Source organism: Phoca vitulina, unplaced genomic scaffold (genome assembly GCF_004348235.1).
Source record: "Phoca vitulina isolate PV1807 unplaced genomic scaffold, GSC_HSeal_1.0 scaffold3, whole genome shotgun sequence".
In the NCBI taxonomy this organism is placed as follows: Eukaryota; Metazoa; Chordata; class Mammalia; order Carnivora; family Phocidae; genus Phoca; species Phoca vitulina.
This window is the reverse complement of record NW_022589706.1, coordinates 55,182,240-55,305,452: the sequence shown is the minus strand read 5'-3', so window position 1 is coordinate 55,305,452 and position 123,213 is coordinate 55,182,240. Positions and strand designations below refer to the sequence as shown.

At 42.7% G+C, this 123,213-nt stretch overlaps 2 protein-coding genes across 7 annotated transcripts; both read left to right on the top strand.

Annotated features, from left to right (window-relative positions):
• The first annotated feature begins 5,796 nt into the window (after positions 1-5,796).
• On the top strand, positions 5,797-43,378 carry NAAA (N-acylethanolamine acid amidase). 6 transcript variants are annotated; one of them, XM_032400557.1, is made up of 11 exons: positions 5,797-6,043; positions 6,607-6,771; positions 10,256-10,382; positions 14,614-14,704; positions 18,383-18,459; positions 22,407-22,579; positions 22,719-22,781; positions 23,760-23,826; positions 24,184-24,212; positions 27,854-27,931; positions 42,388-43,378. In XM_032400557.1, exons 1-10 carry the CDS (start codon positions 5,841-5,843, stop codon positions 27,927-27,929), a joined length of 1,071 nt encoding a protein of 356 aa, XP_032256448.1. In that variant the 5' UTR covers positions 5,797-5,840; the 3' UTR covers positions 27,930-27,931; positions 42,388-43,378. The 6 variants fall into 6 exon arrangements, with proteins under 6 accessions (XP_032256448.1, XP_032256449.1, XP_032256450.1 ...); XM_032400558.1 differs by lacking the exon at positions 42,388-43,378 and adding an exon at positions 37,821-37,903; XM_032400559.1 differs by lacking the exon at positions 42,388-43,378 and adding an exon at positions 29,398-29,643.
• Positions 37,870-70,290, top strand: PPEF2 (protein phosphatase with EF-hand domain 2). Its single transcript, XM_032400553.1, has 17 exons — positions 37,870-37,922; positions 42,450-42,522; positions 47,225-47,352; positions 47,506-47,563; positions 48,427-48,602; positions 49,436-49,550; positions 50,520-50,566; positions 51,579-51,745; positions 52,399-52,435; positions 52,757-52,906; positions 57,203-57,589; positions 59,515-59,700; positions 61,490-61,632; positions 64,788-64,894; positions 66,518-66,681; positions 67,408-67,495; positions 69,760-70,290. Exons 1-17 carry the CDS (start codon positions 37,896-37,898, stop codon positions 70,011-70,013), a joined length of 2,307 nt encoding a protein of 768 aa, XP_032256444.1. The 5' UTR covers positions 37,870-37,895; the 3' UTR covers positions 70,014-70,290.
• The last annotated feature ends 52,923 nt before the right edge of the window (positions 70,291-123,213 follow it).

Genomic DNA, 123,213 nt, shown 5'->3' with positions numbered 1-123,213 from the left:
TGCCCCTAACATGGGAGCAGCCAATTACATAAGCCAATAAATACAAATTCAAAGAAACACATAATAATACAATAATAGAAGGGAACTTTAACACCCTCCCCCCTCACTGCAATGGACAGATCATCTAAGCAAAAGATCAACAAGGAAATAAGGGCATTGAATGACACAGTGGACCAGATGGACTTCACAGATACATTCAGAACATTCCATTCCAAAACAACAGAATACACATTCTTCTCAAGTGCACATGGAACATTCTTCAGAATAGATCACATCCTGGGTCACAAATCAGGTCTCAACTGGTACCAAAAGACTGGGATCATTCCCTGCATATTTTTGGACCACAATGCTTTGAAACTGGAACTCAATCACAAGAGGAAATTCAGAAAGAACTCAAATACATGGAGGCTAAAGAGCATCCTACTAAAGAATGAATGGGTCAACCAGGAAATTAGAGGAGAATTTTAAAAATTCATGGAAACAAATTAAAATGGAAACACAACTATTCAAAACCTTTGGGATGCAGCAAAGGCGGTCCTAAGAGGGAAGTATATAGCACTACAAGCCTTTCTCAAGAAACAAGAAAGGTCTCAAATAGACAACCTAACCCTACACCTAAGGGAGCTGGAGAAAGAACAACAAATAAAGCCTACACCCAGTGGGAGAATAGAAATAATAAAGATTAGAGCAGAAATCAATGAAATAAAAACCAAAAGAACAGTAGAACAGATGAATGAAACTAGGAGCTGGTTCATTGAAAGAATTAATAAGATTGATAAACCCCTGGCCAGACTTACCAAAAAGAAAGGAGAAAGGACCCAAATAAATAAAATCATGAATGAAAGAGGAGAGATCACAACCAACACCAAAGAAATACAAACAATTATAAGAACATATTATGAGCAACTATATATATGCTGACAAATTAGATAATCTGGAAGAAATGGATGCATTCCTAAAGATGTATAAACTACCAAAACGGAACCAGGAAGAAATAGAAAACCTGAACAGATCCATAACCAGCAAGGAAATTGAAATAGTAATAAAAAAAAAATCTCCCAACAAACAAGACCCAGGGCCAGATGGCTTCCCAGGGGAATTCTACCAAACATTTAAAGAAAAATTAATACCTATTCTTATGTTTTTTTAATTTTTAAAAGATTTTATTTATTTATTTTTGTGTGAGAGAGAGAAAGAGAGAATGAGCATGAGTGGGAGGGAGGGGGCAGAGGGAGAAGCAGACTCCCCACCGAGCAGGGAGCCTGATGCGGGACTCAATCCCAGGGCCCTGGGATCATGACCTGAGCCAAAGGCAGATGCTTAACTGACTGAGCCTCCCAGGTGCCCAGTACCTATTCTTCTGAAGCTGTTTCATAAAATAGAAATGGAAGGAAAACTTCCAAACTCTTTCTATGAGGCCAGCATTACCTTGATCCCAAAACCAGACAAAGACCCCACCAAAAAAGAGAATTATAGACCAATATCCCTGATGAACATGGATGCAAAAATTCTCACCAAAATACTAGCCAATAGGATCCAACAGTAATTAAAAGGATTATTCACCATGACCAAATGGGATTTATTCCTGGGCTGCAAGGTCGGTTCAACATCTGCAAATCCATCAATGTGATATACTACGTTAATAAAAGAAAGGACAACACCCATATGATCCTCTAAATAGATGCAGAAAAAGCATTTGACAAAGTACAGCATCCTTTCTTGATTAAAACTCTTCACAGTGTAGGGATATATCATAAAAGCCATCTATGAAAAACACACAGTGAATATCATTCTCAATGGAGAAAAACTGAGAGCTTTCCCCCTAAGGTCAGGAACACAGCAGGGATGTCCACTATCATCACTGCTGTTCAACATAGTACTAGAAGTCCTAGCCACAGCAATCAGACAACAAAAAGAAATAAAAGGCATCTGAATCAGCAAAGAAGAAGTCAAACTCTCACTCTTTGCAGATGATATGATACTTTATGTGGAAAACCCAAAAGACTCCACCCCAAAACTGCTAGAACTCATACAGGAATTCAGTAAAGTGGCAGGATATAAAATCAATGCACAGAAATCAGTGGCATTTCTATACACCAACAAGACAGAAGAAAGAGAAATTAAGGAGTTGATCCCATTTACAATTGCACCCAAAACCATAAGATACCTAGGAATAAACCTAACCAAAGAGACAAAGGATCTGTACTCAGAAAACTACAGAATACTCATGAAAGAAATTGAGGAAGACACAAAGAAATGGAAAAACGTTCCATGCTCATGGATGAAATAACAAATATTGTTGAAATGTCTATGCCACCTAGAGTAATCTACACATTCAATGCAATCCCTATCAAAATACCATCCACTTTTTTCAAGGAAATGGAATAAATAATCCTAAAATTTGTATGGAACCAGAAAAGACCCCAAATAGCCAAAGGAATGTTGAAAAAGAAAACCAAAATGGTGGCATCATAATTCCAGACTTAAAGCTCTATTACGAAGGTGTAATCATCAAGACAGTATGGTACTGGCATAAAAACAGACACAGAGTTCAATGTAACAGAATAGAGAACCTAGAAATGGACACTCAACTCTATGACCAACTAATCTTCAACAAAGCAGGGAAGAATATCCAATGGAAAAAAGGCAGTCTCTTCAACAAATCATGTTGGGAAAATTGGACAGCCACATGCAGAAGAATGAAAGTGGACCATTTCCTTACACCTTACACAAAAATAGACTCAAAATGGATGAAAGACCTAAATGTGAGACAGGAATCCACCAAAATCCTAGAGGGGAACATAGCAACCTCTCTGACCTCAGCTGCAGCAACTTCTTGCTAGACACATCGCCAAAGGCAAGGGAAACAAAGGCAAAAATGAACCATTGGGACTTTATCAAGATAAAAAACTTTTGCACAGCAAAGGAAACAGTCGACAAAACCAAAAGACAACTGGCAGAATGGGAGAAAATATTTGCAAATGACATATCAGATAAAGGGCTAGTATCCAAAATCTATAAAGAACTTATCAAACTCAACACCCAAAGAACAAATAATCCAATCAAGAAATGGGCAGAAGACATAAACAGACATTTCTCCAAAGAAGACATCCAAATGGTCAACAGACACATGAAAAAGTGCTCAACATCACTCGGCATCAGGGAAATCCAGATCAAAAGCACAATGAGATACCACCTCACACCAGTCAGAATGGCTAAAATTAACAAGTCAGGAAACGACAGATGTTGGCAAAGATGTGGAGAAAGGGGAACCCTCCTACACTGTTGGTGGGAATGCAAGCTGGTGCAGCCACTCTGGGAAACAGTATGGAGGTTCCTCAAACAAATTGAAAATAGAGCTACCCTATGACCCAGCAATTGCACTACTGGGTATTTACCCCAAAGATAGTGTAGTGATCCCAAGGGGCACCTGTACCCCAAAGTTTATAGCAGCAATGTCCACAATAGCCAAACTATGGAAAGAGCCCAGATGTACATCAACAGATGAATGGATAAAGAAGATATGATAGATATATACAATGGAATATTATGCAGCCATCAAAAAAATGAAATCTTGCCATTTGCAATGACCTGGATGGAACTAGAGGATATTATGTTAAGTGAAATAAGTCAATCAGAGAAAGACAATTATCATATGATCTCACTGGTATGTGGAATTTAGGAAACAAGGCAGAGGATCCTAGGGGAAGAGAGGAAAAATGAAACAAGATGAAACCAGAGAGGGAGACAAATCATAAGAGACTAATCATAGGAAACAAACATGGTTGCTGGAGGGGCTGGGGGTGGAGGGATGGGGTAACTGGGTGATGGACTTTGGGGAGGGTATGTGTTGTAATGAGTACTGGGTATATAAGACTGATGAATCACAGACCTGTACCCCTGAGAAAAATAACACATTATATGTTAATTAATTGAATTTAACTTAAAAATTTTTAAAAAAATAAAGTGTTACCAGAACAGGAAAAAAAAATGAAAAAATAAACTGAACAAAATGAGATACAAGCTATAAAAACATTATATCACATGTTTCTGACACAGTTATTTACCTTCATGCATTCTCCACAGAAGTATTTTTTTAAACTCTAGGTTTTGATCCATAGATGAACCATGAAATCAATGTACACCATCTCTGGAATCTGCACAGCATAGAAGCAGCAGAAAGGAAAGGGTTAAAAGTTTTTGTTATTTCAGATCTCCCTTTTAACGTTTGTTTTAAACTGTCCTATGGGGCGCCTGGGTGGCTCAGTTGGTTAAGCGACTGCCTTCGGCTCAGGTCATGATCCTGGAGTCCCGGGATCGAGTCCCGCATCGGGCTCCCTGCTTGACAGGGAGTCTGCTTCTCCCTCCGACCCTCCTCCCTCTCATGCTCTCTGTCTCTCATTCTCTCTCTCTCTCTCAAATAAATAAATAAAATCTTTTAAAAAAATAAATAAATAAATAAACTGTCCTATAACATGTGTAACCTCTTAATACTAGAAGAATGTAATATAGAAAATTATATGAAGCTCAGCTTAATTGTGAATAATGCCTGTTTAACCACAATGTAGATTTGTTCATTCAATACATTTTATCATGGTTGTCTTACAGATCTTTTATTTTTATCTTTTTAATATCAACCTTAAGTGACAGAAAGTCGCTTTTTTTTTTTTTTTTAATGCAAGTGCACCTCTTTAAACTCAACTAATCTGTTTACTCTTTTGGTGATTCTCAGGATGCGCCTGTGGCTTAAGCACACAACTGCTGTTGCAAATGAGCAAATTAAGACCAGGGTCTTTATTTAGATTTTACGCCAAGTCCAGTTAAAAGTGGAAGCAGAGGCTTGAAACTGTTAACCCAGTGACATACAGGCCATAAAAAATGGGGGGAGGGGGGAAATCAGAGGTACCAGTGGTGTATTCTATTTGATGGAGGTAGGGGGGAGTTAAAAACAAACCTGGAATAAATGAACTTTCTAAATTTCCTCTACACATTTACTATACATTTAGCCCCTGTTAACCATTAAGAACGTCCCAGCCTCGCTGAGTCCGGTGATTTTCCTAAGACAAGTTTTCTGTCTCCCAGATATTGGGAACGGAGAGGTGCAGTTAAAGATTTTGAAGGTGGAGTTTGGATTCTGACAGCCTGGCTTGGAGGCTAGCACGCAGGCCCACCAGTGGTGTGTCATCCTGCAAATTATTTAACCTCTCCAAGCCTCACATTGCTCATCAGGAAAACGGGGATGAGTTAGTAGAACCTATCTTTGGCCTCTTTTGATGGTTAAACGAGAGTCAGCAAAAACGTTTGGCACATAAATATTAACTGACTCTTAAGCTTTTTTTTTTTTTTTTAACTGAAAAGACGTGGGAGTGTTGAACAGAAAATAATTCTCCTTCTTGTAAAACCCAGATAAACTTTTGAAGAATTTAAATATAAGCAAATGAGGCGGAGAGGAAGGGACAGATCCCTCCCTACAATAGGATTTCCTGCTACCTCTTCGCTACTGAAAATCATCTTCTTAAACCCCCTGCAGGCCCCAGTTTACACTCTCTGGACCCCATGGGGAGGAATGGGGCGGGGAGTGGTGTGAGAGGTCCGCACATTTAGCGCTCTCTGGAGTCGGGGCTGCGGCCCCCGCGGGAGGGATGGGGGCCGGCAGCGCGGATGCGAGCCGGCGCCCGCTGCTCTCCTGCGGTTTGCAGTCGCGAGAGACCCGGCGGGCCCAGCCGCGCCGCGGGCTCCGCCTCCAGGGCTCTGGGCACCGCCCCGACTCCTCCTCCGTCAGCCCTTACCCGGGCCCGCTGGCCGCCGCGGTTCCAGTTGCGGACTCCGGAGCCCGAGCCATGAGAGCTGCGGGGCCGGGGGCGCGCCCGGGGCTGGCGCTGCTGCTACTTTTGGCCGGGGCCGGGGTGTTGGCCGCCGCCTCGCCCCCAGCCCTGCCGCTCTTCAACGTGAGCCTGGACGCGGCGCCCGAGCTGCGCTGGTTGCCCGTGCTGCGGCATTTCGACCTGGACTTCTTGCGCACCACGATGGCGCACATCCTCGGGTGAGCGCGGGCGCGGGGCCCGAGCCCCGGGGCACCGCCTGCGGCCTGAGTCCGCGTGCCGGAAGCCCAGATGCGTGCTGCCGGCTGGGCTGTAAACCGAGCCGCTTTACCCCTCCCCGCCCTCGGGGACCGTCTTGCCCTCGACCTCAGCCTCCTCACCCGCGGCCTCAGGAGCGTGCGGGCTCGGCGGAGACCAGAGCTGGCATTTGTTGCTGCTCTGGGAAGCGTCGGGCTTGAGGAGGATCGGAGCGGCTGGTTTGACTTTCAAGTTCGGTGTCACCAGAGGCACGCCCTTCCCCCAGACATTCTGGGTCAGGGTGGCGTGCAGGTTGTCACCCGCCTGCTCAACGCAGAGTAGGGAACGCAGCCCACACCCCTGTTGCAGGTCTGGCGAGTTTCCCCAAGTCCGCCCCTTTGGGGACCACACTCGCTCGCCCTACCTCCCTTTCCGAATTTTCTTTTTTCCCTTCGGAATGCTGCGGGTTGGGTGATTCCGGGCCTGGGCTGTCGCACCCCTTCAACCCCTGAGCAGATCAAACACCCTCGTGGTTCTTCATTTTTAGGAATAAGGTCCCCAAGTGGGTCCACGCGTTGATTGGAAAGGTGGTCGAGGAGCTGGCGCGCTTCCTGCCCCAGCCCTTCACCGACGAGATCCGTGGCATGTGCGAAGTCCTGAACTACAGCCTGGCCGACTGCCTGCTACTCAACCTGGTTTACGAGTCCACCGCGTGAGTGTCCCACGCTAGCGTGGATTAACTGGGATTTACCAGGGACTCCTGCCACATCTGGCTGGGAGGAGACTTATTTCCAGTGTGATAAAAATAGGGTGGTGCCGGGGCTGCCCTAAAACTTCCAGTGCTTCCTCTTTGCCTTTCTGGGTAAATCTGAGCAGCACATCATGAGCTTCGAGAAGGAAAGCAGCTTCTCTGACCGCAACATTGACCTTTTCCTCTCCCCAAGCCCCTCTTTATCCCTCTACCAATTCAGGTAGTATCCCACTTTCCAAACTCAACATGTACGTTAACAGGAAGTTTTTAGAACTAACCCCAATCTCATATGGACCGTCTAGGTAACCCAGTGACCCTGCACCCTTATAATGCAGGGGGTCATCCCAACACTCATTTGTCCCCCTGCATTTATCCCTCCATGTTTGTCATGGCTGGAGATCCTGGCTTCTCTTTCAGAGTCTGTACCCTCCAGGGCTGGGGTCACAGGGAACATTGTTCTGGCTAATAGGGAGAGCCAGTATTTGGTAGGCAGGGTGGGCAGGATAAAATGGCACACAGAAGTGAAAGCACTTAAGAGTGTGTAGCTGATCCCATGCAAAGTGCAGGGAGAGTCTTAAGTCTTATTGGCTCAGTAGTAGGTCCTGGAAGTAAGAGAGGTTTGACCTGGTTTCTGCCTTCGGGACTTACTGTTTTGCCACCAGACCAGCCTTATCTAATGACATGCTTAATAGCTTTTGGCTGCCAAAAGATATGGGGGGAAAAAAGGGTTCTTGGGATAAGGCAGCTTTACTGTCCCCTGGTATCTTCCCTGAACCCCTAGGCAGGATAGGTTAAGAAACACGGAGTGCCTTCCTCTTTAGGGAAGTGTTTAAAGACACAGATAAGACAAACTTGTTAAATGAACATGCTTTTCAATTGAACCAAGTTAATTTTACCATTCCTCATCTCCTACCCCCATCTTTTTCCTATTCTGACATGTGACTTTCTCAGTTACAAAAAAAGAAAAATTTTACTTCTACGTTTTTTGTTGTTGTTGTTGTTGTTGGAGTCTATGTATTCAAGCAGATTTAAGCAAAAGTTCTAATAAAAACATTCTAACTTTTGGATTTGATATTAAGGTATGTATTGAATTGCCTGACAACAAAAAGCACCATCAGATGCCATTAGAATTAACAAAGGAGGGGGGGTGCCTGGGTGGCTCAGTTAGTTAAGCAGAGAAGCTTCTTCCTTCAGCTCAGGTCATGATTCTGGGGTCCCAATCCCTGCATGGGCAGGCTCCCTGCTCAACGGGGAGCCTGCTTGTCCCTCCTACCCGGCTTGTGCTCTCTCTCGCTATCTCTGTCGCTATCTCTGTCTGTCTCTCTCTCTCAAATAAATAAATAAAATCTTAAAAAAAAAAAAAAAAAGAGGGGCACCTGGGTGGCTCAGTTGTTGGGCATCTGCCTTCGGCTCAGGTCATGATCCCAGGGTCCTGGGATTGAGCCCCACGTTGGGCTCCCTGCTCCACAGGAAACCTGCTTCTCCCTCTCCCACTCCCCCTGCTTGTGTTCCCTTTCTCGCTATGTCTCTCTCTGGTCAGATAAAAAAAAAAAAAAAAAGAACAAAGGAAATGTTCTGTTCACATTTCTGATGTAGGGCTTTTTGAATCAGAATAATACTAGCTACCCTTTACTGAGCCTCCTGAGTGCCAGGCACTGGGAATGGTTATTACCCGTTGTGTAGAAACCAAGCTTCAGAAGGGAAAACTTGCTGAAAGTCAGGTGCCTGGTGAGTGGTCAGAGCTGCTGCTAAAAGCTCCTGTGTCCCCAGCACACTGCAGTACTTCCCCTAAAGCCCGCAGCCCCCCTCTTGTTCCCCTGAGCTTGTGGGCTACCTCACGCTAAAATATTTGGCTTACGGGGTGCCTGAGTGGCTGAGTCGGTTGGGTGTCTGACTCCTGATCACAGCTCGGGGCTTAATCTTAGGGTCGTGAGTTCAGGCCCCGCGTTGGGCTCCATTCTGGGCGTGCAGCCTACTTAAAAAAAAGTACTCAGCTTGACATAGAAATATTGTTTTCTTGCCAGTTTTGAAAAATTCTCTGGGAGAGATTCCACAAACTCTGCTTTAGCCATTTCCAGTGTTTTATCAGCCCCCTCTTCGACATCAACTCTTTGAGGACCAGAAATACTGGGAAAAATTTAGAACTAACCAAACTTCCTTTTTTAAACAAACAAAAAAATTAAGTAACATTTATTTTCTCCTATTATAAAAGTAATATGTAGTCCTTATAGAAAATTAGCAAATACAGAAAAGAAGAAAAAAATTAACCACAATTCTGCTACTCAGAAATGACCAACAGTCTTTCAGGATACTTCTCCGTTTTGTTTGTATGGATGTATATCTCTTTCCCCAGAATTGGGTATGCTGTCTTTAAGTATTTTTCCATAGAACATTACATATTCTCAGAAGAAACAGACACTTAGATATCTTAACAAACCTCTTCCTCCTTTCTACAAAATACTTCTTTCCAGCTGGGAGTTCTTTTTTTTTTTTTTTTCTATTTATTTGAGAGAGAGAGAGCATGAGCAGGGTGGAGGAGCAGGAGAGGGAGACACAGACTCCCCGCTGAGTGGGGAGCCCGACGGACCTGGATGAACCCGGACAGACTTGGGACTCGATCCCAGGACCCTGAGATCATGACCTGAGCTGAAGGCACACACTTAACCGACTGAGCCACCCAGGTGCCCCAGCTGGGAGTTCTTTTAAAAGTTCCTTTTCTCTTACTAGCTCTGTGCAGGGAGCCCTGATGGGGACAGGGAAAGTGCCAAGCCCCTCAAGAGTTGACTGTTTTCCCTCAGAGGACAAACTGAAACATTTTGTGGAACAAAATGATTTAGTGCCCTTGTACATGCTCTGAGAAATTCATAAAAGAGAAGTGAGTTTGAACTAGCTTTGAATGGTATGTTAAATAGACTACATACTGCCAAGCAGAGGAATAAGCAAAGTTCTGAAGTCTAGCTGAGCCCAGAATGGGTCAGTTTCAGATTTATTTATTTAAAGATTTTATTTGTTTATTTGAGAGAGAGAGCATGAGTGGGGGCAGAATGAGAGGGAGAAGCAGACTCCCCACTGATCAGGGAGCCTGACGTGGGGCTCGATCCCAGGACCCTGGGACTATGACCTGAGCCAAAGGCAGATGTTTAACGGACTAAGCCATCGGCGCCCCTCAGATTTAGATTTAGGATGAAATTCTCTTTCCGTATCTTTTCACTGCCATGTGTGCTAAGGGCAACGGTCTAATAACACCAAATGAACACTGATGAGGTGTGTCTAGCTGTGCTTTTCATCTTGAATTGTGAATCCATATGCTTGTACAAGGATCACCTATCATATGTATCCATTATAAGAATTGTTTTACTTTAAGGATTTGTTTTTTAAATGAAACCTCATTTTCCTTTTTCTTATTTTTCTCATTCATTCATATTGTACTTTTCTATTTTCTCAGATTCTGCACCAGTATTGTGGCTCAAGACTCCAGAGGCCACATTTACCATGGCCGGAATCTGGATTATCCTTTTGGAAATTTCTTACGCAAGTTGACCGTGAATGTGCAGTTTTTAAAGAATGGGCAGGTATAGTTTGTACACTGTAATATTCAGAAATCAGAGAGACTTGCTAACCAAAGTTTGCAATCACTAGGATGGCCTGCTGCTTAAGTGTGTTATCAGTTTAAGGTATAGAAAACATCAAACTCCTGGAAAAACAAAACCACCAGAGAGGTTTACGTCCATTAGGCTCGTGGAAAGAAGGGTCATTTATTATTATTGAGCATCTATTTGAAGAAGTCAGCCAGTTTTCCTTAGGGAAATAACTATCAATATGATCAGTTGTCCATATCAGCTCTTTCTCAGCTTTCCCGTGTTGAGGCTGCTCCTGGCATAGGGAGGGGTTGCGTGGTGTCATGGCTAGAAACAGCCAACTTTGAGGTCCGACAGTCCTGGGTTTGAATTCTGTTTCTGTCACTTACTTCCTTTGAGAACATGGGAAATTATTTAGACACATTTTGCAGACTACAGCCCAGAGAGGTTGATAATTACTTTATGGAGGTAGTTATAAAGGTTACATGAAGTGATCTCTGCAAAGCATGTAATAAATGCTTGATAAATAGTGGCCAAGTGATAAATGGTCCTTCATTCTATAAGTATGATTGACCCACAGCACTCTCCTAAGTATGATCTTTAAGAAATTATACTTAGATCATTTTATTTTCATCATAAAAATACAACCTAATATGTACTGTTTTCACATTTCTGTGTAAACATCTGGAGAGACAGCTTTAATTAATGTTCATTGAGTACACAAAGCATGTTATTGCCATGAAACAACCTGCTAAAGCCAGATTTTGGCTTTGGGGGACACTGTTTAAGGATAAGGACTATATTTCGTATGTTCTTTGCATTTAGGGGTTGAGTCACAAATACTACAAACTCATTTATTAAATACTTGGTCATCTGCTTTTACAAACAAAAACTTTTTCTCATAAAAATGAAAACAATACAGAAATACATAAAGTGAAAGTTTCTCATTTTTCCATTTCATTCCTTTACTTCGCCACTGTTAACAATTTGGTTTATAGCTGAAGAACTACTTCAAAAATGGTTTTAAGTGGTAACAATGACAGAATATACATGTATACTAAATTCCTAAAGGAAATCTGCTAAAATGTTAGCAGTTATTACTGGATGATGGGACAATAATTACTTTAATTGACTACTTTATGCTTTTCTCCATTACCTACAATAAGCAGAAATTCTTCTAAGTAGACAAAGGAATAAATGCAGTAAAAATAAATTATTTCAACGGTTCTCTCTAGAACTCATCCTTTTTTTAAAAAAAAAAAAGATTGTATTTATTTGAGAGAGAGAACAAACAATGGGGAGGGACAGAGGGGGAGAGAGAGAGAGAGAGAAGCAGACTCCATGCTGAGCAGGAAGCCCGATGCAGGACTCGATCCCAGGACCTGGAGATCATGACGTGAGCCGAAGGCAGATGCTTAACTAGCTGAGACACCCAGGCACCCCTAGACCTCACCCCAAATGTTGATGCTTCTTTTGTTCCTGTGTGTCCTGGAGCGCCCATGAGAAATAGTCTGCTGGTATGGCTTGACTCTTAGTGCTCAAGTTATTATTACCAAATCTAACGGTGTACACTTGAGTATTGTCTTTATGCTAAGGGCTCATGGCCAAGAAATTGTTTTGCTAAATTAAGAACAGGTTATGTACAAAATAATTAATCTCTTATTCTTGAATATTGTTCATAATTTTTAAAATATTTTCGCATACCATTCTTCATTAGATCCTCACCACAGCCCTTTGAGCAGCACAAATCAACATTTTCATCCTTATTTTCCATGTGAGAAGGGGAGGCCTTACACAGAGGACGTTTCCCCAGCTCACACTGGGGAGAAGTGGCAGAGGCAGGACCAAAGCCCAATGGCTTTCTTCCCCCCAAACTCAGACCGTGTTTTAGAGTTTCTTGCTACAGCTAAGGGTCTGTTTATGTTAACTGACTTGGCAGAAACAATGGAAAGCACGGGCATTTAGAAATAAAGACAGTTTTTCAGAGCCACAAGATAAAAGAGTTTGCAAATTATACCCCAGAATCATTTATAATTATGTGTTATCATATCTTGGAAACTACAACGTGATTTTTACTTTCAAACTTTAATTTGCTCTGCCCTTCAAGAGTGACCCTAATATGAGCGTCAGTGTGTCATATGAATGAAGTGACAGTATGATTATTTTTTTTCTTCATATAGTTACATTTTGTAAAGGCTTTAGCAGCGAGGGAGAATTATGCCCATTTTACTGCCGTGAATGGAAGTGGGGAGAATTCACAGACAGCCCTCAATGAGGGGCACCTGGGTGGCTCAGTCGCTAAGCGTCTGCCTTCGGCTCAGGTCATGATCCCTGGGATCGAGCCCCACATCGGGCTCCCTGCTCAGTGGGAAGCCTGCTTCTCCCTCTCCCACTCCTCCTGCTTGTGTTCCCTCTCTCGCTGTATCTCTCTGTCAAATAAATAAATAAAATCTTTATTAAAAAAAAAAAAGAAAAGAAAGCGCTCAGTGAGCTGGGAAAAGGTCATTAAAAAACTAAGGCCACTGCATTTTTTCTTTGTAATTTAGCTACCTTAAATTATTTTTACAACCAGATGAGGTAGAAATAAATGAAGAAAAAGATTACAGACTTTAGATTCAGCTTTTTTTTTTTTAGGTCTTCTATAAATGGCTTTTATTTATGTATTTTTTATTAACATATAATGTATTATTTGTGTCAGGGGTACAGGTCTGTGATTCATCAATCTTACACAATTCACAGTGCTCACCGTAGCACATACCCTCCCCAATGTCTATCACCCAGCCACCCCATCCTTCCCACCCCCCACCATTCCAGTAACCCTCAGTTTGTTTTCTGAGATTGTCTCTTATTGTTTGTCTCCCTCTCTAGTTTCGTCTTGTTTCATTTTTCCCCCCCTCCCCTATGATCCTCTGTCTTGTTTCTCAAATTCCTTATATAAGTGAGATCATATAATTGTCTTTCTCTGATTGACTTATTTCTCAGCCTTTTTTTTTTTTAAGATTATTTATTTATTTATTTGGGACAGCCTGGGGGGGCAGAGAGAGAGAGTGTGCGCGCAGTGCACAAGCAGGGGGAGACGCAGAGGGAGAGGGAGAAGCAGGCTCTCCACAAAGCAGGGAGCCCAACGTGGGGCTCAATCCCAGGACCCGGAGATCACGACCTGAGCCAAAGGCAGATGCTTAACTGACTGAGCCACCCAGGTGCCCCTAAAATTCAGCTTTCTAAGGAAAAATATTAACCCAGGCCTATTTGCTTCTCAAAATAAAAAATATTGGTTAGCCTTTATTGAACAGGCACATTCTAAGTATCTTTTTAAAGAAATGAAATCTGGTATCTGCAGTAACTGCTAGAGTGTGATTTTTCTCCTCATAGTCCTATAGTGGTATCTTGCAACCATTGGAGCTTGTTACCTTAATTTAAAGTGGAAGTGATCCCTATAACTCATGGGATAGCCATGAGGATTACATGAGAGATACATGTAAAATAGTTTTTTAATATTTAAAATTTAAATATGATTATGACTGGCAAACAATCTCACTTATTTCCTCTTACCTCACAGAGCTTATAAGATGCATGACTTATGATCAAGTCAACACAAGTTTTTAATCGGAGCCCATTTGCTATTTCTAGGATGGAGTTTCTCAATCTTTTTAGGGCATGATCCCCTTTGGTGAAGCCTATGATCCCTTCTCAGAATGTTTTATAATACACAAAATAAAATCTATGGATTACAAAGAAAACCAGTTATGTTGGAATATAGCCATTTCAATGTTAACACTTTTTCTCAACACATTAGTAAATTTTAGCTGTGCATCTAATAACTCACATAATGATAATTATGAGTGGTGTTTCAGGATATGTAATTATACCATGTCAAGGTAGGTATGATAGCGTTATATATGTGGAAATATCTGCCGTGTCTGTGGTGGCAGAATCATAGGCCCTGCTGTGAGCACAGGATTTGTTACGTGCATCCATTACTAAAGGAGTGAAATTTCAGTTAGAAATGAGTGAAAATAAAGATGTACCTTTTTTCCCATGCAAGATCACAGACCCACTGATTTCTATCCATGGAACCCCCAGGTTAAACCTTCCAGAAGGCTATTTAAGAGTTTTTATTATGTTGGAACTTATAAGAAAAAAAAATCCATGAGGGGCATAAAACAGAGGATTTCAATATATGTTTGGTGGGAATGGCAAAATGATACCTATCTCTTGATTTCAGGTTGCATTCACAGGAACCACGTTTATTGGCTATGTAGGATTATGGACTGGTCAGAGTCCATACAAGTTTACAGTTTCTGGCGATGAACGAGGTAATCAAAACACATTCCTGAGCATTTTTAGCCATATTCCTGGTCAGTTCTATCCAGGTACTTCATTTGCTCCCCCAACTGAACATATAGATGAATCCCGACTACACTACGTAGCAAGGACTTCCAGCCTAGTCGGGGGCGATGGGCAGTGTGCATATAAGCAATGAAGATGATTTCAGGTAGTGATGAGTGCTACAGAGAACGTGAAACGGGGCGCCTGGGTGCTGCAGTCGGTGAAGCGTCTGACTCTCAGTTTCAGCTCAGCTCATGATCTCTGGGAACTGAGATCAAGCCCTGCAATGGGCTCCGCACTCAGTGTGGAGTCTGCTTCGGATTCTCTCTCCCTCTCCCTCTGCCCCTCCTGCTTGTGCTCTCTCTCTCTCTCAAATAAATAAATAAATATTTTAAAAAAGAGAGAGAGAGAAAGCAAAACAAGAAGATGTGATAGAGAACGGAGGAGGGGGTGGGGCGGTTACTGCGGGTTCCGTAATCCCGGAGCCAGGTCTGCAGAAGCTGGGGGAATTCTAGAAACGAAACAATCCTGGCAGATTCTAGAAACAAAAGATGGTAGTGTGGTTATAGCATGGGGGACTGGCATTAGAGGTGGAGAGGAAGACTGAGGAGTTTGGATTTTAAGTGTGATGGAAGCCCTAGGAGGGTTTTAGGCCAGGAAGGGAATCACTGTGGCGGCTACCTAGAAATTGGATCGTGTGGGGGTAACCATGGAAGCAGAAGACTGTTAGGAAGCTCTTGCAGTCACGTACAGGCAATGTGATGGCTTCCTACAGGCAACAGCTATAAAGCACTCCACAGCTTCCTGGGCACTTTCTGGTCAGTTTTCTCAGTAGACCTTCTCGAAGGTCCTGTCAGACAGGCAGGGCTGATAGTATCGACCCCACTCATGATGCAGAGGAGGAAGCTGAGGCTGGGAGGTGAAGTGGAAAGGTGGTTCTCAGACTGGTCTCCCAGGTCCTGGCCCAGTTGCTCTGTTGGTTATACGACCCCGCTGCCATTCCCCAGGTCTCAGGGACATCAGTCAGTTCCACAGAGCGTGGGAAACCCAGAGGTCCACAAACGCTTGTCTCTGTCCTCAGGAACTTGCAGCTGAGCTAAGAAGAAAGACTTAAAGTTTAGTGTTGGTCATTGGACGAACCCGATCGACTTCACGTTGCTGTTTCCTTTGGTTAGGTCTGTTCTTACCTTTTTACATAAGGCTTTAACAGGAGGCTGCTGGCTGAGTATGTTATCAGCGTCCAGTAGTCAGTTCTTTATCCTAATGGGTTTCTTCAGCATTTTCTCAAAAGTCAGCTATGAGCAAGACTGATTTTCTCTCTCTTTTTTTTTTTAAGATTTCTTTATTTATTTTAGAGAGAGAAAGAGCAGGGGACAGGGGCAGAGGAAGAGAGAGAATCCTCAAGCAAACTCCACATTGAGTGAGGAGCTGGACGCGGGGCTTGATCTCAAGACTCTGAGATCATGAGCTGAGCCGAAATCAAGTCGGCTGCCTAACCGACTGAGCCCCCCAGGTGCCCCATTGTGAGACTGATTCTCAACCAATGGTACTCAGACCACAGATGACAGTTACTAAGGTTTTACACAGAATGTCTGTAAACAAGTGTATATTTAAAGGGTGGGTTTTGTTTCCATCATTTTGTGACTCAAACTGTTTAACAACTGATTAGTAGAACCTAAGGTATTTGCAGTTTAAAAATAACTGAGTTCTTCTATGACATGCACATTTAACTGAATACTGTCAAACTGCCTTTTTTTACTTAAAATACTTATTTTATCCTTATTTTAATGAAAACTAGCTCTATTTTAGTCTGCTAAGATGGAGTTAAAATGCCTGAACAATAAGGTAAGATGTGTCTGCTAATAGAGATAAGATATTCAGTTAACTTTCTGGACATTATGGAGAATGCCAACAGGGCCTCTGACACCCCCCCCCCCCCGGAAAAGGTAGGGCTATCAGGGGGACCAATAAATGGTGTAGAGTTTGGGGAGGCTTAACAAACCACCCGGCAGGTAAGATCTCAGACTCGAGAGCCAGCCTGCCCGGTGTCTGTGTGGGGCTGTCACCTGCTTGCTCGGCAACCGCCACCGCGGTGTTGACCCTGTGCTTCAGTCTCCTCACCTGGAAAGCAGGGGATGAGGATGAACTGCTTCATGGATGTGACGCTCCCAGAGCGGTGCCTGGCACAGAGTAGGGGCCATGGAGCACTTACTTGTCATGGTCCCATCTCTGGGCCTGACCTCCGAGCCCCAGATTGGAATACCCAGCCACCTTCTCGGCCTCTCCACGTTGATGGCTGCTAGCGGCCTCACCCTTGGCATGCTTATGCAGAGCTCTTGCTTTTTTCTTTTCCCCTCTTCTTGCCCTCACTCTGCCCTGCCCCAAACCTGTTCCTCTCCTGGTTTTTCCGTGTCTCAGGATACGGCACTTCTTTGCGCTGCACTGATTGTACCGGGAGAATTTTTTGACCAGTCATTCCCTGGGTCTTAGCTCCACCACGCAAACCGGGCTGTCCCTGACCATCCTGTCCACCTGCACCGCTCAGCTAGCTGCCGTCATACCTGTGCTGCTGGAGTAGCGTCTCATCTGGCATCACGGCTTCTCACCCTCCTCTAATTCTTTCTCTTCCCAGCAGCCGGCCTGCCCAGGTTGGTCCCCTGTTTAAAACCTGCACTGAATTTCCGTTCCATTCCTAACGACTCCAGAGTCCTGACTGACCTCAGAACTCCGTGTGCCCACCTCCTGCACACCATTTTATGCCTGTCTCCTTCTCCCTCGTTCCACGGGCACCAGCATCTTTCTTTTTCTGACACCTACCAAGCTTGTCCCTGCCTTAGGGCCCTGACACCCACGCCTTCTGTCTGGAATGTTCTGCCCGTCTTAGCTCAAATGTCTACAACTCATTGAGGCTACCCTGAACATTCCTCTCAAAAAGAACCCTCCCTCATTACTCACGATTACATTATTCTGTCTTATTTTATTACAGTTACCAAAATTTTGTGTGCTTCATGGCACCCTAATTACTTCTGTTTGCTGTTAAATTCCAAGGGATTGGACCAGATCACAGTATGGCCCATAGTAGATGCTCAGTGCTTATGTCTTGAATGAAACTGTTTCTTTGGAAATAAATCCCCAACAAAGATTTTTTTAAGATGTTAAAAAAAAAAATTTTGGAGAATGACTGTAAATTTGTATTTTTTTTTAAAAAATGTGAGCCCAAATCAAACTTAAAGTTCTGAAAGGTATATTCTCTGTAGTCTTCCTAATCCTTATTGAGCCACTTCTGTTGATAGCTACATACTTCTGCTTTGCCTGGGATGATTAATCAAATTATTTCCTTTCACATAATTATCATTGCTTCTAGGCACAAAAGATTATGTATATGTAAAATATGTATACAGAAAATTCATGTATACACACACAGAATATTTCCAAATCCCTAGAAATTTGTATATATATATATAAATTACATTTTTCTATGGGTGCCATGGAATTTGAGCTTTATCTTTGAAAACTGGATGCCAGTAAAATCACTCTTCATCCACCAACTTTTCTCTCCCATCAGCTTGTACTATGGGAAAGAAATAAGATATAAGGAATTTTAAAATGTGGAACTGGGGCAACAATTCGTATTTATACTTATTGTTTCTTCCTCAACTCGGCAGACAAAGGCTGGTGGTGGGAGAATGTGATCGCTGCCCTTTTCCAGAGACACTATCCAATCAGCTGGCTTATCCGCACTGTGAGTACTCTTACTATTGAGCCCCGCACACCCTAACTTCATCTTCTGTGGGTTCATGTTGTAATGCTCTGTGTCACTTAACAATGTTATCTTTCACGTAAGAAGCTCCTAAAAAGGATAGGCATCTAAGGGTTTGCAAAATGCATATCAGCCTTTGTGATAATAAGTATCAAAGATAAACAGAGCTGGACACTAGTTAAAGGAGTAGTTATAAATTATAAATTTCTAGTTATAAAATAAGTCATGGGCATGTCATGTACAGCATGGTGATTATAGTTAATAATACTATATGGCATAAGTGAAAGTTGTTAAGAGTAGATCTTAAAAGTTCTCATACAAGAAAAGAATTTTTTTGTAACTGTGGATGGTGACGAATGTTAACTAGACTTATTGTGGTGATCATTTTGCAATATATGCAAATATTGAACCCTTGCATTGTACACCTGAAACTAATATAATGTTACATGTCAGTCATACCTCAATAAAAAGAAATCAGTGGCAGGGACAGATCAATCAGTAGTGTACTATTGTAGTAGGGAAGAATGTCCAAGGTGAACTGAACTCAACTTTGATTTGTACAGAGGTGACCAGGTGTTTTAAAGGGAGTATGAGGGAATAGAGAGGGATGTCTCTGTAGAGAGGGAGACGTGAAAAATTACAGAAAGTGTAAAAGAGGGGTTGTCCACGTCAAACGTATCTGGGGTTGCTAACTGGTGCTCATCCAAGGTAGCCTTCTACCCTCCTGCAGAGACTGGAAGACAGGGGCCCTATCTTTAAGCACTGGCTGGAACAAACAGTAAATTCTTTGGGCAGCCTTATTTTCTCAGGCAGGCACTAGAAGAAGGGCTAGGGTCACCTTAGGGATGTAGCCTTGAGCTGTTAGAAACTCTGTTATGTTTGTTCATGTCCTTATAGGCCAAGGTTAAGGCCTTATCAAGGAGAGGGCTCAGAGGAGCCTAGCCAAAGATTGGTTAAGGAGAGAATCTTTGTTACAGGCTACAGTTTTAGCCTATAGCCTAATCTTGATAACTGATTGAGATAAGAGATAACAGTATGCTTTTTCTGCAGATAAAAATGTACCCTCCTTTCAGAATCTCCATTTGCAAATATCAGAATTAGCAAAACAAAGGCATTAGAAAGTAGTTCTGCACACAACAAAAAGAAAGTTTACTTTACATGACCTATTAGATAGATAGCAGAGTTCCAGGCCTCATATAAATTCTAATTTGTACTTTGACCACATTTGGTGCAGGATTTGGCCCTGCCCAGCTTTAACCTTTTTGGCCCTTCTTCGACTAGCTCTAAATGATCTTAGTCCCTCTGGACTTGGAGTTCTCCTCAACCTCTAACCTGGGTACTTCCTAAAGATGTTGACAAACTGTGTATCCTTCGTATCTTTTATTTTTTTAAACATTTTTTTTTTAAGATTTTATTTATTTATTTGACAGAGAGAGAGCAAGCAAGCATAAGCAGGGGGAGCTGCAGAGGGAGAGGGAGAAGCAGGCTCTCTGCTGAGCAGGGTGCCCGATGTGGGGCTTGATCCCAGGACTCTGGGATCATAACCTGAGCTGAAGGCAGCCGCTTAACTGACTGAGCCACCCAGGTGCCCCATATACTTCATATCTTTTTAAGATGACCTCTAAAACTTTTTTTTTTTTTTAAGATTTTATTTTTAAGTAATCCCTACCCCAACATGGGGCTGGAACTTACAACCATGAGCTCAAGTGTCCCATGCTCTACCAACTGGGCCAGCCAGGTGCCCCTAAAACTTTTCATAAGATGAAAGTGTATTTTGAATGTTGCCATTTAAAAATGAAACTAGAATTTAGATCTATCTGGTGGACTCTAACAGCAAAATGATTTTTAAATGTTTTAGATAAAATTTACATACAGTGACATGCACAGATCTTAAGGGTTTAGTTCAATGTGTCTTGGCAGTTGTACACACTCATTTATCCACCCATGTAAGCACCAACAAAACAAGATACAGAACATTTCCAAGTCCCTGGAAATTTCCCTCCTGTTCCCTTCCCGACAATTCCTCACCTCCTCTGACACCCTCCTCCACTGAAACCACTCTTTGACCTCTGTCACCACAGACAAGTTTGCCTTTCTAGAATATGTATAAATGAAATCCTAGAGTACAGACTCTCTCTTTCACTCTGCCCAGTGCTTTTCTAATTCATCCATGTTGTTTGTATCACTTGCTCATTCATTTTTATTACTGAAGAATATTCAGTTGTATGAATATGCCACAATTTTCCTATTGATAGACATTGGGTTGTTTCCAGTCATGGGTCATTAGGAATAAGCCTGCTATAGAAATCCTTGTACAAGGCTTTTAGTCAACATGTATGTCCATTTCAGTTGAGTAAGTGCTTAAGAGTGGAATTGCTGGGTCATAAGGTAGCTGTATATTTAATTGGGGTATAATGCCATACAATTCACATGCCATACCATTCATCTATTTAAATTATACAACTCCCTGGTTTTAGTATAGTCAGAGTTGTGCAACCATATCTACAATCAATTTTAGAACCTTTTCATTCCCCTAAAAAGAAATCCCGTACCCACGAGCAGTCACCACCCATTTCCATCACTTCCTGAGCCAGAGAGATAAGGTGCATGTCCCACCCTGACTCTGCCACCTGAATGAAGCAAGTCATCACCACCTTCGGTATTTCTTACTGATGTTCTTTGGCTTTTTTCTCATAGGATTCTGTTAGAGGCAACGAATTATTTGATAGTTGTTGCAGGATGGTGTAGGTGACATAAAACAGTGTTCCATGACTCCTATTGCCTCCCTTTATAATTTTGCTGAGTTCAGAACCAACCAGTTCAACCCTAAATACCTCACCCCCTAACAGTAAGATGTATACAGGAGAGGAAGGCCCACAAAGCCCCGCCCCGGTTTGACGGTGTATTCGCTGAATGATGGCACCTTTGCAGATGCTAATATTTTGAATTGTTCTTTTGTTTGACTTTATCCCCACCCCTGACACTGTGCCTCGGCAGTATTCAGGATGGGTGAGCAGAAAACGTACTTTCCAAGAGTGATTTTGAAGATGCAGGTGGGAAGGGCATGCTCTTCCCCAGGACGTTCTTGAGCAGATCAGCTTGAGCAAGGAGCACCTATGGAAGCTGAAGATACGGAAAGCGATCCCCTTAACTGTCCATGCCACAGACCTTTGGAAGTCTTCATGAGCCCCCGGGGGTATCCGAACACCCTGCTCACTGCTCTGATGTAGTATGCTGTCTTCCATCTCCAAGCCTTTGCTGAACTATTCCATTGAGCCAGAATTGTCTTCCCCAGCCCCACGCCCAACCCCACAACCACCACTTTCACCAGCCTGACTTCCCTTTGTCCCTTTGGCCTCAGCTTGTGTGATACCTCCCCGGGATGCTTCCTTGATGCCCTGGGTGAGGGTGGGTCCCCTGCTATGGCTTTTATAGCAACTGCTTCTCCATGGTGACACTCCATACATTGTGTCACCACTGCCCATTGACTTCCGTGTCATTCTTGGAAATTTGGAGTGAACAGGTTAGTCAGTCATATTCACTGTTCTGTCTCCACACCAGCACAGTGCCTAACATGGAGTAGGTCTTCAGGAAGGACCTGTTGAAAGAACAAATGAATGAGGAAACATGGGGAGTCCTTTGTGAAGGTGACCTGCCTAGAAAGCACGTGGCCCATGGTTGGTGAGCCAGGCCTAGAACTTGTCAACAGTTCTTTCCTTTTGTGAGAAAAGTCCGGCTGCTGTCGGCTCCCCACTGAGGTTTCTTCCACCTCGGGAGCTCTGATGACAGGAGGATGAGGTCAGAGCAGTTTGAGATGGTAGCCATGGCTTAATCTGTCAGGAGAATGTGCTTTGGCCCATTTGTCCATCAGTTGGTATGGATAACTGCCGTGGGTGATGATGCTAACGCAGGTTTGTCTTTTTGTTCAGACCCTGAGTGAGTCGGAAAACTTTGAAGCAGCTGTGTATAAACTGGCCAAGACTCCCCTAATTGCTGACGTTTATTATATTGTCGGTGGTACGTCCCCCCGGGAGGGAGTGGTCATCACGAGGAACAGAAATGGCCCAGCAGACATTTGGCCTCTAGATCCTTTAAATGGAGCGTGAGTAGAATTAAGATTCTGGTCATTTTGTATCAATAGTGTTTTTCAACTGGTGAAACTAGAGGTTTTTATATATTTTTCTTCTTTAGCTATGTGCCATATGACCTTGGGTAAGACCAGACGATGTGCTCTGTTGTAGGTGGTTCCGGGTGGAGACAAATTACGACCACTGGAAGCCAGCACCTAAGAAAGATGACCGAAGGTCAGCCTCTATACCCCGTTCAGTTTGCAGCGTGTTCTTGGGGTCAGGAGGATGTGCCCTTTTAATGAGAGAGAACCAGAGAGGACTAGAGGCGCTACCCCCTTCCAGAAGACGTACCTGGGCCCCCTCACCAATGTCTTGGCCGGGATGGGAGAGTGTAGTGTGTAGTGGAGTGTGTGGGGGGAGGGCTCTTGGCAGTTCGTTGGGTGTTAGAGGGTAAGGCTGGCCCTGGCCTCAGGGTCAGGAGCCCTATATTCCACCACTAGCTCTGCTCATGACTCACTGCGTGGCCCCTTGAGCCTCTGTTTACTCAACTGTAAAAATAAAGGGTAGAACAAGAATCATGGTTTTCTATGTAAGACTTTTTGGGAAGGAAAACATTTCTCTTAAATAAATAAATAAATAAACCAGTTAGGGGCTTTCTTTGGCCCTTCTAATTTTTTTTTTTTTTTTAAGATTTTATCTATTTTTTTTGACAGAGACAGAGAGAGCACAAGCAGGGGGAGCAGCAGAGGGAGAGCAGGCTCCCCGCTGAGCAGGGAGCCCGATGTGGGGCTCGATCCCAGGACCTTGGGATCATGACCTGAGCCGAAGGCAGATGTTTAACCGACTGAGCCACCCAGGCGCCCCTGGCCCTTCTAATTTTGAACATTTTAGAAGTCCATGCATCCCCAAACAGCAGGTTGTTAGGTATTTCCTCCTGGCTTTACTGCCCCACGTGTTTGGTGGCAAATACTTAATTTCATAGCAATACATTTTCACCCACCCAGCTTCCTGGAGCAGATGGTGCCTGTGGGCTTGACTGTTGAATTAATTTTACCATGGTGGTCTGAGACTGGGCAAGAAGCATGTTTGGGGGCCGGAATCTGCTTTGGTGAAAGGGAGATAAGGCAGCTGGGCCTTGTACGGAGGCTCCCAGTACGAGAGCTGATGGCATTTCCTGAAGTGCCAAGTAATCTTTGACCCTTCTCCTTCCAGAACGCCTGCCATCAAAGCCCTTAATGCCACGGGCCAGGCAAACCTCAGCCTGGAGACGCTCTTCCAGGTAACTTACCGTGCCGTGATGTCCAGCTCTTACCCAGGATGTTTGCTGTCTTTGTTAATCGTGATTAAAAAAAAAAAAAAATCTCCTCCGAAATCTCTGAACTCAGGCAAATGTGGTAGAAGACAGTGTTGGAGTCAGAGTTTCACCCAGCTGAAAACCTTTCTAAAAAGTCCGATGACATTTTGTCAACTTGTTTCAGTATATGTTCATTGTTTAAAAGGAGAAAGGATTCAAAAGTCTGTAGCTTGTCCCCCCAAGACAGGCTAGAGTGTTAGGTAGTTTTATTCTTCCTATAGATATTCTACATATTTCTTCTACCTTTTAATAGTCTTTGTAATATGATTTTTTCCTTTGCAGGTTTTGTCTGTGTTTCCGGTGTGTAACAAGTAAGTGACATGTTAAACGCATCTGTTCATACATCACCCCAGAATGGGGGACTCACTCCCATACTCTTTGGCTCAGCAGGGTTCTGGGGGCCCCTATAGGTCAGGCTTTCTGGGTGCTGTGTGAACCAAACTGAGTCTCTGCTCTCATGGGGCCAGCATTCTGCTGGTGGGGCATAGGGAGGAGGCGGGGAGGAGCACATAAACAAATATATCATAAGTCAGGTGAGAAGTCTGTGAAGAAAAACAAAGGTAAGGAGGATAGAGTGATCCAGAAGAAGGAGGGCAGTGATGTGTTCATCCTAAATCAGTCTGGTATTGGGTCCACCTGCCCTGGTTATGAGCGCCTTAATCTCACTCTGTTAGAACTAAACTTTAGACACCACTGGCTTCCTTTTAACTTCCTGGGACGTTCTGCTACCACCATGCTCCGTCTACAGATAATTCAGCATCGAAGCTGTTGTTTCTTTTTTAGCCTGTACCCTTGATAGGAGCATTGTGTGAGCAGCGGCTTCTCGGGTCTGCAGCCCACATCATCCTCTGATGTGAACCCCTGGGCGGTAGCTACTCCTGTCACAGGAAGCTCTTAATTAAACCTGAGAGGCAGCCACAGGACTTGCCCCGGAAACTCTGAAGGTCCCCCTGTCAAGACCAGCAGCCTGCCCTTCATTGTCCCCTCAAGGTGGTGCTTCATTGCCTGGCACCTAGGATTAGCTCCTTAGGGGCACAGACACCTTCTTTTGCTTAGTGCGGTGGGGCTTAATTTAATGAAATGAAAGAGGAAGCATCTGCAAGTCAAAGCAGTTTTATCTCCTTTTACTTCAGTAAATTCCCAAACCCAGCATTTCCTACCTTCTCATGTTCTTGTATCTGCTTTCTCCAAGGCAAGAACATCAAAATGGTCCTTTTCAGGAAATAGCCTAATACAGACAAAACCTGTAAAGCGATTTTTAGTTTCAAATACCCAACTAATTTTTCTTTTTCTGTGAAATGATCCTCTTTTACACAAACACAAAATAGTTTTCCTATGGCCTCTGGAATAGCTTTTGTATACAGGTACTTTAAGATTCCTTAGCTATTAAGATATTTTCAAAACTGGTGGTATCCTTTTCATTTTGTACCATGATAGGAACATATCTTCAAATTGTCCCTTTGAAAGTTTTTTTCTGTAAGTATGGCCTGATAAAAAGAGTAACACTAAAAAATTTATTCTGTAAGCAATATTCTAACAGCCAATACAGAAAAACAAATTAGTTAGTACTTTGCCACTCTAACAAATGAGCTGTTTGGGTAACAAATGATACCCAATGTTATGCTGGTAAACTAGCTCTTTGGGTGGGAGGTGGGTGTGCAGGATGAGGGGAACCCAAAAAACAAAGACACCCCCCCTTCAGTTGTAGCATTTATTGACTTCCATGCTTAAAGACTCCCAGCTGGCCTATTTCAAGCTTACGATTGATTCCTGCATGGCTAACAGTTGGCTCTCACCAGCCTGTAGGAGCCGTTTCCACCACACAACACAAATGACTGTATCCTTTCCAGTTGGGCACAATTTTGCCCTTCTAACATTCATTTTAAAAATAGGGATGTTCTTTTTTTGTGTGTTCTTATAGTTTTTTAAATAATTATGTAAATGATTATATCTTTTTAAAAATTAGTATTAAAATAAAATAGTTGTTATATATTTTTAAAGATTTTATTTATTTAAGAGAGAGAAAGCACGAGCAGAGGGGAGGGGCAGAGGGAGAGGGAGAAGCAGACTCCCTGCTGAGCAGGAGCCCCCTCAGGGCTGGAGTCCAGGACCCTGAGATAAGGACCTGAGCCAAAGACTGATGCTTAACTGACTAAGCCACCCAGGCACCCCAAGAGTTGATATATTTTTTAAAAGCATTGCCCATGCTGTCAACAGCCCTTATAATTTTAAATAGGTACACCATAGCCAATTGAATATATTGTATAGTTGAGTTAAGCATTCTCCAGTTGTTAGTTTTTCCTCTATTAAAACTCTGAAATAAACATATTTGTAATGCCCCCCCAACCCCCCCTACTTTTGGATTAATTTCCCTGGCTGAATTCCCAGAAGTAGGGTTACTGAGTTAAAGGCTATGCATGTTTAAATGGCGTATGAAATGTTTTGTTGAAATAGAATTGTTAGAAATTGTAGTTAACCAAGTAATATTTTTCTCTGTTGTGTAATTGAAAACCCAAAAGGAACTGCATTTATTTTTTTAAGATTTATTTATTTATATTTAGAGAGAGGGAGAGTGCACGAGTGGTGGTGGTGGGGGGGTGTTGCAGAGGGAGAGAGACAGAGGGGAAGCAGCCTCCCCTGCTGAGCTGGGCTGGATCCTAGGACCCTGGGATCTTGACCTGAGCTGAAGCCAAGAATCTGAAGCAAGAAACCAACGCTCAACCGTTCAACAGACTGAGCCACCTAGGTGCCCCGAGGAACTGCATTTAAAGGGTATTCACCGCTGAGCCAGAATTAACATAGATCCCTGACTCTCAGGGCCTTTCCTTGTAATGATTCCTGGCAACCAAGGCTGTTCACTGTGAGAAAGTTCAGAAAGAAATCTCCACAGAAACAGTTAGCTCAATGCTGCCCCCTTGTGCTGTGCTACAAAATTACACTAACCTGCGATAGAACTCCATCCTCTGATGGGGCTGTAAGCAGAGAAAATATTAAAATAGCGATGGAGAATAGAATTATGACCAAAGTAAATAAATAGCTGAAGTCCTTATTCAGGGAATCTCCATTACCCTCAGACGAGCTCTGCATACACTTATAGCTGTCTTCAGCCAGGTGTACAATTTGGGCCACTAATTCTTCCTAATCCTGAACAACCCAGCTCCAGATGCCTTGAGCATGCATCCCAGCTGGTGTCCTGGACAAGAATTAGATGAAGGGAGTGAGGGTAAGGGGTCCTAATGTGTGTGTGCATGCATGTGCATGTACTCATGTTGTTCTGGTCTCTTGCTATGCAGTATGTTGAATAAATTACATTGTGCTTTTCAACCTTAGATCTGGGTAAATGGGCCCCCTGACTTTATCCCCCAGCTTTAGAGGCTCCTCTCTGGCCTTCCTCTAACCCTCCCTTGATATAAGGAATCCTCTGGGCCAGGAGCATTTGCTTAGTGAGTCTGGCCCAAGTACCTAGCCTGAAGAGCTCCAAGCTATTTCCGGGGCCTGTGTGATCCACTATCCTGGGTGGTGTTCTCCTGATGGCAGAGTGTAGCCACTATGGACAGCCCATGCCTGGTGGGTGGCCAAGGCATGGCTTTTTCCTGGAGTCGTGCTTGAAGCCCAGATGCAAAGCCTGAGGTGTCCACACACGTGCTGCTTGTGGTATAGGGCAGAGCAAGGGGTGAGGCCAACGGATGCCTCTCCCTCATTGCCGCAGTGTGAAACTCTGAGGGGTCCGAGAAGTTTTGCATTTGAACATGGCCTTCCATAGTGTTGTCAAAATAGAAAGGAAGGACGCCGTGTGATCACTTGAATTATAAAGTTTAAACATTTTGACATATATGGGCTTCTATTTGTATTATTTTCCTAGGTCCCAAGGGTTAGGTTGGTATTTTGTTTTTCCTCTTTGGAATATTAGAGGCAATGATGTGCATATAAAAATTCCTCTCACTGTTTTCAGCTACACCATTTATACTACAGTAATGACTGCTGCCAACCCAGAGAAGTACATGACTAGGATCAGAAACCTGGGTTGAAAGTAAGTACACAGAAGAGTGGACTCAACCATGCTATGAAAGTTCTGCTCGTTTGTTGTCATTTGTTCATTTGGGGACATTGGTGGGTGTGTGCTGGTGTTTCCCACAGAGGGTGGTAACATCTTTAACATCTATACATATAGAATATCTTCTGACAGACATCTGGCAAACGGTTGTCGTGTGGGTCAGGTTAATGTCACTGTTAGGTATTTATCTTGAATTTGCTGGTATGAGAGCTAATCTTCTCTGCCCAGTGCCCTTCGTCCCTTACTCAGACCCGTTCTCAGGGCAGGGTGTTAACTTCACTGACCCAGAGGGGGAAATAACTGGGAAGACTTGCTTGTCGCCAGAATAATAGTGAGGCAGGCCCAGCACCTTGGCAACCTGAGAAAACAGATAATGAAGGCAGAGGACAGCGGCAGAATTTATTTCAGGCATTGGTGAGCCCATCGGTGTGAGGTAGAACATGAGGAAAAAGCAGGCGTCCTTTTTGCTGTGCCTGAAACCAAACCTAGGCAGTTTTCCCTGTTGCCGGGGTCTTCTGGAACCTGTCAGCCTGGCCTGATGTTTTGGTCATTTGCTTATCATGGCAGTGTTAAAAATTGGTGTTTGAATTAAGTACATTTATTTTTCTTCCCTTACAGATGATGTCTTAAAAATGAAATTCTTGAAGAGCGGTACTTTAAAAAACAAAACAAAAAGAAAGGATTGTATTATTTCAGGAACAATACAGGTTCCTTCCTCATTAAGCTTTTCAGTCTTGTGAAGTGGGGGCAGGAGGATCACTTAGCACCTTGTATTGCTGAAGTGGGTGATAGGCGTCTTGCATTTGCTTCTCTTCGTCGCTTGCCTTGACCCTCTCTCAGCTGTCTGTACTGACTTGAACAACTCAAAGATAATTGGTCTCAGAGGTCAAGCCCCTTCTCCCCACAACATGTAGCAATGTTGTCAGACCTCAGCTTATGAAGAAACAAGCTGGCCAGACCTCTTTGTTTATTATGAAGTGCTTCTGGAAGAGTCTGAGAAAAAAAGATTCTTCTAAAAGAAATGGAGAGCTGTAGTTTGAATAGAGCCTGTTTGAGTGTTTGTTAGTCTGAGCTTCGATCATGTGTTTCCGTGGGATGGGATTCTCATCCCACGTATAATGTGTCTAATGTTTCTTTATAAAAACTGATGGGCCTCCTTTTTCTAAATAGCTACTTTCTTATAGCTCTTTGAAAGCAATATGAAACCAAATTATTTCTGATTGTCATTTTTCATTAGTTAATAAAATGTTGAAAGAGATGTTGGCAAGGAGAATAAACATTTTTCCTAATACATTTCCTGTTGTCCCTCCATTCTTATCCCCGAAGTTGTGTGGTTCTGAGCAGCTATCCCAAGCAAGCAGCTCTTGTGATGTTTAAATGTCAGGATGCAAAGGAGGGCACAGCTGCGTTGTAGAATTTGATTTTGTTTTTCACATGTACAGGAAAGAAACTTCTCTGAGGATGAAGTGAGAAAAGGCTAAAATGCACGAACAGTGAATCGATGGGATATTCTTGTTTGGTGTACCAGCAAGAACAAAGGAAAATGGGATGCGTGGAGGGGAGTGTGAGCCAGGCACCAGTCACCCCTGCCTCACCATACCCTACCCCTCACTGGTGGCCCAGAATATTCCCGTTTCTTCTTGGACAGTGTTGGATCTACACTGTTACATTTCCATCATCCAATGTCCTTTTTAAAATCAAACATCAAGGGGCGCCTGGGTGGCTCAGTCGGTTAAGTGTCTGCCTTCAGCTCAGGTCATGATCTCAGGGTCCTGGGATCAAGTCCCAGCATCAGGATCCCTGCTCAGCAGGGAGTCTGCTTCTCCCTCCTACTGCCCCTCCCCCTGCTTATTCTTGCTCCCTCTCTCTCTCTTTCTCTCCCTGACAAATCAATAAATAAAATCTTTAAAATAAAAAAAATAAAATCAAACATCAAGAGTAGTTTACTCTTGCCAGACATGTTAAACTGTGATGGAGACTAGAAATTTCTACTCATTAGTCACTTCCATTCTTGTTTTCTAGACTACAGACTATGATCTTTGGATGGAAATTTGGGGAATAACCTAATTTTAACCAGGCAACACGAAGGCATTGAGAACTTTTCAGCAGGAAAGTGATTTAAGTAATCTAAATCTCTGGTTGCTTTTAAGACCTGTGTTCCTTGTGCCGTGTGGTTTCACTACGATGTGTCTAGATGTAGATTTCTTGTTATTTAGCCTGCTGGGGCTTTGTTATGCTCTCCAAACTTCAAATTTATTTCTTTTATTCAAGTTTGGAAAAAGTGCTCAGTTACTCTTCTCTTGCTGTCCTCCATTCTCTTGCGTCTTCTCGGCTGAACTCCCAAGTGTGTGTGTTATCACACCTTCTAACCTCTGTCTCGGCCCTTGGGATTGGGGGGGGGGGGGAGGGGGAGGTGGATATCTCTCTCAATGACATATTCCAAGTCATGTCTTTATTTTTTTCTGTAAAATCAGAAATATTTCTTTAGTGAATCTCTTGAGTTTTTAATATCAAGGATAATATTTTATTTATTTATTTATTATTTTAAAAAAGATTTATTTATTTATTTTAGAGAGCATGAGCCAGAGGGGTAGAGAGAGAGGGAGGGAGAATCTCAAGCAGACTCCCTGCTGAGCACAGAGCCTGATGTGGGGCTTGAGGTCACGACCTGAGCTGAAACCAAGAGTAGGACGTTTAACCGACTGAGCTACCCAGGTGTCCCTCTTTATTTATTTCTTTTTTTCTTTTTTTATTTTTTTAATATTTTATTTATTTATTTGACAGAGAGAGACACAGTGAGAGAGGGAACACAAGCAGGGGGAGTGGGAGAGGGAGAAGCAGGCTTCCCGCCAAGCAGGGAGCCCGATGCGGGGCTCGATCCCAGGACCCTGGGACCATGACCTGAGCCGAAGGCAGACGCTTAACGACTGAGCCACCCAGGCGCCCCTTTATTTATTTTTTAAAAGATTTTATTTTTAAGTAATCTCTGCACCCAGCATGGGGCTCAAACTTACAACCCCAGATCAAGAGTTGCATGCTCTACTGACTGAGCCAGCCAGGTGCCCCTCAAGGATAATATTTTTATTTTAGATGGGCTATTTGCTATTTATTCAAACTGCTAGGATCTTTATTGTATAGCATCTGTTCCTAGCTTTGGTTTTTGTTGTTGTTGTTGTTAAACTTCTTAACCCCTACTTATTTTATACTCTGCTTCTAAATTCAGTCATCAAGCCTTCAGGTGTCTAACTTTGCTGTTTGTTTTGCTGACTCTCCCTCATGGAGGTTTCTGTGGTGTTCCATAGTTTGGGATTGTGTTCCTTTGGAAATCCTGAAGGCCGGGGTTGGCGGTACGCCGCCCAGAAAGGATGTGTGTCTGTTAATTTCTCAGCTTGTGGTTTCTTAGAACATTCAGTATAAATTGAAGCCTCAGTTTATATTGTATGAGGGCAATATTATTCCACCTTCACAGAGGAGAGCATTCAGTATAAATTGAAGCCTCAGTTTATATTGTATGAGGGCAAGCCTGTGGTTCCCCCTTCACAGAGGAGAGCCAGCCCCTGTGCAGGCTGATGTTCTAACTCTATCTTGTGTGCATCCAAGGCCGTGTCTCTTTATCCCCCACCTCCCAATGAAATTGTTGAAGAACCCAAGGATCTAAGTTCCTGGGACAAGCAAATGTCCTTCAGGCCACCATGCCCCCCGTGCCTGCTTCCCTCCCAAGCTTTTCTTTATACCCCATCCTCCCTATTTTCCCTTCATCCTCTCTGATTATGTGCTAGCTCAGCTAAGTATTCGGCATTTAAGAAAGATGCTTGTTTTTCCTCTTTAGTTTTGTAGTGGGAATGTTTTTTCAGGGTATTTATCCCTCCAAAGTATCCAGAAATCAAAGAGCTGATGAGCGATTTTTTTTTTTAAGTTCATTCTGTGTCATTATGAAGAGTGCATTGATGGGCTGATAATGGAAAAGTGAAAATCAGTTAGCTTGACGTTTTAGTAGACCAGCTAAGAAATTAAGATGGATTGCAAGATGTGGAAACAACCTTAATGTTCATGGACCGACGAATGGATAAAGAAAATGTGGTATGGACATACGATGGAATATCACTCAGCCTTTATAAAGGGGGGATCCTGCCATAGGTGTCAGCATGGATGAACCTTGAGGACATGACACCAAGTGAAACAGGCTAGTCACAAAAGGACAAATACCACACATTCCACTTATTTGAGGTTGATGGGGCTCAGGACACACTACCCCAGGATATGGCACATTGGCATATTGAATATTTTAAGCTGAAGGAATTTGGGAGAACAGCAGAAGCAGGAAGGCTGCTCTGACTTCCTCCCCCTAGCCTTTCTTCCTGAAAACAGGTGTCCTAGAACCCTCCTGCAGACGTGTCCTCCCTGTACCCAGAGGAATGGAGCATCCTTGTCTCTGAAGACAGTGGGACCCAAAAGAATCCTAACAAACAGTCCTCACTGAGTTTCCCCTGGTTTACTATAATTACCTCATACTCCTTAACCTACCACATGCCTCCATGTCTGCCTCCTCTCATCCAGCATCCCATAAAAATGCACAGATCCATCTCTTTGGGTCTTCATTTCCTTATGAAGGCCCCCGTGTCATGGAAACTTCAATTGAATAAATTTGTATGTTTTTCTCCTGTTAATCTGTCTTTGTCAGTTCAATTCTCAGACCCAGCTAGGGATCCTAAGAGGGTAGGAAAAAAACTTTTTCCTCCTCTACAGAATATCTAAAATAGACTCATAGAAGCCAGAGCTAGGGAGAGGTTCTGCAGGTTAGGCAAGATGAGTAAGTTCTAGATACCTGATGTACAATATTGTACATATATACTATTTTATGGTGTACTTAACAATACTGTATTTTACACCTAAAAATTCATTAAGAAGGTTGAGCTCATGTTAAGCATTCTTACCACAATAAAAATTTTTAAAAGCCAAAAAATAAGTTTAGTAAAAAGTGTTTTTAGAAAATTAACATGGCTTGTCCTACAGTGGTTGTATAGGAGATGGATAGAGTTGATTTTTAAAGTATTTTTTTTTTTTTTAAGTATACAAGTATAAAAATAAATCGGGGTGCCTCAGTGGCTCAGTCAGTTGAGCCTCCCACTCTTGGTTTCGGCTCAGGTCATGATCTCAGGGGTGGGATTGAACCCTGCCTCGTCAGGCTCCACGCTCAGCAGGGGTCTACTTCCCCTCTCCCTCTCCTTCTGTCCCCCCCACCCGCTTGCAAATAAAGAAAATCTTTAAAAGATAAATAAATCAGGGGCACCTGGGTGGCTCAGTCAGTTATGCATCTGACTCTTTGTTCGGGCACAGGTCATGATCTCAGGGTCATGAGATCGAGCCCTGCGTCAGGCTCATGCTCAGCGCAGAGTCTGCTTGAGATTCTCTCTCCCTCTGCCCCTCCCTGCACTCATTCTCTCTCTAAAAATAAAAATAAGGGGCTCCTGGGTGGCTCAGTCGTTAAGCGTCTGCCTTCGGCTCAGGTCATGATCCCGGGGTCCTGGGATTGAGCCCCGCATCGGGCTCCCTGCTCAGTGGGAACCCTGCTTCTCCCTCTCCCACTACCCCCTGTTTGTGTTCCTGTTCTTGCTATCTCTCTCTCTCTGTCAAATAAATAAATAAATAAATAAAAGTAAATAAAAATAAAAATAAATAAAATCTTTAAATAAATCAATAAATCAAACAGTACATAGTAGTAACCTTTTGCCTGTCTTCCCCACTCATAGATTGCTCTCTCCCCAATAGCATTCCCTAGAGATAACTGCTATCTGTATTCATGAAGAGTTTTTTTTTTAATGCATATGTGTTTTAAAATGTAGATTTTATTCAACTCTGGTGAGGCTAACAGATCAGGGGCCAGTTGCCATTAGATAGTTTGTTACAGTTCCCAAGAGGAAGGGGACACAGCAGGTGCCTGCCGGGCCACAGGAAAGAATGCCGAGATTGGTCACAGGCAGGCAGAGCAGGGAACTGTGTGTAAGTTAGAGAACTTTTGTGGTTTTTGAGGGAAGGAAGTGCTGACACGGGGTGAGCAGGCTAGACAGGTCTAGGATTGGCTAGTTTGAATAATTTCATCAGCTCCAGGGTATAGGAGCTGCCCTAAGTTGTCAGATAGTGGCCCTGGGTAATGAGGGCAGGGGAATAGTGTCCCTGAGTAGAAAAGCTCTTACAGGCCATGGTTGGGGGATGAGGACTCTGTATTGGGTGGCTTGCCTAGGAAAGCCTAGTTCACGGTCCTTTGCCATAGGTAGGAATCAGCTAACCCTGGGAAGGGCACTGCCTTGCTGGGGGATAGCAAGGCCCCAAGATGCCAAAGCATCAATACAGAAACTAGAAAACATGATCAATAAAATAGGATTTTTCTTCAAAATGAGGTTAGATTATATATTTCAGAAGGTTGCCTTGTTCACTTAACAAAAAATAGGAACCATCTTTTCTTGACAGAGGATATTGATCTATATATTTTTAAATGACTACATAGGACCATCCTGTATGTATAATAACTTGGCTATCCATTCTGCAATTTATGAATTTTTAAGTTGTTTCCAATTTTTCATGATCATAAACAACATGGTAATGAAAATCCTTAAATACTTTTTGTATGGGTGTATAGTTCTAGAAGATACTTAAAAGTGAAATTTCTAGATCAAAGGGTTTACATGTTACAGATTTGTAATTGAATTGAAAGCAGCATTTTTCACAAAACTAGAACAAATACTAGAATGTGTATGGAACCACAGAAGACCCCAAACAGCTAAAGCAATCTTGAGAAAGAACAAAGCTGGAGGCACCACAATTCAGCTCTATTACAAAGCTGTCATCATCAAGAGAGTATGGGACTGGCACAAAAACAGACACATAGATCAATGGAACAGAATAGAGAGCCCAGAACTAAACCCATGCTTATATGGTTAATTTATGATAAAGGAGGCAAGAATATACAATGGGGAAAAGATCATTTCTTTAATAAATGGTGCTGTGAAAACTGGACAGCTATATGTAAATGAACGAAACTGGGCCACTTTCTAACACCATACACAAAAATAAACTAAAAATGGATTAAAGACCTAAATGTGAGACCTGAAACCATAAAACTACCTAAAAGGGAACACAGGCAGTAATTTCTCTGACATCAGCCATAGCAACATTTTTCTAGATACATCTCCTAAGGTAAGGGAAACAAAAGCAGAAATAAACTGTTAGGACTACACCAAAATAAAAACCTGTACAGCAAAGGAAACTATCAACAAAACAAAAAAAACACTGAATAGGAGATATTTACACATGAAATATCCAATAAGGGATTCATATCCAAAATATATAAAGAACTTATACAACTCAATACCATAAATACAATCCAATTTAAAAATGGGCAGAAGGGGCGCCTGGGTGGCTCAGTCAGTTAAGCATCTGTCTTTAGCTCTGGTCATGATCCTGGGGTCCTGGGATCGAGCCCCGCGTCGGGCTCCCTGCTCAGCGGAGAGCCAGCTTCCCTTGAGATTCTCCCTCTGCTTGCTGCTCCCCCTGCTTGTGCTCTCTTTCTGTCTCTCTGTCAAATAAATAAATAAAATATATATATAAAAAAAAAAAGGCAGAAGACCTGAAGAGACATTTTTCCAAAAAAGACATAGAGATGGGCAATAGACACATGAAAAGATGCTCAATATCACTAATCATCAGGGAAATACAAATCAAAACCACAATGAGCTATCACCTCACATCTATCAGAATGTCTAAAATCAAGGGGCGCCTGGGTGGCTCAGTTGGTTAAGCGACTGCCTTCGGCTCAGGTCATGATCCTGGAGTCCCGGGATCGAGTCCCGCATCGGGCTCCCTGCTCGGCAGGGAGTCTGCTTCTCCCTCTGACCCTCCCCCCTCTCATGTGCTCTCTCTCATTCTCTCTCTCTCAAATAAATAAATAAAATCTTTAAAAAAAAAAAAAAAAGAATGTCTAAAATCAAAAAAACAAGAAATAGCAAGTATTGGTGAGAATGTGGAGAAAAAGGAACTCTTATACCCTGTTGGTGGGAATGTAAATTGGTATAGCCACCAAGGAAAACAGTATGGAGGTTCCTCAAAAGATTAAAACTAGAATCACCATATGATCCAATAATTCCACTATTGGGTATTTACCCAAAAGAATATGAAAACACTAATTTGAAAAGATATATTTGCTCCTGTATTTATTGCAGCATTATTAACAATAGTCAAGATAAGGGAGCAACCTAAGTGTCCATGGACAGATGAATGGGTAAGGAAGATACGGTATATATATCTGGTGGAATATTACACAGCCATAAAAAAGGATAAGATTGTGCCATTTGTGATAACATAGATGAACCTAGAGGGTATTATACTAAGTGAAATAAGTCATATTGAGAAAAACAAATACCATATGATTTCACTCATATATAAAAAACAAAACGAATAAACAGCAGAATCAGACCTGTAAATATAGAGAATAAACTGATGGTTGCCAGAGAGGAAAAGGGTGGGAGGATGGACAAAATAGGTAAAGGGGAGTAGAGATACAGGTTTCCAGTTATGGAATAAATAAGTCATGAGAAGAAAAGGCACAATATAGGGAATACAGTCAATGATACTGTAATAGCGTTGTATGGTGACAGATGGTAGCTACCCTTGTGAGCCCAGCATAACATAAAGAGTTGTTGAATCACTATGTTGTATACCTGAAACTAATGTAACATTGTGTGTCAACTATATTCAAATAAAAAATATTTTAAAAATAATGTTTTTCAGCTAAAAAATAAGGACACAACTTAATAAATCACAATTAAAATTTAATCTAGTTTAATTCCAACAAAGTGAAACAATTTACATTCCCATCAGTAGTATATGGAGAGGCTCCTTTTCTCATACTCTCAATAATACAGGATTTTATCAGTCTTTTAACTTTTAGTGAATTTGGAGGGAAAATGTTAGCAGTCAACCACCAAATAAAGTGAGTCAATGTGAAAATATCAATATCAGACAAAAGAGAATTCAAGCCAAAATGGATTTTGGCAGAGTGATATTTTATTTTGCATAAATCACTCTCTACCAAGAAAAGCATCCATAAGCCTTCATATATTATAAATACATAATTATGTAATGGCAATTTTATATGATTCAATATGTATTTAATATAGAGCTACAAAACATAGGCAAAGATTCAGAAATCCAAGGATAAATGGCTAAATCTGTACTTATCATGGAAATCTTTGAAACATTTTTTTCCAAGATGAACAGATAGGGAGGAATACATAAGGATACAGAAGATTTGAATAACAATAACAAGCTTGACCTCCTAAACAGATGCAAATAAAGCATAAATTTCTTTGCAGATTCCCATGGCACATTTAGTACCTACCAGCATACACATGAGCATCTTAGATTAATTGACAAATAAGTTGTCTGGGAATAGTGATTAGTATTTTAACATATTAATCGTTTATGTTATGTCCTAAGAAAAGTAAACAAGAAACGTAAGAGACGTAGACAAGAAAAGGCAAGATGTTTCCATCACGTTTTGCCAACAGAGAAAAGCCAGCCAGAGGAAAGAGTGCCTGGTGTCCTGGGGGCCTGCAGGGAGGACCCCGGGTCCAGACCGCTCTGAGCCTCACGCCCTGTGTGGTCAGCACTCGTCTATTTCTGGGTTAAGGAGCTCAGGCTGCGCCTACGTGGCTTGAGAAACACAGCCTCCTAATCTGGGGGGGTAAGAAGGCTTAGACCCAGGGCTAGGGCGGGAGAGAGCCAGGGAGAAACTGTCTGCAGGAGTCAAGCCTAGGTGTGAGGGAGACACCCTGACTACGCAGTCTCCCCTTTCAAATCCTCCTCGCAGGCCTGATCCAATTGAGGTGAAGGGGTGCCTACTGCCGTGAGGCGGGGAGCCCTGCACGCTTGGCCGCAGCTGTGGATGTCCTCACTGCCTTTCTGGAACAAGGTAAGCCGGCCTGGGCCTGGGCCTTCTTTACCAGACTTGTAGGTCTGGAAGAAACTACATCAGCCGGGGAGCCCTCAGCCAACTGGAAAGACAGGATAGAGGTCACACCTGTGTGTTAAAGAGGCTTCTGCCTCCTTCGTGTCATAGTAAAGAATATCAAAGAAGGTAAGAGCTTTCTTTCCAGCCTAAAGTACAGAAATGAGGGCAACAGACATATGTTCTTACACAGGAAAGAAATACAGGCTTGGTTGGAGGACAGAGGTCAGAGAAAGCCCCTGTTACCAACTCACCCGGGGAGGGTCTTGGCCGTGTGTGTTTTGAGGTTCACTTAGTGAGAAGATAAACAATTACCAACATTTTTTTTAAAAGATTTTATTTATTTTAGAGAGAGAACACGGGCATGTGAGCAAGCGTGGGGGTGGGGGGAGAGAATCCAAAGCAGGCTCCATGCTCAGTGCAGAGCTAACGCGGAGCCCCATCCCAAGACCAGGACATCATAACCTGAGCTGGAACCAAGAGTCTGGGACTCAACTGTCTGAATCACCCAGGCGCCCTCCAACTTTTTTTTTTTTAATGATAATGTCATATATGGATGATGCTAAGTCAAATCCTAGAAGGACAGGGATCTTACCTAGGTGGTGTAGATGTGCTATTTACCTGAGAAATCACTAGCAGGAAAAGCAGTTAGTCGTTACCAAAAGGTGTCGATTCAACAATCTCAGATCACATCAGCTCATTTTCCATTTTCAGTTTTATGAAGCTTTCACTTCTTCCCTTGAGAATGATTTTAGTTTTCCTTTCCATTCATTTTTCTTAGTGACTTCTAGAATGTTCTTTACAGATCTGTCAATGATACACCACTTTCTTCTATTAAGGCAGCCATATGTATTACCTATTTAGTCAGAGTCACTTTCTAATTTCTGTCTTACATGGAAAAATTTTTGGAAAATATGATTTATTGATTTTTAATTATCAAAGTTATAATAAAACTATATAAGTTAAAAATGAAAGTTTGTCACATAAGCCCATTCCCCAGAGATAATCACCATTGACAGTCTGGTGTATGCTATTTGATTTTACATTTACTGATATATTTTTATATAGATGAGATCAGAGTAAGCATACTGCTCTGCAATTTGCTTTTCTTCATGTAATGATATATCTTGGGGATATTTTCATATCATTACATATAGATTTGCCTTGTTCTTTGTCATGGCTGAATACTGTTTCATTCCACTTCTAATGTACCGTGATGTATTTTCTTAATTCTGTACTGATAAAATATTTAAGGTGGTTATTATTTTGGGAAGAGAGAGAGCACAAGCAGGAGGTAGGAGAGGGGCAGAGGGAGAGAGAGAATCCTGAGCAGACTCCCTGCTGGGCACAGAGCCCCACTCAGGGCCTTACGTGGGGCTCGATCTCACGACCCTGAGATCATGACCTGAGCAGAAATCAAGTCGGTTGCTTAACCGACTGAGCCACCCAGGTGCCCCTGGGAGAGAGAGATTTTAAGACATTTCTGAGAGTGTCATTTAAAGAGTTTCCACATCTATGATTTTCATTACAGTGAGAAACATTTGCAAAGTTCTCTTCATATATAACCTCATTTCACCCTTGTCACAACCCTGTAATGGAGTTACCACCATCCATGCACCATCCTGATGTCTGGATGCACCCTGCCCCCTTTCACGATATATGAAGGCACATCCTTTTTGCCCTTGATGACCAGGGTTAATTACAAGTAGATGTGCTGCCTGAGGAGAGTCTTCATTTCTTTCATCCCTACAGGTTGTTTCAAATAATTTATTGACCCATGATAGTTACTCCTTTCTCACTCTATGGAAGTGTCGTATTTCTATCTCAGCATCTTTTTTATAGGATTGGTGACAGACAAGGTTGTCTTATTCTGCCACCATTTTTGAATTTATAAACTCATAAGAAACAAGGTCCCTGAAGGGCAATAGAGGACTTATTTAATAATAACAATCTTTGACCCAGAAATAATCAATTTATGCTTGTCTTGGTCAGCTAGGGCTGCCATAACAAAATACCACAGGTGGGTGGTTTAACCAACATTATTTATTTCTCACGGTTCTGGAGGCTGAGTAGTCCAGGATCAAGATGCCAGCAGATTTGATTTGTACTGATTGCCCTCTTCTTGGCTTGCAAATGACCACCTCCTTGCTCACATGGCAGAGAGAGAGAGAGAAAGAAAAAGAGAAAGAGAGAGATCTACTCTCTCTTCCTCTTCTTATAAGGACACTTATCCCATCATGTGGTCACCACCCTCATGACCTCACCTAAACCTAATGACCTCCCAAAAGCCCCACCTCCAAATACCATCACATTGGGAGTTGGGACTTCAATTTGTGAATTTCCGGGGGACACATTCAGTTCATAATAATGCTATATTGAGATAGTATGTCTTTTACTGCCTCCTAAATTTAAGCCAGGGACATGTTTTTGGTTACTGATATTTTAAAATAAATATATCAGATCCAATCTAGCAACATATATTGAGATTCTACCATATTCTAAGAACACTTTAAATACATTATTTATTATTCTCAAATATATATGTAGATGAGAAAACTGAGTTTATGGGAGGTTAAGCGACCAAGGTCTAGTGAAAAGCTGAGCTGGAATGCTCACCTGCATCTGTGCACTTCCAAAACCCAAACACTTTAGCACACAATGTGTCTCCATAGGCAAGTTACCGATTATCAAAACAAGTTGTAAGTGAGTTGGTGGACTCAATCATTGCTGATGCCCCTTTCAGCTCTAAAACTGTTCAGGTATCTAGAGAAAGTTGGATTGATTTAGTCATGATGGATACTCATTTTGACCCATTACTCAGATTCTGGTTTCATGATATCCATTATATCTGGGAATCATTTTGCACACACATACAAAAGAGGTCATAGTCTTTCTCTTTGATTATTTAGTCAAAATAAGCTAACTAACACAAGCAAGGTGAGGCTTTTCTTTGATTTGCAAGGGAAAAGATAATAACTCTTTGACAATCCCCAATACAATAACCTTTAAAAATAGAGGAAGTAGAGTGGAGAGATGTGAGGGAGGGGAAAAATATAGTGGAATCCACTCTCAACATTAACTCAGTACATCTCACATTGCTTCCTGAAAAGGAGCTAGAAAAAGATTGGTCTTTGTTATATAAACATAAATGTGGCAATAAATAAATAAATAAATACTGTAAAAATAAAAATTTATTCAATTAATATTTATTGAATCCCTGCCACATGTCAGACCCATGTCTAATTTCTAGAGATATAATGATGAATTTGCTCAGACACAGTCTTTGCTCTCAAGGAACTGGTAGTCTAATAGTGACATAAAATAGGAAACTATAATATATTATTGCAGTGATGGAGATGTGAATAGGATATTCGGGAGCTCACAGGAGGGGCCTGTCAAACTAGCTTCCCTAAGGTGATGTCCAAAGTGAGCCTTAAGGAATGAGTAAAGTTAGCCAAGTTAGGGAAGAGGAGTGGGATAGGAAGAATATTCCAAGTCAGAACAAAAATGCATAGGTCATGGTAGTCAAAGAGCAGAGTTTGAAGAAAGAAGAGGAGAGAGATGAGGCTGGAGGAGTAAGCTTTTAGGGAGATGAGTTCTGTGTGTGGCACATGGAATATGAGCGACCCCAGTGAAAGTTTAGCAGGAAGCTGGGTATGTGGGGCTAACGTGTATGGATAATCTGGGATGGAGATATAGATTTGAGAGGTGGGAAGCGATAGTTGAATATGTGAGCATTGATTCAGTTATCCAGGGACCATGTTCAGAGTAAGGAGACCTGACATTTGAGACTAGAGGACAAATAAAAATGGACATTTAAAGGATAGAGAAAAGTGAGCTCAAGAAGGAGAGAGATAGTCAGAGAGGTAGAGCAAATGCAAGGGAGCCCACCATCACAGAAACCCAAGGAGTAGAATTTTGATCAAGGTGGGGCTTTTGGAGACAGATGGTTTTGCTGTTTGGGCAAGGTAAGGACTGAAAAGACGAAGGCATTGGAGACATCAGCATGAAAGGTTTTGATCAATAGGTAAGAAGTAAAAAGTGGTTTTAAGAGGAATTAAGGAGAAAATATGTAGTCTACTCTTGAGAGAAGTCTAAATGAGAAGAATAGGGGGACTGGCTGGTAGCTAGAGGGATATAGGAGTCAAAGGATGATGATGATGATCATTAGCTTTGAGATTGTAAGAGAAGAGACTTCAGGATGTTTCTAGACTGAAAAGGAAAAGCTAGTAGAAAGGCTGGAAATGTGGGAGAGAGGTGAGATGACAAATGGAACTTTCAGGGGGAGGAATACCTCATTCACTGACACTGCAGAGGTGGGGAACGTGCTCTCATATGATAGTCTCATGTTTTTTATAATGTGGGAGACAAGGTCCATAGATAATTTGGTCTACCTAACTAATACTCTGCCTGAATTCCCTTCTTTCAGATTCCCTCTTCCTTTTGTCAGCAAACAACTTCTCCCTCTGACCTGCTATCTGTGTCCTGCAGAAACCTTGTACCTACACTATGGGAAGCGGTACCTCAACCCAACATCACTTTGCTTTCCAGAATGCAGAGAAAGGTATGTGTTTCCCATCTCCCAAACTTGCTCTAGGTATCCCAAAGCCTACATTGCATAGAGAGGGGCTTCTTAGAATGGAAGAAGGAAACCATTATATTTCTCCTCAGGCAACTCCTGAAAACCAGCTTCTCCTCCTTATGAGGAAACCACCAGAATGTCAGCTGAACATCTTAGGAGCTGGCGAACTATATTTGACTGAATTAAAGTGTGCTGAGGAGTTAGTATTGTCCACTAGGGGTTATCCCAAATTATACATGCACAAGTGAATGAAACAAAATTGGGCAACAAGCAGATGAAAGAGCATTTCAGGTAGAGGGTTCAGTATGTACAAGGGTCATGAGGTAGAAAGGAGCGAGTCATATTCGAGCAACTGAATGGTCTGACATGAACGAGAGGGAGGATGGCATGACATGAGGCTGCCAAGGTAGGCAGAGCCCAGATCACTCAGCGTCTATAGGATTTTAAACTTTACCCTAAAGGCATGAAGGACCACTGAAGAATTCAAAATAGGGCGTTGATAGTAAGATATGCACATTTAAAAGACCTCCGGCTTCTGTGAAGAAGGGATCAGAGGGAGTAAGAGTAGAAGAAGAAACAGTCCAGAAGCTACTGAAGTCATCTAAGCAAGAGATGATGATACCTTGGTCCAGAGTTGTTGGCAGCAGGGATAGAAGAGGGTGAATTCCAACAATATTCAGGAGATCGAACTGACAGGATCCAACTGAGTAGATGTATGGGGTGAGGGAGAAGGATGGATCAAGAATGACTTCCGGTTTTCTGGCTAGCAAGACTGGGCAGGAATTATTGCCAATTACTGACATAAAGATAGTGGAGGAAAACCAATTCTGACTAGAGGGAAGATGATGAGTTCATACTTGCTGGGGTTGAGGTGTCTGTGAGACATGCAGGTAGAAGGACTGAGAAGGTGGGTGCATATTCACATCTGCATTTTGGAGGCGAGGTTGGGCTGGAGAGATATGCATTGGAAGGCATCAGAATGTTATGTGGTGATTGAGGCCATGGGTCCCTGAAGTACCCTAGAGGGAGAGTAAAGACAAATCAGAGACCAGGGCCTAGGACAGAGCCATGAAGGACTCTGGGGCTGAAGCATCAGGTGGAAGAGGATGAGTCAGCAAAGGAGGCTGAGGAGAGGTAGCCAAAGGTCTGTAGGAGAAAAGCAAGGGGAATAGTGACTACACCTTGTTTACATGGGCTTCAGCATCTCTGTAAGCTTCTTTGCTGTCTAGCTTGACAATATGTCCCAGGGTCATCTTGTACCTTTTTGTCCCCAGAGTGGCTACTTCTTTAGGGTGTGGGGTATTCGTTGCTTCCTGGTTGGCCTCCACCTTTCTATCCCTTTTCAGTGAACAGATCCAGAAAACATGTATTATTTAGAGAAAAAAAACTCACCATGACCAATTTATATTTAGGAACACAATATTTTTACTTAACAGCCTTGATATATTTATATCTATCTCTTCATTAAAAATCTTTTTCCCGGGGCGCCTGGGTGGCTCAGATGTTAAGCATCTGCCTTCAGCTCGGGTCATGATCCCAGGGTCCTGGGATCCAGCCCCATATCAGGCTCCTGGCTCAGTGGGGAGCCTGCTTCTCCCTCTCCCTCTGCCTCTCCCCCTGCTCATACTCTCTCTCTCTCTCTGTATCTCTGTGTCTCAAATGAGTAAATAAAATCTTTAAAAAAAAAAAATCTTTTTCCCTAATGACACTATTATTTACACTATTATTATTTACTCTATCCTACCATATATAAATAATAGTTTCAGAACAGTAACAATACTATTATAAACAATGTGATTACTGAAAATTCTTTAAGATTTCTTTGTAGTTCTTTTTGTCCTTTGGATATGTCCACTAGGGATGTACAAATTACTGAATTCTCAAGTCATCTAAAGTAACTCTATTCTGTGTTTCCAACTTATATAAGGTTAGTTTCACTTGTTTAACCTTTGGGTTTTTTTGATAGAGAGAGAGAGGGAGCATGTGTGAGTTGTGGGGGAGGGGAAAAGGGAGAGGGAGAGAAAGAATCTTAAGCAGGCTCAATGCTCAGCGTGGAGACAGACACCGGGCTCATTCTCACCACTCTGAGATTATTACCTGAGCCAAAATCAAGAGTTGGAAGCTTAAACTGACTGAGCCACCCAGGCACCCCTAAACTTTTGCTTTTAATCTTTGGGGATCGATTTATTTTTCATTTTGCTTTAAATCTGTTTTATAACTTTGTAAAGCATTTATATAATTCCTGTTCCAAGTATCTATTGCTGCATAACAAACTATCCCAAAACTTAGTGGCTTAAGACAACCGTTTTATCTGCTCGTGATTTTGTGGGTCTGGAATTTGCAAAGGGTCCAGCTGGGTGGTTTGTCCATGATTCTCTGGGTAGCTGGGGCTGGAGGCTCTTGTTTTTGTTTTTGTTTTTGTTTTAAGATTTTATTTATTTATTAGACAGAGAGAGAGATAGTGACAGCTGGAACACAAGCAGGGGGAGCAGGAGAGGGAGAAGCAGGCTTCCCGCCGAGCAAGGAGCCTGACATGGGATTCGATCCCAGGACCCCGGGACCATGACCCGAGCCGAAGGCAGACGCTTAACTGACTGAGCCACCCAGGCGCCCCTAAAGATTTTATTTTTAAAGTAATCTCAACACCCATCGTGGAGCTCAAACTCACACCCCTGAGATCAAGAGTTGCATGCTCTAGGGGTATCTGGCTATCTCAGTTGGGGGAGCATGAGGATTTTGATCTCAGGTTGTGCATTCAAGCCCCACACTGGGCGTGGAGCCTACTTAAAAAAAAAAGAGAGAGAGAGAGAGAGAGAAAAGAGTCGCATGCTCTACTGACCACAGCAGCCAGGCCCTCCAGGAGGCTATACTGCCAAGACAGCCCTTTATTTGCTATCTGGTGCCTTGGTGCCCCTTGGTCTTTCCCTGTCCATGCAGTCGCCTTGTTCTTAACGTGGCGTTTTAACCTCCAGGCACATTTGTAACTTGTAGCCCCACATGTAGTGCACACAAAGCTGGGGCAAGAGGAACCCAGGCGTGTTAGATTGTGCTGTTGGGAAGGAGGGGGTAGAGGGTCTTAGACCACCCTGCCCCTCACAGCCCCTATCTCAGTTAAAGGTAACCACTGGCAGGACTGGGTGGGGGGAAAGGTAAGAAAGAGGCATCGCCTGCTCTCTCGGCCCTGAGGAAGGAATATGTCTAGTTGGCAGCACTCGCCTCGAAATGTTGAAGCAAGGTGTTAGCAAACAACATTTTCACAGAACCTCCGTGGCCCCGATACTCCTCAGGATTGCTTACACTTCACGGCACATAAGAACCATGTGGGGAGCTTGTGAGACCTGAAGGCCCCTGGGTTCCCTGTAGAGAGTCTAACGCTGCAGGCCTAGGGCGAGGTCCAGCTATCTGTGCTTCCCGTCAGTTTCTAGAAGGTCTGTAGCACTTACTCCGGACATTGCATTCACTGTTCTGAACATGGGTCTACAGACGTCAGCCGTAGAGCTTCAGCCTCATCACTTAGCATTTGGTAAGTGCCTTTGAGAAACAGCGACAGTTTGACATTTTTTGTCATAGGAAATCACATTCAGCTTTGCTTAAGTTCCTCCCTGGTTCTCTTTTCCCACTCCACCAGCAACTTTCCTCTTAGGGAAATCAGCCAGAGTTCTATTAGCTCTCTAATGCAGGCTAAATATATTAAATCAATCTGTCTATTGTTCACGAGGTTGACCTGAATTAAGCTGCAGGGTTTCCTTTTTAATCCCGCTTTATCCACAAATACCCCATTCATCACCAGTGGCACAGTCAGGCCCAGGAGCTTAAGAAGAACCTCGTTATTTATGTGAAGTGGCTCTCTTCTCTGGCCGTGGTCCTTGACCACAGGTGATAAAGGTCATGGGAAGAAGTAAGCCTCCTCCTGTCACCCTGGGGACGCAGCCACCTAGCACAGGTCCCGGCAGAAGGAGAGGCCCAAAGGCCACCCGCAGATCGGATGGTCAGTGCGGTCACCCAAGTATGGTGATGGGGACACTGAGAGCCCGCAGGGCCATCACAAGTCTGGGGATAGCAAGCGCACAGCCCAGCAAGCACTTACTGCCACCTGACATTCTAGGCAGTCATCTGTGTGTCTGTTGTTTGTTTTCCCCAGTCCTCTAGTTCATCCCCCTTTCCAGATGGGGACATTGAGGCCCAGGAAGGTAAAACTCCTGGGAAGCCACACAGCCGATGAGGGCATTTCCAGGCCTAGAACCCAGGACACCTGATAGCCAGTCTGTTGCTACAATGTCACAATGTCCTCCCACCTTCTACCCCCACATCGTCCCACTCTCCAAGGATGCCTCCCGCTTGCCACCTTTCCAGGTTGCATTTCTTGAGAATCCTGGCAATCCAACCTTTCCACCTCTACCCATAGTGTTTTCAGCAAAAAGTAGGAATTCCAGTAAACCTCCAGTGATAGTAGCATAACCACGAAGTAAGAATGAAGGGGGGTGGGGGGTGGGAAGGGGGAAAAGAGCACCCCAGCCGGTGGTAAGGCAAATCCTTCCTACCGGCCGCAATGGCTGGCGCTTTGCCCATCTTGCCCCCACCTTATGGTAGGAGAGGTGCCCTTCGCCTACCCCCCCGGCCCCCTACCCCCCCCTCGGCCCGGGGAGTCCCGGCTCACAGGCTCGCTTCTCCGTCCCTGTCACAGCCTTCAGGGCAGCAACCCTCATCCAGAGATGGTACCGGCGCTACACGGCACGGCTGGAGATGAGGCGGCATTGCACCTGGCGCATCTTCCAGTCGATAGAGTATGCGGGACAGCAAGACCAGGTCAAGGTGCGGCGGGATGGGGGGCGGAGTCACCCGGAGCTCTGCCTTCCAGCCCAGGGGCAGCACGGCCCAGGTGCCCGGAGGGGGCGCGGCGGATCTGGACCCCTCCTGGTTCTCTTGGCACTCATCTCTAAAGCCGAGTCTCTGGTTCTTCTTCAGCTCCATGACTTCTTCAGCTACCTTGTGGATCACTTTACCCCCAGCAGCAACCATGAGCGTGAGTACGAGCTGCCATACAGCACATCCTCCTGTCTCAGGGTCGTAGATGTCAGACGGAGCGGGGCGGCAGAGGAAGTGTAGATCCGGTGACAGCCAGGGAACGAGCAAGGAGGCTGACAAATCAATGGCAGCTTCTGGGTTCTCCCAGGAGCACACCTGGAGACAAGAATTTGGGTGCAAGGAATAAATGCAGGGAACAGTGGGGGGTGGCGAGGGAGTGGGGAAGGAATTCAGGGAAGGGAAAGCCGCCATTAAAGGGGGGGGGGTGTGCTACTAAGCTAGCAACTCAGTGTGCCTGGGAAACAGTGCAAAACCCACGCCTTGGAATGATCCCACTGAAGGCAGGAGCCTTCATATGTCAATTCCTGAGGCTCACTGGTTGAAGGCCGCTGGCCGGGTGGATCGGAAAGGTTGTTAATTCCACAGTATCGGCCTGCCGAGCTTCCGGGCCAGAGATGAGGATGGGCGATGGGCCCTTGCCTGAAGGGCCCTGGAAGGTCTCATGGCTTCTGCCACACTCACAGTGCACCAAAATGCCTGTGAGCTTTTTCTTTTTTCCACCAAGGCTTTTCCCTTTCCTCCTGCTTACAAGCCTCGGCTCCTAAATTTCTGTTCATTCTAAGTCTGACACATCGCAATCTTTTAAAATAAAAGTAAAATGGCATTGACATAAAAGCATAACCTCTTCTCCTGCCCACCTTAATCTGTTGTCACTCCCCCATTCCTTTCTCCTCCCTGGTGTTGGAGCCGACACCAGACTGGCCCGCTCCACGTCAAGCATGGTCCAGGGGAAGACTGTTCGTGCTGCCCGTGGACTGCCCATCTGATCACAAGCTGGCCTTCCCTCTCTGTCCTGACCAGGAGACTTCCTGAACCGCATGTTCACTGAGAAGACATTCCCCCAGGACGCTGAGATGGAGAAACTCAGTGACTATGAATCTATAGAGGTCCCGGACAGCTACACAGGGCCACGTCTCTCCTTCCCACTTCTTCCTGACCACGCGACTGCCCTGGTGGAAGCTTTCAGACTGAAACAAGTAAGCTCACTCTGGGGCCCCTGCATCTCCAACAGCTCCATGTAGGATGTAGAGGGAGGCCAGACCCAACCCAAAAGGAGCAGCCCTGGACTTAGGGGGTTAGTGTCATGGGACCTCAGGAAGGCCACTGTCGCTGGTGAGGAGGGGGTCGGGGAAGAGTGTCGGGGATGGAGGCAGAGGGGAGGGTGGTTGGACTCTTACTCTTCTCAAAGAGATAGGGAGACATTGGCATAGAAATGATATAATCTGGCTTGCTTTTTAAAATAATCATTCTGTTTTCTGATTAGAGGGTAGGGAGCAAGGGCTGAAGCAGGGAGACCAGTCAAGGTCCTGCCACGGTCCAGGCAAAAGGCGACAGTGGTTTGAAACCCTGGTGGTAGAGGCAGAGGTGTGAGAAGTGGTCAGATTTTGGTTCTATGCCGGATTCCAGCCCTTTCTTTCTTCCATATGAAGAGAATTCATTGCGGGAGGAGTTGGGATGGTTTCCCCTGTAATGTCAAGGATCACTCAGTACCATCAACATGCGTGCACTTAACTCACACCTCGCTGAGATACGCATGCATCTCTCCCAAGCAAAAGGCAAGGAAAGCTTTCATCGAGTTGATAGGAAAGAGGAAATTAGTTCAATATTTGGTGACGATGAAAAGCAGAAACGAGAGCAGAAGATGGGTGAAAAAGAGAGGATTCATGCATTGGGTCCCAGGGGCAGTTTACTAGGGTCAGTCTTGGGGTCTCGGGTGATTGGGGTCAGTCATTAAGCAGTAAAGGCGAGGCCCATTTTGCTGCAGGAATATCAGTGTTGCTCTGTTTCTCCCTCCTCTTCCTCCTAGTAGCAGCTCCATGCTCGCTACGTCTTGAATCTTTTGCACGAAACCAGGAAACACCTGGTGCAACTGCCAAACATCAACCGTGTCTCCACCTGTTACAGCGAGGAGGTCACTGTGTGCGGTAAGAGCCGGTCAGAGATGGCGCCACGTGCTAGATGCAAACAAGAGAGCTCCTGGGATGGGGAGATTAGAGGCCGGCTGGCCGGAGATGGGATGCACGCTGACAGCGCTCATGCATTCGCTCCACGCTCACCGAAATAGAGGCGGTGCCAAGAAGGGCTCCTGGGCAAGAGGGCCCAGCCTCTGCTCTATTTTCCCAGGCAATTCAGATTTGCCCCCTCCCTCACGACCTCCATTCAGAGCAAAATCCCTGCAAAGAGCCAGATCCTCCTTTGTCAGAAGACAGTTTATTTGTTGTTACTTGAGCAGGCCCTAATGGCCCAGCAAATGATTCCTTCCACCCACAGATGGTCTTCTGCCAGAGAGAAATCCTGTCAATCATGATTCTTTCCACATCCTGATGTTTTCAGTGATGTTGACACATCTGCCGCGGACTGATGTCCCATGTCGTAGGGGAATGCAGACTGTAAGACGCCAAGGATCGTAAACTGGCACCTCGAGGGCCACATGCAAACTGCAGATGGGTCTTGCTTGGCCTGGAATGTTCTTAAATTTTTAAAATTAATTTCCAACGTTTGAAAATTGGAGGATTTCATATTAAAATCCAGATTTCCAACATCTCTTGAAAAATCTCCTAACAGGAGCCCATAAGTGAATAGCAGCTTCCTACTTTGGATGGGGCAGAATCTCTCCAGTTCTCATTGGAGTTGGCAACCCTGCACTATTCTGTCCTATCTTTGCTTCCTTTACTATTTATGGTAATCATGTAGAAAACGAATACTGTGTTTTCTGCTTTCAATATTAACTATCCCTGCAAAAGGGAAATTAATATTTATCTCTATCTTACATATGGAAAAATGAGTTACCATCACTTTGTCAGATTTTTCTGGGTATTTCCCTTTTTACAGTAAAAATGAGACACAGTGGTAAGGACCAACAGAAACTGATATTCTTTTTCTATCTTTATTAGGAGACTTACATGGCCAGCTGGATGACTTAATATTTATATTTTATAAGGTATGAATGTTTAAGATCCTGTCTTGCTCTGAGGCTTATTCTAGAAGTTCAGATGCAGTATCTATTAAACAAATGCTTAACCATTGCTTAGATTTTTTAAAATATTATTTTAAATTATTAAAAATTACATAGTAGCAAATACATAATATAAAAGATAGCACTGTATTATATTTTAGTATATTTTTGTAAACTGTTTTAAAAATCTGAGGTTAATAAAGAAAAGGAATCATTATTTAGTGATTGATTTCCTTTTTTCCAAATAAAGAAAATTGTTGATTATCAAAGCACCTGAAAGCTATTTTCCTGTTTTTAGTTATAAAATGTAGAACATGTAACAACATATATGAATGTCCTATTAATGTAATGTTACTTTATATATACTGTGCTTCCCAAAGCATTTTCCCACTTATTGTCTTGTTTAATCCTGAGAAATCTGACAGCTATTGCTGTTATTACTAAAGATATTGGGCCAGGGGCACCTGGGTGACTCAGTAGGCTGAGTGTCCGACTCTTGATTTTGGCTCAGGTCATGATCTCTGGGTCATGGGATTGAGCCCCACGTTGGGCTCTGCACTCAGTGGGGAGTCTGCTTAAGATTCTCTTTCTCCCTCTCCCTTGCCCCCCGCCCCGGTCCACGGGTGTGCTCTCTCTCTCTCTCTCTCAAATAAATGAATAAATCTTAAAAAAAAAAAAAAGAAGATATTTTGGCCAGAACTTAAAATTGGCCTTTGGATCACAAGTTTGGTTTCCTTTGCACATACCACATGGCAAGACTCCAGCTTTGTATAAAGCACTATTTTGATGAGCATGTCATAACCTCAGCCTGGCTAGAAAGGAAATATAAGACCAATAAAAAAATACTTGCATCTTTTCTTGACAATTCATGTTTGGAGGAGAGCCAGAAAGCACAGAATTTTTCGATCTGACATTAACTGTCAAATACACAGTGGCTCAACCTGATTTCCTGTTCCCTTCCTTTGTTGCTGCTTCTCGGACTTGTCTTGTTGGGAAGAATGGCCTCCCGTCACCAGAGAAGGCCTACGTCTTCAATGGTGACTTCGTGGATCGAGGCAAGGATTCAGTAGAGATCCTGATGGTTCTTTTCGCCTTCATGTTGGTTTACCCAAAAGAGTTCCATCTTAACCGAGGAAACCATGAGGACTATATGGTGAACTTACGGTAACAAACTAAACACGCTGGGTATTTGATGTTTACCTGTGATTGTAAGAAGTTATTTTGTCAGAGCTTCTGATTTGTTAGGTGTATTTTAAAAGTAGTTTTCCGGGATGCTTGGGTGGCTCAGTCAGTTAAGCGTCTGCCTTTGGCTCAAGTCATGATCCCAGGGTCCTGGGATCGAGTCCCGCATTGGGCTTCTTGCTCAGCGGGGAGCCTGCTTCTCTTTCTGCTTGCTCTGCCTGCCACTCCCCCGCTTGTGCTCTCTCTCTGACAAGTAAATAAATAAAATCTTAAAAAAAAAAATAAAAGTAGTTTTCCAATTTTATAAAGGAATACACAATGTCTGACATTTAAAATATTTCCTTAAAACTTACACATTATCCTACTCCTAATAAAACCATTAATTTTTTTTCACATATCCATACTCTTTAGAAAAGGTAAGAAATACAGATAAGCAAAAGGAAGAAAATAAAAATATCCCATAATTTCTTGAACCGAGATAATGCTATAATTGTAAACATTTTGGCAATTATTCCTCAGTCTCTTTTCTATATAAGTATATGTATATGTATATAAAATATGAATTTTTATAAAAATTCAGTTATATCATAACTCTTGTCACTAAATTTAATATCTATTTTTGCTTCTAAATCTAGATATGGCTTTACCAAGGAAGTGATGCATAAATATAAGGTATGCTACCTTTAAAAATTTTGGGCTCCTGGGTGGCTCAGTCCTTAAGCATCTGCCTTCAGCTCAGGTCATGATCCCAGGCTCCTGGGATGGAGCGCCGCATCGGGCTCCTTGCTCAGCGGGAAGGCTGCTTCTCCCTCTGCCACTCCCCCTGCTTGTGTTCCCTTTCCTGCTCCCCCCTCGCTGTATCTCTCTCTCTCTGCCAATTAAATAGATAAATAAAATCTTTAAAAAAAATAAATAAAAGTAAAAGTTTCTCTTAATTCAGATAAGTTGAGTGTATCATTGGAAACTTAATAGCTTCTTAATATCATTTTCCAGATACATGGCAAGAAAATACTAAAAATACTGCAAGATGTTTTCTGTTGGCTTCCTCTGGCCACTCTGGTTGATGAGAAAGTCCTGATTCTTCACGGCGGAGTGTCAGACATGACCGACCTGGAGCTTTTGGCTAAACTAGACAGGCACAAGGTACTGACTGAGTAATGAAATATTGCATATTTCACCATAATTTAACCCAGTTAATAATAACAACCCAGTTGATAATAATTTAACCCAGTTTCACTGGCAGCATAAAATAAATGTCATCTTGCATGCTGACTCCAGGGGACGCCATTAAATCATTAAAGAAGCCATTAAATCATTAAAAGGAGAAGGATTAAGATTCCACGTCTGGGGGCAAGGCGCAAGTACACTATGATCCATTAGTGATGTTTGCTATAGACATTATAGTGGGGAGTGGCAGCGAGAGCCATCTATTTGCCATCCCTGATCTAGATGATTCTAATAAATACCCCTCAATCACTGTACGTGAAGAGCCTTTATTTCTCAAATAACTCAGTTAAAGTCAACAAATGCATATTGAGAGCCTACTTCATGCAGGGAGGAGGCAATCGGCAGATAGGAAGATGAAGATCAATTTCGAATTAAACTCAACAGCTGTGTTTAAAGGGCTTACTTTGTGCAGGGAAAGTGGTAGGGGAGATGCAGAGATAACCAGAGACGGTGCCTCCCTCAGGGGATTTACAAGAACCGGCAGGAGGAGGGGGTGAGAGACAGAATGCATTAAGCTCCAATATCCACACATCTGTTTTCTGTTTCACTTTGGAAGTAAAAATTTAGAAAACAAAGATTCTATTTTAATCACAGACTCTTATACTTGAATGGTGTCCTATGGCTTCTGTACTCCAACTACCCCTTCCAAAACACAGGAGTCCCTACTGCAATATCCTTGACAACATTCGGCTGAGCAGTTCCAAAGACAGAGAACTCATTACTTCACAAGCCAGTGTGCTTTGGGCAACTCTAATGAATCTAAGTCTGTGTTATATGAGACATAAATGAAAGAGCATGGCTTTAGAATCAGACTGACCCTGGTTTGAGTCTTGGAACATGCAGGTACAGCAGCTTCGTTTTACTAGGTTTTCCAAGAACCAAGCCTTCTTCTGTCTTGTTACTCTGCCATCCTTAGGATGTCTTTCCCATGCCCTCATCTGTATAGGCCAAGGTGGCTTGCCACCACATCTGTATTCCAAGCAGTAGGAGAGAGGAAGGAAGGGGGGGAAGAATATTTCTGCCCTTTAAAGATACAGGGAAGAAGTTGTATACCTCTCTTCTGCTCTCCTCCCATCGTTGAGAAAACAGTTCCATGATCACACCTTGCTGGAAGGGAGGCTGGAAATGCGGTCTTCTCTCTGGTTGGCCACATGCATGGTACAAAAGTTGGGGTTTCCATTCCTATGGCAAAGAAGGGGAAACTAGATTTGGGGGAGTGGTAGTCTGCCACACAGATACCGAAGTAGGGAAATATGTTCTTTTTCCCTTGAGTAGGTGTGGTGAGTGGTTATGCCATGACCCATGAAGTTGGAGACAAATGGATAGAAATTCTGTTTCTGCTACTTATAGAATATTACCTTGAAAAAGTTATTTATTATAACTTCAGTTTCTGAATCTATACAATAGGAATAGGAGTGACTGTATCCTAGATGTTGTGAGGATTAAATGAAAATGTGTGTACACGTGCCTTACAAAATTTGTACTCAGCAAGTGGAAATGGTATGAACTACATTTGGCTGAAGTGACAGAAAACTTCAAATAACAATGGCTTAATGATTATCTCTTCCTTTCTGTAAATAAGCACTGGAAGCCAACAGTCCAGGGCTGGGGGAGTAACACCTCGAAGTCACTAGGGACCGAGTTTCCTACTTTCTTGTTGCTCCCCCATGCTGCATCATGACCCAGCATGGCTACCTGAGCCCAAACCGTCACGACCATGTTCTAGCAGTGTAGAAGAAAGGCATGTTTCTTCCCTTTAAGGACACTCAGGTGTACACAAAATTTTTGTTCCTATTTCTGTTCAGAATGTTGTCACATGTTAACATTTAGCTGAAAGGCAGATTGGAAAGTGTATTCTTCATTCCAGGTGGTATCTGTAAGAATCTGGGTTTCTATTTCTAAGGAGGAAGAGTAGACAGATGTTGGGTAGCCACACTCTGCCTTGATCTGTCCCTGTTGCTCCCCAAATTTCTATGCACATCCTGCTTGCCACATGTAGAACCATGCTTATCCCCTCCGCAATGGAGTCTACACTCAGGTCTCATCCCATAATTGCATCCAGTCCAAGGTTTCTGGATTCAAGTCCTATATATCAAGGTCTGGCTCTGGCCCCTTGTGGTCTGGTGACTGAAAGACGAGATATGTGTCCCTGCACCCACAAACTCAGTGTTGGAAAGGGAAAAGGATAACTCCTTAGCAGAGGTGGAAGGGGGGGCACCTGCAACATTTTCAACAGCTTCCTCCAAAAATCCTCATTATAAATCCCCTCTCTGCTTCTCCATAATCTTAACCCCTTCATGTTCTTAATGGAGGAGGAGGGGCCCAAAGGGACCTAAAACTAGCTCTAGTATTTCTTTTGTCAATTCTGCATGATGTCTGGCACCTCACTTTTTTTTTAATTCAAATATTCTGTTTTGCTGTATCTATGTCTGGAGGTAGAGACAGCAAGTCACGATAAAGCAGATTCATATTTAATGGGAAGAATCATGGGAAGAATCACATTTAATATATACAGGAGAAGTAGGGACTTTGGGAAAGAATGCTAAAGAACAGTTTATCTTCCGTAGCTTAGCAAAAAGCTAACTTCCCAATAGTTGGTTTGCAAAGCTCTGGGGAGGGGTGATGTAGCCATCTGTACCAAGTCCTGGGACCACTTGGGAGGGAAACACAAGAGTAGGAGCCCCGGAGTCAGATATCTGGATTCAGTCCTGGTAATGTTCTAGTAACTCTGTGCCTCACGTTTCTCATCTGTACTATAAATGAGGATGCTATCTCACAGGGTGTGAGGGCTAATCAATGAATTCGTGTAAAACCATAAATGAGGATGCAGTCTCATAGCGGTGGCCTGAGGGTATCAATGAATTCATGTTAAGTGCCCAGCATAACACCTATTTACAAAGGGCGCAATACATATTAACGCTGTTATTCTCCTTAAAAATCAAAGTTAGGGATGTCTCTTGAGGGCAGATAATAACATCCTTAAAATAAAGTTACCTGAGCATGGAAAGGTTACCAGTTACCTGGTCCGGCCCTCACTCTGAGTTGCAACAAGGAGAGAAGGAGGGGGTTACCACTCCATTCACGTTTGGTGGCCTTTCACCCTCTATGCCCCGGGCTAAGCTGCCTAGGAAGTCATTGGAGCTTGTCCAAAGTTAGAGAACACCTCTGTTCTGTTCTATTCAATCTGGATTCCTCTTGAAACATCATTCAGGTTCTGCTGACCCTCTCTGAGTGTCCTTTGTCCTTGCCCTAAGCCAGTCCACACCAAGACATGGCTTCCTTGGATCACAGTCCTTACATCGATTTGCAGAAATCGATTCTTCTTCTCATTCTTTGATTATGCGCTTGCAGAGAGTTCCCGCTGTGCGTCAGACCTCTGTCGTTGATACCCTTCCAATGTTGTGTGCCTCGGTTTCCACTGTGGCACTCAGGCACGCCAGGAATGGGGGCTGGGTGCCACAGCTGTGCTCTGTGGTCTGACCCCTCTCTTTCCCATGATCAGAATTCTTCCAGCTTGTGACTATCGTCAGCCTGGTCCCAGTACCATGATGCCTCTGAGTCAGTGACAGGGACCATACTCAGTCTCTTTGGCCAAAAGATTCCCTTTCCAGTTAGGTCCAGGCTGAAAAGAGGTGCTCTTCCCCTTCCTCAACAGGTAAAATAGCACTTCCTGTGAGATGCCACGAAGTCCTGCCTCTCCCACGGCAAAGCAACGAGTGTTTCCTATTCCAACATAGTTTAACCACAAGCTGCATTTCTTCCCCTTTGTTTTAGCACCCGGTTGAACAACAGGAAAGTCCATACAGGCTCACCTTCCTGAGACGTGCCCTTTCCCATCCTTGTCTACAATTCACTAGGCTCCTAGAGGAAACAGTGGCTTTGCTTAGGATTTCTCCAATTACCTGTGGCAGAGGACCAGGTTTTATAAATGTCCAGTTTGTCACACATCAGAACTTTTGTAAAATATAACATATATGAAGTACAAGAAAAATGAAATACAAACAAAAAAATTTAAGCCCACGGATCACGTGCTTGAATATCACAGCAGTATCCAACTGCCCTGACCGTTTCTAGAGGCTTCCTCGCCGGCCCTGTGCTCCTCCTGCGCGGGGGGCAGGAGCAGCGCTAGTGAGCGCGCTGACCTAGAGGGGCTACTCAAGAAACCACCTCGGGTTTCATGCCGCCATCTGTGTCTTCTCTGGCCGTTTTTAGATCGTCTCCACCCTGAGGCGCAAAACGAGGAAGGAGAACGGGAAACCGGCGACGACGCAGGAGAAGGCCACCCCGCCGAGCTGCGCGGGGCGACCCACCCCGTGGTTTCTGCCCCAGAGCCGCTCTCTCCCCTCTTCGCCCCTGCGCCTGGGCTCCTGCGGGGCGCCGCGCGCCGGCCGCTCCTCCAGCATCCCCTGCAGCCGCCCGGCCGACGCCGAGGAGCTGGCCCGGCGGGTGCGGCGCTCCGGGGACCTGGAGCTGGACAGGGGCCGGCAGCAGGCAGGCTTCCCGGGGAGCCGGGCGCAGGGGGAGCCGCTGCTCGTCACGCCAGAAGCCGACTCGGACGCCGACGAGCCGCCCGAGCCCACCCCGGAGGAGTGGAAGCAGGTGGGGGTGGCCAGGGGCTGCTCCCTGGCATTCGGCTGTCTTCGGGAGGGGCTTTTACCCAGAACGAATCTCTTCTCTCCCTGTGAATTCAGGGGATTTTTTCCCACCCCTTTTCCCTCTCCCCCTGGGGTTAGAACAGCCCAGAAGGATATTAGTATTTGCCTAATAACTCACATATTTTAGAGTTTCGTAGAGGTCGGTCGGCTGTGGCCGGTGGGCTCTGTTGCCTGAGTAAACTTGGTTTAGTGACCTAGCCTCATTGGGGTGGGATGGTAAGCCAGGACTTACTGGATGCTATTCCGTGATGTTTTGTTTTTAATGTGTCAGAAAGATGACTATGTTGCTCAAGGCCAAGTGGGTTAGGTCAGCAGCTTCTATGGGCCTCTGTTATTAGGCAACTAAAGGCTTTTCCAGAATCTCCCGAAGTGTGTCATAGAGCCGCCCCTCGCTGCGAGGGAGACTGGGAAAGCAAGCGTTCAGCGATGCCCATTGCCACCCCAAACTCCCCATCAGAGTTCTGGTAGCAGGAAGGAAGAAGGAGAATGAATACAGGGTAGGCATTCACAGTGTTCGCCTAGATAGGACCCTGGCAGCCGCCCGGTGCGCACATTCCGCCAGGACAAGGCTGTGGCAGGGGCGCTTGTAATCCGTGCGGGAGATCCACGTGGTGAGCTTGCGCCGCGGAGTTAGTAGCACTATGGGAACTTGCTGGTGTTCAGCCATTTCTGACTATAACCCTGGCAGTTTTTTATGGTTTATCCAATAAAGAAAAGGAGAGAATGCAGAATTAGCTAAGAGCTAAAATTAGCAGAACTTGAGGATTGATTGGATGGAGGGTGCTGAGAAAAAGGAGTCGCAGCTGACTCTGAGGCTAGACACCTCAGAGAGAGAGATGTTGGGTTTGCGTTACATTCTCCCTGAGCTATCGATCCTGGGCTTCAGCATCAATGTAGAGTGGAAATTTTAAAATAAATGCAAATCTCTCCTTTTGCAAAACATGACTCAATAATAGTGTTCCAATATTTACAAATCAAATGCACTTTTCCCCCTCAAAAGTACGTTTAGAAAGTATTGGGTGTCAACAACCAAAATACACCTGATTATTTCATGTAAATTATAGAAGATTGTCCATCAGTGTTTTCCTGAGTAGTAATAAAAGGGTAGAACCTGAATTGCTGGAAAAGTTGTTCAGCTCTTCTGCAAATTCTTTTAAAAATGCTGAAATTACTTGAAGAACTGAAACATTTGATTGCACTTTCCCAGGACCACAGCCCGGGTGTTGTGAACACTGCATGAGAGATCATGTTGCCAGTCCCACAACTTCTGCCTTCTCTTTGGGGCAAATGTCCAGGAGCCTGGAGCACTGGGGCTAACTGAAGATTTCTCCCAGAGCAGCTCCCTTTTTATCTGGTTTACATGTTGAGCTTTCATATAAGATTTATTTCCAACAAAGTGGGTAACATGCTTGTCAAACAATATGCACATATACACATGCTCCTTCTGTGAGTAATAAAAAATTCTGGAACCTCAGGGTTTCAAAATATAAGCATATGTCAGGGCACCTGAGTGGCTCAGTCGGTTAAGTGCCTTCAGCTCAGGTCATGATCCCGGGGTCCTGGGATCAAGCCCTGAGTCAGGCTCCCTGCTCAGTGGGGAGCCTGCTTCTCCCTCTCCCTCTGCCTCTCCGCCAGCTTGCGCTCTCCCTGTCTCTCCGTCAAATAAATAAATAAAATCTTTTAAAAATATAAAAGCATATGTCAAATATTGATCACATGGAAAATTATTCACTTATGCAAATACTTGTATGCTCTTCTTCCTCTCCTCCTCTGCTATTTACTCCTCCTCCTTCTCTTCTTCTTTTCATAGGAATGACTCTGCATCTCTGTCTAGATTTTAGGAAAGAAACCATCTCTTGGTCTCTCCAGGTGGTCGATATCCTGTGGAGTGATCCCATGGCCCAGGAGGGTTGCAAGGCTAACACCGTTCGAGGAGGAGGCTGTTATTTTGGACCTAATGTGACAGAACAGTTGCTACAGAAATACAACCTGCAGTTCCTGATCCGCTCCCATGAGTGCAAACCTGAGGGCTACGAGTTCTGCCACAGCCGCAAGGTGGGCGCCGGGCCACAGTGGCGCGGGGGTGGTCCAGACCACTCCTCCCAGCCTGGACGAGCTCAGGCGCTTGTTTGCTCACGGTCAGCTGTGCCTTGTGTTTGTTCTACTTGCTCAAGGCAGCTAGGTCCTTTACAGTCACTGATCCTTGACTTTCACAGCCTATTTATTTATTTATTTATGGCAAATGTTTTCAAAGTATGTTATTTTATTTTTTTTAAAGAATAAAAATATTAAATTTTATTTTTCTATTCTTTTTTTCACATTTTTTAAATTAACATATAATGTATTATTTGTTTCAGGGGTACAGGTCTGTGATTCATCAGTCTTACACAATTCATAGCGCTCACCATAGCACATACCCTCCCCCATGTCCATCACCCAGCCACCCCATCCCTCCCACTTCCCTCCACTCCAGGAACCCTCAGTTGTTGAGGGTTTCCTGAGATTAAGTATGTTAATGTATTTTATTTTTAAAGATTTTATTTTTACTTATTTGAAAGAGAGAGTGCGCGTGAGCATGCACGTGAGTGGGGGAGGGGCAGAGGGAGAAGCAGGCTCCCCACTGAGCAGGGAACCTGTCGAGGGGCTTAATCCCAGGACCCTGGGATCATGACCTGAGCCGAATGCAGACGCTTAACCAAATGAGCCACCCAGGCGCCCTTCACAGCCTCTTTAAAGCTCAAAATTTGATTGCTGCCACCACTCAGCAGTGCCCTGAGAGGAGAACAGAGGGGCAGATATTGTCCCATCTTGAGGACAGAAATATGGCCTGGGGTTTTCCCAGCCACATTTTCACTCCTTAAGTCACATCACTACGGGGTGACAGGATTTCTGCACTGCGCCCCAGCAGGGATTCAGGATTGTTTGTCTTCTCAGGAGCATATTTAATGTCCTGACTCATCTTTGCACATCTTAATCCTACAACGTTTGTCTAGCCCAGTGCCGCTAGGATGAGAGTATTGCCAGGAAAACTAACCCTTCAGGAGAATAACAGGTTTCCATGCGGGGGGAACAAAAAGTGAGATCAACTAATCTAAGAAACGTTTGGTTAATACAAGTTTGTCTACTGCAGGACTTCCGAGACCTTTAGTTTCCTGTATTCCTTGTAAATCTCCAAGAAGAGATGCAGTGTCTACCATTTCCCGATGTACCGACAGTGTGGAAACTTTTTTCACAGAACATCTTAGAAGACACAGTTCTCTGTGGGAAGCTCCGCAGTGAGGCCTCACACCAGCTTTCACAACTGGTGTGCCGATTATAATGGCCTTCCCAACTTATCTGATCCAGCTTGCCTCTAAGTTGAACCAAATGAAGTGTTTTGTCTGACCCCTGCTGTTGTCCTTGAGATAAAAATGTGAAGAAATCGTGTTGTGGGACGCCCAGGTGGCTCAGTCGGTTGAGCGTCTGCCTTCAGCTCAAGTCGTGATCCTGGGAGTCCTGGGCTCCAGGCTCCTGTCCTCCCGGCTCAGCAGGGAGTCTGCTTCTCCCTCTGCCTCTGCCCCTCCCCACTGGTGTTCTCCCTCTCGCGCTCACTCTCTCTCAGATAAATAAATAAATAAATAAATAAATAAATAAATAAATAAATAAAATCTTAAAAAAAAAAAAGATATCATGTTATGGATGTCCCATCAGAATTCAAGTTGTTACTGCTTGAATCACAACTCCTGCCTTACTAGCATTGATGACTTTAAAAATTGAAAAGATCCATGGGTGGGGTCGAGGAGGGTGAAGAGTTCTTGAGTTCTTCAGTGAACCTGAATGCCTTTCTCTCTCTGTTCTGATGTAGGTGTTAACCATCTTTTCTGCCTCCAACTACTATGAAGTTGGCAGTAACAGAGGTGCCTACGTCAAGCTGGGGCCGGCCCTGACTCCATACATCGTGCAGTATCAAGCTAACAAGGCAACCCACATGCTGACTATGAGGCAAAGGCAAGACTTTTTAATGAACGATTTTCAGAAAAACAGAATTATGGTGTTTGTAGAAACTTTGAAATGTCCAGCATCATTACATTTATCCAAATTCTAAGTGAGAATTCATAATGTGTGGGGCACCTGGGTGGCTCAGTCGGTTAAGCGTCCGACTCGACCTCAGCTCAGGTCTTGCTCTCAGAGTTGTGAGTTCAAGCCCCACATTGGGCTCCACGCTGGGCATGGAGCCTACTTAAAACAACAAAAACGACAACAACAAAATTTAGCGATGTCAGCAATAAGGTCTACAATAGGAGAATGTAGGGTCCTCTTTCTTCTCCTCCATACACTTTAAGATCTGTACCTACCCACCATTAATGGAAGCAACAAATTTGCTTCCTCCAGAAGTTATTCTCAATGGGAGCATCTTGGGTAAAGTCCATATACCAGGCCACTGCGTCTTTCCAGGGTCACTCTTACATTTTCTCTCATCCTTAAAGAGTTTGTTTTGCCCCATAAGCCACAGACAAAGTTTCTTTGTTTTCTAGGGTTTTGACAGATGGGTTTCAGTCCACACATTTGTTGACGGTGCCCTTTTCTTCCTGGGAAGGAAGTGTGTATTATTACTTACATGGCTTCTGTTGAGATGATTCTGAGTTCTAACCTTAGCTGAGAGCTTACCACCCACTAAGTGCTATTATAAAGAATTTATATGTATTGTCTCACAATGAACTTATGAAATACATACGAATTTCAGTTTTATAGAGGAGATCATCAAGGAACACAGGTTAAATCAGCTGGCTCATGGTCCCACAGCTAACACACGGTGAAGGCAAGCCTTGAGCCAAGCAGTCTTATCTCAGAAATCACACCCTTCACAGACTTGCAGTACTGCCTCCCACCAAGAAGATGGTCTCAGAGTACATAAGCTGCTAACAGATGCGGTTTTAGTGCTACTGAGCAAGCTTCTTTAATTATCAGATGGACTAATTAGAAATCAAAACAAAGTTAACATAAACCCAGTGGAAAGAGAACACATTAATATTTAACATCTGCCTTGTGTGAGTGCTATAAAAGTGCCTTATTTTAAATCACTCTTGAGTTATTAACTATCAAGAGTTATTAAACCCTCAAGTTATTAAAAAATCAAGGCCGGCATCACTCAAGAAGAAGTTTCATATGAGAATTTAAACTCATTAAGTGATAGTCAAACCCACTGTGCAGAGGCATCAACCAGGGGAGCTTGACCAAAGCTCAGCCGCCCTAGGCTCACCGCAGCCTCACCACCACAGTCTCAGAGGGGGGCCCCGGGCAACTGGAATGCCCGATTCCATGGGATTTAGGTGTTGTAAGAGCTCTTTGAAATATTCATTGATTGTATGAAAGCAAGTAAACATCACCTAATTTTCCCAGAAATCACTTGTCCAACAACTTCAACTCCCTGGAGCAGAAGTAAGGGGGAAATGTGCCTGACCATCCATAACTGATGGCTCAGTGTCCATAAACTCAAGATCATGTTTTTCTTAGAAGAGGCCTCATTCGGCATCCATTTACTTTTGGTTCACATCCACACCTCACAATAATAGGTTAGCTTGCCTAGAATTCACCTGTCAAGATTGACTGCTGGTCCCACCCCTTATTAGCTATCTGACCTTGGATTAGTTACTTTGTAATGGGCATAATAATCGGACCTACCTCAGTGGGTGTTGGAGGACTGAGATAATCCATGGAGAGCCCTGCATTTAGTTGGTGTTCACCATTTGCTGCTTGATGTAGAAACAGAGAGCCTTGTACATCTAGACAGCTCCTGAGAGCATCACCATACTACATCCCTGCATGATAATGATGGATGATGACAACATAACAGAAGATAGTTTAAATGCTTTGCCAAACCAATGGTTTGTAAACTTTGGCGGGGAGAGGGAGTCCCATACTTCTTTTTTTTTTTTTAAGATTTGCTTATTTTTTTATTGGAGAGAGAGCATGCACAAGCAGGGGAGGGGCAGAGGGAGAGGAAGAGAATCTCTAGCAGACTCCCCGTTGAGTGCAGAGACTGATGTGGGGCTCGATCACACAACCCTGAGATCATGACCTGAGCCAAAAGCAAGGGTTGGACGCTTAACCGACTGAGCCACCCAGGTGCCCCAGGGAGTCCCATACTTCTTTTAACCTTTGATGAAACAATGAACTCCCTCCAGAAAAAGCAAATACACTCACATATCCATACATTTAAGGATGAGTTTTAGGCAGTTCACACTCTCCTAGGAGGTCTATGGAGCCCACTTAAGGACTATTACGCTAAATACCTTAAACTGCAAGGAAGATTTTCATCAAACATGATTGAAACTCTGTGTATGTGTGTGCACATGTGTGTGTGGAACTGTTAGTGTGGGAAAAGATAGGTTATCTGGTCATCACTTATAGAATGGCTGGTTCCTCAATGAGGCAGGACAAAGTATAGATTTACCTTTATCTCTTTTTTTCTTTACCTTTATCCCTTTTTATCTTTTTATTCATTCAACTCCGCATATTTGAACACTTACTTTGGGCCTAGTGCTGTGCCCAGCATTACTCTTTTGATCCAATAAGAATGAAAAAACTAAATTAGTGTTATTTCATTATTCATAAATCTTGCCTTGTGCGTATTTAACATAATAATAAATTATAAGGAAAGCATATGAGTAGGATAACAGATACTATTTACTGAGTGCTTTCAATGTGCTGGGCTTTCTTCTAAGTGCTTTATATGAATTTACTTTTTTAATCTTCACAATAATCCTATGAGGTAGGTACCATGTTTCTTTCTTTCTTTCCTTTTTTTTTTTTTTTTTTCTTGGTAGGTACCATTTTTATCCCTCTTTTGCAGATGGGGAAATTGAGGTGCAGTACAGTAGGATAACTTTACCATAAAGGTGGTCTTTTTCCAGAACTTTTCTGTAACCACTATCCGGCACTGGGAAGGACAGGGGCAGGTCCTATTTGTACCCAGCAGGGAGAAGTGGGAGAAATAGGAGATGGAGGTTTTCCTTCAAAAACTGAGCTCTCCTCCCCCAAACTGAGCTCTAGGGAGGTTGAGATGTTAAGAGAGAGAGAGGAGTGTGGTAAGAAAAACAAACCCATGGCTATTTCCTCTATGTTAACTTCTTAAAAATGTTTATTTTCATCTCCTGTCCCAGGATTAGCAGAGTAGAGGAGTCAGCTCTGAGATCTCTGCGGGAAAAGTTATTTGCTCATTCCTCCCATCTTCTTGGTGAATTTAAGAAGCATGATGCAGATAAGACCGGTGAGACCATGGGGTGCCTGGGTGGCTCAGTCGTTAAGCGTCTGCCTTCGGCTCAGGTCATGATCCCAGGGTCCTGGGATCGAGCCCCACATCGGGCTCGCTGCTCGGCGGGAAGCCTGCTTCTCCCTCTCCCACTCCCCCTGCTTGTGTTCCCTCTCTCGCTGTGCCTCTCTCTGTCAAATAAATAAATAAAATATTTTTTAAAAAAGAAAAACAAAAACAAAAAGAACCGGTGAGACCAAGCAAGTAAAATATTCCTAAAAGGAAGCTGGCCAAGAAAAACTGTGTCGCAGAAGTTATCAAACCAATATTTGTTGAACTAATGACCAAAGGACATCTTTGACTACTTTCTTCATTTTATTCAACTTAATGCTCCAGTTATCTTTTCTAAATTTAAAAATTCCAAACTTTTATTTATTTTTTAAAGATTTTATTTATTTATTTGAGAGAAAGAGAGAAAGTGGGAGAGAGCACAAGCAGGGTGAAGGGCAGAGGGAGAAGCAGGCTTTCCACGGAGCAGGGAGCCCGATGCGGGGCTCCATCCCAGGACACCAGGATCATGACCTGAGCTGAAGGCATACACTTAACCGACTGAGCCACTCAGGCGCCCCTAAAATTCCAAGCTTTTAACAGAATGTGAATTTAGATAAATATAGACGGAGATGGTGAAAAGAAATGGAGTGAAAGGGATGGTGACAAGGCCAGAACTAAGCAAAAAGCAACTAGTGGGGGAGGTTACAAGCATATATCCAAAATTAGCAAAAGATCAATGATTTGGCTTCTTGTTTTTGCTTAGTGTGTACATATCTATTCTGTGTTCTATAATCAAAGCTAGAAATTTTGTCTTTGTTCAACTCAATAGAATGTCTAATAGACATTGACCACATATATATAGCCCTATTAGAAAATAGCAGTAACAATCATAAATTCACAGCAATATCTGTTCATATACGTATCAACAACTAATGCTATATAGAGAGAGATATATACATATATCTATATATATATAGATACATACATATAGTTTTAGGATATCCTTTACAGGAGCATTATGTGACTTTTCAATAGTGTTGCCAGATTTAGCAAAAACAGGATGTTTAACAAAAACAGGATGCCTAGGGGCGCCTGGGTGGCTCAGTCGTTAAGCGTCTGCCTTCGGCTCAGGTCATGATCCCGGGGTCCTGGGATCGAGCCCTGCATCAGGCTCCCTGCTCCACGGAGAGCCTGCTTCTCCCTCTCCCACTCCCCCTGCTTGTGTTCCCTCTCTTGCTGTGTCTCTGTCAAATAAATAAATAAAATCTTAAAAAACAAACAAGATGCCTAATTAAATTTGAATTATAGATAGACAACAAATAATTTTAAAATATAATTATGTCCCATGCAATATTTGGGCCATATACTTTGTGGTCTTTCTGAAATTCTTATTTAATTGGGCATCCTGTATTTTATCTTGCAACCCCAGTTTCCAGCAAACTCTACCTGGACCCACAAAAATAGTGACAGTGCCCATTATTTCTATTACCTGCAGACAGCAAGAAGTATGTTGGGACAAAAAAGTCTGCACTGCGGGGCAGGACACTGGACTTATAAGTGACAAGTCAACAAATCCTCTCGTTGCTGTAGGTTTCATCTCCCTTAGTGACTGGGCAGAAGCCGTGGAGTCTGTCCTGCGTCTAGGACTCCCCTGGCGGATGCTGAGGCCACAGCTGGTGAGCAGTTCTATGGATAACACGTTGGAGTACAAGTCCTGGCTGGAGGGCTTGGCCAAAGAACAATTGAGCCATGAGGTAATGGTGTGAAGATGCTGGATGAAGCCATACTGGGGCCCATGAAGCTCCCGATGGAGAACTTTGAATCAGAAACAGTCAGATATTGAGAACCCAGAAAAGACGATAGATGAGAAAAGGGAACTACTTGTTGAGTTTTTATATGTCAGGTTTTGTGTTAAGTGACTTACATATGTTGCCTCAATTTATCCTCAAAATACCTACCCCAAGAGTATGGTATTATCAGCACCATTATACCTACGAGGCACTGCTCACCGAGCTTCTAGATTGTAGAACTGGGACTCAAACCCAGGTCTGTCTGACTTCCCTGGCACCATCCTGCTTTCCTCACTAAAAAAAAAAAAAAAAAAAAAGGATTTATTCAGTAAATACTTAATGAATGTATAATGTATGTGAGGCCTTGGGCTAGGTACTTTTTAAAATGGCTTTATTTCAATATAATTCACGTGCCATACAATTCATCCATTCAAACTGTACAATTCAGCGGTTTTTCATATATTCACAGATACGTACAGCCATTACCAGGGTCCGTTTTAGAACATTTTCATCATGGTCTATAAGTACTTCTTAAACCCTTAGATTATTTGGTAGGCTGAAGGGGTTGGGAATAAAATCTCTTCAGTCTGTTTCAACCGTATCTTATTGTCAGGGTCGATTGTGGGTTAATTATATATTAGGGCAAGCCTAAACATAAGATATAGAAAGAACATGTATTTTCTTTTGCAGAACATACAGTCAAGTTTGCTGGAAACACTGTATCGGAACCGATCCAACCTGGAGACCATCTTTAGGATCATAGACAGTGATCATTCAGGTAAAGACACTCACTAGCCTATCACTTCTGACGCAAAATACGTACTTTACCTCCCACCCTTCAGTCTCCTTCCTGATCATTTAGCTCTCAACTCGGGCACTTCGGGAGCAAAGTAAATAATGCTTATGCTTATAAATAAATGGCAGAAACTAGAAAAGTATTTGGGCACTACGAGCAATCCATATAGAAGAGGGGTAGGGCAGAGAATGCAGACAAACTGGATGAGAACTTCTCATAGAAAAAACTGTGATTAGAAGATGTGGTGTCCCTTATAGTTGTATCAAAAATAGCCATAAAGTAATGAGGAGTGCCTAGAGCAGAAAGAATTTTACAATCTCACTCCCGAAGTATTCTTTTTTAAACTCCTTATTTTGGAATAATTACAGATTTACAGGACATACCAAAAAATGTACAGGGATGTCTTGGATGCTCTCACCCAGTTCCCCCAATGGTCCAAAGACCTTTTTCAATGTTACTACTCTCTTCCCACCTATTTTTAGGTATAATTCACATACCGTATAATTTATTCACTTAAAACATTCAGTTCACTGGTTCTTAGTATATTCACAAGGTTGTGTAAGCATCACTACTATCCAATTATAGAACATTTCATCACCCTAAAAAGAAACCCAGACCCATCAGCAGTCACTCTCTATCCCTGTCCCTTCTCCATCAGCCCCTGACACCCATTAGTCTGCTTTCTGTCTCTAAGGATTTGCCTAGTCTGGACATTTTGTATAAATGGAATCCTACAATATTATGGCCTTTGGTGTCTGGCTTCTTTTACTTTGTGTAATGTATTCACAGTTCATCCATGTTGTAGCATGTATTAGTTCTTTATTCCTCTTTATAGCTGGCTAATATTCCATTGTATGGATATATATACCACATTTTGTTTATCCATTCATCAGTTGATAGACATTTAGATGGTTTCCACTTTTTGGCTTTTATGCATAATGACGCTGTGAACATTTGTGTACAACTTTTTATGTGAACATATGTTTTTTTATTCTCTTGGATGTATTCCTAGGAGTGCAATTGCTGAATCATATCATAAAACTATGTTTTGCTTTTTGAGGAACTGCCAAACTGTTTTCTACAGTGGCTATACCATTTCAGACTCCTATTGACAAGGTTTGAGGGCTCCAGTTTCTCCTTATCCTCCTATCATCACCAACACTCGCAACCCCCACCCTGTTTTATAGCCATTCCTGCTGGGTGTGCAGTATCTCATGGTTTTGATTTGCTTTTCCTTAATAACCAATGATATTGAGCATCTTTTCATGTGCTTATTGGAAATTTTTATATATTCTCTGGAGAAATGTCGATTCAGATCCTTTGCCCATCTTTTAATTGAGTTATTCATCTTTTTGTTGTTGAGTTATGAGAGTTCTTTATATGTTCTAGATACTATGCCATGATCAGATATATGATTTGCAAATATTTTCTCCAACTTTATAGATTGTCTTTTCACTTTCTTGGTAGTTTCCTTTGATGCACAAAGTTTTTTAATTAAAAAAAAAAGTCCAATTTATCTTTTTTGTTGTTCGTGTTTTTGGTGTCATATCTAAGAAACCATGACATAATCCAAGGTCACAGAGATTTACATCTATGTTTTTTTTCTAAGAGTTTTATACTTTTAGCTCTTCCAATAGGCCTTTGATTCATTTTGAGTCAGTTTTTGTTGGTAGTGCAAGGTAGGGGGTTTAGCTTCATTCTTTTACATGAGGATATGCAGTTGTCTACTACCATATGTTGAAAACACAATTCTTTCCCCATTGAATGGTCTTGGAACCCTTGTAAAAAAAAAAAAATCAATTGACCATAGGTGTATGGGTCCAAAGGCTTTTAATAAGCAAAATAAATTATATGTTTGGGATGACTTAATGTGTGGTTTCTCAGGAGTGTCACTATTGACATGTTGGCCTGAATATTTCTTTGTTTTGGGGTCCATCCTATGTATTGTAGGATATTTAGCAGCATCCCTGGCATTTATGTACTAGATACGAGTAACACTCACCACCACCCCGGTCATGACAATCAAAAATGTCTCCAGAAGAAGGGAAGCAAAACTGCTCCGAGTTGAGAACCACTGGTGATCCATTGGTTTTGTGCCACCCCCTTGGGAGTTTAAACTAGATACAAGGCCTTGGGTATCTTTGTCTGTTCAACAGTAAGGAACAGGTGTCCCTGCAAGAATGTCAGAGGAAGTGAACATTGAAAATTAGACTGACTCACTGACATGAATTCCTCCCTCTGCTAAGGGTTCATCTCACTGGACGAGTTCAGGCAGACTTGGAAGCTGTTCAGCTCTCATATGAACATTGACATCACAGATGACTGCATCTGTGACCTTGCCCGGAGCATTGACTTCAACAAGGATGGCCACATCGACATCAATGAGTTCCTGGAGGCCTTCCGCCTTGTGGAGCAATCCTGCACAGAGGGCGATGCCTCAGATTGCCCCCAGGCCACAAACACTAACGACAGTGGCTGCAGCAAGCCCGGCACACCCTAAGAGCAGCCTGGTGTCCGGCTCCCGCGGTGCCTCATAGCCAAGACTGAGCTTGTCCCTGGAATAGCTCCCTTATTCTCCAGAGGTTTGTGGAATTTTAGGCTGAGAAATTGCCTACCAGTGTGCGTCAGAATCAGCTCTTTGGGTGTGTGTGTGTGTGTGTGTGTGTGTGTGTGTGTGTTTAAATATGTAGGTACCCCATCCCCATCTCAGAAGTTTCACAGGGTAAGACCCAGGTATAAATATTTTAAATTCTCAAGTCTACCCCAGTTAAGAACCACTGATAATTCAATCCCCTCATTGTTTTCATTTTATACATTTTAATTATTGTGTTTTTTTTTTTAAGATTTTATTTATTTGACAGAGACAGCAAGAGAGGGAACACAAGCAAGGGGAGTAGGAGAGGGAGAAGCAGGCTTCCCGCTAAGCAGGGAGCCCGATGCGGGGCTTGATCCCAGGACCCTGGGATCATGACCTGAGCTGAAGGCAGACACTTAATGACTGAGCCACCCAGGCGCCCCTTAATTATTGTTTTTAAAAAATCTTATTGATAAAGGAAAGTTATGAAAAATTGTGCAATCCCATGACCCAAACATGGATTCTTTTCATTATTTACTTTTTCTTGTTATAACTATAGTTTTTATATAATTTAATGTTCTGCTTTTTTAAGAAATAAAATCACATCTACTTGTAAATACTTTCCTGTGTTGCTACATAGTCCTCATGATTATTAGTTTAATGGCTGCATAATTTTCTTTCAATTGGACGCACTGTAATTTGTTCAGCCACTCTCCAGGGGTGAAACATGTGCATTGTTTTTAGTTTTTCATTATTATCAATAACACCATGGTTAATAACTTTGTACATATAGCTTGTTTTACAAAAGTCTTTGGAATTATACATTGTCTTAAGATAAAATCCCAGGAATGGATTACTTTGTCACAGAGTACCGTAACAGTCTATAAGAAGATTTCCTATAAGGAATTGGCTCACATGATTATGGAGGCTGAGAAATCCCAACACGTGCAGTCAGCAAGATGGAGACCCAGGAGAGCTGATCGTGGTGTGGTCCCAATCCAAGTCTGTAGGCCTAAGTACCAGGAGGGCCAATGGTTTAAGTACAGTCTGAGCTTGAATCCAAAGGCAGGAGAAGACAGAGGTCTCAGCTCAACGAAGAAAGTCAAGCAGAGAGAGAGAATTCTTTTTTACTCAGCCTTCTATTCTATCCAGGCCTACAGGGAATAGGATGAGGCCCACCCACATTAGGGAGGGCAATCTGCTTTACTCAGTCTACCAATTCAAATGTTAACCTCATTGGGTGTACTCAGAAATAACATCTAACCAAAAATCTGGGCATCCATGGTCAAGTTGACACGGGTGTGAACATTTTAATGGCAGCTTGCTTTTTAGGACTGAGCACATCCATGAACTCACAAGCTCTGAGTGTAATCATCTGTAATTTTTGCTAAGGGTGAATGTTGGTATTTCTGTGCTATTTTAATCTACCTTTCTGACTTGGAGTCTTCCCACCTCATTTTATTTTTAAAGTAAGGAAGTTGAGGTCCAGAAAGCTAGCTGCGTAAATGATCTAGTTAAGGACACGGCCAGGACCAGGACCCGTGATCCCTGCTCCAGCCAGTGTTCTTTCCAGTTTTGCCAGGACTACATCATCTGTTTGGTTTGACATTGAGTGAGCCCTTTTTCTTCTGTGGCAAACAATCTCTAAAGTGCCTCCTGCCCTCAATGATTTCCTGCCTCCTGGTGTTCTTGCCTTTGTGTGATGCCTCCCCGTGAATGCAGGCAGGACCTGTGACTTGCTTCTAACCAACAGAATTTGGCAAAAGTGGTGGGTGTTAATCTTGTGATTACATTACATTATATAAAAATGTTTGTTAGTAGACTGGAGCAAAAGATGCTCCTAGCTGGCTTGACGAAGCAACAGGTGATGTTGAAGGAACCCATGTGGCAAGGAACTTTGGGTGGCTTGTAGGATTTACAGATGGCTTCCAATGGGTAGCTACACAAAGCCAGGGTCTTCAATCATACAGCTGTAAGGAAACACATTTTGCAAACAACCTGATTTAGCTTGGAAGCAGATTATTCCAGATGTAATTGAGCCTCCAGATGGAAATGCAGCCTGGCCAACACCTTGACTGCAGGTGTGTGAGACCTTGAGCTGAGGATGTAGTAAAGCCATGCCCAGACTCCTGGCCCACAAAAACTATTAGATAATAAAGGTATGTTGTTCTAAGCCACTAAGTTTGTGGTCATTTGCTCCACAGCATAGAAAACGAACACAACTTGCTTCTTGGAAAATGTTTTATTTTCTTATTCTACTACTCTAGAAAAGTCTGGATTTCCTTCGGTGAGTACAATCCAGAGAAGAGTTAAGATATTTTAGTGAATACATATGACCCATGTGTTTATCTTGCCTGAATTAGTAACTAAGAGATCAAATATACTAGTGAATTTATGTTTTTTTTAAGATTCTATTTATTTATTTGAGAGAGAGAGAGAGCACCAGCAGTGGGGAGGGGCAGAGGGAGAGAAGCAGACTCCCTGCAGAGCTCGACATGGGGCTCGATCCCAGGACCTTGAGATCATGACCCAAGCTGAAGGCAGACGCTTAAACCACTGAGCCACCCAAGCGCCCCTGAATTCATGTTTATATCTGTCTGACATATCTTGTGCAAATGGCTCAAATTCAACAAATAAAGTGCTTGTTATTTTCATGCCATTTCATGACATTCCCCACGTCATTGTGATTAAAGGTAAGCAAATATTCTGAGGCTTCAAAGGAATAACTCATAAAACAAACAAAAGGATAACTCAGTGTCAGTGAGATAGAGCTTTGGGGATTTACTCACATCTGGGCAATGGCCCACAAAGACCATCTCTCTCCAAACAAAGGCAAGGGTGAGGCTTATCAAAGCAAAAGTCACAAAGCTTCACAAGTGATCAGTAGTTGAAACAAGTCCTTGGCTTGTCGATCCAGAACCGGTTGGTTGTAGTGGAGCTCTGTGGGTTGATTGCTAAACCCGGAGGTCCTTTCTTGAGTGTAGATAGCACAATCACAGATTCATATCAGGCTGTTCTGCTCATTCTAACCAGTTTTCTGGGAAGCATCTTGCCTTCTTCAGGGGCACTCACTGTTTGCTGTCTTACAGCTTTCTGGCTCTGTGTCCCGCAGTGGGCAAGTCCTATGCGCACACTCAAGGCTCAGAAAAGATTTCCTTTCTCCATTAGCATAGTGAATTAGTAGGGAGTTGTTTCAAGGGAGTTTTAATTTAAAAGGAATTTTAAAATTGTGCAAGGAAGAAATAGCAAAATCATACCTCTAATCCAGTGATGTGGCCTTAAACTGCTAATTAAAATCATCTGGGGAGATTTCATTTTATTTTTTTAAAGATTTTATTTATTTATTTGAGAGAGAAAGAATGAGACAGAGAGAGCATGAGGCGGGGGGAGGGTCAGAGGGAGAAGCAGACTCCCTGCCGAGCGGGGAGTCTGATTTGGGAGTCAATCCCAGGACTCCAGGATCATGACCTGAGCTGAAGGCAGTCGCTAAACCAGCTGAACGACCCAGGCACCCTCTGGGGAGCTTTTAAAACATAGGCTGCCTGTGGCCTCACTCCAGATGGACTAAATCAAAACCTCTTGAGGCCATGCTATCGAATGTTTAAAATGCTCCCCCGGGTGATTCTAATATACAGCCAGGCTTGAGTCCTGCTGAGCTAACTGGTTTACCCTGCAATAGTGAAGGGTGATTATTTGGTAAGACTCTAAGCACTTTTTGCACTGGTTTAACTGTAAGTATGAGAGGCCAATTCAGAAACCTAACAATTTAGATTTAAGATGAGGAAACTGCCAAATACCCACAAGTAGTATTAACAGACTGATGGAGAGAAATGAAACATACCTACTTCACTTGGAGCTTTAATGGACATTCAAAACTTAACATTTACAAAATAAGCTCCTATATTCCCCCCAAAATCTTTTCCTCTTATGATCTGATTATATGTCAGTTTCATCCTACCAGTTTCCTTATGCAAAACAAGCAAAAAAAAAAAAACAAAAAAAAACCCACACAAAACCCCAAAAACTTCTTTTTCTCATTTCCCACAACCAATCCATCCACAAATCTTGTTGACTTTGCCTTCAAAACACATCCAGAATGGAACTTCTTCTTACTCTTCCCTAGTCTAAGCCATATTATTTCTCATTCTCTCCACTTCCTCCGTTACCTACATCGCAGCGATTCTCAAAGTTTTTGATCACAGGATCCTTTTACACTGTTAAAAATTATTGAAGGTCCCAAAGAGCTTTTCCTTATATGGGTTATATCTGTTGATGTTTACTGTATTAGAAATTGAAACTGAGAAATAGTTAAGATACTTATTAATTGTTTAAAAAGAACAATATATTTATTAAATGTCAACATAAGTAACATATTTTTAAACTTTTTATTTTGAAGTAATTATAGACTATAAGAAGTTAAATAATGCAGAGAGATCCCATGTTCCCATCACCCTCCTCCATCTTACTTCATTACAGTGATTTATCAAAATCAAGAAATTGATAATAAATAACACATTTTAAAAAAGGTTAACTATATATCACAAAACAAAAAAAATAGTGAGAAGAGTGGCATTGTTTTACATATTTGAAAATCTCTTCAATGTCTGGCTTATTAGAAGACAGCTGGAGGGGCGCCTGGGTGGCTCAGTCGTTAAGTGCCTGCCTTCGGCTCAGGTCATGATCCCGGGGTCCTGGGATCGAGCCCTGCATCGGGCTCTCTGCTCAGCGGAGAGCCTGCTTCTCCCTCTCCCACTCCCCCTGCTTGTGTTCCCTCTCTCACTGTGTCTCTCTCTGTCAAATAAATAAATAAATCTTTAAAAAAATAAAAATAAAAAAATAAAAAAAGAAGACAGCTGGATTATTATATCTGCTTCTGCTGGCAATCTGCTGTGATGTTTTGTTGGCTGAAGTATATGAAAAAAAATCCAGCCTCGTATGGATATGTAATTGAAAAAGAATGGAGTATTTTAATAACCTTTTCAGATAATTGTGTGTAATCAGTTTTCTTTGATACTACATCAAAATTTGACAAATGGTAGTTCTTAAATGCTAGTAGAAATGAATAATTTAAACCATATCCATAAATGTTTTGTGCAGTCAACACCATACAGCCAAAGACCACCAGGAACACACCTATAAATGAACAAAGCTAGGTGTGCTGGTGTTCTAACCCAGCCAACAGCAGCCCCGGCTGATAACACATGGAGCAGAAGAATCATCCAGCTGAGCCCCATTAATGCACAGAATCATGAAATATAATAAATGGTTATTGTTGTCTTAAGCCACTAGCTTTTGGGATAATTGCATAAATAACCCCAAACATTGACAATCCAAGGAATTAAAGTTTAGCCATGTTAATCAAAATGGAAGGATAATTTTAGGAAGTGCTCATACTCCCCAAAAACATTGCTTTCTAAGAATATATTAATAATCATGAAAGTCTTTTTCTGTTTTGAGATTTTTGACATGTCTTCAATTCGTAAGTATTTTGGGGCTTTGTTGTTATTTATTAAACAATTACGCCTGCTGCTGGACATAGAATACACATGCAGGTATAATTAATGTTTCATAAATCTTTAACAATCATTGCTTTAAATGTGAGCGTTTATTTCTATAGAACTCAAACCTTTGATCCGTATTTTAATTTTAATTAATTAATTTATTTTTTAAAGATTTTATTTATTTATTTAAGAGAGAAAGAGAGCACAAGCAGGGGCAGAGGCAGAGGGAGAAGCAGACTCCCCACTAAGTGGGAAGAGCGCCCCAGGAAAGTTGTGAGGGAAATCTCGAAAAAACAAATCTTATCACCAAGGCTATTATTACTCAATATCCTTTGAGGTTTTCTAATCCTCATGGGATAGTTTTGCAATTGAAAAAATACAATAAAAATACATATTTTAAAACTAAACTACAATAAAAATACATATTTAAAAACTAAAAAAGGGCCTCTACGCCTTAAAATTATGCTTTTAAAGCCACTAGGTGTCGCCCTGAGCAAATGCTCTGAGTCTCAGCAGTCGCGGCCAGAAAATGTTGATCCCTCATCAATCAGCTAGAAATAGCCTGTAGTCTGGTCTCAGGGAAACGCTGACTTCCGGTCCCATAGAAGTCCTGGCGCCGAGTGGTTGAATCAGGAAAGGAGAGGCAGGAACAGACAGGTGAAGCCAGGACATCGCGGGAGGCAGGGCTCAGCCTGCCGCCGGAGTTGGGAAGGGGATCCTCACGCACCGCACTCGGCGGCACAGTCGCGCAGCTCCCTCCTTATTTCCCCGGCCATGAATTTATGTGCGTTGGCTGTTTAGCCTTGACAATTGGTTTTGTTTCCAAAATGGCTACCCTCAGGCAAAACCCTTCCAGCACCTAGGATGGAGTTTTGGAAAAAAAACAAAAAACAACAAAATCCAACCAGAATCTGATCAAACTTCTGGTACCTACTAAATTACAGGAGCTACAAGGCCCAGAGGAGCATGCTAAATGACAGCAGGAGTTTGTAGTCAAGCAAAATCCAGGATGGGGACCATATGGGACAAATGACCTGGTTTCTTCAAAAATAAATTACAGGGAGACAAAACAAAAAGAGATGAAAGGGAAACCCTCAGATTAAAAGAGGATTAAGATCCATATCAAGCAATTGCAATGTATAGAATTTACTTGGATCCCTGATCAAATAAATTAAAAAAAAAAAAAGATAATCAGAGATGTGTGAATACTGACCAGGTATGTGATGATATTAAGGGATTATTATTCATTTCTTAGGTATGATAACGATTTTGAGATTATTTTGCTTTCAAGTCCTTAGAGAAACATACTGAAATATTTACTGGGATTTGTTTCAAAATAGGAAGCAGTGGATGAGAATATAGATGAAATCACACTGGCCCTGAGTTGATCATTATTGAGGCTGGTTGATGATTACATGAAAGTTAATTATACTATTTTTTTACGTCCTTTGTTTGAATTTTTCTGTAATAAGCATTGTTTAAAATTAGACATCAGTGTTGCAGTAGGAGCAGATTCCATACTTGCCAAAGCACACAACCAAACAAGCAGTCTAACCCTCATAGTCATCAAACTTCTGAGTGGACAAAAGTTAAATAAACACAGTTTATTTGTTTTGTGGAAATGGGGGGAGGGGAATCACCTCATCTCATTCAGCCTCAGTTTCCTCATCTGTAAGATGGGCATCATACAACAGTATTTTCCAGGGGAGCCATGAGATGTAAATGAGAGAAGCATATGAAAGAGTATTCTGGAATCCATAAAGTACTACCCAAGTACTAATATGGTTTCTGTGTTAACACTAGCTCATTTATCCACACATGTGTTCTATAAACATTTATGGGATGCCAGATGCTGTGTTCGCACCACAGATACCAATCTGGGGCACTATATGATTTAGCTCTGCTTTGTCTAATTCAGTGCTTCTCAAGCCCTAGATACACATTAAGGATCCCAATGCCTGGGCATCACCCCAGACCAATTGAATCAGAATCTCTAGGTATGGGTCCTGGCATAGGGATTTTTAAATTTTTTAAGCTTCACAAGTGATTGATTCTACTGTGCATCCAGGGTTGAGAACCATTTGTCCATTTGATCTTTGATCAATGAATAGTGCTGAGCAATCATTACAAAGATCTTAGTTTATGTGGTTCTCAAACAACTTTTAATGACCGGAGGCATCCTCTAGGTGCTCACTTTCTGGAAGAACAGGCTTCATCCAGCTAGACAGCCATGCTGTCCTCTGGCCACATCTGACATCCTTGTTGCTGACACAAGAGTAAGACAATTTCAGACATTTTCCGTGGAATTTAACGTTGTGTTTTTCTTCCTTGGAGGGAATTTATCTTCTCTGATTATAAAAGCTTTTGGGTTTTGTAAACTTCCCAGTTTCAGATATGAGCCAGGGAGACCGTTCAGAACTCCTGAGTCACATGCCAGGTCAGACCTTCCAGAATTTGCACCCCTGAGTCATGCTGAGCCCTGAAACCGCGGGGCTTGAGGTCGGAGAGCCTTGAGCCTGGCTGCACCATTCTACCCAGCACAGAATTCCCCGGCAGCAACTTCCTGTTCCATCTTCCTGTTTGTTCCAGAAGGTTCTGAAAAGAGAAAAATAGGATCAGTGGAAATGCCTAAGAAAGGAAAGAAAATCTTGGTTAAGAAAGTAAAATTTCTGGAGAGACAAGATAAAATAATGCTGTGAGAGCAGAGTCCCAGATTCTCCAAGTCTCTGCCTTGGAGGTAGGAGTTGTATAAAACCATGGCAATAAAGATTTACTTGCAGTGGCATCTTACTTGACTTCTCTCTACATATCCAGGCACCTTTCTCCCTCAACACATAGGCTCAAACGCAAGCACCTAGCTAGGACCTTTCTGGGCACAGAGGAAGCCGAGAGGGAAGAAAGCATACACTCAGGAATCACAGATGCTAAGTGAAACCCCAGCCCCGACCCTTACCTGCTGTGCAATCTTGAGTAAAACGTTTAGAGGTTTTCCTGTCGGTAAAGTGGGGTTCATGGCGGTACCTACTTCATAAGGTTGCTGGAGGATTAAAGGCGATAAAACTAGAATGAGATTAAATGAGATAAAGAATGCTTAGCACAGTGTCCACTGAATAATAAACTATAATCAAGTTTATCAGAGGATCTACTACCAGAAGTCCCCTAGATCAATGTTCCTTATACTTCTCTATGCATATGAATCACCTGGAGACCTTGTTTAAAAGCACATTCAGGGTACAGAGTTCTAGTTTGGGAAGATGGAGAAGTTCTGGAATGGAGTGTGAGGTTGCACAACAATGTGAATGTACTTCACGCCGCTGAACTGTACATTTAAAAATGGGTAAGATGGCAGATTTTGGTATGTACATTTACAATATATTAAAAAAATTAAACAAACCAACCAACCAACCACACATTCAGTCGCATTTCTAGCAAGCTCCCAGGCTGATGGTCTGGTTTGAAGACCACACTTTGAGCAGCAAAGTCCTCTAAGTAATGAACCACTACCATCCCAATTCACACCGCACTTTACAGTGTACCTAAGGCATTTCTCTGTCCCTGCTCTCTGTGACCCCCACAGTACCAGCACGCGTGACTAGCTAGAGCAGATGCAATTCTTCCTCACCTGTGGACAACACCTTGATCTTGCTCAGATCAGGGCTTTCTCTTTATATAGGCAGATAGGATCTTACTTGAAGGACTCTCCACTTTTTGCTGTTTTGCTGCCTTTTTTAGGCCAAGTCTCCCAAGCAAATGCTTCCCACATCAATTGAGGCCTTGTCTTCCCCATTTATGTTTGTACTTCAGACTACAGATGGGCCCTGTGGCCTAAATAGGGAACATTTGGGACACCTGGGTGGCTCAGTCGGTTAAGCGTCTGCCTTTGGCTCAGGTCATGATCTCAGGGTCCTGGGATCGAGTCCTGCATCGGGCTCCTTGCTCAGCGGGGAGTCTGCTTCTCCCTCTGCCGCTCCCCCTGCTTGTGCTCTCTCTCTCTCTGACAAATAAATAAATAATCTTAAAAATAAATAAATAGGGAACATTGGCTTCACCCCTTGGGTGCTTGCCTCCCTCCCAGTCTGGTAGGAAACATTTTCTCTGTATTTACCATTTTACTGATAGGACACATGGAAAAGTGCTGTGTCATATCTCTTGAGCATGGGACATGACAGCATTGGCTGGAATTCTAGTCTCCGTTTAGTTGTCGCTGCTACCGATCTGCAAGTGAAAACAGAGCTGAGATCTCCCGACTATCCTGTGCGAGCTGCACAGTGTCTCCCCCAAAATATCAGTTCTCCAAGCGTGTCCTGCTTAAGCCAGCTGGAGATTATTCTTCTCGGGAGAGCTACAAATAGGGCCGTAATTAGTGCATTAGCTAACAGCTATTTCCTGTACCAGACGTTCATGCAAATTTAGATTTGGGGCTGTCATTATCGTACACCTTTCCTTGGGGTAACCTGCCGTAATGTAACCAGTTCCCGAGCCACTGGGAACAAGGGCATGATCACTAGGCAATCTTTAACTCCACTCAAAAGAGTACGTTGTCCATCTGCTCTCCCAATCCTAGAAGGAACCACGTTGTAGAGGCCAAAGTGCCTACTGCTGGCCCCCCAATAGGAAGTACCTCGCAACCACCAGCAGCAGGAATTCTCAGGGGTTTCAAATCTCAAAAGAAGGGAGGCACCCCAGGATTCAAGTCCCTTAGAACAGAGGCTCTTCACATTAAAGTCATCTGGGAAGTCAAGGGTTTTAAGAAAATATTGATGCCCGGGCCCCATCCCAGATCAATGGAACCAGAATGTCTGGAAACTCGGCATCAACAATTATTTTAAAAAGTCAGTCTAATGTGTGGCCCTGTTGAAAACTTCTCCCTTAGAGGGTTTCTGTTTTGTTTTGTCTTATTTTTACCTTCATTAGAGCAAAAATGGTAGTCGAAGATGAAGAGGCTGGAGCTATGATCATCAAAACATAAGACGCCAAGGTTTTTTTAATGACAAAACATGAGCACTCGTCTGAGCTAAGCAGCAGTTTTAACCACTGCAGTGATGCTGTCGGTGTGTTTACCCCCAGAGTGAGGATGATCTGCTTGGAGGTAAGAACGCAGAACCAAGGGCTGCCTGCCACCTGGCAAACCCCTGGATTGCTGACCTGTCCCTGAGGGGAAGGAGGGCTTCGTGGGCCTCACAGGGAATGCTTACCAAATACTGGCCAGACACATTGAATTTTGAAATAAAAAGGGTTTTAACTATAAAAGAGATTTCAAACCTTAATCTCTTTCCCTGAGAGATCAGTTTGGAATTAACTGTACCATGAAGTAGTTGGCAAACGTAACGGAATTCTGTGAAGTGATAACACATTTACCAAATCCACTGAAAATGAATACACGTTAAGACTTGATTTCTGGATTTTCTGGACCCTTTGCCATGCTCACACTCTCCTCTATCAGGAAGACTGTTTGGACGTGCTTTAGAAAAATGAGATCCCCAAAGACAAGAGGGAAAACCACATGGCTTACATTCCCTAAATCCATTCTCCTAAATGGATTTAAAGCCATATTTACAGCTTAGAAGCAGGATTCTCCAAACCCGGACAAATATCAGCTTTGTAAAAAATGCTGAATCAGAATGACCAAGGATGGAGCCTCGGAACTTGTAGATGGCGTGCTCACTTCCTATTGCAGCTGTAACAAATTATCACACTCAGTGGCTTACAACAACATAAATTTATTATCTTACAGGGCCGTAGGCCAGAACTCCCACCTGAGTATCACTGAGCAAAAATCAAAGTCTTGACTGGGCCGCCTTCCTTTCTGGAGCCTCTAGGGGAGGATTCATTTCCTTGCCTTTTCCAGTTCTGGAGGCCACCCATATTCCTTGGCTCATGGCGCCTTCCTCATGGAGGCCCTCCTCCAATGGCAGGATGATCTCTCCTGATACCACTTCACTCTGATCCCTTCTGCCTCCCTCCTCCGCTCCTTCACTTTTAAGGGCCTTTGTGACTACATTGAGCCTATCTGGATAATGCCGGATAAGCTCAACATCTTGAGGCCCTTAACTTAATCACACCTGCAAACTCCCTTTTGCGACATAAGGTAACATTCACAGGTTCAAGGGATTCATGTCTGGACATCTTTGGGGAGGGCCATGATTCTGCCCCCACTCCCACAGGTGGTTAAATCTCCCCAGATTAATCTGAGGCAGCCTGTCCATGGACTGTCACTTGGGAACTACTGCTGGATGTCAAAGACTCTCTCCATCCCACATCTCTCAGTCTTAACCTCGATTTCCTTCTACTGAAATTCTCATGGTTCTGGCCCCATATGCATTGTTATTCCTGCCTCCACCCTCCATCTCAGCTGAGAGCAAGATCTCCAGGTGATTTTAATTTATTCTCTCACAAATATGTCTTGTCTCTATGCTTCACTTTCCCCATTTTACTTGAAGAACAATTTAGTTCTGAGCCCTTACTAATCAATGCCTCTTTAGATAGAATTCAGTTGGGGATTAGTTAATATAATAGAATATTCCCTATAGTCTCTGTCAGAAAACATATCAGTAGTCCATATGTTTAAGAACTTAAGTTGAATTATCAAATTTTAAAAATATCCTTTTTGCCTAGGGTCTTTTGGTTGAAAAAAACTAACTCTTGTTAACTCAAGTAAGCTGGTGAGGGGGGAGATTTCTTATAAAGATACAGATAAAGCAATAAGAAAGCTGGAATCAAAGGGCAGAAAATGTAGTAGTTTGGCATCGTTCACCTTGGAATTGGAGAAAAAAGAGCTATTTCATGATCCAGTGTCATCCTTGGAATATCAGCATCAGAATGATCTCTACCCTAAAGTGGTCACCTGAATATTACTCAGCAAATTCTTCTCACTTTGGGATAAATGTTTCTTGTAAGGCTAGTTTCATAGCAATGAACTCCTTTAGCTTTTGCTTGTCGGAAACCTCTTGACCTCTCCTTCAATTCTGAACTTTGCTGGGTAGAGTATTCTTGGTTGGAACTTCTTTTCTTTCAGCCTTTGAACATATTGTGCCATTCCTTTTTGTTGCCAAATAATATTCCATATTGTGGCTATACCACAAATTTTGTTTACCTTTTCATCAGTCGATAGGCATTTGGGTTATTTCCACTTTTTGGTTATCATGAATAATGCTGCTGTGAACATTTATTTACCAGTTTTTATGAAGATTTATAATTTTTAATTCTCTTGAATATACATAGGAGTGACACTGCTGAAGTGGAGTTCTTTTCTATATGGTCCAAATTTTCTGAGGGGCATATGTTGGTTTTATGAGATGAAATAAATTTTGTTCAAAAATTAAGTGCACCCTTATCTTTTTATTTTGAAAACCTAGATTAGCAATGTGAAACATCTTCCCCTCCTCCTTCTTCTTCTTTTATTAAGTTTTTTATGGAACAGCTTCCTGACTTAGTCATATCTACTGAGCTCAGGACACCTACCTTTGTGCCAGCTTTGGCAGGTAAGCCTCCAGGGGCTTATACCAGCCTCAATCCACTCAGCAAACACATCAGTGACCCAAGTGTTCTGTGCCTCTCAATGGATTTTCCAAGTGTTGGCAGAACAAAAATTCAATCATCCAAGATCTTTCTAAGTTACACCGATTATATCATGCCTGCCTTTCTGAGGGAATAGAAAGTCTTCTCATGATTGAGTTGTCCCAGAAAATTAGTCAGGACCCCCATTCCCAGCCCCTGCTTTAGTATGTTTGCGAACGGCTAAGGGCTGGCGCCAGGCACTTTCCCTTGTGCTCAAACCTGTCTTCCCACTTAACTGTTTAAGTCTTGGTGTCCTCTAATCAGCTAATGGACAGTTTGCTCAAATGCCCCCTTACTACGTACGGTGTTCTACTGAAACATGCTTCTTGGCACACTGGCTTAGAAGCAACGAGGTTCCATAAAAAAAGTCAAAAGACAGATGCAAAGATCATTGCAACGTATGACAGATAAAATCTTCCAAAAACGGATAAGGAAAAGATATGTTACTCATTTTTTAAATGAGCATCAAATACATTGACAGAAATACAGATAGATGTATAGAAATGTGATAAAGCAAATATAGTTCATCATTAATAATAGACTCTAGTAGGTTTGTAGGCAGATATTCATTGTATTTTTTTTCAACTTGACTCTATGTTTCAAATTTTCCATAATAAAATATTGGGAGGTGGAGGAATTGGATGAAGGTGGTCAAAAGGTACAAACTTCCAGTCACAAGATAAATTATTACTGGGATATAATGTACAACATGATGAATATAGTTAACACTCATGTGTGGTATATTTGAAAGTTGTTAAGAGAATGGATCCTAGGAGTTCTCACCACAAGGAATTTTGTATTTATATGAGATGATGGCTACTAACTAAACTTATTGTGTAATTATTTCACAATATGTGAAAGTCAAGTTAGTAGGATGTACACCTTAAACTTACTCAATGCTCTAATGTCAATTACATCTCAATAAAACTGGAAGAAAGCACTGTATATACTTTTCCCCATCTTGTTTCTTTTTCACTTAAGATTATATTTGATGATCACTTCATGGTAGTCTATAGAAGTAATCTCTATTCTTTTTTATAGCTGTGTGAGTTGTAATAGGAAGTTTAACTTACAACTGGGGAGGAGGGAGATTGGCTCAGAGGATCCTGAGACCAGAACCACACTAGGAAGTACATAAGGCTTGGCAGAGGGTGCCTTGGCTGAGCTCTTGGTGTCCCACAGGGGATATTTCAGACCGAATGACCTGGACTTCGGTAAAAATGCCGCAACACTGCATTGATCTGCCTGGAACATAGAAGGAAAACCTACAGATGTGGAAAGTATAGGACTTCTCTGAAAGGAAATAGATTATATATCCTGTCAAACATACTAGAGCAGGAGATGAATAGATTTTTGTTGAAGGAGGAGAGAATTGCCTTCTTCTTCTGGAACTGAGTTAGCTAGGACCTGGACTCTGAGATAAAGAAAATCTGATTTTCTTTGTGGGAACTGAACTGATGTTCAGCAGGTGGAGACAGCAAAGTGGCTGAACTTGGACTGGACACCAGGGGCCTGAGTCTCAGGCCAGTGATCCCTCCATTTATCCAGGTCAGAAGCCTCTGCCTCCCCACTGCATGAGATGGCAGAACAAGACTTCCTCTGTAAATGCATGATTCATGCAAATTTCAATGGAGTTATTTTAAATCTATTAAGTAGAAATCCTCAAGGTCTATCTCCTAACCAGACTACTAATACATTTTGGTACTTTTCTAGTTGTTGCAATTATTCTTCCTCATTGTTCATTAACAAAACCCTAGAGTCTCCTGAAAGAATTATTCATGCTCCAAGAATAACCACAAAAATGTATTGTGATCAGAGACAAGGGTCTTAGCCCACAAAGAAGGAGATATGGGTCTGCAAGGGAAATCCCAGTCCTATGTAAATGAGGATCATCAGAACTCATGTTTTTAATGTGCTGATATTATACGTCATTAGTATCTACATATATAAATATCTTTTGATCACCCAGATCATGTGAAAACGAGGCTTCAGGGTAAGCGTAGTGATATTGGACATTTCATTTTTCCTGGTGTACAAGGTAATACCTTTTTAATTATAAATTATATTATCTATAAAAGATACAGATGACTGGAGAGGCTGAGAATTAAAGAACTCAGTTTACTTTATTGACCATAACATTTTAATTCACTTTTATAGTCATGGCATCTGTTTTTATTTGATTCTGTAAATATTGTCTTCTATAGTCACATGTATATTTACTTTAAATATGTTACTCTGATGTTTGTTCTGGGTTATAGTAGGGCTTTAAAATAGTGACTGAAAACAAATTATAGAAAAATAACAGTGACAAAAATTCTACATAAGTGAACTTTTTAAAGTTATTTTGCAAATGCACACTTTTCTCGCCCTCCTCCATATTTTTAGCAATGTATATAAGGAAAAATAAGGGGAACAGCAACAGTTTTAAGAGGTGAACATGAAGGATGTAAGCCTTCCTAATAGGCAACAGTATTTACATAAACTTAATCTTCATATCATCCTCCTGAAGGCTCTCCCCATTTCAAGTGTTGTTTAATGTTTGAAGATGGATTTTTTTAATCAGCCATTGGCAGTTTCGTTCAGGTGTATTCTCTTACGGTATTTTGCAGATCTAAGATTGTTGGTATCTGTTGTTATTTTCTGTCTTGATTTGTTTTAAAATTACATTTATAGCCTTCTTTGTAAAGAAGTATTTCAAATGGCAGAATTTTTATAATAAATATTTACTAAGAATGACATTTCTTACAAAAATGAATCAGTTAATATATTCTTGATGAAAATTATAGTATTCTGCTTATGGGGAAATATAGCAATTATATTTATCTTCAGAATGCCTGAAGTTTCCCTCAAATATTCTCCTCCCTCAAAACAATACAAAAAAGCATTTTGTATCATTTTAAAGGTGTATTATTAACACTTTGGAATTTTTCTTGCTTTCATAAAAAATGAAAATGATTGAAATAAAAGTTGCCATGATACAGTAGAAAACAGAAAAACCTTTTATTGATGGAAATCTACTAATGCATCAAGTAAAAAATCTACATTATAATATAGGGGTGTAGACAGGACAAATACCCACTTCTAAATGAGTATTATACTAATGATCTACCTATCAAAGTCATTGTAAGAATCAAATGAAATGATAAACATTTTAAAAACTGTGGTGTTTTTTTTTTAAGATTTTATTTATTTATTTGTGAGAGAGAGAGAGCGAGAGAGAGAGCACAAGCAGGGGGAGAGGCAGAGGGAGGGAGAAGCAGGCTCCCTGCTGAGCAGGGAGCCTGAGGATGTGGGGCTCCATCCCTGACCTGAGCCAAAGGCAGATGCTTAACCAACTGAGCCACCCAGGTGCCCCTAAAAACTGTGTTTTTATAAGCAGTTAATAGAATAGACCAATGTTATTTTTAAATTACTAGGAAAATATTCCTAATAAGCATTAAATGTTTTATACTATAATTTTTGCATGCATGCGTGTGTGTGTGTGTGTGTGTGTGTGTGTGTATGATGTAGATCTTGAATTAGGGCACACGCCATTCTTAGGATGTTTAAATCATAATCTATATTCCAACTGCTTAATATTCTCCAGGATCTCTAATCTACACATTCTTTGGTTTCCAACGGCATGATCCTTAGCCAAGCTCCTTAGTAACAGGCCTGATCTGGTGTCATGGAACCTGAGCAGGAAAGGGCTTCCTATTTTCTAAGTTGAGAGATAATACTCTTGTTTTACTTGTAGATAGAGCTGAAAGATGAAGGCGGTGTTTATGATCACTTTCCTTTTAGTCACAGCTCACTGCACACCAGTAAGTAACGTTTTAATGTCTCTTGTGCGAATCAGCCTTGGTTTAGGCGTTCCAAAGTTTTTGGTTATACTCAAACCGAAAAAAAAAAATCTGTCATTGGAGTCAAAGCTATAATCTCCATTTCAAGTTTCTCTGAAGCTGAAAGCAGGTCTGTCAACTTATTTTCAAAGGTCCTGTTAGAAAAGCCGGAGACTTGAGTCAAGCACTGTGGGCAAGCTCTCCCGGCCCCAAAGGAGAGCAGTGATTGTCAATCTTGGCTGCACTTTGGAATTGCTCGGGAAACTTTAAAAAGTCCTTGTATGTGGGTCCCCCCCCCCCCCTCCATCTGACTTCATTGGCCTGGGGCGTGACGCAGGCATGAGGATTATTATAAACTCCTCGGGTGATTATGCCACTGGGCTGGCAAGGTTGGGAAGCAGCGCCCGAGGGAGTGGCCGTGGGGCAGCATTACCTGGGGCTGCTCCGGAGAAGCCCCGATAGACCGACGCCATCGGGAGCTGGCTAAGCAAGGCTACAGCTCCTGTTATTGCAAACAAAGAAGTGAGCAGGCTGAGAGAGTTCTCTAAGATAATATTCCTGGTATAAGAAAGGGTTTGTGACTGATGTGAACATGTGCAAGATCCATTCACTCATTCTATAAACAAAATTTTCCTGAACCTCCAGGAGAGCCGGGCAACCATGCCAGGTGCCCGGGGTTACGCCATCGCAAGACTGAGTGCCTTCAAGGAACTCAGAGTCTAAACTCCCTGATTTGTTACTGTTCCAATCATAACCCTTTCCTCACTGTCCACACTCTGCCTCTCACTTTTCACAGATACGAGAATTTCATTCTGGAAGTCCCTATCACGCTTTCTTATACTTGAAGGTAATTGCTCTTTTTTTTTTTTTTAAACATAAATTAGGAATGTTTGCTGTCTCCAGAAAGATATGATGTAGGGAGAAGATATTTGACATTTTCTTTTTTTTTTTTTTTTAAAGATTTTATTTAGTCATTTGACAGAGAGAGACACAGCGAGAGAGGGAACACAAGCAGGGGGAGTGGGAGAGGGAGAAGCAGGCTTCCTGTGGAGCAGGGAGCCTGATGTGGGGCTCGATCCCAGGACCCTGGGATCACGACCTGAGCTGAAGGCAGACGCTTAACGACTGAGCCATCCAGGCGCCCCGATATTTGACATTTTCAAATTTTCGGGAGCTTAAAGTATGATTATAAGATTTTTCTCCAAGGTAAACACTAAAAACCTACGGCGGAAAGCATAGGAAAGAGGCTGCTTGGCGTAGCTAGGAGTCTGGAGGCGGTCCCTGCCAACCGGGGGTCATCTCCAGAGAAAGAGACCCTCTCTGGGCCTGGGAAAGTTAGCAACACGAGTCCTGAGTCATCTCTTGTCCCGGTGAACAACAGCCTTCTCAATATACAACTTGTTTAAATTCTTTGGCAAATTAAGGGATAACATAAGTCACGAAACTTTTTCAGGTTTAACATAATCTGATTTCAATAGGACTCAATTAATTAGAACCCAGAAACTACCAGAATGTTTTGTTTTGCAACTTAATATCCTATCTCTACTTTTCAGAGGCTCCATCAAGAATGATCCTTCACAGACTATTACTGCTTCTCCCAGTAACCGGACTTGAATACATCATTATAATACTCGAAATTCCTCTTAAAAATTACATGTGTTCATTCCTTTTAGAGGACTTTATCTCAACTGACAAATTTCTACTTTTTTTGCCAAGCAAGCTTGGAGACAAATTTATACTTATTTTCAGTAATTGTCTTTAGCATAGGTTTTGATCTATAGATCGTGGCCTCTTGGTATATAGTTCGCTTCCTGAAGATGCTTGGAGTGTCTTTGAAAGCTCAGGTTTTTGCTCAGAGAGAATTGCCAAAGCACACAGCTCTCTGCTCCCCACTTTGGCTTTCAGCTTCCCTTTCCTTTTGTAGTCTGAATACAAAGGCAGAGATAAATCACTATGTTTCTAGGGCCTCTGGTTGTTTTTCAACTTGAGTTAGTATCTGGAGAACGTTTGTATTGTTACTCATCTCAGCTAACTCCTGTCTTCTATGTGATTACAACAAGCACCTTTACTATTCACAGACCTTAAGGCAGTTTTGCAATTTCTTCTTAGAAGTGTCTCATTTTTTTTTTCAGAACTTTCGAGAATATATTTGAACTGAAACAAGGTTTCTGAACAATTAAATGCCATGTCACTTTGTACTCTCTTGCAGCACCTTCAGAGATTATTGAAACCCTGGAGCCCCTGTGTAAGTTTCCATTTGTGACTTTTCTAGCATTCTCAAGACTTGAAGGAAGAGTGAAGGTTCACGAAAAGAAAGAGAAAGACAAGGAAATGTGAAATGTATTTTGAGAGTTTTGTCATCACGACACTGGCTGATTTCCCATTTATATCTTATTTTTAATAAAACTTTAAATAATTCTTTGGGAACTAAGAAGGTTACAGAAATACTAACAGAATTGCCAATTAAGGGAAGAACTAAAACTTGTGAATCTGTTTGAAAAGTGTTATAATTTCTTGAAAATGTTGAAGACAATCATTAACTAGCAGTTCTCAAAGCTGCCATTGCATGTTTCCTACTAAAAATATCTGAGAAGGAAATTGTTTAAGAAAGAAAACATTCATTTAAAATCCACATAACTTTGATTTTAAAAATATCTCTAAAACTTTATTTTTAATTTCTGGTTTTCAGAAGTCTTACTGTAATGTGTAGTTGTTTGTATTTATCTTGCTTGGAATTCATGGTGCTTATTCAGTCTTTCACCATTTTTTCCCCAAATTATTAGCCATTATCTGATCAAAGATTCCATCTGCACTATTTTCTGTACTCTTCTTAAACTTCAGACACACATCCAACCTTCACATTGACTCTCTATGTCTCTTCTGCTATTTTCTATGTTTTCAATCCTTTTGTTTGGCTCAGTATGAATATTTTCTTCTGATCTATCTTCTGTTCTTTAATTCCGTCTTCAGTTGTATTTAATCTGATGTTAAAGCAACTGATTGAATTTCAGTTATTTTATTTTTCAGTTCTAAAATGTCCATTTGATGCCAAAGTCACCATCTTTACTTTTAATTCCTTGAGTACTTTAATCACAGTTACTTTTTTTTTTTAAAGATTTTACTTATTTATTTGAGAGAGAGAGAGAGAGCAAGCACAAGCAGGGTGGAGGGGTAGAGGGAGAGGCACAAGTAGACTCCCTCCCTGAGCAGGGAGCCCAACACGGGGGTCCATCCCAGGACCCTAGGATCATGACCTGAGCTGAAGGTAGACGCTTAACCAACTGAGCCACCCAGGCGCCCCAGTCACAGTTATTTTAAAGCCTCACTTACTTAGAACTCTGCAACCTTCAGAACTATGCTTAAAAGAATTTCTAGTTGCTCTCCCTGGGAGGATTAGCTGGGACAATCAGGTTGGAAAGAGAATACTTGATTTTCTTTTTAAAGATCAAATAAAAACATTTGAAATTCCATCAATTAACTGTCACACACACAGGAAAGTAGACAAAGTTGGTAATAAATTAATGGAACTAAAAAAAAAACAAAACACATGGTATTAGCTGAAAATTCTTCCCTCCTTACCTATATAAATTTCAAGATATTTTTTGTTACATAACAGCTATGTAATATTTATATATTGAGTTTTTATAAATGCATTTTTGTCTGGACTTTTGTTTTATCAGAGGAAACCACCAATGATCAGACCAACTACTGTAGTCCCAATGCCACCATTTCCACCAATCACCGAACAGTCCCTCGTACACCTGATAGACGTGGAGATTCATGAGTCATGAGGTTTTGCAGGAACTTCATAGCCAAAGGCAGCGTCTTCTTCCTCCAGCCATCGTTTAATACCACAGCTGAAGAGCAAAGAGCATTATCTCGCAGGTCCTTATCCCACAGTGTACCCTTTTCAACATCCTGGATAAAATGACAGTGCTTCATTAAAAATGTTTATATCACTATGTTATTCCCAAGTGAAATGTGATTTTCTATCATTATTGGCATTTTAAAGAGGGATCGGGGGTGCCTGGGTGGCTCAGTCGGTTAAGCGACTGCCTTAGGCTTAGGTCATGATCCTGGAGTCCCTGGATCGAGTCCCACATCGGGCTCCCTGCTCGGCAGGGAGCCTGCTTCTCCCTCTGACCCTCCCCCCTCTCATGTGCTGTCTCTCTCATTCTCTCTCTCTCAAATAAATAAATAAAATCTTAAAAAAAAAAAAAAGGATTTAAAAAAATAAAATAAAATAAAGAGGGATCAGGAAAATGAGCAAGGGAATTTAGGAAATAGGATCAAAATTTTTTCCTCTGGGATGTCCTATGCCTAGCTAAGAATCAGAGGTTCTACAACAAAGGAAGAAAGAAAACACTATTGGGGAGGGGCACACAGGCTGCGGTCTCTGCTAAACTTGGGGAGGTAGGGGGTGACAGGAGGATTCTGTCCCCAGCTTTTATCCAAGCCCTAGAAGAGGCTACTGGGATGTTTCCAGCAAGAGGAGAGGTTGTCCTGACCCATTTAATTGTGACAGAAATCGATGAAGCCAGGGGGAAATGCACTAAAATTTCCTTTTACCTTATTTGGGAGCCAAAGTTACAAGTCTCTCCCTAATCTGTCTATGCAGATATACAAAGCAAAAGGGAACAAGAAAGATTTTACAGATGTTACTCATTCTCCATCTGTGCAAATATGTAGTCCATTTTCCAGGAAAGAGAACAGTAACCTTCGTAGCTCTTAATTAAGAACAAAGACCACAGTGTATTAGTCCCTTCTGTTCCTCCATGTGGAAAAATCATTGTATGGCATTCCTAGGGGACTTTGGCCTCAGTAGGGAGATTTCCCAAAGGTCTCTCCTCACAAATGGTTGCAATAGGGCCACACCTAGAAGTGAAAGGGAATGGAGTTCATGTAGGAGAGGACATGTATTTATTTCATAAAAACCTGTCTCAGGCTTGGAAATGACTTTGAAGGCCATTGAGTCAACATCATCTGAGAGCTTGTTAGAAATGCAGAAGAGAGCAGTCTCTACTCCAGATGAACTAAGATAGTATTGGCATTTAAACAAGACTCTCAGGGTCCTCCACAATATCGTCAGCATACAGACATCTTCCAGAACACCTTCTAGCAGCAGAGAACTCACTCTATGCAGGACAGCCCGTTCCATAATCCTTTCTTGGATAGCATTGATATGGGGAAAGTTATTCTTTGTATGGGGCTAAAATGTGGTCCTAGCTCAACTCTTGGGGTCACATTGAATAAATCTAGCCTGCCTTCCCAATGATTACCCCTTCAATATACATAAAAATAACCCTCACAGTCCCAAGTTTCTCTAAGCAAAAATTCCCCAGTCCTCCAACCATTCTCTTTATGACATGGTTCGCTTTCTCCCCATATCCTAGGAGGCTTTTCCAAATGTGCTCTAGTTTTTATCTTGTTCCCACTCTTGATGGTGGGTTTCAGAAGTGCATGTAATGCTGCTGATGTGATCTGGAAAATGACAAAAACGGAATGATGGCCTCCTACATGCTAGACCCTACATCTATTACTATGATCTAGGGCTAGGACTGTCTTTTGGGGTAACTACTAAGTCCTTTTCAGGCATTTCTGAAAACGTGTTTGGTGTGTTCTATCCCTGTGCCTTTAGACTGAAGAACAGGACCTGACGTTTACCTCTGTGATCACTTATCTGATTAGACTTCCATCTCATCTCCTCTCACATGTAGAGATCAGTTTCATCCAGACTCTATCATTCAATGTATTTGAGTTCACTAGCCCAATATATGGTCTTAGCTTTCTCTGTTCGATCATCTACCCATTCAACGAGTAATTTTTTAACATCTCCTTAGTTCTAGGCCCTAGGGAGACAGAAGAGAGCAAGACATCCTGCGCCTCTGTCCTCATGGGATCTCGCTGCTTTGAAGAAGCAGTTATTTGCTATACCTGGGAGGGTGCTGCTAAAAACAATAAGATACATTTGAATATATAGCAGGGACCTTAAAGGCTATGAATTACAGTTCCGTGATCAAAGTACTGAGGGCAAATAAAGTGCTTAGTAAAACAAATATTTACATGGTTAATAAACAATGCAGTCACATTCATCTTGACAGCTGGTTCCTGGAGGGTAAATGCCTACCCAGAACTTCCCAGCCCTGGCTCTACCCTAGAATCATCTAGGGACCTTTAAAAAACACACCAAATCTTATCCCAGACCAACTGAATGGAACATTTGGGTTGTAGAAGCAACCAGGACATCAGTATTTTAAAACTGCCTGGGATGGTTCTCATGGGCAGCCAGGTTTGAGACCCAATGCTCTGCATGGGTGCTCAGAAGGACTTCTGATTGCTGCCCAGGCTAGCTTAGCCAGCAGACGCCGGTGAGCACCGCTGGGTGAAGAGGGGCTCCCGCTGCGGGGGTGGGGCGGGGGCGCAGCCCGCGCAGGGCTCCGTGACTGGAGTAGCCCGTTGCGGCTTGACCATGTGTTAGAGTGTGCTGGAAAGTCTGCTAAAGTAAGACTGGGTGTAAGTTTCCCCAGCTTCCTCTGCTAGCAATCAGTGTACTTCTCATACGTATTTGTGCAGGATACAAGTTTGCTCTCTAGAAAGCTCTGTTGTATGAACTTCCTTTGCAGGATTTATATGTGTACACGTTCTGGTACATTTCTTTTTTTTTTTTTTTTTTTAAGACTTATTTATTTATTTCAGAGAGAGGGAAAGAGAGATTGAGAGAGTGCACACAGAGGGAGAGGGCGAAATAGACTTCCCGCAGAGCTTGGATCCCAGCACCCTGGGGTCATGACCTGAGCTGAAGGCAGACCCTTAACTGACTGAGCCACCCAGGTGCCCCACATTCTGGTACATTCCTATGTGTCCACCAAACATAGCATTTTGTATTTTCCTGGCATTTACTGAAGCACCATAGGAAGTGAGAAGCAAGTATTGTTTACATCCTGAAGTGGAAGAATTTTTATAATGAACACCATCCAGATTTTAGATCTCTGAATAACAAAATAATGTCTGAGACAAAGGCCAGCACAGAAGATGTGATATAACTTAAGTTTGTTTAATTAGAATTTGACATCTGCCTTATATTTTTCTCTGACAATTGTAAATTTTTAACCAGTCGATTGAAAAAAATAAAACTGATGCACACAACATTTCAAATGTTAACTTGCCTACAGGATTGGTTCTGTTTGTTTTAGGGGTTCTCTGGTGGTTAGGAATTCACTGATACGTGCACCATAGACTCCGGCCTCCACCAGCTCTGGAAGCCTCTGTATAATTATGTGCCATGAGGGGCAGTGTGGTTGGCTGCAAAGCCAGGGGTAAGCAATTCTCTCAAAACAAATCCTGAAAACAGACTGTTGCGCCCTACCTGACATCATGGGTGGTAAGGTCTCCTGTATAGAAAACACACAAAACCACAGACTTCTTTACCAGGAATATTCCGTGGGGTCAAGGGAATGCCTTGTTGGTGTTGCGTTCTGATAGAATCTTCTGCTTGTCTTAGAACACTCCAGTGGCAGCAGGTGAGTCTCAAGGGGTCTGGAGGGAAGTGTCGACTCTAATTCATTGATTTATTCTGGGCAGAGTGAACGTTCAGGCCTCAGGACATGCTGGAGCTATGTCGGATGGATGTGGCAGGTGCGGTGGTCACCAGAGTAAGAGTAGTGTGTTTGTATCCTAAGAGTGGGCAACAAGACCCACTAGAGTAGAAAAAGATTTTTAGAATTTGTATATTTTAAATACCATACTTCAAAACTTATTTTTTAGTGAGTTCTATAATGTACATAGGATATATGCAGTAGAACATGCTTAAAACTGATAAATAATTAAATGATAAATAAATTCTGTTTATATACGTATATATGGTCCATGCTCAATAGTTTTTTATAGATTATATGTATGGTAAAAACAAGCAAAAAACATCAGAGACCTGAGGTAAGCAACTCTGTTGATGAGTCCTGCTAGGCTTCCAGTTCTTTCTCTTTCCTGCTCTGCCTTAGCAGTTTTGCTGAAGGGAAAAGGCAGAGACAGAATCAGCAAAGTGTGTGGCTAGGAAAGATTTTTTCCTTACATTTCTTTGTTGTTTCAAACTCGAAATGATAAGACTGTAGTCATTATGTCTTTCCCTTTGCCGGACTCTGGAGGAACGCTCAATTTAACAGAGCCGAAGAAAAGAAAACAATCCCACACCTACAAGATCTGTTTTAAAAATTAGGAGCTACTGGATAAAAAGGACATTTTACTCAGATTGTTTACTGTAGCTTTTCTAAAGTTATTCCAGCCAAGCTTTTTAAAAACTAACAGAACAGGTAGTTTAAACATGTACCAGTTACTTATTTAAATGTTTACTGGTTTTTAAAACCTATTTGGTAGCATTGTTGCAAAGAGCAAATGAGACTGCCCTTGTTTGTAATGAGAGTTCAGTAAGGATTTGTTTCGTTATTATTGTTTTATTATTCTTAAAAAATGTTATTATCATGACATAGCTCCCCACTTGGCCTAACTTTCCTGAGATGGTTCTCTAGACTTCTGGAACGTTTCTGGGAGAAATCTCTAGATTTCCAGTAGTTCTCCAGATTTAGGGACCCTGTGGATGTATTGTCTCTATTCTCTCTCCAGGCAGGTCTGGTTTCATTTCCCATTGTCCCTGACCCAACGTGGGTGCTTAATTGTCCCCTGATATGGAGCATTCTTACTGAGCAGCTCTCTTGTCATGTGGTCATACCAGCCAGGTTGCTTTTCCCGATTCAGAAGGCACCCGTGGAACTGGCAGGCCTGATAAGCCTTCACTATAAAAGATAATATCTTTCATCTCTTTGTCCCTGCCACCTTGCACAGTGCTCAATAAATGTTTATGGAATTGAATTGATTAGGAGAGGCAGTAAGTCAACTCAAAGGAATGACTCTGTGAAGTTGGAATATCAGACAATATCCTAGGGGGGGCAGAGAGGTCATCTTTAGGGGTTAATATTTTTCAGACAATACTACAGAGTAGTAGCTTGATCTGTCCACACAGAGTCGGTCCAGCTGTCCTTCCTCAATGCAGGTGACTGAGTGGTGGGTGGGGAATGGCCCCATTTGGGGACTACTGGTCAGGAGGATGCTAGAGGAAGACTCTAGACCTCATAAAAAATGACAGTAGTCAGTGTCATTGTTCATGACAGAACATCGGCTCCCAGGGCCAGAGCTGCCCCAACACCAGGAACTGTGCCACACACAGAACCAAGGGGCCCGAAGAGCAACATGGTGGGCCTGGGTCTTAGCTTGGGCTCCTATGGCCCCATGCCATCGGCTGGGTGCTTTCAACAGCAGTCATTCATTTCTCACAGGTCTCGAGGCTGGGTGCCAGCATGGTCGGGTGCTGGTGAGAGCTCTCCTCCTGGTTTGCACGTGGCCTCCTTCGTGTTGTATCTTCATATGGCAGAGAGAGAGAGCGAGAGAGAGAGAGAGAGCAAGCAGTCTCTCCAGTCTCCTCTTCTAAGGCACCCATCTTATCATGAGGATCCCACCTGCACGACCTCATCAAAACCTAGTTATCTCCCAAAGGCCCACCTCTAAATATCATCACCTGGAGGGGTCGGGCTTCAACGTATGAACTTGGGGGAGCAGAATACCGTCCACAGCAGCCGAAGTACTTGGGTTGGAACCCTGATCTCCATTTCGTAGCCAGGACTTTGGGCAAATTATTCAACTGCACTGTGCCTCAGTTTCCTCATCAGTAAAATAGAAATAGAAATACTCTCTACCTCAGGGTGCTGCTGAGAGGAGTGAGTAAACCTAGTTCAAGGAGCTGGAACAGGTTGCAGTCCGGCAGGTGTGAGACACGCCGTGAGTTATTTGTATTATCGGCTATTACTCCCCGGGGAGGTGGGGACGACCAGACACTTGATTTTTTTAATAAAGATTTTATTTATTTATTTGAGAGAGAGAGCACGCAAGCTGGGGGGAGGAGCAGAGGGAGACGGAGAAGCAGGCTCCCCACTGAGCAGGGAGCCCGATGTGGGGCTCGATCCCAGGACCCTGGGATCATGACCTGAGCCGAAGGCAGATGCTTAACGACTGAGCCACCCAGGCGCCCCCAAACAGACATTTGATTAGGTGGAAGGCAAGCTCTGCGCTGGACCCACGCCGAGCACCGCTTTAGCCAGGACGACATTTACCAGCGGCCTCAGAGTTGGAAGCCAATGACCTGGACCCAGCCTGGGCACCTCTACCTGTCTGCGCCCATTCTGTCTACTGCCCTGTGCACGTCATTCCGCCGCCTCTGCCTCCACCGGGCCTACCCGCTCTTTCTGCTGCCTCCTCTCAGCATCTCTCTTTGTCTCTCACTTTTTCCCTTCTCATGGGAAGGGTTTTTGGCAGCCATTCTTTGGTGGCCAAAGACCCCTATTCCCTCCTCAAGACACCTAACCAGGACTCGCTGCTGCCAAGGGGCTGACACCCCCCCTAGTTTTTCCTCTGCTTCAATCCCCGAAGTGAGAATCAGCAGAGAGGCCACCAGAACAGGAGATGCTGGGGACAAAGAGCCACCCCCGGGGCAGGAAGTCCAGATAATACAGCAGTCTTTTTAGATCCCAGATTCTGTGTCACTTGGTTCTCCCTTTTTCTTCCAGGCTTGTCAGATCTTATACCCCTGTTAAGTACAAGTATTTGTAATGCTCAGGGGAGTCTCCAGTAACGAAGTGCATAAATAAAACCATCTGTATACACGCTTACCTTAAAAAAACAAATCTAATGCTCTAACTATACTATAAAGCAGAACTAAAGAGAGACTGATTTATTATGAAACAATAGATATTTCAATATGTAGATGCTCAGGCATGACTCTGTTAGAAGACACAGTATTTGTCAGCTCCTTGTGCTTCCAGGCAGATCACCGTGAATACAACAGGAACAAATGCAAATGGCAGGAAATGTGGCCATTGGTGATGTGATGGTCCAAAATGGTGGACTCCTCCTGGGAAAGTTCCAAAGAAAACAAAGTTCAATTTTGCCTGGATACACCTGAGAACCACTGCCCTAGGCTGTTTTGAGAAAGCTCCGTGTAAATGGTAAAATACTAACACATGCCCACTACCCTGTCTGACTCCAAAGGGTTAAGTAAGAAACAGAGGCCTGGAGACCTGGGTCACTCAAAAAGAATCAAGTGGAGTCAGATAGACATTCAAACCCTGGCTCTACCACCTACTTTGGTGTGACCTTGAGGAAGTTATTACCTTTTCTAACCCTTGATTTCCTCATTTATAAAATAGGCATAAAATACCCACCAGATATAGCAACTGTGAGGATCAAATGTAATAATAATGTGTGGAAAGCACTCTACACAGGACCTGGAACATAGAGATCTCTCAATAAAGGATTTGAGGGAGATGCGTAGGCAAGAAATAGTGTATGGGAGGAGAAAAATGTTTTTTCCTCTACCCGTCTGGTTCTGTGGCTGAGGTCCTATAAATTAGACTGGCAAAAAGATTAACAAGAGAAAACCAAACAGAAGTTTATTAACATGTGCATCATGTATGCACACATGGGGGTCCCCGGCGATGAGTAACCCAAAGAGGTGGTCAGAACTTGGGCTTATATACCATCTCAGCTAAAACAGAAGAAAAGGGTTTTGGGGAAGCAAATTATGGGAAGGGGACCAGGGAGAGAATGGTAACAAGGTTTGTTTAGTAAGGCTTATTATGCAGATTCAAGTCAGTGCCTTCACGTCAGTAAGACTTGTTATGAATTCTCCACTTCCTGGGGTGTCTGGGTGGCTGAGGCCATTGAGTCTTGATTTTGGTTTGGGTCAAGGGAAGCAGCCCCAAGTCGGAGTGCAGAGCCTGCTTGTCTCTCTCTGTCTGCTCCTCCCGCAGCTTGCAGGCACGCTCACACGCTCTCTCTTAAATAAATAAATAAATAAATAAAATCTTAAAAAAAAAAGAGAATTCTCCTCTTCCTGGTACTGGAGAGGGAGACACCTTTCACAAATGGGAATTTCCTTTACGAAAGGAAAACCTATGTCCTGTTTTTAGAACTTTCCCTGCATCTGCTGGTTCTCGATGGCCTTGGCTCAAAATAATTCAGATGCCATAGAGGCCTATTTTGGGGTGGCATATTTTGGTACTCTTCAATAGTCAGCAAATATTCACATCAAAACTCTTCAGAGAGTTCCTGCTTCCAAAGGAGTGATATGCGGTGTCTTCCCCACACCAGGAAATAAGGCCAGGAGAAGGACAAGTCCAGCGGGGGCGGGGGGGTGTCCACCGTTCTCTTTGCTTTCTGGGAACCAGGCTCGCTGACTCACAGGGCTCGGTGCGTCTCCAGTGGTCCCTGGGGGAGGCTGCAATGTTGCCCACCACCCTACTGAATCAGAATCCTTGGGAAATACCTCCAGGGCCTCTGGCCAGGGTGGGGGGGCTGCAAATTAAATGTGCTTCCTGCCTGTGATGGGGCGGGAAGATCAAGGTCAAGGAACCCCAGGATCCACCAAGGATCTTGGCGTCAAGTTAAAAAGAGTCTGATTTTCTGGGAGCCACACACCCATTAGTTATTTCTACTTTAGGGTTTTTTTTTGTTTTTGTTTTTGTTTTTTGCTTTCGAAAGTTCCATCTTCTGACCTAGACAATTGTGCAAAGCAGGTCAATGTCATTCTGAGTTACATGTAGTTTAGGGATTCTCTCCGCAAACATTTGATGAGTAACCACTGTAAGTAAGGAATAAAGCAGGAAGCAGTGGAAGCAGAAATCTGTTCCTTGTATTTAATCTCTTAAATAGACTATGAATTCCTTGACAGTCAGACCTTCATTTTACCTAGCCCTGCATCTATTTGGTGCCCGGCTCAGAGTGTGGTAGTAACAATAAAAGCTAAAAACTGGAGGGCCACCTGTGTTCTATGCACTATCTTAAGTGCTTTGTATACACTACCTCATTCAAATTTCATAACCACTCTTGGAATAGCTTTTAATATTACCCCCATTTTATAGGTAAGGAAAATGAGGTACAAAGAGATTAAATAGGGGCGCCTGGGTGGCTCAGTTGGTTAAGCAACTGCCTTTGGCTCAGGTCATGATCCTGGGGTCCTGGGATCGAGTCCCGCATCGGGCTCCCTGCTCAGCCGGAAGCCTGCTTCTCCCTCTCCCACTCCCCCTACTTGTGTTCCCCCTCATGCTGTCTCTCTCTCTCTCTGTGTGTCAATTAAATAAATAAATAAAATCTTTAAAAAAAAAAAAAAGAGGTTAAATAATTTGCCTGAGTCACACAGCTATCAAGCATCAAAGTTAGGGTTTCAAAGTCAGCCTGGGCTCTACTGCTTCCATGGTACACAGTAGGTGCTCAATAAAGACTGAAGAGTCAGCATCAATGTATGTACATGCCCATGTTTATCTGTAGGAATAAAAGTTTCTCTTGCGCTTTCAGCACCTCAACATGCTCCAGTGTGTGCGTCTTCTGGTCTTTTTCCATGGAGTTCTCGCATTTCTGACGGTGAGTAACCACCATGGTTTTCCCAATTCTTCCCTTTCCAGGGCTTCGAAATTTACTAACAGGGACCCAGAGTCACACAGCGCTCGGTCTACATAGCATCCAGATTCTGATACTCTAGAGATAAGATTAACATTGTCAGTTGTTTTCCCCCCACCTTTTTATACTTACACCTTTTTATACTGATGAGAGAAAAACTCTCTAAAGGTCTGATATACAAGGGAAGCCATTTTATTTTACTTTATTTTAAAGATTTTATTTATTTATTTGAGAGAGAGAGCAAGCGAGAGAGAGAGAGACAGAGAGACGAGAGACAGAGAGCGCACACGAGCGGTGGGGAGGGGCAGAGGGAGAGGGAGACACAGACTCCTCGCTGAGCAGGGAGCCAAGAGAAACCACTTTACATTTCTTTCTAAGTCAACATGACTGTGTATAAACTTTGTTCACACCACAGGCCTGAGTGATGGCCGGCCACGCACGCACTGTGAACGAGTTGCCCAAAGGAAAGCTTCTCATCCTGGAGAGCTCAGCCAGTGCTCCTATTCTCTACGTTCCTTTTACAATAAAACTCATGATTCCTGCCTATAGGCTAATCTATAATCTCCTGAGCTTTTACAACATCTAAAAAAGTATAGAACCCTGTAAAAACTGTTCATTCTCCAGAACACTTTCTTCCCTGTGAAGGCCATGTTTCCCAGGCTTGAATAAAGCTCTCTTTCTTGCTTTTATTTATTTATTTATTTTTAAAGATTTTATTTATTTATTTGACAGAGAGAGACAGCGAGAGAGGGAACACAAGCAGGGGGAGTGGGAGAGGGAGAAGCGGGCTTCCCGCCGAGCAGGGAGCCCAACGCGGGGCTCAATCCCACGACCCTGGGATCACGATCTGAGCCGAAGGCAGATGCTTAACAACTGAGCCACCCAGGCACCCCTCTTTTTCTTACTTTTAGAGATTCTAAAAGGTTTGTTCATTTTGCATCGACAATATCCATTCCCTCTTTCAAGAAAGGATACATTTATTTTTGATAAAATGAGGGTGACTAAAAGCAACTTAGGACTCAGTGAATTTTCAGAAATGACGAAGTTACTAGATTCCTCTTAAGGAGGGGAGAGAGAGGAGTCTAAACTGGATAAGGAGAAAAGGTCCTTCTGCTCAAGAATGTCTCCACAGTACATTCTACCTAGGAAAATATTTAGTTTTTGTTTTAAGATGCAGAGAGAAGAGCCCATAGGTACAGAGGGAGATAGAAAAGGAGAATGATAGAAATACGAGCATCTGATTTAGAGCCTTCAACATGCTGTGCCCTTTGCCTGAAATATTTTTTTCTTCCACCCCTCCCCCATACAGAACCTCCCCCTGCCAACACACACACACCGTTAATTGCTAGTCATTCCTGACAGCAGAACTTAAATAACCCTTCCCTGTCCCTCCTTCCCCAACCCTCACCTAAAGTCAGACCATCTGGATATGGCCAGGCCACCTCTGCAGTTCTTTCTGGCTTTCCTGACTGAATAATTCACAGAGCATTGGGCTGTTTGATGTTTGTCTTCCCTGGAGCACTTAATTCCCCAAGCCCAGGGACTCTACCTGCCTTTTCAATACTAGGTTCCCAGGGCCTGGCACAAGGTGGGTACTCAATAACTACGTGACGCATGGATGTTGAATAAACTTTCCATGTTCAATGATTGTGTCTGAGGACTTCGTGAGCACGTGTGAATCCTCTTCCTGTGCCTCAGTCTGCCCTCAGTAGAACAGCTCCCCCAAGCACTGGCCTTTTAAGGCCCCATAGCACAGCAGGCAATGGACACCTTCTGAAACCAGGAGAACCGAGTGCAAGTCCCCAGGCGTCACTTTGGACAAGCCTCCAGGTCTCATCACTTACAAAACGGGTTGTTACGAGAATCAGACATGTTAATACCCATGAGAATGCTCTGTGCATTCCAAGGCATCTGATAAACCTTGCTCTTTGTGGGGGTTCTGAGTGACATAAATCAAGGCCCACATGAAGATCAAAGCTCCCAGGGTGGAATTTCAGGTATCTTGCAAGCAGGTAGGTAAGAATTGGGTGATAAAAAAGGGTCTTCTTAGGGGTCCCCAAATCACACTGAATTGGTAGCTGTTAACACATGAGACTTGTCTCAAAGAAAACTTCCTAAGAACAAAGGCACCATAAAGAAAAATTGTGAAATACTTTGCAATTTGGGAATGCTCTGGCTAGTTAGCGCACTTGGTTATCTCTATTTTTGTCTTTGCCTATTTGAGAACTCTGGAGAAATAGAAGTTAACTTGTACAAAACTGATAGGAAAGCAATTAAATTCTATGTTTAGAAATGCAACTGGTGGGGCGCCTGGGTAGCTCAGTCGTTAAGCATCTGCCTTCGGCTCAGGTCATGATCCCAGAGTCCTGGGATTGAGCCCCGCATCAGGCTCCCTGCTCAGCCGAGAGCCCGCTTCTCCCTCTCCCTCTCTCTCTGTCAAATAAATAAATAAAATCTTTAAAAAAAAATGCAACTGGTCTGTTGGGATGCAATTGATCATCACCTTATGGACACTGATGAGTTTTGCAAGTTTTGTACCATTCGTAAATTCATTTTGGCGTTCCGTTTCTGAGTGTAGACATGTGGTCCTTTGAGTTGTCTTTTTAAACTGTTGTAATGTCTTTCCAGTTCCCTTATTAATTAATGACTTAAATATAATCCTTGATACTTGTTCCTTTCATGTTTGTATAAGAAGTGTGATTATATTCTTTTAAAAAATATCCTTTAATGGCACAGAGTAAAATAAAAACACAGATCCCTCTCCTCTTTCTGATAGATGAAGACCCAAGGGTTAGATGGTGGGAAAGTTGGAATTGGATAGTTCAGTAGGTCCTGTTTCATGGATTCACTCACTAAACCCTTGCCAGTGTCAGCTGAACTTGGCACGTCATTCTAGTCGTACCAGGAGATTCAACAGGAAGTGCCCTGGGGACACCACACAGGGTCTGAGGACATGGTGAGGCACCAGGGTTACCTGACATCCTCCATGCCAGGCTTCACCTCTTTTGGTCATTGTGCCCTTTGGGGAATCTGTGAAAACCCTGGATCTTCCAGCTGCGCATACACCTCTTGCATAAAATTTCAAGCAGACCCGCTAGAAATCCATGGACTTTGGGGGTTCAGGACTGTTGCCCTATGCAAAGGCCAGCTGCTGTCCACTTCCCTGCATGTGAGACGAACAGAAATGTTGCTCATCGAAACACCTCTCTCACTGCCGCGGCTGACCTAGCAGGTGGTGTCTTCCTGGCCTGCAGCCAGCATTCTGGATGGCCTCGCAAAGTCGGCTTCCTCGCTCGCTTTAAATGTCAAAAGTGAGGTGTCTTAGAGCAGCCTGGCAGATGGGATTTCTGCATGAGAATTTCTCTCATTCAGACTTGTGAGGAAGAGGAGGGAGATGGGAAGCAAGGGAGAAAGAAAGGAATCGAGGGAGAGAGACGCGAGAGGCAGCCGGGGGGCATGGGGCTGCCATTGCTGTTGGCTTTCCTGTGGTCCCAGCCATCGGGGCAAGGCCACGACATTGAATACCGCCAGCCCGCCTAGAACGCCAGCTACTCAGAAAATAGCAGATTTCCATGTCACTCTCAAAGGAAATGTCTTCCCAATTCCTTGTTCTTCACACAGACTGCCTGCAATATCTATATCTTTTTGCCATTTATATATAATGGGCATTTAATATTTATGAAGTAGAAGATAAATTATTGATCTTTATTGTACACATGTCCTTGTACTGTTTTCTTTCCTTTTTAAAAATCATAACTATTTGGAATGGCAGCCTCTTCTGTTTTAATCTATGGCACTGAGTATGAAGCATTTAGAGTATCTAGTTGCATGATTTCCTCTGAGAAAAAGAGCTATAGTCTTTGGGCGTTTTCTCCTTGTTTGGGCTTCTGCTTCATTTTCTTCTCCCCCTGATTCACACTGTCCTTTCTGCTTTTAAGTTACTCCCAGCCACCACTACATTCTTAGAAAAACAGCTTTTGGGGTCTTGGTTGTCTGTGCTTGCAACTGGGATCCCTCGGTGAAAACGCAATCATAGCCTCATAGAGTTGGAAAGGAACTTGGAAATGATATTTTCCATCTTTTTGCTACCAGTGACTCTCTTTTTGGCCTTTTAGCTACAAGCAACTCTCCGTCCCCCAGAGCTTTGATGCTTTAAGAATCCTGTCTACCAACTGCATGTCGAATCCAGTATCTCATTGTCTTCCCTCTTCCTAATCAAATAACCCCTTAGTGGACATGTTCAGTTTGGTCACTGGGACTGGCCTTACGGAGTTCATCAATTATGTCCCACAAACTTCTGGGTCAATCCTTAGCCAGAGCTGCTGACTCTCAGGAGACCAAACACACACAAAACATGTAATGCGATGCACAGTTGCAACACTTCTCCCCTCCTTCCTCCACTATCACAAACCAACAAGTTGCTTGACTTCGAACTTCAGCTTAGCAACACCGAGCGCGGGGCAGGTCACAGTACTGCAGTGGATAGACAGTATTTATGGAGGCCCGAAGTTGTCAATAAAATGCAAACTGTGTTTAGCATGCTCCAGTTAAGATAGCCTGGAAGTGTGCAGCCCTTATAGACGTTTCCTGACACATTACAAATGTCTAAATTTTGGTGCTTATAAGAGCCTATAATTTAGGGGAGCCAGGCTGGCTCAGTCAGAAGAGCATGCAACTCTTAATCTCGGGATCGTGAGTTTGAGCCCCACATTGGGTCTAGAGATTACTTAAATAAATAAACTTCTTTAAAAAAGTCTGGGGGCGCCTGGGTGGCTCAGTTGGTTAAGCAACTGCCTTCGGCTCAGGTCATGATTCTGGAGTCCCGGGATCGAGCCCCACATCAGGCTCCCTGCTCAGCGGGGAGTCTGCTTCTCCCTCTGACCCTCCCCCTCTCATGCTCTCTGTCTCCCATTCTCTCTTTCAGATAAATAAATAAAACCTTAAAAAAAAAAAGGCATTAAAAAAAAGAAGTCTGTAATCTAGATAAGTCATTTATGATTGCCTCATTTCCCGAGTGCAGAGATAGGCGTTTTTACACCTTACTCTGAAAGTGTGAATGGAATATTCCCCCTCTTGCTAGGGCAAGATGCCCTGAGCTTTTCAGATGTTACTGACTAGGGCAGGATGGGAGCATATTTCTTCCCTTGGGTTAAACAGTATATGCACTATAAAAACATTTCACTGCCATTTGCATCCTCTTTGAAGTTGTTTTTGATTCTTAAAATTCACCATAAAGTCATTTTAAAAATTCCTAATTTCTATATGGACATTTCCATCAAGATAAAACCACAACACTGGCCTTCCTTAGCAATTAGCGAGACTAGGTCACTACTCTTCCTACCTGAAAAAGGGAAAACAAATTGTATTCTGTGTTTTTCTATTTTTAAAATAATGTTCATGATACTCACTACAGAATTATTTATAATGGCAGAAAGCAATCTAAATATTCAGCAGTGGGGAAATCTTAGGACAGTTTGATTCAAGCATACAGCGGAATGTCCTGCTGTAGATCCCTCCCAGGGAAGCTGTCTGTGATATATTTGCTGCATGAGAAAAGTAAGTGGAAAAACAATATCTACAGTACGATCTTATTTGTATTAAAAACACACACACTATGTTCTATAGTATAGATATAGAAACAGATTGAAGTGATAGGTAGCAAAACGTTAATAAGGCTTATATCTGGACTGCAGGAGTGAGGACACTCAATGGTTTGAAATCATATATATATGTTTATAAAGCAGAAACAGATATGGATTCGCTGAAAAATCAGAGGCCTGGGAGAAGGGGCAAGAGGGGACTTACTTTCCCTATATATCCTTCTCCTTCCCCACATTATCAGTATTTTAATTCATTTTTTTCCTTAAAATTGGTTTATAGAGGGACTAACTTGAATTTTCTTTTCTCAAACAATTTAACTATATATATAAGTATGCATGATCTATATCTGTGTATGTGTGCATGTTTCCTGACCTACTAAATGAGAGGAAGGAGGAGAGTGTTTAAAGTTAAAATCTTTTAAAATTAATTTTTCCTAAAAAAAATTAAAAATAATTTTTCCTGCTTATAAAGGGTCTACATGCTCATAGTAGAAAAATCAGAAATAAAAAAGGATAAAGGACACAAAAACTATCCATAATATCACCATATGCGGGGCACTTCCATCCAGACCTTTTTCTGTACATTTTTGTTACCTCCCAGTTTGGTGTGTTTAGAAAACAAGAAACAGAATTGCGATTTAAATTAAATTCTGACTTGTATCCTTAAAAATCTCTCTCCCAGAGATCCTGCCACAGCATCCTGTGTCTGCAAGCATGCCAGAAGTGTAGCTGGATGATTTTACTTCATAACCACTTTGTAATAGTTAAAAGTTAAATAACCTATTTTTTAACACTACAGTAGTCCTCACCTTGTCTGGGGGGGGATAACTTCCAAGACCCCCAGTGGATGCCTGAAACCACAAACATACTGAACCCTCTTTATAGGATCCTAATAAAATAGGACAATCATAACGACTTGTTGTACTAAAAGTAATGTGAATGGGGCCTCTCTCTGTCTCTCTCTCAAAACATCTTATTGTACATCACTCACCTTTCTTCTGATGAAATGATAAAATGTCTACGCGATGAGATGAAGTGAGGTGAATCACGTAGGGTTAGGCCATTGACCTCTGACCATTCGTCAGAAGGATGATCACCTGCTGCCCGACCACGGCTGACCACAGGTAATTGAAACCGTGGAAAGCAAACTGTGGCTACAGGGTGGGGGTGGAGGGGACTACTGTAATTGTATTTCATTATTAGAAGCTGAAGTCACCACTAAAGTTATTTTAGTAGACCCTTGTCACTCAAGAACAGCCTAGTGAAAACAAAGGGAGCGATGGTATCAGTTTCCTTGATGAATGTCTTTTCTTGCAGTCAAGAACACATTCTTCGCTACTTCTAGCTTTCTAATTTAGATAACAAATTGAATCTGCTTCTCGCTCTGCAAGGCTTGTAGGGGAGCCTGACCTCAACATTGCAACTCTGACCCGAAGCTGTAGCTCCTGAGCGCTGCTCTACAAACTAGCACTTTAGAAGTTACGTGGTGTGTCACAAGAACAAATGCCTGAAATTCTATTTTATTCACACAGTACATTTAAACCATCAGGTTAAAGAAACTATTCAAAGGCTGTCACCACCAATTCACAGTTTTTGCTTGAAGAACAGTGTAACCAGAGTACAGAAGTAACCAGAATAAAAACTCTTCTCCGCTTTGAAACAAGTATTCTGAAGTGGGAGACACATTGTGATTTGGAGCCACTTTTAATTCTGTTTCCTGCTCTCCATTCAGGGGGTAGCAACTTTATACCCTTTTAGGAATTTTAGAAGAGGATACCTGAATGACAGTGAAGCTAAAAAAGAAAGGATTTAATTGGGGCAATTTCAGAAACAGGGATAATTTCAGGCGCACGGCGTTCTTCTCCCATTCGAGGGGAGCTTTACTTGTTCTCACACACACTGACTGACCAAACTTGAAAGATCACCTACTGAAGTTCCCGAGGAAAGCAGCCTCTGAATCCATTCAATGCCATTATCATTATGTTTTCAATGTTTATAAAGTCAGAACATTAATATCACCTTCAGCACCATGGTCTCTGCTTATTTTGGTTTTGTTTTCCAATCAGTTCTCTCTCATCAGCCATATTTGAAATGTTTTTCCTGTTTCTAGCATTTTGTGGAACACTTTTCAAAGTTTTTAACATCATACACTGCTAGAGAGTGTCCCATTTTCCTGCTCTTCTAATTACACTTATGGATGTGACCTAATTGTCTACTAGCATGGTCTAAAAATATACTGAACTGATTTTGCCGATACCAGATGACTTATGCCTTTAAGTTATTTTAAAATACTTTAAAATATATGAAAATATATCATCCGGCAATCTTCACAACTATTCAGCAAACTACTAGATACTTGTACAAAATGGCAACAGACAGTAGGTGAACAGCAAGGTTGAGTGTTCAGCTGAGGCCAATTATGAAGTCAGACCAAAATACTCTGAAGCACAAATTATCCAATTTTTATAGGCAAGAATATTTTTCTTGATATACATTCAAATTTGTACATTCTTGTATGGCCTGCATCTGGTTGAAAACATCTCTGATGTTCTCAAGATAAAGATCTACTTGCAAAGCATCTGTGAGGGTAGTTAGCCAAGCTATTCAGTCTCTGGATTTAAGATTCATTGTAGTTTTGCCAGTTTGCGTGACAACAGTGGTTAAAATTAACTTCTGACTCTATGGCCGGAGCAGGGTTCAAATATTGGTGGTATTATCTTCAGAATTGTAATTTTTGTAGTTCCCGGGTGTATCATTTTCCTAGGAGCAAATTACCACAAAGTCGGTGACTTAAAGCAGTAGAAATTTATTCTCTCGGAAGCCAGAAGTGAGAAATCAAGGCCTCAGTGGGGTTATGCTCTCTCCTAAGGCTTTAGGGGAAATGTTTCTTGCTTCTTTCCAGCTTCTGGTGGCTTTTAGGGTCCTTGGCTTGTGGCAGCAGAATTCCAATCTCTGGTTCCATCTTCACGTGACTTTCCCCCCGTTTCTCTGTGTCTGAAAAACTCTCTCACTGGATTAAATACAAGATGAACTCATCTCAAGATTCTCGACTTAATTGTATCTGCATAGGCCCTATTTCCAAATAAGATCACATTCACAGATACTGAGGGTTAGAACTTGTACTATCTTTTCAGGGAACACAGTTCAACCAGCTACACTGACCAGGTACATTAGGGCATTACACTCACCCTTCTCGTGTATCATAATGTGCTCCCTCAGAGGACCTGGTGGTGGGTCAGAGGTGGGCCACACGCAAGATGAACATGGTACATCTTCTAAGACTATCAGTTTTCTAGATTTTTTTTTTTGAGAAAAATTTAACTGGTAATTTAAAACATGTTAATATTACAATAAATCTACTGTGGTATAAATACGAAATTCACATGAATTTTTAAGATGAAATGTGTGACTCTAGCATATTTTTGAGCTAGGCAATGTCTTTCTTGCTAGGCCTCCAGAGGAATGGCATTTACTCTTTTGCTGATGGGGCACTTCAGAGCAAAAGTTTGGGATTTATCATCTCAGTTTTCATTATTCGCCTATTAATTACAGGCAACCTAGTAGTCTATAACATATAATTTATTATTTTGTCAAGGTAGAAATTTCAGTCGTGTGTTGCTGTAGGCTGCTTTATGGAAACAAATTACTGACCTAGTGAGTCAGTTTGGATGATCACCCAGCTTAACCATCTGGGCTCAGCAACATTGTTTTCTGGTTCTCACCCATTCTGGGGCAGATGTGATCAAATACAAGGTCATGTGTGACATTTAGAATTTGTACAAGTGATTTATTCAACATATATTTATTGATCAATGATATGGGGATATAAGAATGATCAAGAAAAAAAACCCCACAAACAGTTCTTGCTCTTTCCAAACAGATGACAGGTAGAGATATAGGTACATGTCTCCTATGTGTATCTAGAATTAATGGCAAATATGAGCATATATGCCATTGCTGCCCATTTGCCTGATCAGGATAGTCATTGTTAGACTATCCTGGTGCTTTTTCCTGCTGAGCCTATGTCTTAGCCTGCTCTGGATGCTATAACAAAATACCATGGACTGGCTGGCTTAATGAACAAGAATTTATTTCTCATAGTTCTGGAGGCTGGGAAGTCCAAGATCAAGGTGCCACCAGTGCGTTCCTGGTGAGGGCCCTCTTTATGATTTGCAGACGAACATCTCCTTATTGGATCCTCACATGGCAGAGAGAGAGAGAAAGAAAGGAAGCAAGCTGCTGTGTGTCTTTTCTTATAAGGGCATCAACTGCATTCATGAGGGCACTGCCCTCATGACCTAATTACATTCCAAAGGCCCCACTTCCAAATACTATCACACTAGCCATTAGGAATTCAATATATGAACCTTAAGGCGACACAAATAACTCAGTTATGGCTTCAGTAACAAAGGACATCTGTGCTTCCTGTGTACCTTCTTTATAGGATTGGTATCAGAAATGAGAGCATGTTGTTTTAATCACTGACTTCAATAACGGTACACTCAGAACAATGCTTTTTATTTATAAATAAGTTGGTTTTTTTCACGAGATATTTTTGGCGTCATTATCCACTTAAATTCATCCAAGGGGCTGAAAACATTTGGAATATTATAAGATGTCACAGAAGGCCCCAATTTGAAGATTTAAGTGGAAATCCTATTGACTTCAAAAAAGGAAACTTTAGGCAATATGCACACACAGGTGAAAAGGTGCTTGTGTTGAGGGGGGAGAAGATAAAAATCCAGGTCAAAACCTGGCTGCTCCTTGGGGCCTGGCTCTGTGTGTGTGTGTGTGTGTTGGGTGGGGGTGGTCTAGGGTTATGCACATGGGCTTGTAGACCATCCTGGACTGTCTCTGACGTCCCAGAAGGGGAGGGAGCTGGGGCGAGAAGGCCGAGGTTGGCACTGGTGCAGAGCGGGGATACACAGACACAGCAAGAAGGATGCGGGCCCAAGGCTGTGGTGAGAAGGAGGGATGGTGACAGAGACAGCCTCTGGCCCTGACTTCCCCCAAATCTGTCTGGGGGGTTCCCATTTTATCCGAGATATTGCATACCTTGGCACAGCCACTAACTTAGGGTAGTTACTTTGAATAGCTCTTCTCCGAGGGTTGAGCAGTATGTACCCATTTGGAAAGGAAGCAACAGACTGAAAGGAAAAAGAAGTTCTAAGACAACTGCATTCTCCTGTTTCTAGAAGGGGGTGCTTGGTTTGTCCGATGAGAGCAGTGACAGCAGTCCTGGATACAGGAAAAGCTACTACATACTTCAGATGCTGGTAAGTCAATGGCATACTGCCTTTCCTAAAAAAATGAATTGAGTTCCTTTGGATCAGGATTTGTCAACAGTGGCCCTACTGACTTTGGGGGCCAGATAATTCACTGCGCTGTGTGGTCCTGGGCCCTGTAGGATGTTTAGCAGCATCGCTGGGCTCTACCCGATAGCACCCCTACTCCCCACACATGACAACCAACAGTGTCTCCGGACATTGCCAAATTCCTCTGTGTGGCAAAATTGCTCCTGGTTTAAAATACTAGCTTTAGATAATTTATAAGAGAAGTCCATATTTGAATTGTAAAAACTTTATGCAGTGGTAATATTTGAGGGGCTGGTAAAACTTGAGTGTGTCTGGATTCTTCAAACCTCTTGTGTACAGAACCCAAATAGAAATGTTTTGGATTCAGTGAGAACAGATTTTTTTTTTTGGATAAAATGTGTCTGTCATACTAGAAAAATTCAGTATTAGGCCAAGTGTAGAAGATATAAAGTTGAAACTTTATCCAATATCATCCTGAAGGAAATCCTAAGACTAAAATAGCACCCACCACCAACAAAAAGATTAGTCATGTAGGGCCTAAGGACTAGGATGTTTATAGGATCTAATTCCTGCCTAAAAAGTTCAGTGGCTTCCTTAGCCAACAGAACTTGGGCTCAAGAAAAATTTTTACTTATATTCGCATGTGGCACTTACATATTCTTTTATTTAAAATTTTAAATTTATTTGAGAGAGGGAGAGAGAGAGAGAGAAACAGAGTCCCTCCTGAGCAGGGAGCCCGATGCAGGGCTCAATCCCAGGACCCCAAGATCATGACCTGAGCCGAAGGCAGATGCTTAACCAACTGAGCCACCCAGGCGCCCCGGCAGTTACATATTCTAACAGGCATAGGACCTATGATAATAAACAGGTCAACAGAGACGAGAAGGACATATAAAAACACTAGGCCAAATGAAAGGACACTGATGGACCCTGCGGTATGTGTAATAAAGCACAGGTGTGCCAAAAACATTTCTTGGTTGAAACTGTCCTAGCACTGAGGCATATGGGGAGCTCAGTCAGTTAAGCCTCCGACTCTTGGTTTCAGCTCAGGTCCTGGTCTCAGGGTGGTAAGATTGAGCCCTGCATCTGCGCCCTCCTGGGCATGGAGCCTGCTTGGGATTCTCTCTCTCTCTGCCCCTCCCCCCCATTCCCATTTGTGTGCATGCTCTCTCTCTCTAAAAAAGAAAAGAAAATGTCCTAGCATTGTGTCACACTGATAATCAAGGAAAACAATAAAATGAAAGGATGGGAAGTATCTAGCCCATCTTACCTGTTCAGTCAAAGCACCAGCATGGAAACTACTCAGGTGGCAGGTGGCGGTGACCAGGATATGAGCGGGTTCTAAGCGAACTTTAGGACCTGGGTGCATTGTTACGGACTTATCCCTATGACCCGTGTCCCCGTGCTCTAAGTTTGTATCTGAGACAGGATAGATAGCATTCAAAACGCAGGCAAATCAGGCAAAAGCCAAACCAGTTCCTGGTGTAGCCCAGCCTCAACCGCAGCTACCTGCTGTATGTGGCCCCAGCCTCAGGCCCCCCCATTTCATCTTCTGCAGGAGTCACATGTACGCTGCCCCCATCCCCACCCTCAGATCTTTCAGGCCGAAGCTCTGTCCGTTGGCATGGAGCCACCGTGTCTTCCAGTCAGGAAGGGCTTTCTCTAACTTGGCCTCTCTGTCCTTCCATTTACAGCCAATTCAAAACGGGAAACCGGAGAATGCTTTTGACGGGCAGGCAGCCGACTGGCTAGCTCTGTGGCCTCCCAGTGTTCGGGCAGCGCCGGGTCTGGCCGGAGCCCCAGTCCGCGCGGCGGCCTGCGCGCAGCTTCAGCCAGCGCCCGCGGCGCCGGGACCCAAGCCGGCCGCCCCCGCTCCTCCCTCGGTGAGCAGCACCGCTCCGAGGGGCGCTGTCCCCGCCCTCCCCACCCAGTCCCGGCTCCCAGAGAGAAGTGGAGGCGCCCCGGGGGACCACGTCTCCGTGTCCGCCAGCTTTCCTCCGACACCCCGAGTCCTGCCCACCCCAGGACTCCCCACGAACGGAGCACTTCACAGCACCAGCTTCCCCACCTCCCCCGCCACCAAGGAGCCCAGAGGCGATGTGTAAGCGGCCGCGGCAGTGCCCCCCTCTCCTGCGCCGCCGGCTGGGGGTGGAGAGCAGCTCTGGAGGGAAGTGTTCGGCCCCAGGGGGCCCCCGGCTGGGGTCAGTCGCCCCTGAGAACCTGACTCTGCATGACGGGATTCCCCTCAATCGCCAGCTCCTCTACAAGTGAAATTCCTCGCGCAAGAAGCTTCACAGCCCCGGGACAGTCCTGTTGGCCCGCGCTCTGTGACTCTGACGCGGTTTCTCACTGGTCCCTAAAAATAAACCAGGGCAACTCCTAGATCGTCCCTGAACTGTTTAGGGTGTTTATGAAAAATCAATTTCAGGGGCGCCTGGGTGGCTGCGTCGGCTGAGGGTGGGACCTTGATTTCGGCTCTGGTGCTGATCCCCGGGTTGCGGGATGGAGCCTGTGGTCGAGCCTGCGGTGGCTCCGCTCAGCGGGGAGTCTGCCTGAGATTCTCTCTCCCTCTCCCCCTCCCCCCACTCTCCCCCTCTTTCTCAAATAAATAAATAAAATCTAAAAAAAGAAAAAGCCAATTTCAGGCAAAATTGGGAAGCCACAGGAATTTGCCATCTGTTGCCCGGTCCTGTCTTTTATTTATTTTTTATTTATTTTTTGTATTTTTCTTCCTGCTCTGGGAATCAAAATTGCCCATGCTCAAATTGTTTCTACCAAATCTGGAAAGATTCTAAAGTTGGTCATTTACATTTTTAATTCCTACAGTACTCTTCAGACTATTAAAATAATCCTGACGTCATTGGTTTCCAGTACTTGAGCTGTGGCCTCCAGAGTGAAAGGGATAGCCCAGATTGTAACAAACAGGAAAATTCTAAATTGGAAAAATCTTAAAGGAAAGGGACTGTTTCAGCAGGAAATTTTAAAAAATACGCCAGATTTCTTCACAGTTCAGTCAGATTCTCCTTCAAGTGGAAACAGCGGCACTGACTAGATGTCTTCGGAGGGTGAATGCGTGGGGCTGATAATGAAGAGTGAGTGCACAGGAGAGCCTCAAGCCAAGGCTGACCTGGCCGCCCGCCGGCCACCACCCTTACGGACAAGCGGCGGCAACCACGGGATTTCACTGCGGCACAGCTGACAGAGATTCACTCAGACTTTTAGCGGCGTCTTGCGTGCAGCAAATGAAACCAGCAACTTAGAGCCGGCTCGAAAGGAGGAAGCTACCGGATTTGACAAACAAGTTCATCTAACTTTCAAGTTAAAACCATCTTGTTTAGATGAGGTTGAAGGGACAAAGCGTGTGACTTGATAGGAACTTTCTGTGAACTTGGTTGCACCAATCTTGACATTGGAAGAAAGAGGAACGACGCAAATGTGAGGATTTGGTTATGAAAGCTTCGTATGAGCAACATTTTGTGGGCTTAGACAGTGGTGTGCTGGCAAATGGTTAGCAACTGGCTTTCTGGACAGGTAAAGAGCTGATGTATAGTTTTTGCCATGGCGTCACTAATGGAATTGTGAGGAGGTGTGCAGGAGTGACGCCATATGCAATGTGTCCTCAATGCAGAGAGATATGATGGGCACAGATAGCCTCAAGAGCATAGATAAGAATAGATAAAGTAAACAATTAGGAACTGGTGAGCTTCGAGTACTTATTACCTTTGTTTTTAATATAGTTTATTTAATTGTATATTTATATAATTCAATTTTCATGAGGGCCATGTTTGAAAGGCAGCTCACAAAATCCCTAAAAAATTAACCAGCTCCAGCACACCACTAGGCAAGAAGATGAAATCAGAAGGTAAAAAGAAGCAGCCACAAGGGAATCTTGCAGTACCAGAATGAGTATCTTCTAGTTCTCTTATATTTATATAGTATCTTATATTCCTGGACATGACACAGAAACATTAAGAAAAATTGTAAAATGAAAAGAGAAATAGAAATCCTGGTGATTCCAATTGTACGGTACCACTGGGACTTTTCTACATTGTACTGCATGTGGGAAAGCGTGTTCATTAATAAAGAGCCCAGAAGAAAGGAAAAGGAAATACTCGGACAGTGCTATTGTCACCAAGGCATGTGCTAGCATGGGATGAAGAAAATAGGAGAAAAGGAAGAAAAACATCAGCTGGGCAAAACCAGAGCAACCTGAGCGATTTAATGTGGCCCTTCTCTGGTTTGGAATAATCTTGGTCCTTGAGTCCTAGACACCACAAAAGCTCCTGTAGCAAGAACCGAAATTTAGAAATAGAAGTTTACTCTCTTGCTTTACAGACTTGCTGACTTTCAAGGGAGATGTGACAAGAGAAAACATTTTCAAAATCATAGGGAAAGGGGCTGGGGAAACACATGATTTTCACTTCTTTCTTACACTGCAATCTTCTACTCTGAAAAATGGGTTAGCATTTGAAGGGGATTAGTATATGTCACCCCGAAATATGCCACTTTGACATAAGGATAATTTTCAGTTGAAGGCAATTGAGAGTTAACAGCTCCAGAAGGAGTAGATTCCTACCTTCTCCTTATCTGCCTGAAAGAAGGGCATAAATCTCCCTATGTAAAGGTGCCCCTCCCAACTCTGCTGGGAAGAGAAGAGCACTCTTATCATCAGAGACAGAGCATGGAGAGTCAACACTGACCTGAGTTTGCATAAACAAACTTCACTAAAACTTTCTATTAGTTCTCCCATATATTTCCTACTTCCCCACACTTTATTGTCCTGTGAACCCCAAATCTACCCTAAAGTTGAGCCCTTCCTTTTAGTTTCACTTTTCTTTGAACTTCTGTGCACATAAAAAAATTAATAAATTTGTATTCTTTTTCTGTTAATCTGTCTTTTGTTAGTTAAATTCACAGACCCCCATTCATTCAACCTAAGAGCTGGTAGAGGGAATACGTTCCTACTGGACATATTAAAGGTAACTTAGTGGTTTTCAAAGCTTGCCTGAAGATTTTACTGGGCTTACATGTGGCGGATGCATCGCCCATCAAAAATATCTATTCTTGGGGCGCCTTGGTGGCTCGGTTAAGCGACTGCCTTCGGCTCAGGTCGATCCTGGAGTCCCAGGATCGGTCCTGCGTTGGGCTCCCTGCTCAGTGGGGAGCCTGCTTCTCCCTCTGACCCTCCTCCCTCTCGTGCTCTCTCTCTCAAATAAATAAATAAAATCTTTAAAAAATATATCTATTCTTGCAAATCAAAACCGCAATGAAGTATCACCTCACATCTGGCAGAATGGCTAAAATAAAAACCACAAGAACAACAAGTATTGGCAAGGATGTAGAGAAAAAGGAACCCTCATGCACTGTTGGTGGGAATGCAAACTGGTGCAGCCACTGTGGAAAACAGTATGGAGGTTTCTCAAAAAATTAAAAATAGAGCTACCATATGATCCAGTAATTCCACTACTAGTATTTACCCAAAGAATACAAAAACACTAATTCGAAAGGATATATGCACCCCTATGTTTACTGTAGCATTATTTACAACAGCCAAGATATGGAAGCAACCCAAGTGTCCATCGATAGATGAATGGATAAAGAATATGTGGTATATATATACAATGGAATAGTAATCAACCAAAAAAAGAATTAAATCTTGCCATTTGCAACAACATGGATGGATCCAGAGAGTATAATGCTAAGCAAAGACAAATACCATATGATTTCACTCACATATGGAATTTAAGAAACAAAACAAACGAACAAAAGGAAAAAAAGAGACAAACCAAGAAACAGACGCTTAACTACAGGAACAAACTGATGGTCACCAGAGGGGAGGTGGGTGCAGGGATGGGTGAAATAGGTGATAAGAATTAAGAGTACACATATTATGATGACCACTGGGTAATGTAGAGAATTGTTGAATCACCATAATGAACACTTGAAACTAACAGAACATGGTATGTTAACTCTATAGGAACTAAAATTTTTTAAAAATTAAAAAATAAAATAAAATATCCATTATTTTTCTATGGCACACATGACTAATCAAGGAGAATATCTTGTCTCACCGACCAAATGTGGTGTCATGATCTCAACTCAGTACACCAGCTGTCATATACGGTGAAACCTACTAGCCAATTCTGGCTAAGGCAAGTCATCAGAAAGGCCTTGAATAAATGAGGATTGCCAAAAAAAAAAAAATACAAACAGCAATAATTTCATGTGGTCATAGGAAACACACAAGAGTCTTCTGCTCTACAACTGAAGAAAATACTCAGCTGCTTCGAGGCAAACTCGTGGCTGCAAGAAGTTCAGAACCAATAGCTGCTGCTCTGCGGATTGCAAAGAATTGCATCTGATACCCAAGGACCTGGAAAAGATCTTAATGGCTATTTTATCTCCATCACAGGCAACTGGATGAGCAGGCCATTAACAGTAGGCTCAGCGTCTGCGCTTGTGCCCAATAGGCATCATTTACATTTCAAGCCTTTAGAAAAATTACCATCACTTAGATTGTAGTCCATAGAGAATTGGGGAGGCTGATGCAGAAACAAGTGCTGGATAGATCAACCGACCGGTGTGTAACTCCTTACCAACAGGGACAGAGTTCAGTGGGCAGGCATCTGTGAGAACCATCAAGGTCATCTCTATTCTAATATCCTTTTGACAACGAGTGCAAATTTTTATTCATGTAGACTTACTCTTCTCTTGCAATTTCTTTGTATTTAATTTAATCAGTTTGGGTAATTTCAATTATACAGAGTAGGAAGGATAGAAAATAGAGACCAAAGCCCAAAACTTTCCAGATTTTTTAAAATGTAAAGAATGATACAGAATCAGATTAGTTGCACAAGAACTCAATTGCTGTGTAATAGATAGTAGTAAAACTTTCAACGACAGTGACTATGGGTCCATTTTCATCCAAGATCCCGCAAATCTAAGAATGCTTTCAAATCAATTTGAACAGAGAGCTCCTGGCTGGCTCAGTTTGTGGAGCATGCAACTCTTGATCTCAGGGTCGTGAGTTAAGCTCCACGTTGGGCATGGAGCCTACTTAAAAAAATAATAATAATTTGAACAAAAGTTGCCTTCTTTCTTGAAGGCAAGAAAAAGAAAACATAAAATTATCACAGAATTGTAGGCATTATCAGATAATATAAAGCAGATGAAAATCAGAAAGAATGAAGAAAAAGTATGGAGAGCACAACTCAGCAACCTATTCATATAGGAGGACTTAAAGTAAACGTTTCTTTGCCCAAATAAACATAAATACAATGGAGCACATAAACCAAAGATACTTGGTTTTGCAGTGAAGACAGGAACAAGCTGCAGTTGCAATATGCTCTGTGCCTTAAGGGTTCATCATTATAAATAAATCCTCTATAAAGCTAAATATAGCAAGACAGGCTTATAAAACTTTGTCAAAGATCCTGCCACATGATTTGAAAATGACTTCTCTAAAAAAAAAAACAATAGTTCCTTCCCTGTGTCTAACACACACACACACACACACACACACACACACACACATTGGAGAGAAAATTTAAAAACTCAAAAAGAAGGAAACTCTGAGAACAGATGGACATCATCAGTATTTAAATTTTTAAAAAATTCAGGAGTACTTGGGCGCCTGGGTGGCTCAGTCGTTAGGCGTCTGCCTTCGGCTCAGGTCATGATCCCAGGATCCTGGGATCGAGTCCCACATCGGGCTCCCTGTTTGGCGGAGAGCCTGCTTCTCCCTCTCCCACTCCCCCTGCTTATGTTCCTGCTCTCGCTGTCTCTCTCTCTGTCAAATAAATAAATAAAATCTTAAAAAAAAAAAATTCAGGAGTACTTAAGCTTATTGAATGGCATTTCAGCCCATAGAAAAATTTTTGATTCAGGAAGGTCAACAAAGTCCTTGGGCAGCAATGGACAGCAAACAAAAATGAACCATACAGATCCATGTTACTCCTTAACTAAGATAGGAAGTTAGCTCCTTATTAACAAAGATTAAATACCCAATCAGAGAAAAACACTCATTATGGCCAAACCGATTTATCATGAACAAGCATTTGGTGGCTAGTAAGAAAAATTTTAGTTCATCATTATAAATTGCAGAAAATGCCCATGTTAATAAGCTACTTATAGAAGACATTCCTTTGAACATTTTAGAAGAAAAAGGCAATTTTAAGGAAACTTCCTTACTTAATTAATAATTAATGTTCCATGTAAGTCACACATAGAACCAAGCAATTATAGGTCCTAGGATCTCGCAGGGAACAGGACCACGAGATGACTGCCCCCTCTCCTTTTCTTAAGGGCTATCATTATAACGCCAGGATGGCTGGGAGAGATCATCCCAGATCCCTCTACGTGATGATCCAGGAAGGTCTGCCTTCCCGAAGTGATGCTATAATGCAACTCATTCCCTGCAGTGCGGGCTCTTATGATTTTAAAGTCTCAGGCTTTAAAATTAATCACCTAGAATTATTATTTGGCCAATTGAATGTGTAATAACCCAAAAGAGAAAACAAGATCTTTGAAATGATGGCACGAAGTTCTCAGATTTCCAATTTGATTATGAACGAGTGAACAGAACTCATTTATAAAGTCAGGATTTATGGAGTACCCACTATGTGCCAAGCATTAATCGAGGCACTGGGACTCAATGATGAGCAAGACAAATTTTTGTCCTCATAGCACTTACATTCATTCTTGTAGTTATAGGGACAGAAAATATTTGTAGACAGTGATTAGTGTTGTGAGGCTAATAAAACAGCGTGATGGGATGGAAGCTGTAGGATGTTGGGTGGTAGGGCTATCCTCCAATCCCCGTCCCCCTCCCACCCCACCTGGCCTCCGCCTCATCCTGCTGAGCAGATGAATTTCTCCACCTCCCTGTCTCCTATCTGGTGGAGGCCACTGCTCCACAGCCCTTCAGTTCACGTCTTCCTGCTTGAAGAAGCTGAAAAAGAATATACATACAGCCCCCTGGAGTGGAGAATTTGGCCCATCTTGGGTCAGGGGTACAACCTCGAGTCCAATCAACGAAAGCCCAGACAGAAACATTCAGAAAAGGAAAGATAAAGTTTACTTACAAAGAGTGCAAGGGAACAGGCTTCCAAATTAAAACAAAACCAACCAACCCACCCCACACAAGTATTTAAAGGAAAAGAAACTCGAATAGCCAAGGTTATGACAATTACATTAGTCTGCTGGTGGTGAGAAAACAGCAACTTTCCCACATGATTAGAATTTTCCCAAAGGTCACTGTGTCTTTAGCTATCAGCACAGTTTAAACAGGGATAAAATTATTTTGGTTAGGGAGTCCAGGTTTACAGGAAATACTCAAGGCTGTATTATTTCGGAGGTCAGAATGAGTTAGGGTGACTCCAGTCTTTTTGGTTTATCTCAGGGTGCAAAGCTTTGTTTGTCCTGAATTTGATATGTGAAGTGCTCAGTCATATTGGAAGCAGGGCCAAGTGTCAGCTTTTCCCGCTGCTGATTGCTTCTTCCTCTTTTTCCTCTCTTCTTCCTTTTCCTCCCCCTCCTCTTCCCCTTCTCTTCTTCTTCCTCTTTTTCTTCTCCTCCTCCTCCTTCTTTTCCTCCTCCTCCCCCTCCCCCTTCTTCTTCTCCTCCTTCTCCTCCTCCTTTTAAAGAGGGCTCCATGACCAGTGTGGAGCCCAATGCAGGGCCTGAACTCACGACTCCCAAGATCAGACCTGAGCTGAGATCAAAAGTTGGACGCCCAACTGAGTGAGTCACCCAGGCACCACTCAGCTTTTGCTTCTACAATTCACAAGCTATAAACATAGCCAGGGCCTGTCCCCACCTAAAGGAGGCAGCTAAGGGGGTTGCTCTGAAATGGACAAAATTCTAAAAGAAAATGTTCACTGGACATGCTAAGCCTGGACATGCTAAGCTTGGTTAAGCCTATTTCCATAGCCATGGAAATCTACGCTGCAGACGCCTGAGTTTTCATATTGACTAGTACTTTATATAAAGCACTTTCATGCCTACTCGTATAGCCGATCCTCAGAACCCTGGGAGAAAAGAATGTTAGTTACAACTTATTAACACTTCCTCCATGTGCCATCCAGTTATTAAGCACGTGTGTACTAAGTGCCAGGCACTGTTCTAACACCTTCACACATATTAACTAGTACTGATTTAATTCCTGTAACATTCCTATGAATGTAAGGTAGGATTATTACCCCTGTTCTATAGGTAATAAAGCTGAGGCACACAGGGGTTAAGTAATTGGCACCAAGTCACACAGCTTGAATGTGGTATAGTTGGAATCTGATCCCAAGTAGTCCAGCTCCAGAGTCTATGCTTTTTTTTTTTTTTTAAAGTAATCTCTACGCCCAACATGGGACTTGAACTCATGACGCCAAGATCAAGAGCTGCGTGCTTCACCGACTGAGCCAGCCAGCCAGCCCTGCAGTCTACGCTTTTAACCACTGTCTTTCACAGATGCTCTAGAAATGAATGTTATTCCAATTTTACAGATGAAGAAATAATCAGTGCTGAACAATTAAGTGACTTGCTCAAGGTTACTAACAGAATGAGGAGTGGAGATTTTAAATCAATGCTTCCAATATGACTGAGCACTTTACATGTCTTATGACTTCAAGCCAGGTTTCCTTCAATAACAGTGACAGCAGCGGCAACAACTTACCAGTTAGGCAGCGCTTCCTATGTGCCATGCACTGTTCTAAACATGTTCCATACATTAATGAGTTTAATCCACAGCTCTATGGCAGGGATACTATTATTATTCCCATTTTACAGAGGAGGAAATGGAGGCACAGAGGGGATAAGTAACTTGCCCAAGGCCACACAGCTGGAAAATGGCCGAGTCCAGATTCAAACTCAGGCAGTCTGTCTCCAGAATCTAGACTCTTGGGGGTAATTAGGATTAGATGTGGTCATGAGAGCAGACCTGATGATGGGATGAGTGCCCTTAAGAGACACCAGAGCTTCTCTTTCTCTCCATGTGCAGAAGAGGTCATTATGAGCACACAGCATGATGGCAGCTTCCTACAAGCCAAGAGGAGGCCTCAGAAGGAAACCTCCCTCTCCCACACGTTGATCTTACATTTCTCCCTTTCCAGAAATGAGAAATTCAGTTCTATTGCTTAAGCCGTTCAGTCTGTGGTATTTTGTTATGGTAGCCTGGGCTGATTAAAACACACTGAAATTAAAAAGTGTCGGAGCAAGGGTTTGGACTTAAGTCTGCCTATCCTCTCTACTACAAGTATCGGACCATTTGCTCATCTATATGAAATGCATGGGGTAGATGGGAGAACAACTTAACATCAGTGCTCACCAGCGGGGGAACACGACATTTCTAATGAGTTCTGTCTGCAGGTGAACAAATGCTTGTTAAGAAAGAACCAATGAATAAAAAGAAGTTGTTTAAGAAGACACTGATGTAATGAGTTTTTCACTAATCTTCAGACACTGGTAATTTTACAGCGCTTTATGCATGGTTAGCTATCACAAAAAATATGTTAAATGAAAATTATTTGGTAAGATAGGACTTAGAATTCCAAGTATTTTTAAATATTTTAAAGTATTTTTAAAACCATAAAATCTGAATTTCATATAAGTATGAAGATTATATTGGAAAATTGAGAGGTGGGATTTAGTGCTTGGTTACATATCTGGTCTGTGATGTAATTCATGTCTAAAATGAAATAGTTAAGGGGCGCCTGGGTGGCTCAGTCGTTAAGTGTCTGCCTTTGGCTCAGGTCATGATCCCGGGGTCCTGGGATTGAGCCCCGCAGCATCAGGCTCCCCGCTCTGCGGGAGGCCTGCTTCTTCCTCTCCCACTCACCCTGCTT

Bases quoted from the DNA above. Each gene is read 5' to 3' on its own strand.
- NAAA (XM_032400557.1), top strand. From the start codon at position 5,841: ATGAGAGCTGCGGGGCCGGGGGCGCGCCCGGGGCTGGCGCTGCTGCTA. The intron at 6,044-6,606 runs GTGAGCGCGGGC...CTTCATTTTTAG, and splicing joins ACGATGGCGCACATCCTCGG to GAATAAGGTCCCCAAGTGGG. The intron at 22,580-22,718 runs GTGAGTAGAATT...GCTCTGTTGTAG, and splicing joins CTAGATCCTTTAAATGGAGC to GTGGTTCCGGGTGGAGACAA.
- PPEF2 (XM_032400553.1), top strand. From the start codon at position 37,896: ATGTCCTCACTGCCTTTCTGGAACAAG. The intron at 61,633-64,787 runs GCAAGACTTTTT...CTCCTGTCCCAG, and splicing joins ATGCTGACTATGAGGCAAAG to GATTAGCAGAGTAGAGGAGT. The intron at 66,682-67,407 runs GTAATGGTGTGA...TTTCTTTTGCAG, and splicing joins AAGAACAATTGAGCCATGAG to AACATACAGTCAAGTTTGCT.